Source organism: Panthera leo, chromosome C1, assembly GCF_018350215.1.
Source record: "Panthera leo isolate Ple1 chromosome C1, P.leo_Ple1_pat1.1, whole genome shotgun sequence".
Taxonomy (NCBI): Eukaryota; Metazoa; Chordata; class Mammalia; order Carnivora; family Felidae; genus Panthera; species Panthera leo.
In genome coordinates this window covers 15,608,175-15,718,705 of record NC_056686.1, presented here as the reverse complement: position 1 = coordinate 15,718,705, position 110,531 = coordinate 15,608,175, and the positions used below count along the sequence as shown (strand labels likewise).

General features: G+C 49.7%; 2 protein-coding genes and 2 long non-coding RNA genes across 7 annotated transcripts; 3 read left to right on the top strand and 1 right to left on the bottom strand.

The window, feature by feature from the left end:
- Window positions 1–11,502: 11,502 nt before the first annotated feature.
- ALPL (alkaline phosphatase, biomineralization associated) lies at window positions 11,503–109,612 on the bottom strand. Of its 4 annotated transcripts, none has more exons than XM_042951675.1 (12): window positions 109,536–109,612; window positions 30,901–31,065; window positions 26,897–27,016; window positions 26,452–26,567; window positions 25,114–25,288; window positions 24,170–24,345; window positions 20,361–20,504; window positions 18,352–18,421; window positions 15,904–16,038; window positions 13,751–13,942; window positions 13,195–13,314; window positions 11,503–12,466 (listed from the first exon to the last, which is right to left on the bottom strand). In XM_042951675.1, exons 2-12 carry the CDS (start codon window positions 30,959–30,961, stop codon window positions 12,201–12,203), a joined length of 1,575 nt encoding a protein of 524 aa, XP_042807609.1. In that variant the 5' UTR covers window positions 30,962–31,065; window positions 109,536–109,612; the 3' UTR covers window positions 11,503–12,200. The 4 variants fall into 4 exon arrangements, with proteins under 4 accessions (XP_042807609.1, XP_042807610.1, XP_042807611.1 ...); XM_042951676.1 differs by lacking the exon at window positions 109,536–109,612 and adding an exon at window positions 69,490–69,576; XM_042951677.1 differs by lacking the exon at window positions 109,536–109,612 and adding an exon at window positions 42,415–42,480.
- LOC122227292 lies at window positions 59,762–60,665 on the top strand. The gene is made up of 2 exons (XR_006205955.1): window positions 59,762–59,995; window positions 60,427–60,665. It is a non-coding gene; the product is annotated as an uncharacterized LOC122227292 (long non-coding RNA).
- On the top strand, window positions 60,912–61,428 carry LOC122227291 (ATP synthase membrane subunit K, mitochondrial-like). The gene has a single exon (XM_042951678.1). The coding sequence runs from the start codon at window positions 60,912–60,914 to the stop codon at window positions 61,086–61,088; it is 177 nt and encodes a 58-aa protein (XP_042807612.1). The 3' UTR covers window positions 61,089–61,428.
- LOC122227293 lies at window positions 68,820–76,696 on the top strand. Its single transcript, XR_006205956.1, has 2 exons — window positions 68,820–69,086; window positions 76,481–76,696. It is a non-coding gene; the product is annotated as an uncharacterized LOC122227293 (long non-coding RNA).
- Window positions 109,613–110,531: the final 919 nt, after the last annotated feature.

Sequence of the window (110,531 nt, the reverse complement as noted above, 5' to 3'; positions counted from 1 at the left end):
GTGCGTGTTGGGAGTGGGAGCCGTGATTAGCCATGAATGGGAACCAGACCTACAGCCCACATCAGAGGATGTGGGGTCAGCTTTCTGTGTGGACGATGGAGCGATCGGTGTCGGGCCTGACACGGGCGTCCGGACACGAGGCTTTGGGAACATACGATTGCGGGTTGCTTCCTTGAGCCTCAGCTCCCCAGGCTTTACTGGGACTGACGATCCTTTTATAAAAGAGTCTGGGCACCCCTGCTCGTGGCCCTTACTCCCTCGTGAAGCTCCGACCCACAGCAGGGCTAGAGCACTGGGGGCTGTCGTGGCAGAAGCAGACCTTGCCTTTGCCCCCCTGTCTGCCCGGTCTGTGCCGGCCCCCCATCTGTGGCAAGGGCAGGCCTCTGGGCTGGCTTTCAGGCTGGGCCCCAACCCACACCCACCTCTCCAGGCTCCAAGATGGGGCCAGGGGAGGCTGAGGAGGAATCTGGCCTCTGGGATCAAAGTGTCCAACGCTGTTTCTCTTGTGCCTGCGCCAGTGCCGTGCTCACTCTGGGCTCCGAGGTGGGGAGGGCGAGCCAGGACACTGACCCGAGGCTGGAATTAGGGCTTGGGTGGGGGGCACCGGGCTCCGGGAAGCACTGGACTCTACTTAGAAATAGCTCTGGTGGTAGAAATGGCAGCCAGAGGTTTCTCCAGACGCAGGAGGCAAGAGGCCTCCCGTGGAGGGACTTGGGCACCTGGCTGACCTACCGTCCCCGTCCCCCGTGCCTCAGAGCTGGTACCTGTCTCTCCAGGCCTCAGGTTCGTTGCCTGTCAAAGGAGGACAAAGCCTTACCTATTGGTGTGAAAAGACTGTCATGGCTTCTAGGGTGCCTGGCCTAATAGGAGGGGTCCTCCCCTGTCCCCTGGGGTGTCCCTGGACATTCATGGTTAACCCTGAGGCGACTTTGCCAAGGAGACGGCCGCAGGCTCAGGCCCGCCCAGTGCCAGGGGACGGGGACCTGGATGTTCTCTACTGCTTAGGCCACAGGGGGTACTTAGCCAGGGACCCTGGAATGTAGAGGTCCCTCCCTCCCTGTACCCGCCCTGCCAAGGGGACAGCCAGGGACGGAGTCTCCTGAAATAACCAGATCTGGTTAGTGAGGCTAATTTTAAAAGCCACTCTGGCTGCCCCATAGGCCCTTCTGGGAAGCCATGAATATCCCTGTGTTGCCCCTGGGAAGCAGGGTGAGGGGAGAGTGGCAGGGGCTGGGGCTGGACTCCCACTCCTGTTAGTGCGGGAGACCCCAAGCTGCCTCCCAGGGCCTGCCCATCTGGGACCCAGAGTCCCAGGCCCAATGTTGGGGCTCGGGGGCCCAGCCTCTGTCCCGATCCACTCAGGGCGAACTCCCGTGGGCTCTCAGGACCCTCCGGCACCTGCACTGGTCTCCCTGAAGCAGCACTGGACGGGGGGACTTAAGCTCTCTGGCTCTCTCCCACTGTCTCCATTGCTATGTTCATCTCTGGATCTCTGCCTCTCCCTGTCTCTGACGCTCGAGGTCCCTCTTTGCAGCGGTGGCTCTGTCCCTCTCTCTCGGGGCCCATCGTGAAGGAGGTCAGACAGCATTCCTGACAGTCCATAGGCTGGACTCTGTGTACCAGGTGGGAGTGGGTGTCCACCTGGGAGCTGAGGGCCCGGTAGGGGAGGACAGCAGTCCTGGGGGCGGACAGGAGCTATAACTGGGCAGGCAGGGGGCCATGTCCAGGCACGACATGGGCCATCTGGACAGGTGCCAGCAGAAGGAATGAGCTCCAGGGGTAGGATTGCCAGATTTAGCAAGTAGAAACACGGAGCCCAGTTAAACTTGAATTTCAGATAAACAAGAAATAATTTTTAGTTTAAGTACACCTCATGCAATATTTGGGACATACTTATACTAAAAAATCATTCCTTGTTTATTTGAAATTCAAGTTTAACTGGTCATCCTATATTTTGTCTGGCAACCCTATCCTGGGAGGCTCTTGGAGGGAGCGGAGAGGTTTCTTAGGAATGACAGGTTTTATACACAGACCGTGGGAGCCCCAGCCTGGTGGGGGTAGCACAACCATACCCCAGTGTCACAGCGCGGGCACACCTCCTGCCCAGAGAGATTTCAGTTCTCTGGGGGTGGGGACAGTCCTTGGGAGGCCGTGACCCCGACATCAGTTACCTCCTCAGTGGAACCATGGACCTCAGAAGGGAGGGTCTGTGTACGTTCTCTGCTGAGCCCCGTGCCTAACCCAGGGCCCGGCACATAGTAGGGGTTTCATAAATACTTGCCGAATGAAGAATCCTCCCAACCCACCCCCATGGGGATGGGGATGCTTGGCCAGCAGGGGGCTCCAGCAGCCTACCTCCCAAGCTCCTTGAGGCTAACTGGTGAGTGCAGTGCCCCCACCCTGGGGACTCCCAAAGTGCGCTGCAGGAAGAGAGTGAAGGGGCAGGCGGAGAGAGGAGGCCAGTTTTTCCCTATCACACCCCTGCCCCAGACCCCAGTTGCAACTCGGAGTTCAGCCTGGGCAAGAGTGTGGAGGGGGGTGGGGATGAGGGCAGGGTGACTTTTGGCTTCTGGCCTTGGGGGGCTGCTTGGGACTAAGGTGGAGGAGCAGGCCGCAGGGGTGTTGGCAGGGCTCGTCTGCAGGGCACTGGGACAGCCAGGGGGATTCCTGGGACCCAGAGGGTTGTGAGTTCTTGTTTCTGGAGAGCTGAAATGGGCATTTTCCTGTGGACTATCAATCTCAGGGGTCTCCCTGGAGGGGATGACTATGCCCTCCCACACCTCCCCAGGAACAGAGTCCCTTAAGTAGCCTTTTCATTCACTCACTCATTCATTCATTCATTCGCTGACTCACCCACTGTCACCATTTGCTGAGAGGAACTCACTTCGGGTCTGGCGCTAAAGGACCTTAGCTACTTGGCTGGGCTCGAACACCTGTTCCACTGCCTGCACTTGCCGCCGGCTCCCGGTGGATCCTGGGCAAGAGACCGAGGACCTTGGTTTTGCCCTCCCTGCGGTGGGGTCGACGCCAGCAGCTCCCTCCCGGGGTAACTAAAGACAGGAGTTGATGCCTGCCCACGGTAGGTGCCGCAGGAAGGGGGCCCTCATGGTCACTGTCATTATCATCAGTATCATTTCGAGGTCCCTCTGGGCTGGGCAGGGAGCTGTCACTGGCCCCGAGGCCCTGGCTTCATGGCCAGTGTCACCCTGAGGCCCCACCTCCTCTCAGGGGTTTCAGCCACCTCAGCCCCCATCCCTCCTTTTCAAGAAATGTCATCTCTTCCAAGGTGTCTGTGGCTTCTAGATGCAGCAATGAATCCTTCAGAGAAAAGCAAAGAGATGGGGACAGAGCCTGGAGCGGCCGTCGGAAGGCAGGGCTTGGGCCTGGCCCCCTCTAACCTGCGCGTGAGCTGGAGCTTGTCCCTTCCTGCCCTGGGCCTCGGTTTCCCCAGTTGTACGGCGAGGGTGTGGGGCTGGACATCCTCCATGCCCGGGAAGGGACCTGTGTGGCATCCTGTTAGTAACGGTTTAGCTCCGAGCCTATAATCACATCTGCCCTGGGAAGAACTAACACAGCGTTTCTTTAAATTGGGCTCTAATTGCGGCTTTTAGTGGAGTCAGCTGCTCCCCTCCCCCAGCTGCTCTGAATCAGGGAGGTTGTCCCAGCCTGCCCCGCCAGGCCCGGGAGTCCCCTGAGATTACTCTGGCTGTCACTGAGCCGGTGACGGGTCAGGGACTGATGTCTCGCGAGGACCTACTGTGTGTCATGCCCTGAGCCGGGCACTTTCCCTCCAGAGGACTCTGGGTCACCTCACTACAATTGTGGGCGGCAGGGGCCACTGAAACCACTTTTCAGAGAGGACATTGAGGCACAGAGAAGTGTAGTCACTTACCCAAGGCTGCTCAGCTAGGATGTGGCAGAGTCCGGATTTGAACCCAGATCTGTTAGATTCCAGGGCTTTGTTCTCAGCCTGAAGCTGAGATGTGCCCTGCCCTGGCTCAGTCCAGCCTCCCTCATGGGGGGCTCTGCAGGGGCAGCCAGCATGGCCAGAGCCCCGGTCGCAGCCTTCTCCGTCCACAGGTGACCACAGCCGTTCTGCTTCTTCCCTACTGGCTAGGACTGGAGAACAGGGTGTCGGTGGACGTGGCCAGAGGCAGCCCCCCTCTCCTCGGGTGGGGCAGGGGCCTGTGGTTTCCCTGTTTGTTCTGGAGATCCCAGCCGCTTCCCTGAGGAGACAGCTAGCGGTTCCCAGGCCACAGCCCCTCGGGTGGAGCCAGACCGCGGCTGGCCAACCTGGGAGCACTGCCCACCAGCCCCACTGGGGTCTGCCAGGCCCTGGCGCTGGGTGGTCTGGGCAGGGGCCAGGAGGGGCCTCGATCTGGGCTGCGGGACAGGAGCCAGGCTTGGAGTCAGGCTCAAGGCTGCCCTGCCAGGGACTCGGAGGGCTCCCGAAGGCTGGGGATGGCTGGACAAGGGGTAGAGGCAGGCATGGGGCAAACATTGTCTTGAGGGGAGCCCAGGAGGGAAGGCCCCAGGCCCCAGTTCCATCTGAGGGCCCCGAGAGAAACATCCATCCCCTTCGGGATTGTCTCCTTTGGATGGCTTCCACTCAACCATTGAGCTGGTTCAGACAGGAGCCTACCTTAGAGGCTGGTGGAGAAGACAGGGTGGCAGGCAGAAGACCTAGATCCCAGCTCTGCCCGCCTCTGGGCCTCAGTTTCTCCATCTGTACCATGGGAAAGGGACAGGACTCCACGTTTGACAAGAGCTCCTCTGGCTGGGTAGGCAGGAGTTGGGGGGGTGGGTAGCCCAGACTGGAAGGATCTCAGTTGTTCCTGGATTTATTTTCAGAAGCTTCCGGCACCACCTCCCTTCCTCCCTCTCCCACCTTGGAGGAATCCCAGAAGTGAACACCTGCTGGAGTGAAAAAGGCTCCTGTGGGTTTTGGAGTCTGACGGACCCCGGTTCAAATCCTGGCCACTGGCTGGCTGTGATCCTGGGCCCATCACGTTCTCTCTGTGCCCTGCAGCTTTAAATACCGTCACGACCCTCCTCCTTGTGTCTCTAGCTGAGCTCCTCCACTGAATCCAGACTCATCCTTCCCAACTACCCACGGGCATGTCCACCCCCGAGTCCAACGGGTATCTCTAAGCCAACGTGAGCCAAACCACTTCTCTATTTTCCCTCCAAATCTCTTCCCCCATGTCCATAAATGCACTCCTCCCAGGTGCCCAGGCCAAAAGCTCAGGGGGCATCCCCGGTTCCTCTACTTCCTCTGCTCCCCACATTCAGTCCCTCAGCAAGCCCTGCTGGCTTTAAGTCCCAAACTTGTCTGGGATCCAGCTGCTTCCCGCCACCACCACACTTAGCTGGCCCAAGCCAGCTCCACCCCCAGCGACAGCAAGGCCTCCAGACTGCCTCCAGCGTCTACTCCTGGTGTTCCCGGTTCTTCCTCTGCACGGTGGCCAGAGTGATCTTTCCAAAGCACAAACTGGACCACGTCACCTTCTGTGTCTAAGCCATTTTAGTGTGTGACTTCAAGTTGGTGTCTGACCCTTTCTGGGCTGCCTTCCTCCCTGGCCTCCAGCCCTGAGCGTGGTCTGGGGGACTGTGGAGAGGGGCCTGTGCCCCAGGAGATCCCTCAGGAGCGAAGGCAGACAAAGGGCACACGAAGCACCAAAACTTGCCATGAGGGAAGATGCCAGGACGGCATCTGCTCATGCCCGGGGAGCGGGCAGCAGCCCCTCAGGCCTTGGCCCCGGGGGCTGTGGGAGGGAGCGGGGTGAATGGTCACATCTCACGCTCCTCCAGATCCTGCCTCAGGACCCTCCTGCACTCTGCCCCGGCCAACGGTCCTCAGGGCTCAGCCTCTCAGCTGCCATCCTCTCCCAACCAGGTGGCCTGAGTGAGCAGGAGCCTAATCACAGGGCCCTCAGCCAGGGTGTGCAAGCCCAGGCTGCCCTCCGATGCCCTGGAGCCAGCCACCCTGGCGGGGGCAGGTGGGGACAGAGGCTCTGCTGGCAGCCCACGGGCATTCCCCACCAGGACAAGGGCCCAGGATCTCCGCCCGTGATGTCCCGCCCCTGCCACCTTTGCAGTGACACTCCCGACCTCTCCTGGCTGCTCACCATGCCCAGAGGAGGTCTGGGCATGATTGAATCCCGCACTGGGGCGCCACGGCGCTCAGCTTCCTGTCCTTCGTCCCTTGGTGGTGTGTGACTTTACATAAAGTGACCGGTTTCTCTCTGCTTCCGTTTCTTCCTCTGTAAAATGGAGACAGAAACAGTCCTGCCCTCTCTGAGAGTGGTGGGGAGGCTAAATAGGCTAAGTGCCCTGTGAGGCACCAGGAACAGTGCCTGGCACTCTGGGGACACCATAGAAATGTTCGCCCGCGTGCCTTGGCTTGGGTTCCCGCTACCTCAACGATCGTAGGCCTCTGTTCCCGCGGGTAGGAGGGACACGTGGCCCTGGCTGGTGGCAGACTCCAATCCGCCTGCCCCCCGCTTGGCTGGTGGGGCACGTGTGTCCTCCCCATCCTGAGGCCGGCGCAGATGGCTGAGGAGCAGGACTCCATGGCCTGGAGTCATGATCACGGCGGCAGCACAAGGAGGCCCCAGGGAGCCACCCAGAAACTCGGGAGCCCAAATCCTCTCCTAAGAACTTAATCTCCCCAGCCCACCCTCCCCACCCCCCGATCGGCTGGTGCTAGATCTTGGTGGGAGGTCTTGGGTTAGCCACCAAGGCTAATTATAAACTCTGCTGGCTTGGGGCTCTTACTCCCCCATCGAAGGGCTTCTGCGGCTGATGGGGCCTGGCTTGTTTTCCTTGAAGGGATTAGCACCCAGAGGCCAGGGAGGGGACACGGGCTGGGAGTCAGGCACACCTAGGTTCAACTTGCAGCTGTCACTTACAAGCCATGGGCCCTGAGCAGGTCACTGTGTTCTGCCACGCCTCACCCTTCTCATCTGCGAAATGGGGATGATATTGCCCACCTCACAGGATGGTGGGGGGCGTGTACGTGACACATGTGCCCGCAAGGTGTCAACCTCACTGCAGTTGATGTGCTGCTCCCTCCGTCCCTCAATATCAGCGCAGTCAGTTTGCTGACCAACTATTCACTCACCGGCTGCTCCAGCCGCCTTCTGGACAGGTAGGAGCTGGGACTCTCAGGCACATATTTGGGGTTTGTTCCCTCTTCCCGTCTCCATGGGCCCAGCTTCTCCTGCCTGGTCCACCGTCACAGTTTCTTTGGGCAGCCATGATGATCTTTCAAAAATGAGGCTCACTCCCAGGCTCCAGAACCTTCCATGGCTCCCCAGGGTCTTCGTTCACCTCCAGCTTCTTGGAATGGCATTCGAGACCTTCCTGCCCATCTGTCCCCACAAGGTCTCCTCCGGAATCCTCTCTGTACCCCCACGTTCTGCCTCAGTGCTCCTTGGCCCGTCAGGCCCCAGCCTGCTTGCTGCCCTCTCTGCCTCAGTGCCCGCCCCACCGTGCCCCCTGCTGGTTAGCTGCCCCCACAGCTCCTTGCTTCGCCTGTGCACTGGGATTGCTTCTGGCCATCTTGTCGTGAGATGTGAGCTTTCCAAGGACAGAACCACGGCCCATTCACAGGCATGGGTCCCGAGCTCTGTCTCCACCCGGACCGGAGGGGTAACGTCTGCCGAAAGGGGCTTAGTGTGAGTTCCTTGAGTGCTGGGGACGGTGGCAAACAGGAGAGCCACACGCTGGATGGGCCGCCATCTCTCGGCTCAGATCAGCCACTGCCCTGCAGAAACGTGCAGCCGTGCCAGCCAGACCTTCCAATTTTTCGAAAAAGCCAGAAGTCCAAATATCACGTGATGTGAAATCTCCCAATGTTTTCAAACACCCTGAGGATGTAGTGATGTCTGGGGAGCGAGTGAGCATAAGCTCCGAGAGTCCATAATGCTGAGGTTGGAAACCTGCTCCAAAGCTGAAGATGTCACTGCTCAGCCTTTTTTGCATCTAGGTGGTCATGTGACCACTTCTTACCAACGGACCATGAGTGGAGGTGACGTGTGGCACTTCCAGGAAGAAGTGGCTAAAAAGAGGGTCCCCCCCCATCGATGTGCTGCTCACGCAGAACCTCGGTAGTCCCAGTGAGATGGTGCATCCGGGACTTGGAGGAGGCAGAACTACGAGGTGGAAAGAGCCTGGGTCCCAGACGCCCGACCAGAGGCACCAGATGTTTAAGATAGAAATAAACTCTTCCCGTGTTAAGTTCCGGATTTATCTTTCACAGAAGGCAGGGTTATCTGGATGAATACATGTGGAGTTGCCATCCTTTCTTTGTTCTGGAAACCCTTGTGCTGTGGGTACTGTCATTCCAGTGTAGGCAGCAAAGTGAAAGAACTTGCCCCCGTTCATAGAAACGACAGTGCAATGGAGCAGAGGCAGGCACCCCCGTCTCTCTGACCCACAGTCCGTGCTTTTTAGCCTCCTCCGCATATCGCAAAGTTAAACAGATGTTATTGGTGCCCTGTTTGTATCCTCTGAGCATTTAAGGTCCCAGCACGTGCCCTGGGGCTTTCTCTCAGCCCTGCAAGGGCAGGTTGGAAGTGCCGAGCTGTCATCTTTCCGGGAGCAGCCCTTGGCCAATGAAGGATGAGAGTTGGTGAGTAAACGCCACAGCTCCCTCACCTGCCGGCAGGAGGATGGATGGAGGGGCGTCTTCTGCTGGGCCTCCTGGTGGCCCCGGGGCGGGGCGCAGGGGTGGGGGTTGGGCCCTGGTTGCCCCTGATGGCGAGCTGCTACATAACTTACCTTTTATCAGCTTCCCTCCTTCTCCTGTCCCACTTCCCCACTCTCCGCCTGGTGCCTTCTGGGTTCCTTTCACAAACCACAGGTGCACAAATCCTTTTCTCAGGGTCTGCCTTTGGAAAACCCAACCCAAGACACAAAGTATGGCTTGCACATCCTGGAGACACGTAAGCTGACTTCAGGTGGTACTGGGGAGCGTTTAAAGCTCAACAGCTCCCGTGTGGATTTAAACAACTGTTTAGGACATAATAGTAGAGATAACATATAAATTGTGAAGGTGGTAGGAGTTGTCTTTTTGCCCTGGCAAGAATGAATGCGTGTAGTTTTAATTTTTTTTTTTTAATGTGTATGTATTTATTTTGAGAGAGAGAGGGAGAGAGAGAAAGGGAAGGGAAAGGGCAGAGAGAGAGAGGGAGACAGAGAATCCCAAGCAGGCTCCACATTCTGCACAGAGCCCGACATGGGGCTTGAACCCACGAACTGAGAGATCATGACCTGAGCTGAAATCAAGAATAGATGCTTAACTGACTGAGCCACCCAAGTGCCCATAGTTTTTTTTTTGTTTTTTTTTTTTTTTAAGTTTATTTATTTTGAGAGAGAGAGAGTGCAAGCAGAGTAGGGACAAAGAGAGAGGAGAGAGAATCTGAAACAGGCTCCACATTGTCAGTGCAGAGCCTGATGTGGGGCTTGAACCCACAAACTGTGAGTTCATGACCTCAGCCGAAATCAGGAATCTGATGCTTAACCGACCGAGCTGCCCAGGGGCCCCCAAGCACCCCTTAGTTTTAATTTTCTCTCCCAGCATCGGCATGGCTGGACTCCCCTTTCTGCCAGGACTGCCAGAAAGTTCAGAGAGAAATCAGCTCGATTGCATTTTCTCCCCTGAAGAAGGGCACACTTCTGACGTGGTTTCTCATCTTTCTGAGTTCGCATTTGACTAGTGTGTGTTGAGTCACTAGCATTGGCTGCGTTCGAATGTTGTCAGGAAGTCGGAAACGTATTATAAACAAAGGATGTCATTAAGTATAGGGGTTTTGGAATCGGATGTATGTGGATTCAAATCCCAGCCCCACAACCTGGGGACCTTGAGCAATCACGCCACGCCTTGCACCCTCGGCTTCCTTAATCTATAAATGTGGATGACAGGGGCCTACTTCCTAGTGAGGATCAAATGAACTGAATCCATATAGATCACCAAGCAGAGCTTGTCAGCTGGTAAGTGTTCAATGTTTACGATTATGATTATTACCTTCATAGGGACTATCATTCCAATGAGGCAAGGAGCAGACTTGGAGAACCCTGTATACCCAATATCAGGTGCAATCCTGAGCCCAGTTCTCAGGCCAGATAATCAGGAATGGAAAGATCACCATCGCCAAGCTAGGCTGAAGCTCTGTGAAGGCAAGGAGCATGTCTGTGTTGTTTGCCACAAAATTCCTAAGACCTGGTTTGGTGCCTGGCACCTACTCAACACAATCAACCCTTGAACATGAGCGTTAGGGGCACCAACCCCCTGCGCGGTAAAACATCCGTGTATAATTTGTGACCCCCTCCCCAAATTTAGCAAATAGCCTCCTAAAGACTGGAAGCCTTACTGATAACATAAAACAGTCAATTAACTGTTAACATATTTATGTTGTGTGTATTATGTTAAAATAAATATGTTAACAATTGACGTATTTGATATTATATGCACCGTATACTATATTCTTACAATAAAGTAAGCTAAAGAAATGTTATTTAAAAAAAAAAACATAAGGAGGGGCACCTGGGTGGTTCAATCGGTTGAGCATCCCACTCTTAATTTCGGCTCAGGTCATGATCTCACAGTTCGTGAGATCGAGTCCTACAATCAGGCTCTGCGCTGACAGCGTGGAGCCCATTTGGGATTCTCTGTCTCCCTCTCTCTCTGCCCCTTCCCCTCTCTCTCTCTCTCTCAAAATAAATACATAAAAAAAAAGTATCATCTTTAAAAAAAAGAAAAGAGGGGCGCCTGGGTGGCGTAGTCGGTTAAGCGACCGACTTCAGCCAGGTCACGATCTCGCGGTCCGTGAGTTCGAGCCCCGCGTCAGGCTCTGGGCTGATGGCTCGGAGCCTGGAGCCTGTTTCCGATTCTGTGTCTCCCTCTCTCTCTGCCCCTCCCCCGTTCATGCTCTGTCTCTCTCTGTCCCAAAAATAAATAAAAAACGTTGAAAAAAAAATTTAGAAAAAAAAAAAGAAAAGAAAATCTTAAGGAAAATACATTTCCTGTATTTATCCCCAAAAAATCTGCATGTAAGTGGACCCATGCAATTTAAACCTATCTTGTTCAAGGGTCAACTGGATTTGCTGGATGAATGAATGAATGAACGAACGGACAGCTCCACTGGACCAGGACATGGAGCTCTGTCTGTCGGAGCTGTGTGGCAAGAGTGTCACAGGGCCCTTGAAGGCCTTCTTGCTGTGAGTTTCAGGACCCAGAGGCATACTTTTCTCTAATAGCAACCCAGACCGGACTGCGTCCCATTCTATAGCTAAGAAGACAGAGACACAGAGATACAAAGCAGTTTGTCCAAAGTCACGCAGGTAACGAGTGAAGAAGCCCCCGGGTCAGCAGGATACCCCTTCCTCCCCGCCGGACTCCATCTGCCCTCCTGGGCCCAGAGTCCAATTCTTCCCAGAGAAACAAGCTTGTTTCATTCTCTTCCTCACTGACCACAAAGACTCAGTTCTGTCCTCAGAAATGTTTGGAAAGTTTTATTTAAATGTCTTGTGTTCCCTTTTAACCAACACCAAAAAGAGAAAAAAAAAATTTTGCCGTTCCAAACAGGGGTGTCGCTTCAGAGAGGAGTGGGCGTGCGTGTTAAGAGCTGGGAAGTGTCCGGCCACCCTGGGGTTGGATGGCCAGTCCCAGTTTACTTCCTGGGAGCCCCTGGCGGCCTCGGAATGAGTGAGCAAACCCCCATCCTGCAGGGAAGGACTCGGTCTCCCCTGCGGGTAGGGACATGAGCATGATGGGGCCTGGTGGTTCCAAGAGGGGAGGGGAGTGGGAAGGTCAGATCCGGAATGTTCCATGGAAGCTTCGGGGCCTCCAGGCCTGGAGAAATATGTTTGCTAGAAAAATAAGATGCTTTGAGAATTTCGGCAGTCTGTGTTCTCTGCCTGCCCAAGAGAAACCTACTCTGTTGGCCAAAGGGGCAGCAGGGAGGGATCAGAGGCCGGAGGCCAGGAATGGGTCTGGTGCCAGTGGAGGATTCCAGAGGGGAGCGAGGCGGGCAGCAGACTTTGGTTTCCTGGGTCCTCTTTCTGGCAGCTGTTGAGGCTGTGAAGGCCCCCCGCCTCCCCAGCCCTTGAGGTGTGGGCTCCCAGGTGGTGGGCAGTGCTGAGAGAGGGAGGCTGGCCATCTGTCATAGGCTAGTGGGTGCCTGGGCCGCGGGCCCTCAGAACAGGATGCCCAAGGAGGGCAGGGCCAGCAGGAGGAACAGGGGACCTGGTGAAGGGCCACCTGCCGAGCTGGCCGAGGCACAGTGGTCAAGGTTGGCACCGATGCAGGCCGCGTAAGCCATCACGTGGGGAATGTAGTTCTGCTCGTGGACGCCATGTAGCAGGTGCGCCATGGGACCCTTGGCGAAGACCGCCACGTCCTCCCCACCGTGGGTCTCATGGCGCAGGGGCACAGCAGACTGCGCCTGGTAGTTGTTGTGAGCTGTGGGCCAGAAGAAACACTTGCTGAGAGCCTGCCAGGGGACTGGCAGTCTGCAGCCACTTCCCCCCCCGCTCTTTCAGGCTGGCTCACATGCCCTCGTTTCATAGAGGAGGAAACCGAGGCTCAGTGCCGGGAAGTCATTTTGTGTAAGGCCACGGGATTTGGGCCTGAGTCCGTTCTGACACAGAAGCCTGTACCCTCAACCCCCAGAAGAGAAAAATCAACCTCAGCTGGGCTGTTTCAATTCGAAGGGAACAGTCAACCCGGGAGAGCCTCCTACCATTGGCTGCACAGTTAGACCCCCATGGGCTACTGGGGCCATCATGAGCAAATGAATATTCAACAGGAGGGAACCAGATGAATACACTGAGAAGGCTCAGATTTTGGAATATTATATAGCCCATAAAAATGGCAGTGTAACAGAGCAGGCACCTGCACGTGCCGGGCACTACACGAAGCTCCTCAGACCCAGTTAGTCCTTCAGACAACCCTGGGAGCTAGAATTCTTTTAAGGAGGAAAGGGAAGCTGGGGAAGACCACGTTGATGCCCAAGGTCACAGAGCTGCTCAATCGTACAAGGGGGTTTGAACTGGGATTGCTCTGACTCAAGTCATGGCTCTTAGGAGACCCCTGACCTTGGGGTCTCCTACAGGGAGCCTGCAGGGTTCCCAAGCCCATCCCCAAGGGGCACCGTGTCCCCTCCCAGCTCTGGACTTTGACAATCTCACCGTAGTCCACCATGGAGACGTTCTCTCGCTCACCGCCTACTACCTTGTAGCCAGGCCCATTGCCATACAGGATGGAGGTGAAGGGCTTCTTATCTGTGTCACTCACCATGGGGGCCAGACCTGCACAGAAAGGCATTGGCCCCGGAGTCATGTTGGAGTCCCCAAGCCCCAGCCTGGCAACCCTCAAGTCCCCTTTGAACTACTCCATGAAGCCACCTTCTAAACCTGGCTTACTTCCAACTAACCACCCCTCAGTTTTCACTGTGCCCACATCCCCCTCATCTGGTATTCCACCTGGCTGTCTGTCCATCCACCCAGCCCTCACCAGTCCATCCATCCATCCTCTCTCTCATTCTTCTATCCACCCATCACACAGGTAGCCACTCATGCACTTGACCCTACACCCCCCACCCATCCATAACTTCTCTGTCCTACCCAATTCTCATGGATCCCACACGGGCCAGGCCCCGAGCTTGCTGGCTCTCCCACCCTGCGCCTGCTCCCAGACGGGCAGCCTGGGAGTGCCCAGTGTCCACCCCAACAGAGGCCCACCTACCAAAGATAGAGTTGCCACGGGGGGTATACCCGCCGAAAGTGAAGACATGGGAGTGGTCTGCAGTGACGATGGTCAGTGTGTCTTCCACGGACGTCATGGCGCCTGCCTGTCCAATCGCCTGGTCCATCTCTACTGCCTCATGCAGCGCCTGCTTGGCCTTGCCTTCGTGATGCCCGTGGTCAATCCTGCCTCCTTGAGACACCGAGGCAGAGGGCTCGGGTGAAGGGGAGGGAAGATCGGTGCCCCCAGGCCCCACCACGCTACTGCTGGATCAATCTTTCTTTGATGGGGAACTGCCATGCGCCGTGTACCACGCCAGGCACTTTATGTGGCATTCAACCTTTACAGCGGCTCAGAGAAGGTAGGCTGTAGACCAAGGGCTCATGCACAGAGAGAGCAAAGCCAGATCCACCTGACTGAAAACTCTGTGCTCTGTCTGTGACCCCATGGGGCTCTCAGTGCAGCATCTTCAGCTGCTTGAAGGAGTCTGAGACCTCAGACAGACAGAGAAGGGAACCAGCAAGCCTGAGGTCCTACCGAGTGCCAGGCACAACAAGCCGGTGTCTTATTTCCCCGTAACAACAATCCTGGGCAGAAATGGGCACAATCGGCCCCATTTACAGATGGAGCAAATGAGGCCTGGGGGCAGAAGTGACGCGACCAAGGTGGGAGTAGCGGGATTTGAATTCAGGCATGACTCTCATTCTCAGTGCCCATGACAAGCCTTCATAAAGGCCTCTGAAGCCTGGATCCTGTGCCGCCTCTCCTATATGAGCGCAAGATGCTTGGCTTTGAGCCTGGCTTTAAAGGTCATGGCTCAGGGCTACATGACCTGAGGGGACCCCTCCTTGTCTCTAACAGGAGAAGGATGCCTGAGTGGACACTCCCAACTCTGAGGGTCCTGAGCCGGGGCGGCCTGGCCGCCCTCGCTTCCCACTGGCCTGAGCCTCACCACTCTGGCCTGGCAGGCTGGCAGGGTGGGTCCTCCCTTTGTTGTGGCTCTGGGAGCAGTCACAAAGAGAAATGCTCCCAGGGGAGCCTGTGCTCACCACCATTGGTTCCTGGCTGGGTCCTTGGCGTCAGAGGCCTGTTCAGGCCAGGCTGAGACCTGCCATGCTTAAGTGGGAACCCTGGGGTTTGGCGAGAAAGTGGCCAAGCCGGCTTGGCTGCCACTGGCCTCTGGAAGGCAGAGGGGCCTGAGTGTGTGTATATGTGTGGTGAGAGTATATGTGCAAGTGTGTGTGTGTGTGTGTGTGTGTGTGTGTGTGTACCTCTAGAGTTCAGTGAGGCAACATCAGGAACCACAGAAGACAATGGCTATTAGAACTTTGGAAGATTCCGGAAACTTTATCACTTCCTCACACTTCCTATTGTTATTGACTTACCTATTGTGTAATCATAATAATGGTAATAATAGAAACACGGAAGATTTATTCTCTGCTGGGCCCTGTTCCAAGTACTTTATGTCTCTGAACGCAATGGATGCTAATAACCCTTCGAAGACTATTTTTGGCCTCATTTTACAGAAATGTACAGGTAGAGGCCGCAGCAGCGAAGAACACAAGCCCGACTCCAGTGCTTCCCATCAGCGCTGGGAAACCCTGTGAACGTTGGCACGCAGCACTGCCAATCCCCAAAGTTCTGGCTGTCCCAATCTGGGGGACCCGGGACATCCCAGGGCCTGCCCTGGGTCTCCTTTCAGGCACAGGACTCACGAATCTGACGCTGGCCCCACACGTGCCTAGGAACGGCAGATACGCACCATCCAGCTGAGGGCTCCCGCAGACTGATGGGCGTGTGTGGACAAGGACCCCGGGCCTGTTCCTTGAGCCCAGCCAGGCAGCCACTCAGATGCAGGGGGGTCTATCAGGGCCTACTAATTTGTCTTTTGGAAGGAGTGAAGTTCAGGGGCCTTGGGGAGGGACCCCCAGAAGGAAGGCTCCTGGGAAGTCTTCTTGGACTAGTCAGCCTGACGGGCCATCCTCAGGCCCAAAGGAGAACGGCTTGCTGGGCTGGGGGCTTCAACACCCTGCGTACCCCATCTTCCCCAAAAGGAATCTCCTTCTCCCCAAAAGTAGACAGCTGTCTACCCCATCCCCCGACCCCAGGAAGCTCCCAGGGAAGTGGCCCTGAGGCCAAGCCTGGGGCCCTACCTTCCACCAGCAAGAAGAAGCCTTTGGGGTTCTTGCTCAGGATCTTGATGGCAATCTCCACCATCTCGGAGAGTGACGGGTCAGTCGTGCTGTTCCTGTTCAGCTCGTACTGCATGTCCCCCGGCTCAAAGAGACCTGAGGACACAGGACAATATGGATGGTGAGTTCTCATGACTCTGCAAGGAGGGCCCCGAAGGAGCCCGGGCTATCTCAGGGAACACAGGTTGGGCGCATACAGCTTGGGGTGAGAGCAAGTAGGGGGGCAGGGGGAAGCTCCTGTGGGCCCAGATGTGCCCAGTGCTTTGAGAACACGCCTCCTTTTACCTTTGCAGCCACACTATGGGGAAGGGCTCACCGAAGTCCATTTTACAGAGAAGGAGACTGAGGCACCGGTGCTCAGTAGCTTGGTATCTTCGGCTGCTAAGTGGGAGATCTGGGACTTAAGCCCATCAGCCCAGCCCCAAGCCTGAAGGCCTCCAGGCATGGCACCGCAGCCCCCAGGCTGAGGGCACGGGTTCAATGGGGCAGATTGCGTGTGCACCTACGCGTCATTTACAGGTCAGGTGTGAAGGGTATAGTGTCCTGTGTGGTAAAATGGTAGAAGGTTTGGCTCACTGTCTGGTTTCCTCAGTTGTGAAATAAGACTGATCCATTCTTTGACCATGTCACAAGATTCCACATGTACCGGGGTGGTATTTCTAGTCCGGGATGTTCTTTTAGAACACCTTACCCCTTCTGTGAGTGGGGGCACAGTCAAGCAAGAGCTCTAATGAACAGAATGCTCACCGTGTGCCACAGGCCGTCCTAAGTGCTTTGGAAGCACATAGGTGCCAGCCTCCAAGATGGCACCCCATAGTCCCTGTCTTCTGGAATTCACGCCCTTGTGTGTCCCCTCCCACACCAAGACTATCCTGTGTGTCCAACAGAATACCGCAGAAATGATGGTATGTGACCTCCAGGCCAGGGCATAAGATATTACAGCCTTAGCCGTGCATACTCTTCTGAGGGAAGCCAGCTGCCATGTTATAAGGACACTTCAGCAACTCTATGGAGATCTCCATGTGGCGAGGAACTGAAGCTTCCTGACAACAGCCTGCACCAACTTGTGAACCTTAGGAGTGAGCCATTACGGAAGCCCCAGCCCCAGTCAAGCCTTCGGATGACTGCAACCTCATGGGAGACCCAGTGGGGCTGCTCCCAAATTCCTGACCCCAAGAAACTGTGTGAAGTAATAATATTAACTCATATTTTAAACTGTTGAGTTTGGAGATCGTTTGCTACACGGTAACAAGTAATTTATTTATTTATTTTTTAAATGTTTGAGAGAGAGAGAGAGACAGACAGACAGAGCATGAGTGGAGGAGGGGCAGAGAGAGAGGGAGACACAGAATCCAAAACAGGCTCCAGGCTCTGAGCTGTCAGCACAGAGCCCGAGGCGGGGCTCGAACTCCAGAATGGCGAGATCATGATCTGAGCCAATGTTGGTCGGTCGCTCAACCAACCGAGCCACCCAGTCGCCCCAACAAGTAATTTACACAGTGCATTGGCTCACGTGTACTCATGGCAGCCCTGAGGTAGGCCCCATCATTAGCCTCATTTTACATTATTCCTACTTTACAGAAGAGAAAACTGAGGCGCTGAAAGGAGAAACCACCCGCTCAAGGTTGCAGAGCTCATATGTGGTAGAGTGGGATTTGAACCCAGCACTCTGGCTCTGAGATCCATGAGTGGGCCTGCTGTGCTGCATGGGAACATGTATAACTCTACACACCTGTGTGTGCTATAGGGTGTGTGCTGTGTGACCCAGGCAAGCAGAGGGCTGTGTGTGTGTGGTCTGTCTAGGGGATCCTCCCAGGTGCCCAGCTTTGAGCCCATAACCTCCAATGATACACCCAGGACCTAGAGGTGTGCTCTTTGGAAAAGGTTTGTAGGAAATTTTGCCACCACTCACTGGGCACAGCAGCCAGGTAGGAAAGGGGACCCAGGTGTCGGCGTGGTGGTGTGCAGGGCCTCATTCCACCTCACCAGGGCCCTGGCTCCCCACTCCCCGGGGGACATCCCCCAGTCAAGACCAGCAGAGACAACCCAGCTGGCTTCTGCCCTGGCCACACAGCAGGGCTGGCTCCAGGCTTCCTGCCCCAGCCGGGGTTTGGATTTACCTGGGCCCTGATGTTAATGAGCTGAGTGGGATGCCACAGGTCCCTTCCCCAACCTGAGCGTTCCTTTCCCTTTGTGCTCAATGGAACCATTCACTTTGCACAGCCAGCAGATTTCAGGCCCAGTTCTATGAACCAGACCCCCTTCCTCACCTCTCCCAGGTCCTCAACCTGAGAGCAAAGGTCCCTAAGTAGAGGGAGGGCTGGGACCTTGGCCCCTCAGGTGCTGGACTCACAGCCCCAGCCCCAGGGCACCCAGCTGGGTGTCCCCTACTCCACACCCTCCACTTACCCAAGAGGTAGTCCACGCTGTAGGGGTCAAGGGTCAGGAGTTCGGTGCGGTTCCAGACATAGTGGGAGTGCTAGGAGGAAAGGCCAGTGTCAGCCACGTGGGAGCTGGGGGGTTGGGAGGACAGAGCCCAGTGGGTCTCAGGGACCAGGGCACATATTTGTTTCCTTCAGTCATTTACTAACCCCTCCCTGAGGACCTCCCATCTCTGCCTTCAAGAAGTGACATATAGGCAATTCTAATGCAAGGGAAGAGAATTCCGAGAGACCAGGGGGCACTGTGGGCCCAGAGGCAGGATCAGGGAGGGCCTCCTGGTGGAGGTGATGTCCTAATGGGGCCCTGGAGGACAAGAAGCCATCGATCAGCCTGGGGTCAGGGAGGAGAGTTTCAAATAGCAGGGAGGGATCATGGAGCCAAGAAGAGGAAGGTACAGGTCACCAGGGGCCTTGAGCACCCACTGAGGGGTGTGGGCTGTGTGTGTTCTAGAAGCTGTGGAGAGCTAAGGAGGAAGTGAAACCCTAGGTCTCCCCCAGCAACCTCATCTAAGAGGCTGATAAAGGAAATGCGGACAGAGGCCGCAGGAAGAGGCTGGCTGACTTAACTGGAGATGTCACCACTCAGCACCAGAGCCAGGGGCTACAGTACCGCCAGGAATCAGCTGTGCATCCTCAGGACAGCCCCTTGCCTTCTCTGGGCAATAGCATTGGGATCTGTGGTTTTGGAGCCTCAGTGACTGTTAGGGAAGGAGGGCGGGAAGGCTGAGGAAGTGGGGTTCCCCACCCCCGCTTTGCTGAGCTGGTTCTCCTGTGTTACCTCATTCAGGTCTCACATCAGCCCTACGAGGGAGATACTGTTATTCCCATTTTGCAGACAAGGATACTGAGTCACAGATGACAGAGCCACTGGGAGTCTGACTTCAGCATCCACTGTTCAGGCATGATTTTCGAGGTATGTATGGCCTACCTGGGAACCCACAGGGACACCCTGTCCGTTGACTGGTGTGGGTCCTGTCTCTCCCTCTTGGAGTGTAGATTGAGCTCCAGGGTTAAGCACCTGCCCAGGCCAGAAGGACTAAATCCTAGCCCCATGTCCCACATAAAGAAACTGAGGCTGGGAGGGGCAGTGTCTCTCTGGCTTGGGCCAGGAAGGGGCTCCGGCCCGGCCAGAGCTGACTCAGAGGAACGGAAAAGGTTCAAAGCGACTCAGTCCCACCCTCATCTACCCTGTGGGGGCCATCCCCAGGCCCCTGCCTCCACCTCACTCTTGGCCCAGCCCCATCCCACAAGGCGTCCCTGGGGGCCAGTCCTGGAACCCTCAGAAACCCAACCCCAGAGTGACATCAAAGTGGCTCCCAGGCTGCTCCCCACTGTCTTCAGCCCTGACCACAGTCATTTCCAGACCCCAGCTGCCCCAGGCCCAGCGGCTGCCAGAACCACTCCAGGGAGCCAGCACTCAGGCCCTTCCAACGCTCCAGCCTCCCGTCCCCAGCACGTGCCCTCACCAGGGCCAAAGCCAACTCAAGATGGACGGCTTCCACCTCCCACCGTGGCTCGCACCCTCCCCTTCCTGCCACCTCCTCCTCTACTCCTCCTCCTCCTCAAGGCTTCTCAGCCCCTCCCTGTGGTCTGTCCCCTCTGGGTTCCCGTAGGTCCCGGGCTTCCAGCCATCCAAGCACACAGAGATCCACATTCCTTTGACCATCTGATTCATCCCTTGGAATTCATGCCCGGCGAGGGGTCCCACACACAGTAGGGGCTCAAGTGGCCTCAATGTCCATGCAGGTGACTCTCTGGCCCCCTCTCTTCACTGCCTAGTTCTCCTGGGTGCCCTCCTCTGAAGGGAGGGATTAATTGAGCATGTATTATGTGCCATTCATGTATCTGTTAGATCATTGGAACCCCTCAAGGTAAGAATTATGACCCCCCACTTACAGAGGAAGAAACAAACTGAGATCCAGAGAGAGGTTCCCCAGAGCCCCATTCCTGCAGCCACCTGGCCCCTGAATGGGTTACCTTGTGTCTCGGTTTGAAGCTTTTCCAGATGTCAACGAGGTTCAGGCCGTCCAGCCTCGTGCCCCTGGCCTTCTCGTCCATCTCATACTCCACATCGGTTCTATTCTTGGGGAACATGTACTTCCGGCCACCCCCCATGATCACCTAAAGGGGACAGGAAGCATCAGTACCCCAGGGTTCCAAGCCTCAAGAGCTGGGCTCCTAAAGGCACCGGGAATAGTGTGAATGCTTCTCCAGCTTAGAGAGTCTTTTTTTATTTTTTATTTTTTTTACATTTATTTATTTTTGATAGAGACAGAGCACAATTGGGGGAGGGGCAGAGAGAAAAAGGAGGCACAGAATCCGAAGCAAGCTCCAGGCTCCAAGCTGTCAGCACAGAGCCCGATGAGGGGCTCGAACCCACAAACCATGAGATCATGACCCGAGCCGAAGTCGGACGCTTAACCGACTGAGTCACCCAGGTGCCCCTCCAGCTTGGAGAGTCTTGGTTCCGGTCCACACTGCCTGCCCTGAGCCTCTGCTTTTCCAAGCGGGGAGATGAAATCATGAGTCTATTGAGACCACGGTTTGGGGCTTCTGGGTGAAATACTAGAGGTACTGGTAACTTCTCCTACTTGGTTTTCCAGAAGCCTGACTCAGCTCCCACTTGCATAAGATAACACGTCTACAGAACACTAACCGCATGTCAGGTACTAAACACTCCAGGTACATTTTTTTTTTTAACTTTTTAAAATGTTTATTTTTGAGAGAGAGAGAGAGAGAGAGAGAGACAGAGTGAGCGGGGGAGGGGCAGAGAAAGAGGGAGACACAGAATCGGAAGCAGGGTCCAGGCTCTGAGCTGTCAGCACAGAGCCCGACGCGGGCTCAAACCCATGAACCGCGAGATCATGACCCGAGCTGAAGTCGGATGCTTAGCCAACTGAGCCACTCAGGTGCCCCTTCAGATACATTATCTTAATCCACTTCATACCAAGGCTGCAGGGGAAACTGTGTCCCCATTTTCCAACTAAAGAAAGGGGAACAGAAATGTGATCTTTCTCCCCTAAGGCCACACAGTAAGGGACACGGCCAGGATTTGATCGTGAGGCTTCCCTGACCCCAGCATTGGGACCCTGGTGCATCTGCAGGGCCGAGGACAGGGCCTCCAAGAGCCTCCTCTCCCCTGTGGGAGACAGAATGCCACAGGCGAGAGGCCTCTGCCAGGGAGGTCTCGGGACAGCCCAGCTGGAAGCCTGGGCAAACAGTGGCCAGTGCTCACGTCTGTGTAGTCCCCGCCAGGCTAATTTTACTCACCACGGCTGGCGTGCGCGGGCGGACGGACGCGGGACTGTTTGTTTTCCTTGGGAGTCCATGTTTGAAGTCCTGACTATTTTTAAAATGGGGCCAAGAACACAACAGCCGCCGCCTGCGGTGACCGCCACACCGGTGTCCTTCTGTCACCGCGGGCGCCAGGCCAGGCCGCCGCCCCTCGACACCTTGGGAGAGCAGAACCCGGCCATGGCTGGCCTCAGCTCCACTGTCCCAGGCCTGGCATTTCCTAGTACTGTTCTCGCCCTTCCGCTTCATTCCCTCCTCAGAACCCAGGGGTCCGGGCCGACGGTGGAGGTGGGGATGGCACCCACGGCCACCCTGGGTCACGGGGAGCTGGAAAGGGCACGGGCTTGGAAGTCCAACTTGGGTTTGATTCTGACTCTATTGCTTACTGACCAAGGGCCGGTCACTTCCCCTCTCTGAGCCTCGGTTTCCTTATCTGTAAAATGGAAGTAACAACCACCCACGGGATTGCCACGGAAGGAAATGCAGTGATGCGATATAGTCCCAGCACCCGGGTGCAGCCCCAGTGGGCAGTGTTCTCGCTAGCAGAAGTGGTGGATATCGGAGTATTTCCAGAGAGGCGAGTTCCTCACTGCCAGCCCCAGCCAGGAGCTCTGGGGGCAGGGCAGGCTGCGAGGGGAAGGAGAGGGGACCCCGGGTCACCGGCCCCGGCTCCCCACCCCTGTTCCCACAGAACCTGACCCCTTGGCATTTTCAGAGTGGAAAATGAAGCCCCCAATCTTCTTGCCTGGAGCCTCATCATTTCCAGCCCCAGCAGGGACTTCACACGCTCATTAAACTCCCAAATAACAGACTTGCTGTTTGGCTTTGGGGTTTGGGTTTGTGTCTTTCTTTCTTTCTTTCCTTTTTTTTTTTTAGCAAAAGATATTTATTTTCAGGGCGGACACCAGGAGTTGTGTTTCATGTGCAGCCGGGGGGCTGGGGGGCTTTGGGAAGGTTGAGATGCGGGAGCAGACGGGAGGGAAAGGGCGAGAGGAGAGAGGAAGGAGGGCAGTCTTCACCCTGGCCCACCTCTTCACTCATGCCCCAGCTGACGCCCCAGCGGCCTGAGGACCCCCGTCCACCCTCACCCCACGGAGAACTCTTCCCTAAGCTCCTGTCCCCCTCTCCGGCTGTTCCTGGCACATCTCCCCAAGGAGCAGCCCCGTAATTACACCCTGCACTTGTAAAACAAATGTTCTCACATCCATGACCTCATCTCGGCCTCCAGCGGCCCCGGGAGGGGGCAGGTGGGGCTCTCTATTCTTGTTGCACAGGTGGGGAAACTGAGGCTCAGGAAGGAGAAGCAGCTTGCCCCAGGATGCGCGTCAGGTGGAGGCAAAACCAGGACAGAGGCTCAGATACAGATACAGGCTCACGAGGAGGGATCAACGGGACTGTTCGTCCTGAAACGGGGTGCTCAACCCACCGCCTGGGAAAAGGAAGTCATGGGTGGGTAGAAGGGCCTTGGAGGCTGGGGGGAAGCATTGCATGGGGGACAGAGGCAGGTCTGGGAGCCAGTGCAAACTGGCTGGTGTCTGGTGGTGGTAGAAGCAGGTGAGGGGTAGGTGGGACCCGGGGGCTTTCTTTGAGCCTCGCCGAAACCCCATTTTAGGTTCAGGGAGCTAAAGTCCCCTCGCCCCCTCACCAGACCCCAGCAGTGGGTAACAAGAGCCTAAAAAAAGAACAGCTGGATGTCCTCATGTAAGAACAGCTTAGGGACCCCTCTGAGCACCACGTGGACAGTATCTGGGCTGTAGGTGTGCACCTGCACGCGTAAGCCTGCTCAGTCTGCCGAAGCTATGTTGCAGGGCAGGGGTATGTGGCTCGTGCATAAGGCTAGTACTTTCTGAGTCCTCACTAGGTGTCAGGGACTTACTCAACTCTGAGGGATTATTTTATTTGGATCTCTCAATGGGCTTACAAGTTAGGTACGTTTTACAAACGGCCTATAAAAGGAATGGGTATAGAGGTTAAGCAACTGACCCAGGGTCACACAGCTAGCAAGGATTTGAAGCCAGGAAGTTTAAAAACGAGAGCTTGTGCTAACCACGGCCCACACCACCCTTTCTCTGGGTTCGCTAGTTGAGTGCGTGGGGCACGTGCCTGTCAGTGCACGTGTGAGTGTGCAGGGCAGGTACTCCCCTCAGATGGCCACTGTGTCACCCCTACCTCCCCGTGTGGGGGTGGGGGGCTGGTGGTGCAGCGCCAGATTCCAATTTACAGAATAATCCCTGGGCGCCTGATTCTTGGGGTGTGGTGGTATAGCCACATCAGGGTTTATCCCTCGGCCCCACCGCGGAGAAAGCTTCCAGCGCTTTCCTGCCCCAACCGCAAATCCCCTAATGGGCTGGGAGCCTCCCAGGTGTGTGGGGAGCCAGGCCGAGCTGCTTTTCCTGAGCCAGCAGAGGCCTGAGGCCCAAGGCCCGAGGCCCACCGGAGGCCCGGCCTCACAAGCCCGCCCGTGCCCGATCGAGCTGCACCCCCACACTCGCCTCGATGTCCCTGACGTTGTGCATGAGCTGGTAGGCGATGTCCTTGCAGCCCTGACTCAGGGCCTCCGGGGGCATCTCGTTGTCTGAGTACCAGTCGCGGTCAGCAGAGTGGGCGTAGGCGGCACTGGGGGTGGCGTGGTTCACTCTCGTGGTGGTCACAATGCCCACAGATTTGCCTGGGGTGCGGGAGAGGACAGTTGGCTTTGTCTGGGAATGGGGATGTCCCAGCTGCCTTCTCCCTCCCTCTCCTGACTAAAGACTGGCTTCCCGTCAGTTCAACAGACTGCCTGGGCCTCAGTCTCCCCACCAGTACTGAAGGAAGGGGTTGGTAGGCGGAGTGGTGGCTTCTGAATATCTGGGCAGCACAGCTCAGACACTCTGCCTCTGTGGCCCTCCCCTTCTTGAGAGCCCTCAAGCTGTGAGCGCCTGGGCCAGAATCCTCCCCTCCATCACTCACCCCACGGACCCTGCCTGGGTCCCCTGCAAGAACACGGGGGCTCTCCTAGGGGCCCTCAGGTGGTGTGGCTCTGTCACTTTCCCAGTCAGCCTCATACTCTGACCCCAGAGGTCCTGGGACATGGGCCAGGGCCTCCCCTGCTTCCAGGGAGAAGGGAGAAGTAGACACTGAACTCCCACCGGGCTACGTCCCTTACCTTTTCCTCACACCAGATGTATGAGGGGGCAAGGTTTTCATGCTCGTTTTAGAGTCAAATAAATAGACTCAGGCAAATGAGCCGGGACCAGAACCCACAGCTGAGTAACCCCCTAAGCCACTAGCCCACCCTGTCATGGAAGGGATCCCATGAATATCTCACAGATGCCCAGACATCAAAGCTGGAAGATCCCTGGAGAGCATCTTTCTCTGCCCTCTCCCCATTATACAGTGGGGCAGACTGAGGCCCAGATACAGCTGGGCCCCATTCCCTGCCACTACCCCCACTCACCAGAGTCCTTGGCCCAGCGCAGGATGGAGGTGACTTCGTTCCCCTGAGTTGTGTTGCACTGGGTTCTCTGGGTGGCTGCGCTCACCCCCACTGTGCCCTCGTTGGCCTTGACCCCACATAAGTAGGCGGTGGCGGTGCCTGCACTGTCCGGGACCTGAGCGTTGGTGTTGTATGTCTGCAGGTGGGAAAGGAGGGGCAGGAGTCGGCCGGGCCTTGCTGGTGGCCTTCACATCACCCCCACTCACACCGTGGGGGCTGGGGCATGATGGAGACAGAGGCCTCCTATGGCCTTGGCTGAGCCCTGCTACCTGCAGAGGTCCCCCCAGAGCCACAGCATCACCTGGCTGCCAGCTTCCTGCCCCCACTCCCTGTGCCCTGGCAGCCAGGGCAGCAGGAAGGGGCGAATACAACCCTCCAACATGCAGAGGAGTGGGGGCTGGTCACTCAGGCCTCCCTCCGGGTCTGGGGCCATGGAAGCCAGCAACGGGGAGGCGGAAGCAAGTAAGTCCGGAGCAGGGCGGGGGGGTAAGGAGGGGGCGACAGGGCTGCTGAGTTCTTGAAAAAGTGAGGTGAGGGAGGCTGGGGAAAAGGAAGGAAAAGGGAAGAGAAGCGAGATCTAGAACGGAGGAAATGGGGAAGAGCCCCCCTCCCCCATTCAGACTTCTAGCTGAGACCCTGAAACTATTTGCCCGTCTTCCTTCCCACCAGCCTGAGAGCCACGGAAAACATTCCAGGCCCTGCCATTCCCCCAGCAGTGAGCCCTGGGCCTGATCCAGAGGGTCCAGAGGATCAGTATCACAGAGCACCACCAGCACCAGCCCCTACGACCCCAGCAGCAAGAGCCGTAGGGAGAAATCTAATTCACTTCCGGAGGCGCCTGGGGAGAGAACGAACACAACGGATCCGGATCCGGCGCGGAAGCATATAAACTGCGCGATTCCGTCTACAGCAAGGACAGAAGCAGAGCAGCTCATCTGCGGTGTCGGAAGCCAGTGGGCGTTGGGTGGGGGGTGGAACGAGGGACTGGAGGAGAGCTGGGGGACTCTTGGCGGCTGTCATGTTCAGTGTCGCAGCCTGGACGCTGGTCATACGGACACGTGCGGTTTATACGCTGGCGCACGCACGCTCTCCTCTGTGCGCTTCATACTTCAATTGATTTTTAAATCAATGACTAAAACCCTCAAAATAAAGTCTCGGGAAGCAGCTGCTGCCATGCCCATTTCACAGGGCCCCCCCCCCCCACCCCCCCGCGGAGACCCCAGGAGGGCTGACCGCCTAGCCCGCAGGCTGGATTCCCCTGCCCTTCCTCGGTGCTGCGGGCTTGGGGCCGGAGCTCACCTTGGAGAGGGCCACGTAAGGGAACTTGTCCATCTCCAGCCTGGTCTCCTCCCCGGGATTGTGGTGGAGCTGACCCTTGAGGATGCGGGCGGCCGTCACCGTGGAAACACCCATCCCTGCGGCAGGGGAAGGGGGCGCCTCAGTCTCTCGGGCTCCCCGCCTCTCCATCTCGGGCACCTATAGAACTCTAGTTTTGCCAGGCCTGGCTGGGCAGTGGGCACCGGAGCACGGCTCTGTAAATGTGACCAGGAGGCCCCTTTCTCCCTTCCCTCCCCAGACCCTCAGGGACCGCCTGGCAGAGCAGACCTCTTGGGTCCACAGCCTGGACCCCCATCCCCTTTAAACATGCCTCCCAGGGCCCCAGCCTCTTCAACACAGCCTGGCTCCCCAGGCCCTTCCCTAGGTGCCCCCACCCAGCCCTCTCCTTCGGGCCCCCAGGCCTCACCATCTCCCAGGAACATGATGACATTCTTAGCCACGTTGGTGTTGAGCTTCTGAAGCCTTAGGGCATTTTTCAGGGTCTGTTGAGCTTGGTCCCTCCAGTACTTGGGGTCTTTCTCTTTCTCTATATAGACAGAGAGGCAGAGTTATCCGGCAGGGGTGGGGGGCAGCTTCCCATCCCCAGACATTACAGACCCCCAACTTCTCGTGCCCGAGGGCAGGACTGCCTGGACTTGGAGGAGGAAGCAGCAGCCAGTCTCAGACAGTCTCAGACGGCTACCAGGTGGCTTGTCGACAGTTGCCAGGCCAACCCTCCAAACAAGCCTGTGGACGCTGGGCCTTCTCCCCATGTCTCAGACTGAAGAAACCGAGGCCCAGAGATGCCAGCCAACTTGCCCAAGGCCACACAGCTCTGGCTCCACTCTCCAAAACCCATGCTGTTTCCTTCCACCCAGTAGAGACATTCTGCTAAGGCAGCAAATGAATTAATTGTGCAAGCACAATCGGGAGGGTAATGTTTAATCTGTCCGAGAGAACTACTTTCACCTGAAGGAGTCCCCAGATGTATCCAGCCATCAATGATCAACTCTGCTTGGCTTAATCATTAAAGTCAGCAGAAACCTGAGTTACCAACAGCATCGATAGCTGTACTGGAAAGCAGGACTTGCCTTTTGTTTAATGAATCAAATTTAAAGTAGCCACGCACAATGTTATTCCTGTTAGGATAAATTAGCAAAGAGCCTGTTCTGTGTCCCTAACCTTGAGAAACCACGGGAACCAGGAATGCTCTCCTCCCCGCCCCCATCCCCGCCCCCCATGTGTCCAGTAGTCCAGAAAGAATGCAACTGTAGTGCCTGACAGACTTCGGTGGAAACCACAACTACGCCAAGTACCCCCGTGTGGCCAGGTCACCTCCCTGAGTCTCCATTTCCTTCCCTGTCAGATGTGGTTCTTTGTCTATTCCTCCCAGGGTCACGAGGAGGGCTGGATTCGAGAAATTGACTTCCTGACCCACAGGAGATCAACATTCCCCGCCCCCACCCCCAGTAATTCCAGGCCAGAACTGGAATCCCCTCACCCTTTATTTTTCTTTTTAGGTTTATTTTGTTTATTTTGAGAGACAGAGAGAGAGAGAGAGAGCAAGCAGAAGGAGGGGCAGAAAGAGAGGGAGGCAGAATCCCAAGTAGGCTCCGTGCTGTCAGCACAAAGCCCGACGTAGGGCTCAATCTCAGGAACCATGTGATTGTGACCTGAGCCAAAGCCAAGAGTCTGAGGCTTAACTGACTGAGCCACCCAGGCACCGCCTGGAATCCGTTTCTCTTGCAAGCAGAGGCCCAGGAGCCAAGCCCACCTCCTCACCATGGCAGCCTCCAATGCTGCCACTCTTCCGAAGGTATCTGCTGAGCTCACCAATTTCAGACCCCACAGGCGGAGTCCCCAGCTGGAGTCTTGAGAGCCTCGGCCCTTCTATCTAGCTGTATACCTTTAGGCAAATTCTCTCCATTTGAGTTTCTGCCCCCCAGGAGAACGGGAGTGCATAGACAGTTTTAGGACTGAGATGACGTCTCAACAAATGCCTGTCTCAACAAATGCCTGAGCCAGTGGTTTTGATCAGGGATCCCACTGGCTCAGCGCTGGTTCCCATCTCCTTCCTGCCTCCCTCCACGCATACCACAGTGGCAAGGCTTTGGTCAAGGAGCTTCTTCGGCCATTTGGGTGCCATCTGGGTGGTGATGAACTTCTTGCCGTCTCGATTTTCCTATAACCAGGCCCTCCCTCCCCCTTCCCCAATAGCTTGGCAGACCCCCAGGGGCTGGACTGGATCAGCCTCCCTGCACTTATTCCTTCGTCTTGACTCAAGCTCTGATCCCAGTTTGCCAGTTTTCCCACTGTGGTTGGTCCCTGGGGACTGAGAGACTGTTCGGTCTTTTTCACCAGAGCCACCCTAGGGCCTGAACCTGAGAAGGGTTTAGTGGATGTCAAACCAACTTCATTGTCAGGGGACTGACTTAAGCAATCATGGCTTTGGACAACCAAGTATCAAAAGGCCATTGTTTTTGGAGAACATTAAATGACATGCACAAATGCTCAGAATATAATGCCACATGAAAAGTACTTGTCAATGTGTACTGTATAATTCCATTCACATGAAGTTTAAAACAGGCAGAACTCATCTATGGTGGCAGGAGTGAGCCTGTGTCATTTTGGCTTGGGGGTAGGGTTGCTTGGGGAGCACCCAGGAAGGCCCTTAAGTGTCCCAAGACTGGAAATGTTCTGTCTTAATCTGGGTGGTGGTTACAAGGACATACAATACGTAAAAACTCATCAAGCTATGCGTTTTAAATTGGTGCACTTTACTTTAAGCTACACTTAACTTAAAAAAGAGCGAGAGGACAAGCTAATGCCATCACACACCCAATGGAATGTCTAAAAAGGAACAAATACCAAAGATTGAATTGCTGAATATTTGAAGAGTTTTCATTTCGTTGCTTTTTCATCTTTTCACTTTTCATCCATCTGTTTCATGCACCTTTCACCCAGGTGGGCTATGAGTGCTGAGAAAGCAGGGACTTGGTCCTAGAGCCACTGCTGGTCCCCAAGGATACACACTGAAAGGCACCATGGGACCACAGAGGGGGTGATGGCCTGGGGATCCAGCAGCTCAGGTTCTATCCCTAGCCCTGACTCTCTCCCCGAGGAAGGCCAGTCCCTTCCCTGAACGCTAATTTCCTCATCTGTTGAAAATATTTTTGGGGTGCCCGGGTGGCTCAGTTGGTTAAGCGTCCAACTTTGGCTCAGGTCATGATCTCATGGCTCACGAGTTTGAGCCCCACGTCGGGCTCTGTACTGACAGCTCAGAGCCTGGAGCCTGCTTTGGATTCTGTGTCTCCCTCTCTCTCTGCCCCTCCCCCACTCCCTCCCTCTCTCTCTCTCTCAAAAATAAATAAACATTTTTAAAAAAGAAGAAAATATTCTTCCTAAGAGAACCCACTCCCTGCCTGACACTGACTATACTGTGTGATTTTTTTTTTTTAATTTTTTTATTTTTGAGAGAGATAGAGACAGAATTCGAGTGGGTTGGGGCAGAGAGAGAGGGAGGCACAGAATCCGAAGCAGGCTCCAGGCTCTGAGCTGTCAGCACAGAGCCTGACGTGGGGCTCAAACTCACGAGCTGTGAGATCACGACCTGAGCTGAAGTCGGCTGCTCAACCGACTGAGCCACCCAGGTGCCCCAATACTGTGTGATTCTTATAACAGATGTAAGGAGGAGGAATTACTGTCTCCACCCGGCAGATGGAGAAACTAAGATTCTGGGAGGGCAACCAGGGACTTCTACCCACATAGTGGACTGAGCCAAGATGGGCTCCCTTCTTCCACTTGGGGCTGCTGCTGAGTGGCCCTGGGGTGTCTGACCAGATACAGGTCTAGGTTGGTAACGTGCATATGTTACTTTGGAGCTATGGAAGGGATGGGGAAAGAAAGCCAGTCTTGAGAAACGTGGATAACACTCCAGATCTGAGCCCGGTCTAAGTGGGGGTCCAAATTTATAGTGTAAGAACTCAAAACTGAGGAATTAACTTGTCTAGAAAAAACTTGTCCAGAATCAGTTGAAGAATCAAACACAACACTGCACCATAGAAACACTTCTAGGTTAGTCTCCAATACCTAACAAAAAATGAAATTATCAAATTCATCAGCAAAAATTACCAACCACAAGGAAACGTATCACCATGAGAGAGAGTTAAATAGACAAAACCAACAGGAGACTTAGCCTCCCAAGACTTGGGATAGTTTATGCCCCAATTAAGGAAGAGGAGGATAATATAAAAAGAGTGGCCCGTCCAACATTAGGACGTGCAGTAGCAGAGCTGGGGGCTCCTGCTCTGTGAACATTTGTCTGCAGCTGTTAACTTGGACAGTTCTATGACCTTCAACATAGACACTGCCCTCATCCTATCCCACCTGCACCAGGTTTCCCCACCCTTCCTCCTGGGTCCTCCATCATACCTGGCACTAAGGAGTTGGTAAGGCAGGTGCCAATGGCCAGCACCAAGAATGGAGAAATCATGGTGCACTCCAAGACCTGCCTTCTCTCTTGGGCCCAGAGGTATGACCAACGTGGGTGGGAGGGGATGGGCTGGCAGTGGTCAGATGCTAACCGATGTTCCAATCCTAGAAATTAAAGGGGGAAAAAAAAAAGACATGTGGGCCACAGCTCCAGAATTCATTCGTCCATCCACTCATACTTTCGCTTATTCATTCATTATATGTTGAGCACTTATCACCAATCAGGCACAGGGCTAGGCGCTAGGATGTAAACCCCAGTGGTCCCTCCCTCAGGAAGCTTAATCACATACAGTTGTGGCAGTATAATACACGAGTTCCATGAAGCAAAAGGGTTCCTTCCCCATTTTCCAAGTGAACTCCCACTCTCAGTCCGTCTGGAGCCTGGAACCCACCAGAGTTCAGTCTTTCTGTATAATGCTTCCCAAAATGCAGCATGCATTTTGGGCTCTTAGAGGGTTTGCTAAAATAGACCCAGTACCCACCTGCCATCGCCCAGAATCTAGTGCGGTTCCAACAAGCTCCCAGGTAAGGATGCTCCTGCTCCTGATTCTGAACCAGTCTTTAGCCTTTGAATTACCTTTCCCAAGCACATTGGAGACACAACAGAGTCCACCCTTTGTTAGAGACAACCACACTTGCCACATTCTCTTCTAGAGCTTGTCATTTATGGTGAGAGATATAAAAAGAATAGAACTGATATACAGGAAGATTGGCTGCTGAAGGTGCCCATTTCTGGGTGGTGACATTTCAGATGACTCGGTTGCTTTTTCATTGTCTTTTCTGCGTTTCCCAAATAAAGATGTTACCTTTATAATTTTAAAAAACTGTTACACACACACACACACACACACACACACACACACACACACACACACACACTCTCTAGAAGGAAATACATCAAAACATTAACTGTGGTTTTTTCTGGGCAGGAAGACTATGAATGATCATTTCCTCTTCTCTTTATTATTATTTTTTTGAATTTTCCAAATTGCCTAAAATAAGCATGTATGAAATGGCATAAGAAAGTTTTTAAACTGTGGTCATACTGTCAGGATCACAAAGGATAACCCCAATTGCAGCTGAGAAATGTACTAACCCTGTTGTGCACAAATGTTGCTGGAAGATGAGAAATTTTAAATGGCAAGAGTCTCACAGGATAATAGTACTGCCACCAAAACCCAGATAAAAATGATCATTCCATTTGTCGTGGGAAACGGCAACAATGCTCGACATTGTACAGTTGAGTGTCACGTTAGATAAGAAACCACTCTGCCCCTAGAAAAGGGGATCTTGATTCAATCTTTAAAACGTGCGTCCGGCATTTCAGTGCCTAGAGGTGAGGGCTCACCGGTATCGCACCCACAAAACACCCAACAGTCACCAAATGTGCACCCCTGTGCTTTTTACCACCCCTCTTCCACATCCATCTGGCTCCCTTAAAAACCCAGCTTGATGGGGCAGGAGGGAATTGAAGGGAAATACTCTACATCTGACATCTACCAGCACTTAACTCTGAGGTGGAATTTCAGACGATTTCTGATTTCTCTTTTTTTTTTTAATTTTTTTTTTTATGTTTTATTTTTGAAAGACAGAGCGTGAGCAGGGGAGGAGCAGAGAGAGAGGGAGACGTAGAATCTGAAGCAGGCTCCAGGCTCTGAGCTGTCAGCACAGAGCCAGATACAGGGCTTGAACTCACTAACTGTGAGATCATGACCTGAGCCAAAGTCAGATGCTTAAGCGACCGAGCCACCCAGGGGCCCCCTGATTTCTTTTTACTCTACTTCTGTTTTCAAGTGTTTCTAGAGTAAACCCTAACATCAGAAAAAAATGTTAGTAAATTGATATACAATATCGGGGCACCTGGATGGCCCAGTCGGTTAAGTGTCCGACTGTTGATTTCACCTCAGGTCATGATCTCACGGTTTGTGAAATGGAGCTGTGCGTTGGGATTTTCTCCTTCTCTCTCTCTCTCTCTCTCTCTCTCTCTGCCCCTCCCCCACTCACGTGTGCTCACTTTCTCTCTTAAAATAAATAAACTTAAAAAAATTATTACACAATATCAATACATTATAATATTATTCCAAATGGCTTAAAAACCAAAGTCGCCTTCTTTCAGGACGCCTTCAGGATGGCCACTCGTTCCAGTGGCCACTTCAATCACCGTATGAAGGTATCTGTTTTGAAAGTAACTCTTTTCTGGTCCATCTCCGCCGCCACACTGGGAGTCTCTAAAGGCAGGGACTTTGCCTTGTTTGTTCATACTCCAGTGCTCGACACAGTAAATACTGACATCAGATGAAAGCTAATGCTCTAAAGAGGGAGGCAGGGGGAAGGGAAGAAGCAACCCCAAATCCTTCCTTTGCGTGTGCAGAAAATGCAAGGAGATGATATTCCTAGAGCAGCCATTCACTGCTGGAGGAGCGTAGACTCGTACAGCCACTTTGGAAAAGCAGCATCAGGGCTTCTGGGTGGCTCAGGCGGTTAAGCGTCTGACTTCAGCCTAGGTCACAATCCTGCCATTCTGGAGTATGAGCCCCATGTCGGGCTCTGCCTGTTTCAGATTCTGTGTCTCCCTCTCTCTCTCTCTCTCTCTTCTGCCCCTCCCGTACTTGCACTCTGTCTCTCTCCCTCAAAAAAAATAAGCATTAAAAAAAAGAAAACTGGCAGCATTTACCAAAGCTGACACTGTACCTATGCCCTCTATCTCCCATTTATCTCCATTTATCTCCAACAGAGACACACACACACACACACACGCACGCACACGCGTGTGTTCACCAAAAGACATCTATGAGAATATTCATATCAGCCCTGCTTGTAACGGCCTCAGAATAGTTCCATCTTCAGCAGGATGGATAAATACGTTGTGTGGGTTCACAGGCTGGAAAACTACACAACAGTGAGTATGGACAAATCCATACAACAACATCTTGCAAAGGGAAGGTTGAATGACGGAAGCCAATCCGAGAGTACAGAAGTCACGATAAAGTATAGACAAAGCTAGGTGTTAGAAGACAAGATAAAGGTTACACCTGGGGTTGTGGAGACCGAAGGGGGCACAGAGGACTTGTGATTGATCTGAGAGCTAGTTACATGGGTGCATTCTGTCTGAAAACCCAATAAGCTGTCAATGTATTGATAAGGACACTTTTTCTTTTTTTTTTTTTTTAACATTTATTTATTATTGAGAGACAGAGCATGAGCAGGGGAGGGGCAGGGAGAGAGGGAGAGACAGAATCTGAAACAGGCTCCAGGCTCTGAGCTGTCAGCACAGAGCCCGACACGGGGCTCGAACTCACAAACCGCAAGATCATGACCTGAGCCGAAGTCGGACGCTTAACCGACTGAGCCACCCAGGCGCCCCGATGAGGACACTTTTCTGTATGAATGTATATTATACTTCAATAAAATAAGAGCTCTACTCTCTGAGAGCGTACATAAACGATCTATAAATAATCTATAAACACAGACAACATGAAAATGACCTGTGTACTGCACTTCACTGTTTATAATGACTTTCACCATGATTTCTCACTAATAACCTATGTAGTGGACAGAGGGGATCTATGATCTCCTTTATTATTACTATTACTATTATTATTATTATTTGCTATAATCTCCTTTGTGAAAAAAATCAAGGCTCATGATAGTGCACCATGCACTGAGAAATAGGACTTAATTCTCTCTCCATCCAATACAAACAAGAAAATAAGGAAAAAAAAAAGTGAAGGGTGGCTCCAGGAGATCTACAGGGCTCATCCAGCCTGCATGATTATTCTTATTTCTCTTCCCTGCTAGCCTGATGCTCTGTGAGAGTAAACACCACTCCACATCTTTGAATCCCCAACCCTACGCACACAGAAGCAGCTCTGTAAATGCTAACTTAATGAAAAGCCTCAGGATTCAGGCTGGAATGCTCTGGAATTTTGACCCCAGGGATGTGGTCTTTAGACCCCTGTCCTAGAGACAGACAGGTGCCTTCTTCCACTGCCTCTGCCCGAAAAGGAGAGGGGGTTGGAATCTAAAGCCTTCAGAAGCCAGAATCTGCTCTGCTGGCTCCCGCTCTTGCCCCCACCCTGAGTCTCCAAGTCTGCTCTCTCGCAGCCCTGGTGATGGACCCCGTGGGGCCCAGTCTGGGGCCGCAGAGGCCCCAGCTGCCCACCACCCTCTGCCAATGCTCTACGAGCTCAGAATGGAGCCTCCAAGGGCGAGCCAGCCCCACTGCCCCCCACCTCCCAGCTGGATGGTCTCTGCCAGGCTCCCAGCTACATGCCCTGATTATTCATGACAATTATGCAGAAGTCCTGACTGGGCTCTGGCCCCTGGAGAAGGAGCAACTACTTGGCAGGTCAGGAGAAAGAGCAGAGGGGTGGGGCCTGGGCCCTAAGGACTGAGCTGGGGCAGAGGACATGGGAGCCCCTAGGAGTCAGGAAAAAGCCAGTCCTGGGCGTCTAGGTCTCAAAACGCCCAGGACAATTGCCAGATAAAAATCACTACCATTCCTTGGGCACACACATTGTGCTGAACACTGTGCTAACTGTTGACATCTGTGATTTTACTTAGTCCTCACAGCAAGTATTGTTAGCCCGCTTTACCGTTTAGGAAACTGAGCAGAGGATCTCAGCTATCCGTGGCCAAGTGCAATTCAAGCCCAGGCTGACTCAGCCTTTCTGGGCCTCAGTTTCCCCACCACGGAGAAGGAGAGAGACCAGCGCCCGCCCGCCCTTTATTCCACAAGAGCAAATAGTAGACAAATGAGTTTAGGGCAGGAGATCTGGAGGCAGGGGAGTTGGGCCCTGGTGAGTTCTCCTACCTGAGGGGCCTGGCCAGGCGGCAGGTGAAAAAAAAGAGCAGGCTTAATGTCAGTATCAGGAGGAGGAGGCTGAGGACCGCCGTGAGGACCATGTCCAGGGTGGGGGACAGAAGGGACATCTTGAGGCACAGAGGGCCCCACAGGGCAGCCTCAGGACCCTGCAAACACCCGGTCACCCTAGCCTTGGATGCTCGCTCCAAAGCCCTGGCTCAGTGGCTGTGACCTGGCTTTGTTCCCTGGGGTTAATCTTTGGGGATTAGCCCAGGGGGGATGAAGCAGGAAGGGGGGCACAGCCCGTGAGGCTCCCCTCCCCCAAGCCAGGCCTTCCCCACATGATGCCTGTTCAACTTTGTTCATTCATTCTTCATTCCCAAACATTCAGTGAGCACCTGCTGTGGACCTGGCTCTGTTCTAAGTACCAAGGAGTCATTGGGGGAACAGGATAGATATGGTCTCTGTCATCTTGGAGATTCCTGACTGGCCAGGGTAGAAAAAGCACTTACTACGACGCACCAGCCATTGTGCCGGTCACCCTGTGGGATAAAAGCACAGAAGGAAGGGATGCCTGGCCGGCCCAGGTCATGGCTGGCTATTCCTCTGAAGCAGCAACAGTGGCTCTTCCACCCCCGTTTACAAGCCCAGGAATGAGACTGCACCGAATCAGCCAGAGGGGTGAACTTATGTCCAGATTAAGAGGAACTATTCTTATTGGGGGCCAACCGTGTGCCTCACCCCATAAGAGAGGCTCTAGCAACGCTGCTTGCAAATGAAGGCAACAGAAGCTCAGAGGCGTGACGTCAGAGTTGGGATTTGAACCCAGATCTGCCAACCTCCATAGTCTGTAACCCCAAGCCCCGCACTGCCTCAGAACTGGGACAGCAGCAGCCCCGCAGGACAGGAGGGAGGCTCCAGGGAATCACTGCCAGGTGCTGGCTCAAAGCCACCTGTCACACACACAGGCTGGAGGTAGCTGAGATGCTGCCTGCCCGGAGGGTCCCTTTCTGCTTCCAAAGTCCCCCCTTTCCATATTTATCTCCCTTTCTCCTGCGTTCCAACATCTCATCAAGTGAGGATGGTAGTGATAGTCCCCATCTTACAGATTCAGAAACTGAGGCTCAGGAGTGCCTGTGTGTCCCAGTCAGTTGAGCATCCACTCTTGCTATCGGCTCAGGCCATGATCTCACAGCTAGTGAAGAGCCTGCTTGAGATTCTCTCTCCCTCAAAAATAAACATTAAAAAAAAGAAGAAAGAAACTGAGGCTTAGAGAAGTGAAGCCATGAGACACGTCCAGAGCCCAGATGAACACCAGCCTGTGTGCCTGTGAGACCAGGCCTTTTCTGATTACACTTCCTGCCATCTGGGACACCTCAGACCCCATGATACAAAGCACTCACGGTCATGGCACAAAGCACTCACAGTCATGGCACAAAGCACTCAAGGTCAGCACTCATGCCAAGAGAGGGCCCCTCTTTCTGGTCCCAGAAAGGCCACTAAGCTCACCACGAACACAGGAAATCCAGTGGTATCACTCCATGAAAGCCTTGTCTTTCTCAATAGGCCCTTACCTCAAATCGTGTCAGACCCTCACAACACCCCAGTGATACAAGCAGGGTTGGCTCGTTGGCCCTGTTGACAGGGAAACTAAGACTCATCAGTACCGTCACTTGGTCAGCTGTCACATGGCCAGCATGTTTGGGCCCGGCCCCACCTCCCCCCGCTGCGTGATGTTGGGTCAGTCCCTGCACCTTTGACCCTGACACCCATTGCCCTTTCAGGAGAGCACCTGTAGTGTCCCAGACACTGTGTGACATACGGGGCCTCAGTTTAGTCCTCATTAACAACCCTGAGCTGGATAATTTGTCCCCCTCCCCAATGAGAGAAGAGTGGCCTGGGCAGTGTTGGGATGTGGGAGGGGGGCAGACAGTGGTGATGATCCAGGCTTACACAGATGAAAGGTGCTAAGCCACGCCCTGCATGGGACTCCTCACAGGACCTACCCGGAGGTCACCCCTGCTGCGGGGTCTGTCCACCACAGCTCACCCAGAGACCCTCCGGGCCCACCCAGCTCCCAGGGCTGGGACAGCTCTAAGGCTCCCCCACCCACCAGCCTCACAAATCAATACAAGTCTCAAGGAGGATCACCTTGTGCTCCCCAGCCTTACTCTGCTGGGCCAGAAGGCAGTTATCTGTCGTTAGGGAGCCTCCAGACTAGAAGTCGCTGACCTGGAAAGTCTGGGCTGTGGCGGGTCCTTTGAGCACATTTCCCCAAACCTACCAGGCCACAGGAATCACCTGGGGACAAATTGGAAAAAGCCCTATTCCCAAGTGGTTTGGGGGGGTGGTGGGGAGAGACAGACTGGGAAGAATGAGTGATGGGGGTGTTTTACAACGATTGGGAGGCAGTTAAGGGGCAGGTTCCCATATATGCAAAACTTCACCCAGGAGCCAGGAGCCCCCACCCTGCCTGGATTGCTAGGTACTGAGGACCTGATGAGGTTTGAGCGAAGGGAGTGTACAGGAAGAAAAGGGTGTGACGTATTCAAATTTTAAAAAGGAGATTAAAGATACATACCAACCCCCAAATTCCCATTCCCCTGCCCCCCCCCCCCCTCACCAGACCTACTCAGTCAGAATCTCCTAGGGCAAGACGTGCTGAGTCATTCTGTGAGCAGATTAGTTTGGGAAATACACCTTTACACAGTGTCCCATTGCCCAGATGGGAAGACTGAGGCCTAAAGAGAAAAGACTTACCCTGGGTGCCCAGCTCCTACTCCCCCCACACAGGGAACAATCAGAACAGGCCAGAGCCAGCGCCCTCTGGGCTGTCAGCTGGGCCCTCCTGGCTCTGTGAGGGAGCTGTGGCTGCAGGAAGTGCTGAGTGCTCCCTGAGCTCCCAGCAGGCTGGGGATTGGGATGGGGGTTGGGGGCCGCCTACAATTCCAAACTGGGCTGAGGCAGCTGCCCAGGGAGGAACATTTCAGCTGCAGGGTCAGAGAGAGGGGACACAGAATCCCTCTCTCAGCCAAGTCTGGCGTTTCTGGCAAGCCTTGCTGGCCAGGACTTTATTCATTCACTGACGTAAGTTATTTATGGCCGCCATGAAGCAGCCTCTGGGTATAGGGCTCAGGAAGGAATGCGTGGTGGTCACAGTGGGCTGCAGGTCAGACCCAAGGAGGGGCTTCCCCAGAAGGAGGAGGGCCAGATGCCAGGGACAGGGCAAGGCTCAGACCTCAGCTGCTGACAGCACTCTCTCCCGGCAAAAAGCAGATGTGGGAGTGCCCAGGGAGGCACGATGTCAACCCTGCTCACTGCCAAGCCATTGCTGTCTTTAGGGCTCAGCTGAGACACCAGCTGTCCCCTGAGCACTTCCAGCCTCAGCAGCTCTGTACACAGCGTTCTCTGGTCTAGAATGTTCCCTGCTGTCCACTCCACGCATCCCTCCCATCATCCTTCCACCTTCCACAGAGCTGCCTTGCACCCCCGTCTCAGCCCATGTGGTAGTTCTGACTCTTTCTGAAGCTTCTGGAACCGGGGGCGCTCAAGGCCTTGGTCACCTCTATCAGAGCCTTAGAGAGCCATCAGTTGTCATTTCTTCCTGTGGCGTGAGCTCTGCTGATGGTGGCCGCCCCGTGGCCGGCAGAGTCTGGCACACAGCTGGGTGGCCAGGGAATGTCGGTAGGTGGGTTTGAAGGGTGGTGGGGTCAAGGCATGAGCGGCTGAAGACAGCTCAGCCACAGGGTTCAGATCCTGCCTCTGCCCCTCTTGAGCCAGGGAGAGTAGCTAAGGGCCACGGACCCCCGGCCTGTGTCTGCAAAGTGGAAGGCTAACAGAAACCACAGGGTCGCTGTCAGGATTGTGTGAGTTAATAGACGGACAGGATTCAAACAGCCCCCAGGGCATGGTAAGTGTTCAGTGAATATCAGCCTGCAGCTAGGATGGGGGGAGGGGGGGCGGGACGGTGGGTAAGAGGAGCCCTTGAACGCCTGGAGCAGAAAACCGACAGACCCTTCTCTGCTGGCTCAGCTTGGCCAGGCAGGCATTAGCCCCCAGGGCTTTCCCACAGACCTGCTTGCCTGCAAGGCCCCACAGGACCTCCACTTGGCAGGAGGTGGGTATTTAACTAAAGGCAAGGGGTAGAGGTTCCAGTTCTCATGGTCCAGGGGCTCCATGTTTCCACATGGGAAGAGACAACCCACCAGAAGCAGTGCAACGTGTTCTTTTCCTCTTGAAGGGGAGAAAGAGAGAACCCCCAGGATCAGCCAGGAGGGTTCCACGGACAGAGTGGGAGGAAAGCCAGGCCGGAAGGACGGTGGGGGTTGAGGTGAACAGAGAGAGAGGGTGCCCCTGACAGGAGGGAGGAGGGGCAGCCCAGACCAGCCACAACGGGCTCTGCCTGCTGAGCTCACGGGGTCAAGAGCACACCCTGCATGTCTCCTGCCCGCTTACATGCCAGCCCATCTTACAGGTTAAGACACTGAAGCTCAGACGGTCTGCTGCTTGCCCAAGACCACACAGCAGAGCCAGAATCAGAAGCCCCAAAGGCCTGGGCTCTGCAGCCAAAGCTTTTCTGGGGCTCCCTGGGGCATCTGGATGGTCTTCATGCCACAAACTGGCTCTGTGGGCAGAAGACTAGAGCCAGTCAAGGTTCAGCTGGTAGGAGAGCTGGCAGGGTGGGGGGTGGGGGGCGGGGCCCAGAAACCAATTCCTGGGAGCTCAGATGGCTGGGGCGCCTGGGCACAGGAGGGTCAGGGATGGCTCCTCTATGGGCACACGGGCTTCTACCATCCCACGGAGAAGTTACGTTCTGTCCCAGACCACCTTGTTCTGGGCCGAGCCTGGAAGCTGAGGGCAAGGGGAGGGGGAGGGGAGCATGTGCTGTGTGTTTCTAAGTTGTTTGCCACCCCCTGCACTTGGGTGTTTCACTCAGCACTCCTGCAGCAGAAGCCCCTCTGCTACCAGGAGACAGACAGACAGGACTGTCCATCCTTGCTCTCATCATCGACAACACGAAAAGGCAGGCACAGAGAGGGTACACGACCTCCCCAGGGCCACACAGCACACCAACGGCAGGCACAAGTCTCCACAGTAACCAGCTACAATCTGGGGGCTATTACTGGAAGCACAAAGCACTCTGGGAGGCCTCGCGTGGGTGCCAATGTCTTGGAATTCCAGACATGAATGATTTGTGTCATTGAAAAGAACAATTCAAACTGAGACTATTCTAAAAAAGGCCTTGTTTCGCACTTTGTCATTGTACCCTTAAATAATAGCAAACCTTTTCATAGCCCTTACTATGTGCCAACCATTGTTCTAAACATTTTACCTCTATTGCCTCATTTAATCCCTAAAACAACCTACCCCATAGGTGCTATTATTACCATTTTACAGGTGACAGAACAGAAACACAGAGAGGTTAAGTCCTTTGCCCGAGGTCACACCGCCAGTATTCAACGCTCCCTGTGGAGGTTTCTGTCTTCCCGGGCCAAGGGTAAAAACTCCCAAGCAGCCTGGAAATGAACCACATTTGTTCTGGCTATGCCATGGACACTGTGCGTCTGTGGACGAATGGACCGCATGCAGCTGCTATTGGACACGCTCACTACATCCCATGTCACCCCAGCCCCTGGAGGAGGGTTCCTCAGCGCCACTTACAGAAGAGGGGTCGGGTGAGGGGATCTACCCGGGGTCATACATGGTGACACCCTAGACGCACGCCTCCTCCTCCCCCGCCGAAGCCTCCTATTCCAGCTGGTCCTCAGGCAGGTCACTGGACCACCATGGCTCTCTCTGCTCCCCCCCCCTCGAGGCCCACGCACCCTGGCGGCCTTCCCCTAGGAGAGGAAGCCGCCATTCCACAGGCCCCACGTGCGCCCTGAGAGAGGCCGTGACAACTCCGGATTGGGGAGATAGGCGGCGAACTTGTAGCCTGCTGGGTGCCAGCCAACACAAGCAGCATCCCTGGGTGGCATGTGCGGGGGGGGGTCGCAATCACCCTGCTCGCGTCAGAGCAGGGAGGACACGGATGTTCCCAGAGATAGCACTCTGCAGCTGGCGCTGGATAACAGCGTTCCTTACATTCCCAGAGAACCTTCCAGCAGCAGGAGGCGGCGGCTCCTGCTGCTATTGCATTTGCTGGTGACCCCAGGAGGTATCAGGGCAGGGATACCGCCCCCCCCCCAACAGGAAACCTGGGCGGGCAGAAGCGAGGGTCCCACCCAAGGGTGCACAGCTCGGCAGAGTCCCCATTGCTTACTGGTTTCACGACCTTGGGCACGTCACTTCACCTTTCTGGGCCTCAGTTTCCTCACTCGTGCAAGGGAGGTCATCGCAGTGAGTGCCGCTGTCACTGTGCGATTGTAAGCATGAGAACACGACCAAAAAACCGGAAGATAAATACCGAGGGCTCGGCCCATGAAACACACAATAAACGTTAGCTGGTAGTAATAGGTACAGTGAGCGTGCCAGGCCCGGTTCTAAGTGCTTCGCATGCACCGACTCGCCTAACCCTCACAGCAGCACTCTCGCGTGTGCGATCATTGCTCCCACTGTACAGAGAAGTTCAGTTGCTTGGCCGAGGTCACACAGCTATTAACAGGACGCTACGGAGACGGAAAGGGAAGGACTCTTAATGGAGCACCTACTATGTGCCGGAGCTTTGGGTTCCGCCTTCCAAGGATCCTGGGAGGTGGGAATTATCAGCCCTGGGTCAGAAGACAAAACGGAGACTCAGGAAATGGGCGGGAGGAGCAGGGTCACACAGCAACCGCGTGGGAGAGCTGGGATCTGGGCCAGGCCTGGCTGGCTCCACATCCAGCTTGCTACCGCCATCCGGGTCATCTGCCAGGGCAGCTTCCATCACCGATGGCACAGCGGAGGCCTCAGCCACCGCTAGGTACGGGGAGCCCCGCACCAGTGTGCTGCGTGATCTCATTCTGCCCGTGTCTGTGTGTGCCCTGCAGCGTTGGCTGTGAGTGCCACCCCACCACAGGTCCTGAAGTCAGGCCTCCGCCCCTGGCCCACGCCCCCTGGGCCCCCTCCCTCCCAGGTCAGCCTTTCTGGGTTTATAACTCCCCAGAGGGGCTGAGACGGGCAGGGGCAGGCCAGGGGGGGTACAAGTCAGTGTCCTGGCCAAATACTCAAGAGCTGTTTCCTCATTTGCGAAGCAGGGATAATAAATGCCATTCTGCCTCCAGTATCAGCTTCTTGGAAGGGAGGAACTTTGCAAACTGTAAAGTGCTCTGCAGATGTTCCTCTGGCTTTTCACATTCCTTCTGATGACGATCGTGGATATTTGCTGTAATCTCTGGCCACCCAGAATCCACTTCCCCTTCCTGACAATGCCCCAGTTTCCTTGGACAGCAACCCTCCCCCTTTTGGCCATGTGGTTTGGATGGGATTGATCTCACCCCCAGCAGCTGCAGGTGGGTCCTGACTGGCTTAAAGTGGAAGACTCTCTCCGCCTGGATGGTGTGTTGTAAGGGTGAGGCAGTGGGGAGGAGGGCTGTGTGGAGCCTGAAGATGAAGCAACTCCTTAGAAGGTGAACTAGACGCAGAGAATTTGGAGTCTTGGGTAACATTGCTTGAGTCCCTGGATGCAGCCATGCCTGAAGCTCGCTTCTGAACATCCAGGTTCCATGAGCCAATTAATACCCCTTATTGTTTGCCTTGGATTTACTGTTACTTGGAACACAGTCTGACCTTAGAACTCCAGTTCAGTCGGTTTCTCTGAGCCCCTTATAATGTAAGCAACCGCATCGTGTCATACTCAGCCAGCTGTTCCTACCAAAGGAAAAATCTTGCAAACAAGTTAAAGATGGGTCAGTAAAGTTCAAATGCATGGCTAAATAAAAGTCCAACTGAACACAAGGTAGGTTTTCTTTTTGGAATCTATAAACCCTCGGAACCGTGGGAGATCCTTGAACAGGACGTAACAACCCTACTACAGGCAGGACTGAGACCCTCCCCTTCCAAAAGTTGTTGTCAGTGGACGTTAGCTCTTGGATCACCACGTTCCAAGTGCCCCTGTGTTAGGGGCTGCAGGTGCAAGATCTTCCTTGTGGGACCTTCAGTCTAGTGACGATTGGTCATAATACACATTTTTACTGGGTTTTACACAAAAGCCCTAGGAGGTCGGAGTACAGGGGGATCCTGCTACACCCATTTCACAGAGGAAACACAGAGAGGTGAAGTGACCTGCCCGAGACCCTTCTGCTAAAGAGGGGCAAGGCCAGGCCATGCTGTGGGATCTGCCTGGCTCCAAGCCCAGTGCTTTTTCTCCTAGGCCTTTCGGTGCAGGGTTGGCATTGGGGGCTGTCATTTCTTTGAGGTAGTCTGTTCTGCTTAGGGGAAGTCAGAGTGGTTTAAAAAGTTAAAGAAGTGGGGCACCTGGCTGGCTCAGTTGGTAGAACATGCAACTCTCTTTTATTTTTATTTTTTTAATGTTCATTTATTTTTGAGACAGAGAGAGAGAGAGAGAGAGAGAGAGAGAGAGAGTGTATGAGCAAGGGAGGGGCAGAGAGAGAGGGAGACACAGAATCCAAAGCAGGGTTCAGGCTCCGAGCTGCCAGCACAAAGCCCGATGAGGGGCTCAAACTCACGAACCTCGAGACCACGACCTGAGCATAAGTTGGATGCTCAACCAACTGAGCAACCCAGGCACCCCAGCAACTCTTGATCTCAGGGTTGTGAGTTCAAGCCCCACGTTGGGTATAGAGATTACTTTAAACAAAACAAAACAAAAAAATCACATACAAAGATTTAAAAATTCAATTAAAAAAAAAAAAGGCTAAAGAGAAAGCCAAGTATCATGGCTTCCCTGTTTGCCTGAGGCTCTTGGCTCCTCAAGAAGCCCCAGTACTCAGGCCCAACACCTTTACTATCCTACGGGACTCACCTCCCACCGGCTGTAGCCAGAGAGGGACCAGGAACCACCCTGAAATCTAGGCTCCGAAGCCCCAAATGCTTTCCCAGGCAGCCCTGGACACCTCAAGCAAGCTGTCCCGACCTCTACTCTACATTTCCAAGATCCAACTGATACTGACTCATCCCTATACACGAAGGCCCTTCCCTACTTGTTATCGAACCAACAATCAATCAGTTGACCGCTATTTACTGAGCACCTGCTATAGCCGGGGGCTGTTCTACATGCAGAACCAAACAACGCAAATCCTGGCTGGGCTGCCGGCAGGAGCAGACAACAAAGAAGAAATAAAGTCAATAGGATACCACGTGGTGGAGGAAAAGGAGGGGGGTGGGGAGGAGGACATGGTGTTTGCAGTTTGCAGTTTTAAATAGAGAGGACAGAGAAAGGCTCACGCAGAACTCCTCGCTCCTCACCCCTCACCCCGTGGCTTTGCAATAATCCCACACAGCTGAGCAGGAGACTCCCAAACTGTAGATAAGGAAACTTCAGGAAGCTTCAGGATTAAATCTCAGGTCCACCTGCATATGCTAATCTAACCGGGGGTTACTGGGCTCCCCTATGCCCTCTCCCCTAACTCTACCAAATGGCACTAGCAGCCTTCTTGCAGATGACGCAACTGGGGCTCTCAGAGGTGAAGCCACATGCCCAGACCCGCAGGAGCACAAAGAGGTCAGGGTTCAACCCCAGTGCCACCCTCTGGAGCTGTGTCTTGGCAAGGCCCACATCTGCCTCCATCTTCAGCTCTGGGCTTGTCGAAACTCAGACCGCCTCTTTGCTGACTTCCTGTCCTCCGAGAGTCCCCCTCCCTTTCCCAGAGACCCTCTGGCTCTCTATCCCAGGTCATAGGAGCCCCTAATTGTCCAACCCACCCTTGTTCTGCCTCCTCAATTAACTTCTGGCCCATCACTAAACCCACATTTGCGTGAAATCTACAAAAGACAGCTTGTGAATGGCCAAGGGCAGGCAGACAGCTGGAATACATGTGTAGGGGGGTGGGGGAGCTTCTCACTGAGCTTTCCCATCTGGGTTTATCCGGTAATCCCCAAAACCCCCAACTAATCTTTCTGAACATGGAGCATAGTGGAAAGATCTTGGCCATGGAGAAGGTAGACAAGGGTTAAGTCCTGTCGGTGCAGCTTTGAAAGTGACTTTGCCTCTGGGGCTGCAGGTTCCTTATCTGTCAAACAAGGTTAGTCATCCCCATCTTGCAAGGTTGTTGTAAAGATAAGATGCAATGGAGAGTATCTGTTAAGAGATAAAATCCAATAGAAAGCGTATTTAGAAAACATTTAGCAGGGCACAAACAAAGAATTTGTTGAACCGAATAGAGATTTGCATAATGGTGAACCACCACCAACAGCATAACAATAGCTGCATTCATTGTGCTCTCACACTTTGAGGTAGGCACCCTTAGTATCAACCCCATTTTACAGAAGAGGAAAAAAAAGCACAGAGAGGTTAAGTCACTTGCCAATGATCACACAGCAAGCAGTGGTAGGGCTGGGACTAGGAACCCAAACTGTCCAACTCTGAAGTAGAAACTTTTAACCATGATGCTAGGTTAGCAAAGGAGGCATTGAAGTACAGTCACTAAGCGCTAACCCAGGAAGGGATCATAGGCAGCCCCACTCCAGGACCTTCACTCTTCACTACCGCGTCAGCTGGTCAGAGCTGAAAGAGAGTCTAGGAATGATCTACCCTAGGGGCTCCTGGGTGGCTCAGTCAGTTAAGCGGCAGACTTCGTTCAGCTCAGGTCACGATCTCGCAGTTCATGAGTTCGAGCCCCACATCTGAATCTGCTTCAGATTCTGTGTCTTCCTCTCTTTCTGCCCCTTCCCTGCTCATGCTTTGCCTCTCCCTGTCTCAAAAAAAAATTAAAAATAAAAAAAAAAAGGAATGATCTACCCTGACACTCATTTTTTTTTTCCCAAGCAGGAACCTAAAGAGGTAGTGTGACCGTCCCCAAAACTGACAGCCAGTGAATTGAAGAATCAGGACAAGCAGCCAGGTTTCCTAACTCCAGACTCCCATGCCATCACCGAGTATCACAGTGACCATAAGGGGCCATCAGGGAAGGAGTCTCAAGTATGCACCGGAATCTTTCCAGAAGTGGAGGGAAGACAGTCAAAGCAGAGGAAATAGCCCATGCAAAGTTCTGGGGGCCATGAATGTCTTTTTTTTTTTGTTTTTTTTTTTTTGAGAATAGTGAGCTGTGAGGTGCATGCAAAGGGGCAAGGGCAGATAATGAGGCCAGTTTTTCATATTAAATATTTCCACTTTGGGGGCACTTGGGTGGCTCAGTCGGTTAAGCATCCGACTTCAGCTCAGATCATGATCTCACAGATCACGAGTTCAAGCCCTGCATTGGGCTCTGTTTAAATTGGTGTATGTAAGGGCTTGGTGCTACAGCCAGCAGAAGGAGCGGGGCCTAGTCTTTAGGGTGGTAGAAAATACTAAAATAGAAAACAAAATCAGATTTGAGTTCTGCTCTTGGCTCTTTGCATCAAGCCTTACCCAACATACACTCCCGTCCCCAACAAGCCCAGTGCCCCAGAACAACCGAAGCCAGCGCTCTCACTTGGACGTCGGCAGCCCAGGCAGGTGGCATGAGTGTCTTCTGAAGTAAAGTCAGCGGTACAGCGGGCAAAGTGGGATTGCAGGAATCAAGAGGGAACTGACAGGCCTGCAGGGGCTATACCACCTGTTCCCTTCCTCATGGCTGGTGGGTTCTGACCTAACCAGACAGCCCCCTCCCCTGGCGGCTTCTTTCTGGAGTGCTGGAAGTGAAGCCCAGTCCTGTGGAGTTGGTTACCTGGGAGAGAGGAGTGGCTCTGCCAGACTGAGGGTCTCCACTCCAGGACTGTCATCTCCTTGGGTTCACTGGTGCTGACAGAGACTAGGGTCAGGCTTAGATTTTTAGCCCAGTGCGCAGCACCAGACAGAATAGCTGAGCCCCCCTCCCCTGCCCCCCGAGAAATGAGCTCACAGGTTAAAGAACAGGGAATCCAAGGAACACAATGGCTTCAAAACAAACTGATTAAAGATACCACTGGAATCAGCTGTATTCAACAGATGGACTGAGAATTTTAAATAAGAATTAGAGGGGCGCCTGGGTGGCTCAGTCAGTTAAGCGGCCGACTTCGGCTCAGGTCATGACCTCGCGGTCCGTGAGTTTGAGCCCCGCATCGGGCTCTGGGCTGACAGCTCAGAGCCTGGAGCCTATTTCAGATTCTGTGTCTCCCTCTCTCTGACCCTCCCCCGTTCATGCTCTGTCTCTCTCTGTCTCAAAAATAAATAAACATTAAAAAAAATTAAAAAAAAAAAAAAAAAGAATTAGAGGGGTGCCTGGGTGGCTCAGTCAGTTAAGTGTCCGACTTCAGCTCAGGTCATGATCTCACAGTTTGTGAGTTCGAGCCCTGCATAGGGCTGTGTGCTGACAGCTCAGAGCCTGGAGCCTACTTCAGATTCTGTGTCTCCCTCTCTCTCTTCCCCAACCCCACTCACTCTCTGTCTCTCTCTCGAAAATAAATAAACATTTTAAAAATTAAATAAGCATTAGAAACACAGAAAAGAAGGGAAGATATTCACAATATAAAAAAACAGTAAAGTGTTAGAGGACCCAAGTAAAAATATTCTGCATGAAAAGCCTGTCGAAATAACAAACGTAATAGGTAGAGTAGAAATGGGGAACTGGGATACCAGATAGAGGAACACTTCCAAGAAGAGGCCAGGAAACTTTAGGAAACAGAAAATATGAAAGAGATGGTAAAACTTCAGTTAAAAAGTTAAACATCAGGGCACCTGAGTGGCTTGGTCGGTTAAGTGTTGGACTTCAGCTCAGGTCATGATCTCCCAGTTCATGAGTTTGAGTCCCTCATCAGGCTCCTTGCTTTTCTTTCTTTCTTTCTTTCTCTCCCCCACCCCCCACTTGCACTATAAATAAATAAATAAATAAATAAATAAATAAATAAATAAATAAGCTAAAACACCGCCCCCAACCTTACTCCATTAATTTGAAATGGATCATAAACCTAATTATAAAAGCCAGAACCACAAAGCTTCTAGAAGCAAACATAAGAGGCTATCTTTGTGACTTTGGGGAAGGTGACACCTCAAAAAGAAAAAACTGATAAATAGGACTTCATCAATAGTTAAAATTTCTGCCCATCAAAAGATACTATTAAGGGGACACCTGGGTGGCTCAGTCGGTTAAGTGTCCAAGTCTTGACTTGATCAGGTCATGAACTCACGATTTGTGGGTTCCAGTTGGGCAGGCTTGCTGCTTTCAGCGTGGAGCCTGCTTCAGATCCTCTGTCCCTCTCTCTCTCAGCCCCTCCCCCACTCACAGGCGCATGCATGAGCGCTCCCTCCCTCCCTCTCCCTCTCTCTCAAAAATAAATAAGCATTAAAAAAACAAAAAAAACAAAAAAAAAAGGAGGGAACGTGGGTGGCTCAGTCAGTTAAGCATCCGACTTCAGCTCAGATCATGATCTCACGGTCCACGAGTTCAAGCCCTGCATCAGGCCCTGTGCTGACAGCTCGGAGCCTGGAGCCTGCTTTGGATTCTGTCTCCCTCTCTCTCTGACCCTCCCCCACTCACACTCTGTCTTTTGCTATCAAAAAAAAAAAAAAAAAATGAATAAACGTTAAGAAAATTAAAAAAGCAAAAGAAGGGGGCGCCTGGGTGGATCAGTTGGTTAAGCGGCCGACTTCGGCTCAGGTCATGAGTTCAGATTCTGTGTCTCCCTCTCTCTGACCCTCCCCCGTTCATGCTCTGTCTCTCTCTGTCTCAAAAATAAATAAACTTTAAAAAATTAAAAAAAAAAAAAAAAAAGCAAAAGAGGTAAAAAAAAAAATGATACCATTAAAAAAGTGAATAGGGGCGCTTGGGTGGCTCAGTCAGTTAAGCATACAAGTCTTGACTTTGGCTCAGGTCATGATCTCACAGTTTGTGAGATTGAGCCCTGTGTGGGGTTCTGCACTATGACATCACAGCACAGGAAGGAGCCAGATTGGGATTCTCTCTCTCTCTCTCTCTCTCTCTCTGCCCCTCCCCACACTTGGGCACTCTCTCTCTCTCTCTCTCTCTCTCTCTCTCAAAATAAATAAATAAACTTAAAAAAAATGTGAATACATGAGACACATAATGGAAAAGAACTTGCATAGTACACACGACTGCAAGACCGTATCCAGTAAATTTAAAAATACTAAAGTTGAGAATAAAATGATTAGCAGCCCCTCCCCTCCCACACACAATGGGCAAAAGACTTAGCCACTTCAAAAAGAAAACGTAACCAATAACCAATAGTTCATGGAAAGGTGTTCCACATCATTGCTATCAATGAAAATTAAACCCATTTCACACCCACCAGAACAACCGAAACCAAATGAAAGTATGCCTTGTAAAATTAAACACTGTCAAGAATGTAGAAAAATCCGGAAGCCTCATATATTGTTCATGAGAATATAGTATAGTACAATGAAGTTGGAAAAGAGTTTGGCAGTTCCATATAAAGGTAAACATACATTTACCACATGATCCAGCAATTCTACCCCAAAGTAATTGCTCAAAAGAAATGAAAATATGCCTACATGAAGATTTATACATAAGTGTTCATAGCTTTATTTATAATAACCTCAAACTGGAAACAGTTTACATGTTCATTAACAAATGAATAAACAATGGTGGTATAGTGATAAAACAGAAAACTGCTCAGCCAAGAAGAGTGAACAAAGGATACAACAAACATAGATGCATCTCAGAAACACTATGCCAAGTGAAAGAAGCAGAACATAAAAGAGTACATGCTGCGTAATCCATCTATATGAAACTCCGGAGAAGACCAATCTAATCTATAGTGAAACAAATCGGAACAATGATTGCATTTTGGAGGCAAAATGGACTGGAAAGGGGCATGAAGGAACTTGCTGGAGAGATGGAAATGTTGCTCTCTTTAAATCTTGGTTTGAGATCATGATTACAAGGTAATGTATATTTGTTAAAACACACTGAATTGTGCACTTAACATCTATGCATTTTATTGTATGAAATTATGCATCAACAAAAAGAGAGATGGATATCTAAGTGCCAACATCTAGATAACAGGAGTCCCAGGAAAGGAAAATAAGTCAAGGGAGGAGATATTTCAAGAAATAATGAAGATAACCTTGGAACTAAAGAAAGATGAAAGATCTCCCTTTGAAAGGGCCTCAAATATACCAAATAGGACAGAGAAGGAAAAATGAACTCTTAGAAATATTATAGTGAAGGGGTACCTGGGTGTCTCAGTCAGGTAAGCATCTGACTTCAGCTCAGGTTATGATCTCATGGTTTGGGTTTGAGCCCTGTATTGGGCTCCACACTGACAGTATGGAGTCTGCTTGGGATTCTCTCTCTCTCTCTCTCTCTCTCTCTCTCTCTGCTCCTCCCATTTGCTCTCTCTCTCTCTCTCTCAAAATACATAAATTTTGATTACTTACAAAGGAATAATCAAATTAAATTGACTAAAGTACCAAAGGAAAAGAATTTGAATCAAGAATTTCATATCCAGCTAAACTGTCATTCAAATACTAAAGGCTAATGAAAATCACACTACATGGCTCAGGTTTGTCCAAAAAGACATCCCACCCCCCAATTTTTTTGGAAGTAACCACTTAATAGAAATAAAGTGAACAGATAAAACTAAAGATATCTGAAGGCTGAGCAAATAACAAATAAAGTTTATTTTTTAAAAAAAATTTTAATGTGATGTCACAGGGGCTGAAGGACAAGTCAGTGAAGAATATGAGGGCTTAAGAGGGAGATGGAGAGAGATGAGAAAATGTTAATCTGGTCTTTGTAGGGAAAAACTACAGCTGACAATTTTTTTAAAGTAATAAAACATTAAAAAAGAAAAGGCAAGATAAATTGAAATAAAAATGCAGGCAGGCAGAAATAAAAGTACATAAACAGATTCTTTTCAGAAACACTCAAACATTTTAAAAATTGATCACATACCAGGCCATAAAGCAAGCCTCTCATTTTAAATGACAGGTTTTTACATAGCCCACATTCTCTGACAATGGTACAATTTAGAAGTCATGTTTTTTGTTTTTTGTTTTTTAGAAGTCATATTTTTAAAAGGACAAACAGTTCCCCATACACTCAGATTAAAAACATCTCTAAATAAACTGGATCAAAGAAAAGTCATAGTAGAAATTTAAAATTACTTAGGATTGAATGATCACAGAAACATTTATACACCAAAAATTATAGAATGCAGCAAAGAAAGGGTAAAAATTAACGAGTTAAGTGTCCAACTTAGGAAGTTAGAAAACACAGCAACCCAAAGAAAATAAAAGGAGATTATAAAGAACAGAAATCAACAAAACAAAAAACAAAGATTCAATTGAAAAGATCAAAGCCACAAGTATGTCCTTTAAAAAGTCCATAAACTTGAGGCAAGATTAATTTTAAAAATACAATAAAAGAGGGGCACCTGGGTGGCTCAGTCAGTTAAGTGTCTGACTTCGGCTCAGGTCATGATCTCGCAATTTGTGAGTTCCAGCCCCGCGTCGGGCTTTGTGCTGACAGCTCAGAGCCTGGAGCCTGTTTCGGATTCTGTGTCTCCCTCTCTCTCTGCCCCTCCCCGACTCATGCTCTGTCTCTCTCTCTCCCTCTCAAAAATAAAGATTAAGAAAAAAATTTTTTAAATACAATAAAAGAGATAAGACACTTATAGAAAAGGGGATATGATTTTTTAAAATGCTATAAGCAACCTGATGCCAGTAAATTTGAAAATGTAGATTAAATACATACATTCCTAAAGATATAACTTACCAAAACTGACTCAAGAAGAAATAAAAAACCTAAATTTAAAAACTGAAACAGGGGCACCCGGGTGGCTCAGTTGGTTGAGTGTCCAACTTTGGCTCAGGTCATGATCTTACGGTTTGTGGGTTTGAGCCCCACATCGGGCTCTGTGCTGACAGCACGGAGCCTGGAGCCTGCTTCAGATTCTGTGTCTCCCTCTCTCTCTGCTCCTCCCCTGCTCACACTCTGTCTCTCTCTCAAAAGTAAACATTAAAAAAAATTTTTTAATAAATAAATAAATAAAAACTGAAGCAGGAAAGTAAAAATCTTTCCACAAAGAGAACAGGCCAAGGTGATTTTACAGATCAGTTCTATCAGACTTAAGGAAACAAATCATCTCAAATTTACCCAAACTTTTTCCAGAAGAAAGCAAAAGAGAAAACATTACTATCTACTTTTATGAGGACATTATAATTGCAATACCAAAGCCAAAAAAGTACAATATAAAAATGAAAATTAGAGGTCTATTTATAATTCCAAGCAAGAGATTATCAGACCATAACCAATATATACATAATGAATGTTATGTTTCTCCTAGGATGCAAGAATAGTTTATTAGAAAATCTATACATGTAATTAAATTCATTAACAGATTACAGGAGAAAAACCATCTAATCATCTCAAGATGCTTTTTGAACGCATTTAATACCATTCAACACTAATTATTATTTTCAAAAAGCTCTCAGTAAGCTGTGAATAGAAGAGAGCTTCCTTAACCTGAAAAAAATCAGTTTACAAAAAATCTACAAGGGGCTCCTTGTAGGTGGCTCAGTCAGTTGAGCATCAGACTCTTGATTTCAGCTCAGGTCATAATCTCACGGTTTGTGAATTCGAGCCCCACATAGGGCTCTGTGCTGACAGTGCGGAGCCTGTTTGGGATTCTCTGTCTCCCTCTCTCTACCCCTTCCCCTGCTCACTTTCTATCTGTCTCTCTCTCTTAAAATAAATAAACATTTTTTAAAAATCTACAAGACATATATATTAAAAGGGGAATATTAGAATATTCTTTCTAAAATAAAAAAACAAGGCAAAGATACCTAGTATCACCATTTTTATTTAAGATTGTACTGGCAGTGTAATAAGGTTGTCTGAACTTTTTAAGAAAAAAGTTCAAAAGCACGAAGATCTAAAAATACAAAAGAAAACTATCATCAGGGCTCCTGGATGGCTCAGATAAGTGTCCAACTCTTAATCTCAGCTCAGCTCAGGTCTTGATCTCACGGTTATGAGTTCAAGCCCTGCATTGGGCTCCATGCTAGGCATGGAGGCTGCTTTAAAAAAAAAAAAAATCTTAATTTGTACCTTAAAAATAAATAAAATAAAATTGTCTGTTAAAAAAAAAAAAAGGAGGGGCACCTGGGTGGCTCAGTGGTTAAGCATCTGATTTCAGCTCAGGTCATGATCTCAGGGTTCATGAATTCAAGCCCCACATTGGGCTCTGTACTGACAGCTCAGAGCCTGGAGCCTGCTTCAGATTCTGTGTCTCCCTCTCTCTTCGCCTTTACTGCTCACACTCTGTCTCTTTCTCTCTCCAAAATAAATAAACATTAAAAAAAAGAAAGAAAGAAAGATCGATAAATTGACCTTTGTTAAATTTTAGAATTTCTGTTTCCAAAATATGACTAGACTCAGGAATATGAAGAACTGTGACAAATCAGTAAGAAAAGGACAAAAAAAGGACAAGAAAGAAAAATGGGCAAAAGACGTCACCAGAAGAGGACTCATACATACTCTACACACTCAACTTTGCTGGTAATCAGGGAATTGCAAATCAAGTCTACAAAGAGAAATTGTTATTCTTATTGGATCGGAAAAAACTGTAAGTGAGACAACACCATGTGTTACAGAGACACAGAACAGTTCTTATATGTTACTGGAAGGGGTACAAACAGACCCAACCCATTTTGTTCTTGTCTTGTAATGCTGAACAAATTTTCACATACCCTATGACCCAACAATCCATGGCTAGGTATATATCACGAGAAAATTCCTATATGCATGCATTGTAAAATGTGTATGTGAATATTCATAGGTACTTTTTCCACACTAGAAAAACACCTGAAAGTAACCCAATGCCACCAACAAGAAATCAAATAAATAAATGTGAAATAGTTATCTGGTATATATCATATATACAAAAGTAAAGAAATATATATAACTACATGCAACAATTGAGTCAATTTCAGCTATAGGATTCAGTGAGAAAACAAGTCTGAGGAGATTACATAAAGTATGATACTTTTATGAAGTTAAATATATATATTTATGTATGACTCGTGTATGAAACTCACATATGTGATCTTAAATAACAGTCAAAAAAGTCAAAGTTTGGGGCATCTGGCTGGCTCTGTCAGTACAGCATGTGACTCTTGATCTCAGGGTGGTGAGTTCAATCCCAAATTGGGCATAGAGATTACTTTAAAAAAAAGAGGAGCGGGAATGAGAAACCCTAGATTCAGGAGAGTGGTGACCCCACATGAAGACAAGTGATGGCAGAGAGCTGGAGGGGCCTGGAGGAAGATGTAAATTACTGTCACTATCCTAGTCCTGGTAGTGTGGATGACGGTTCATAGGAGTTTTTAATTTATTTTTAGTAATAAAATAGACAAAGAGCCATTGTGGACCAGTGATGAGGATCATGATTAATCCATTGAAAAAGACCCCAGGGTCCATACAATAACTTAAAATGGAAACAAAAGTGCTCCCCATATTTGCATTGTGCCAAACACCATAGAAAGTGCTCGACACCTATTCTCTCACTGTGTCCTCAGCAGTCTATGAGCTAGAAACCATTACTGTCCCCATTTTATGAGTAAACTGAGGTTTAGTCACTTGGCCGTGGCCAGTTATATGGAACCGGGGTCTGAATGACTCTTAACCAGGTCCCTGTTCCTCTTGGAGCCTCACCTTTCTGTCAGACTAGGCAATGTATGGAACTTTCTTGGCAAAATTAATGTCCACCTTAATGCAGAGGGGCTGTGTGGGCACGTTGGAGAAAAACTGGTTAATGACTATGGGACCTAGATCTAGTCCCACCACCTCCCTTTGTGGACCTCAGGAGGGTCACTTTCCCTCTCTGGGCCTCAACTGCCCCACACCATGTGTACTTAGAGAGGGACAGAATGTCAAGTCCCAAAGGCTATTCCTACTCACATTTCTCAAGGGGCCATCCAGCAAACAGGAGGTCACCCAACCCCTTATTTCTCCTGGCAGGCCCCGCTTATTCTTCCACAGCTGGTCAGATGTCTGCCATCTCTGGGTCCTGCCCGCCTCTCTGACAGCACCTCCTGGCCCCCACCCTGCACCACACACAACTTCTCTGCCCTGCTTTCTCCCCTCAGAGCTTTTACCCTGGCCAATCATCAGCCTGGAACACTCTTCCCCCAGGAAGATGTTTGGCTCATTCCTCCTTCTTCAGGTCAAAGACCACCTCTTGTGTCCTTTCCTTCCCTGCCCACGTGGGGTGAAGAGGCCTCCGCTCCTCTCCAGTTCCTCACTATTTCACAACCCTGTTCATACCCTTCACAGTGCTCACCACTGTCTGAAATTAACATAAATACTTCATCGTCTGTCTCTTCCAGTACAATGGAGCTCCAGCTGGACTTTGGTGGCATTCATTGCTGTATCCCAGCACCTAGAACCACACCTGCCTATAGATGATGCTCAGTAAATATTTGTTGGAGGGGGGAAAAAAAAAATCTAATACCACCTGCACCTCGTCCAGAAATCCCTTGTGGTCATTCTGCCCAAGGCTTGGTTAGGTGGCCTCCTCCAGTCCCATGGCTCCTACACTCTTTCATGGGTCTCTGTAGGGACTCCTTACATGACTATCTCCTCACACGCTGGATGCTTCCTGAAGGCAAAAACTAGACCAGATTCATCCATGAATTCTAGCACCCAGCCCTGGGCCTAGCAGGCAGTTGGGCTAAGAAAATGTTTGTCGAATGAGTGAGCAAATGAATGAATATTGTCCTCTGCATTTATCTTTCCCCCTTCCTGACTCTGCTTCCTCCTTTCTCCACCCAGACAGGTGCTAAGAAGTTGACACCCAGGTGAGCTGATGAGAAAGGCCACTGAAGCAGGGGCAGCCCCTTTCTTCCCCCACCAGGAGCCACTTGCCACTTCAGAAAATGAGGAGACACAGCCAGATGCCGGCACTGCCTCTCCCAGGAATCATCTGGGGCCTGGCCTGGCCAAACCAACAAGACAGGCACTCTCCCTATATTCTGCCCACCATGATTGGATGAGGAAGTTGGCAGGCCTGCCTCAGAGCCCCAGCCAGAGGCGTTGCAGAGCTGAGCCCTCCACGGCCAGGTGCCAGCTGGGAAACACTCAATTATTCAAATCACACAGCTACCCAAAAGAGGAAAGGATCCACTTCCTCCAAAAGGGGGAAGTGGGACAGGCAGGCCAGCCCAGGGATTGGTGTTGAAGGAGGAAATTTCAGAGCAAAGTCCTCACATAAGCCAGCGCTCTGAGATTCCCCACCCCAGGAAGACATTGGAAGGCTGGGATAGAAACCCAGGAGTCAGGCCTGAGGCCAGAGCCCTGGACTGAGGCTGGGGCCAATATCCCGCTGAGGTCTCTGAGTTAACAGTGGCTTCAGCCAGGCTGGTTGCCCTGGCCTCCCCCTGACCCTGGTCCTGGAGACACAAGGACTGCCCTACTGTGCCCACCCCCCACCCCAGCCCCCATTTCTCCCTTCCCCCAGGAATCACGCAAGGGACAGATAAACTCTGCACTCCTCAAGCTCAGGGGGCCAGGAAGTGTCCTGTAGTCTGTTCCTGCCTTGCACCTCCTCCCCGAGTCTGGCTCCAGAAGAACCATGAGGTTCAAGAGGAGTTTACACATCTGGCCTACATAGATTTATCTAGTTTTAAATGATCACGGACTGATATTCTGGAGCCAGGCTGCCCAGGTTCAAATTCTGGCTTAACCACTGATGAGCTAGCTACATGACCTTCAGTCCTCTTTTGTGCTTCTATTCTCCACCTTTAAAAACAGGGATTCCAGTAGCTACTCTGTGGGGAGGCTAAGAGGACCCGATGAAAAAGGGCATAGCACACGTAGGGGTTCAGTGAACGATGGTGCTTACTATTATTATTCAATAAATTAACGTTGTTTGGAGCCAGGTCTGGAACTCTGGACCAGACATCCCCAAACAGACATTATCTCCCTCACCGGAGCCAAAACCAACCTGCTCAGCAGAATGAGAGGCAAAGGGGAAAGAGTCTAGGCTCTGGGTCCAAATCCCAGCTCCCCCACCTACTAGCTCTGCGACCCTGGGCAAGCTATTTAACCACACTGAGCCTCATTTTTGCCTCTGTGCACTACAGACCACAGCAATACCTCCTTCGGGGCAGTCATGGTCCTTCTAGTCTCTGTTGCTGTTGGCCATGGGCAGTTCCAGGCAACCAGGGTGCTGACACATGCCAGGACTATCCCAGGCAGGGGTGAGGTGACAGCTTGGTTTCCCTTCCTGGAAACGTCTGTTTAGGCCCAGCCCTAGTGTATGATGTGCAAGTACTCATTCATTCACCAAATATATGTTAAGTGTCTACTATGCACCGAGAAGCATGGTTCATATAGATGCAGCACACGATGGCCATTACTATTATCAGTAAAGAAATTAAGGTTGTTTAGCACCGAGGGTGCATCTGTGAACCAAATGTACAAAAAGACGGGGCAGTGGTAATCGTTGGGGGAACCCATTCCCGACCAAGGGCCGCCAACAGGGAAACTGGCTTGTCCTGCTGCCAATCGTTAACAAACGATTTATGAGCTGGTGTCATGGGTGGAGATGTGAGGACACCAATGGAGATGTAGGAAGGGCAGCCGAGCTCGTCCTGGGGTGGCTCTGGTGTTCAAACCCAGTGGGACAGCCTCCCCAGGTTTCCCCACAGTGAACCGAGTGCAACCGAGCTGGGGGAAACCCTGCCGGCTGTAGCAGCCTTTCATTAACCCAAGGACATCAAGCATTTGCTGCACACAGACACCTGGATTGATAGACACTGAACTTCACAAAGGATTCAGATGAGGTTCTTACCCTCTAGGAACTCATACTCAGAGGCAGACACTACGCAGATGACCGGATTACAAAGAGCTCAAGATTTCTGAGCCAGATCTAGAAAAAAAAAAACCATGCTACCAACAGACGACACAGGCAAAGAGGGCGCTGCAAAGAAGAGGACAGCAGGTGCAAAGGCCAAGAGAAGAGAGGCTAGGGAACACATGTGGGGAAAGCCCATTAGTCTGGGATCCTAATCGGAGTTTGAGGGCTGATGTTGCCATTGTTTGACCTGAGCCTCAGCTTCCCCTGTTGGCATAGTGAAGATAATATTTTTTTTCAGGCTGTTTGAAGGATTCAATGAGTTCATGAATAAGAAAGGGCTTTAAGGGGGTGTCTGGCTGGCTCAGTAGGTGGAGCATGTGACTTGTGATCTCGAGGTTGTGAGTTCAAGCCCCAATGTTGGGTGTAGAGCTTACTTAAGCATAAAGAAAAGAATGGGCTTTCAAAATGGAAAAGTATGATAGGAGCCTAGGAACTGAGTTTGGGAGTATCAAAGTGACTTATCCAGGGTCGTGTGGCTGATTAGAACAGGAGCTAAGGGGGCACCTGGCTGGCTCAGTTGGTAGAGAACTTTTGATATTGGGGTTGTGAGTTCAATCGAGCCCCACGTTGTTGAGTGTAGAGATTACTTAAAAAATAAAATCTTAAGGGGCACCTTGGTGGCTCAGTCGGCTAAGGTTCCCGACTCTTGACTTTGGCTCAGGCTATGTTCTCACAGTTCGTGGGTTCAAGCTCAGCACTGTTAGTGGGATCCTCTCTGTCTGGCTCTCCCTGACTCCTGCTCGTGCTCTCTCAAAATAAATAAACTTCAAAATAAATAAAATCTTTTAAAAAAACTTAAAAAAAAGAACAGGAGCTAGGACTGGTGCATCCAGGATGGGGGATCAAACCCACCCCACCTCAGCTGTACCACTCCTGGGTTCCCACCTCCTGCCCAGTCATCAGTTCAGAAAGTCCCAAGGAACAGGTAGAACATTGAATCCAGGTCACCTGGGTGGCTCAGTCATTTAAGCTTGATTTCTGCTCAGGTCATGATGTCACAGTTCAGTTTGTGAGGTCAAGCCCCGTGTCAGACTTGTGCTGATGGTGTGGAGGCTGCTTGGGATTTGGATTCTCTCTCTCTCTCTGCCCCTCCCCTGCTCATGCTCTCGTGCGCGTGCTCTCTCTCTCTCTCTCTCTCTCTCAAAAATAAACAAACAAAGGAATGAATGAACAAGCAGAAAGAACATGGAATCCCCTGGCGCGGGGATTACCATTTCCTCCCTTTGGACCCCAGACCCAATTTTCTAACCTGTCAAAGCAGAGATGTCATTTGCTGTGCTGCCCCCAGGAGTATGTGGAACAGAGGTGTTGCATGAGAAAGAGCACTCTGCACAGGTAAAGGAGGGTCACAGTCACAGACGAGAAATGAGGATGGTGAGCTGGGGAAGAGCAAGTGTGGAGTCTGGAAGTCCCCACGCGGAGCCGGCGAGGGAGCCAGCTGCAGACTTGCACAGCTGTGACTTAAAATCTCAGCGGCCCCACCAGTTCACCAAGCCTCCGCTGGGTCACCAGCCAGGGCAACTCAGGCAAATTGCTTCACCTCTGAGTCATTTCCTTCACTTGAGAAATGGGATTAAAAGTGTGAATAGATATAAAGCAGTTAGCAGCATGGCTTGGTGCACAATAAATATTCATAAAATGTTAACAACTCTTATTATGACCATTATTACCTACTACTGATACCAGTACATAGGGTGGGGGAGGAGTGAGCCTAACTCTCTAGGACAATCTGCAACCAGCCTGTCTTTCCACTCTTACTTTTAAAGCTTGGGCTGTGACCAGCTCTAGAAGCCAGCACCGCCCCCTTGAGGACTAAACAGGGGCACAACTGTATGGCCCTGGAAAGGCCCTCACCCTGCACCAGAGGTGAGTTCTGGCCCAATCTAGCTGAGTTCCTCCTGCTTTCCCATACAAAGGAGGAGCAGGGTGACAGTGACCTGGAGGCCACCCTGGGTCTGTCCCTTCCCCACCTTCCACCCAATAACTAAATCTAATTTGGTTCTGTGACATCCTTCAGTCTTATTTGCCAACTCAAATTAGTTGATAACGGCTGCCTGGAGCGCTGCGTTTAGAAGGTACTGGAGGTTGGAAGGAAACAGAGCAATGGTTGATTAGTGATGTCTGACATGGGCGTAAAGTAAGCAAGTAGCAGCATGAAAGCCAACTGCTTGCCATACATGAACTAGAAAAGTCCTAAGGCGGTAGGCTGAAGAACACAAGCGGAACTGGTGTCTTTTGCAAGACTGAAATCATGGCAGGTCCAGAAACTAATACCCAATTCCGACTCACTGGTATCAGAAAATATTTCAACTCTTACACTCTCACAGGTAGAATGAATTGTGTACTGGCCACATACGGAGGCATCGCTTTGATGGTCTCATACTTCAAGTCAAGGTCTAAAAAAACACCAGCTGTGAAAGCAACATAAACAGATTTTGAAGTGTACTTCATCTGCTAAGTTCCTATGCCTGGAGAAGCTAGTGTTCAGGTGGGGTAACTGAAAGCCAAGAGGGAAAGGGTCTTGCCTAAGGTCACACAGCCTGAATGGCAGGGCTGGGATCCACACCCAGGGTCCTCTGGCTTTCTGAGGATGCTTCCTGCCAGGACTGTCATTTCCTTCCTCTTGGCTAGAAGAGGGGGTGTCCAGGTCCCAAGACCCATTGTCTGAGAGAATAAAAGCCCAAACAGGGCCCCCTAAGCTTGGTTCCCCTCAGCACCATCACCTCCGTCTCATCCACCCTCCCCCCAACCCACAGCCTTCAACCCCACCTCCAGCAAATCCCAGAGGCAGATGGTTCCAGTGCAAACAAATGTAGATACCAAGGTCCCCCAAGGGCTTGGATCCCACCACAAAGATTTGAATTCAGATGTTTATCTGATTAGGCGGGTCTCCCGGATTTGGTGATTCCGCCTTCCAGCTGTGTGTCCTTGAAAAAGTTAGTTAGCTTCTCTGAGCTTCCGTTTCCTCCTCTGTAAAATGGAGGAGGACAAAAATACAATAAGATCATTCAAAGTGATTAGCTGCAGTCCTGACACAGAGTAAACCCTTAAATGTTAATTGTAAGGATTAGGTCAAAGGGGGGGAAAAAAAATCCAGCATTTTCACACCAAAAATATTCAGGTGATTCAGGCAAGGGTTTGGAGAGCAAGCCTGTTCATCTTTGATATCTGCCTAACTGAACTGAAATATGAATTACTGTTTGATGATTTCAAAATAAATAAGGAGCCAGATTCTTCTAGGAAAATGGATTTTGTCATCCGTGTCACAGAGGAGGAAGCAGGCTCGAGTGGCTGATTCGCAACAGGTGGGGACAAATGGGTGTGCTTCCCACTTTCCAGCTGCTTGACTTCATGCCTCGGTCTCCTCGTTTGTAATGTAGCATTGGCCACACAGGGCTGTTGCCACACCAAATGAGCAGTTCCAGGTGCGGCCACTGGGCCACCCCTGGCCTGGCAATGTTAGCAAGTAAGTGGGGACCTCACTTAAGGAGGCAGAGAAAAGAGAGCAGTTACTGCACTGCTAAATAGGAATGGGCGAGAAGAGGGAGACTCAATCCACTGAGGCACTTGCTGCCCAGGAGGGTGGCAGACGGGTAAGTTATTAACTCCTGTATGTTAAGAGACCATTAAGTCAATGTGGGGACAGGTGGAGGGAGAAATTAACAAATGATAGTCAGAAAGGCCAAGCCTGACACAGTTTGGTGACAGCCAACAAGAGGCCTGGGGGATCACAGGACAGAAAACCCGGGAAACTCGGCCTGGGATCTGAAAGGGTACCCACCCTGCTGTTTCGGAGACAAAGTGAGAAGGCGGACCAAAGAAGGCAAGAGGCTGACTTAACAAAAAGTCACCCGGTAGATCCTTTTTAAAGACTGGATTTATGGGGGCGCCTGGGTGGCTCAGTCGGTTGGGTGTCTTGACTTCGACTCAGGTCATCATCTCATGGCTCGTGAGTTCGAGCCCTGAGTCGGGTTCTGTGTTGACAGCTTGGAGCCTGCAGCCTGCTTCAGATTCTGTGTCTCTCCTTCTCTCTCTGCCCTTCCTCCACTAGGGCTCTGTCTCTCTCTCAAAAATAAATAAACTTTAGGGGTGCCTGGGTGGCTCGGTCGGTTGAGCGTCCGACTTCGGCTCAGGTCATGATCTCTCAGTCTGTGAGTTCGAGCCCTGCGTCGGGCTCTGTGCTGACGGCTCGGAGCCTGGAGCCTGCTTCGGATTCTGTGTCTCCCTCTCTCTCTGCCCCTCCCCCGCTCATGCTCTGTCTCTCTGTCAAAAATAAATAAACATTAAAAACATTTTTTTTTAATTAACTTTAAAAATAAAAATAAAAAAATAAAGATTAGATTTATGGCTTTTCAAATAAAAGCCACCTAAACACTTTTTTAAAGAACATTAAATGTTTGCTGATCTTTGCCCAGAGGCTTGCGCACCTGACCTGGCGAAGTTCATCCCCCTGAGTCAAAATGAGGTCTGGGAGGATGAAGATACTTCTATGGAACACGCCTGGGGGCAGGGCCTCACTACAGGGTGGGTGGAGGTCTTACTCCCAGAAATAGCTTCCCAGCCCCCCCCCCCTCCTCCCTTCCCTGGGTCAGAGGTACTGGGGGGAAGGGTTTGAATCCCACATATCTACCCTCTGAGCCTCAGTCTTAACAGCAAAGCAGCAGGAGGTGGGGAGGTGAGGATCAGAGATAATGTTGAAGGTACAGACACCCAGCGGGCACTCACAAAATGCAAACCCACACAGGGCACATTTCTGAGCTCCTCCAAAAGGCAAGGACCAGGGGGCCCGTGGTTACTCCCAGGAAGGAGGGCTCCCGCTTGTTCATCTTGTATCCCCAGAGCACTTGTGGACGCCTAGAATCTCACGTCTAGGCAGCTGCCTCCAGAGTCCCTGTATTTAACCACGAGGCTTCTCGGCCTCCCACACTGCCCTCCAGCTCAGTCACGTGGACTTGGAGATCTGTGCTGCCACCATGGTGCCTGCCCATCATGGCCGGGTCTTGGCACCGAGGAAAGGGGACGCAACAGAGTCATGGGTTCAGAGCGCAAGATGGCGTTTCTTGTCTGTGGAGTGACACCAGAGCACAGGGCTGTTGGGAGCATTAGGTGAGCCGGTACTTGTCCAGGGAGTCCCTTCCTGAGGGAGCTGCATTAATCTGTACCCTGGAGCACCCAGGGCTGCCTGTCCCCAAGGAGATAGGCCCCAGGCCCAGCTATCTGCGTCCTGACAGGCTGATGGTGGCACCCCTAGACCTCTAGAGCCCTTAGATTCTCCCCGGGGACCACTAGAGCTGGAAGAAAACCCCTACGTGTAGCCACAGAAGGATGTCCACGTGTCCCACGTTCCTACTGCCAGCCTCCTGAGGGCTGGCCCAAGCCTCATGCAGTCATTCAGATGAGATCTGAGCCCTCCTTCCAAGGCCTCACAGCACCTTGCTCAGAAACTGCAAACTCACAGGGCAGGCAGGTCATGTCAGTGAGGCAGGTGGGTGTGAGGGAGAAGGCAGTCGTGAGGACTGTGGTAACATGGACAGAGCAGCGGCTAATCCACTCCAGCCACAGTGGCCAGGCAGGAATGTGGGCCCGTGCGGCCACATCTGATCTCTCAAGAGAAGTAAAATGAAATCACTTGGCTGAACAACAACAACAACTACTCAATCAATGTTTTTAAATCACCGCAGGAGTCACTGAGCTGCCACAGCTGTCCCCTGCCACCTTTGGAGGGCAGCCTGTGCCAGACCTGCCATTACCTGGGCCATAAATATTTGAAGGCCAATTGATTGAATTAGACCCATTCCAAGTCTTGGAGAAGTCAGGCATCCTGGCTTACAGATAAGGAAACTGAGGCTCAGAGAGGGGAAGTGAGTTGCCCAAGGTCACACTGGTAGTTAGTATATCAACTCTGCCCTCCTGAGATGAGGATCTTTTTCTACTAATCCACACCCCCTGCATCCTCCCTCAACAATTCTTTTCAAAAAATAGATACACTCTACAGATGCACTCCCTTCTCTGGGCCTCAGTCTCTTTGGTCTGCAAAGCAGCCAGCTGACTGCGTCAGCTTCTAAACACCTTCCAGCTCTGAAATCCCAGGCATCTATGAGGTATCCTCACTGGTCAGTACTTTGTGGCCTCAGATGAATACAAAATAATAATAATAATGGGGAAGACAAGTCCACATTAGCTGGGAAGGAACACTACAATTTTTAGGGAAACCTAACTCCTGGTTACTGGAATTCAGAAAGAACAAGGGTAATACTCAGGCAGTTTAACCACCATCCGACAGTTAAACAAAAACACATCTGGTTTAACTTCATGTTCCTCTCTCCTCCCCCAACCCCCTACCCTCATCTCAAATTTTACCCCTTAATTTGAGAAGTCAAATTAAATGCAAACAATTGATTTCATGCCACAGTGAGGTTGAGAATTTCAGCATGGAAAACTTTAAGCAGGAACTTTTTCTGGGAGCAATTATGAAATGTTGGGGGGTGGGATGGGGAGGTGGAAAACGTAGAGACTACTCTTAAATGTTCTTGGGACAGTGAACGTTCTATAAAAGTTGTTGAGGGCCGGCTGTGAACCCAACACTCAGAGAGGCCAAGTGACTTGCCTCAGGTCACACAGCTAGGACTGGAAGCCAAAATGCCAACCCCAAAGCCAGTATTTTCCCTGCTCTCTAGGCCTCTTAACCTAAACAGGGCCTTCCCTCTGGCCTTTATGGACCATCTGCCAGTGATGAAGGAAAATGCCCTGGGAATAGAACTCCTAAGCCACCAACACTTAGCCCAGTGTTGGAAAACCATTTATGATCTTGCTGGCCCCTCATAGCAGCTGCAAAGTACATATTACTAACCCACATTGCCGATGATTTCTTCATCTGAGATTCAGAGAGGGAAAGTGATTCGTTCCGGGTCACAAAGAACTGCTGGGAATGAACCTCTCATCTACTGCCCCCAGCTGCCCTCTAAATGTCAGGATACCTCTAGAAGGAAAAAAAAAAAGGAAGCCATGCTTCTTAGCCTAGCTCCAGCCTGCCTGTGACTACGTTGCCCTGGGAAGCTTAGTCAGCATTCCTGTGGCCACGCAGGAAGATTTCTGAGCACTGGTCCTCAGCCCAGCTTGCTCACTCTCTCCTCAAAGCTCTCTCGGAGCTCTGGGATTTGTATTAATAACTTCAGTCGGACCTATTTCAAGGTGAGAACTCTGAGCTGTGCTGCTGGATCCTACTCCTGGATTAGGAAGGCCCATCCCCAGAGATGGGTATGACACGGAGATCACCAGACTTGGAATTTTAGCCACCTGGGCCCTCACCCCCACTTCCCAGGTAACATCTGTGTGTCCTTGGACAAATCCCTTCCTCTCTCTAAGACCAGTGTCTTCATCGGTAAATCAAGGACAGCATCTAGCTTGCAGGGAATGTCAGATAAGTCAGCCAAGGGACAGGCAGGACTTGAGCTTGGTTTCACCCCAGTTCCAAGCTGGGACACAGCGAGGCACAAGAACAGGCAGAGGGCGGGGCGCAATGCGTGATGACAGCTCCAAACCTGTGCCCGGCACAAAGCTCCAGGCTGCTGAGCCAGGCTGTATCTCAGAAGGTAGTGAGGGCATCATGCCATCCTATGGGGCAGCCAATCAGAGAATGGGTTGAGCCGAGGCGAAGGTGGGTGGCCAGGGTTCAGGGGTAGTGACATAACCTCACACCCAGGGTCAGAGTTGCATTTTTTGCTGAGATTAGAGCTGATCATAGTCAATATTTTCTTTAAGTACAGGCACTAGCTAAACACCTCGCATGCGTTAATCATGTATAGACCTCACCATCAGTAGGTACCGGTTTGTTGTTTTTTAATATTTTTGAGAGAGAAAGAGAGAGCTCACACGCACGAGCAGGGTAGGTAGGAGCAGAGAGAGGGGAGCAGACAGGATCCAAGAGAGCTCTGCACCGACAGCAAAGAGCCCAATACGGGGCTCAAATTCACAAACCGTGAGATCATGATCTGAGCGGGATCTGAGCCCAAGTGGGACCCTTAACTGACTGAGCCACTCAGATGCCTCAAATTACAGTAGGTACTGTTTATCGATGTCCTCAGCTTCAAGGAGGACACTGAAGCACAGCAGGGGACAGAATCTGTCTCAGGTCACACAGCTAGGTTGCTTTTTCTGTTAGAGAGAATTAAATGTTGGCCAATCAATTTTTTTAAATTTGTTTAACATTTATTCATTTTTGAGAGACAGAGAGAGACAGAGTGTGAGTGGGGGAGGGGCAGAGAGAGACAGAGACACAGAATCTGAAGCAGGCTCCGGGCTCTGAGCTGTCAGCACAGAGCCCGACGGGGCTTGAACTCACAGACCACAAGATTGGGACCTGAGCTGAAGTCAGATGCTTAACCAACTGAGCCATCCAGGAGCCCCCAATTAAAAAAAAAATTAAGTTTGGGGCACCTGGGGGGCTCAGTTGGTTGGGCATCCAACTTAGGCTCAGGTCATTATCTCACGGCTCCTGGGTGGAGCCCCACATCGGACCCTGTGCTGACAGCTCAGAGCCTGGAGCCTACTTCAGATCCTGTGTCTCCCTCTCTGACCCTCCTCTGCTCGCACTGCCTCTCTCAAAAAAAAAACTTAAAAAAAAAATGTTTAACGTTTTTTAAAGTTTATTTTATTTATTTTGAGAGAGAAAGAGCACACGGGAGGAGCAAAGGGAGAAAGAGAGAATCCCAAGCAGGCTCTGAACTGTCAGTACAGAAGTCAATATGGGGCTCAAACTCATGAACCGTGAGATCATGATCTGAGCCAAAGAATTAGGCCCTGAACAGACTGAGGCACCCAGGAGCTCCTTGGCCAATCAACTTTATACATGTTATTGCATTTTAATTTTTATTTTTATTTGAGAGCAAGAGACAGAGAGAGAAAGTGGGGGAGAGGGCCAGAGGGAGGGGGAGGGGAGGGGGAGGGAGAGGGAGAGAGGGAGAGAGACAGGGAGAGAGAGAGAGAGAGAGAGCAGAGAGAGAGAGACAGAGAGAGAGAATCCCAAGCAGACTATACACTCAGCACAGAACCTGAGGCAGGGCTCAAACCCACAACCCTGGGATCATGACCTAAGCCGAAATCCAGTCAGATGCTCAACCAACTGAGTCACCCAGGAGCCCCTGTATTACTGCATTTTCATCTTCTCTCTTGTGAATTACTTGATTGCGATTCTATGGGAATGTCGGAATATCAGCTCCACGAAGAGGGCTTTTGTCTGTTCTCTCCTGCTCCATTGCCAGCACCTAGAACAGGGCTTGGCACAAAGCTTAATAAGTATTTGTTGAATAAAGATAGCATTGTTTTCTGGCCTCAGTTCAGTTTTATTCCTCACAAGAGTCTTAGGAGAGAGACATACTCCCATTTTACAGGGGGTGACACGGACACAGAGCCTGTCTCACTCCAGGGGCTGGGATGTTGGGAAGCTGTGTCCAGGGACCTCTTCTGCCTAGGGACTTCAGAGGCACGAAGTTCAGGGAGAAAAAAAGAGACAGAGGGACAAGATGGGCAGGGGCAGGGAGCAGTAGAGTGGGTGGAGAGAGGACAACACAGGTGGGGAGGGCTGGACATTTGGAGAAGGCAGGTCTGGAGGGTGGGAAGGGAAGGAGCCTTGGAACTCTGAGTTCAAATCCTGGTGTCCTCACTTGCTTAGTTTCTGTAAGCCTCAGTCTCCCCATGTGTAAACCAAATGGTGCACGTGAAGGGCTGGGGCAGGCCTGGCACACATCAGGCCCTCAATGCAGTCTCTGGCATCTTCACTAAGTCAAGGAGCCAACCCTTGCCTCCTTGGGAAACCTGCCCACCTGTACAAGTTTTCCCCAGGGCTCAAAAGCCCTTTCTGGCCTCAGAATCCGAAGCTTCTTTTGATCTCCAGCGTTTTCCTCCTCCACCCAGAGGTCTTTGTAAAGGCCCCCCTCCCCCAACCCCATTATGTGTTAGAAAAGGGTCAGAAGGGACAATGATGGGGCTTTTCTCAGCTTCCTCCCCCACCATTGTGACCATGCATTTAACCTAAACTGGGCATGGGAATCAGCCTTGGGCAACCCACTTACCTGTGGGCAGCCAGAGGTGAGGGGTAGGCTCCCTCTGCTTCCAGGGGTCCAGGGCTTTGCCCCCCACCCCCCCCCCCCCCCCTCCCCGCTGCTGTGGCCACCCCAACTCCCAGCAAACACTCACAGGCCAGTTGTCCCCTCTCCCCTCCCCCGCCACCACGCGGCTCTGGGACCCCAGAGCCTCCCTCCCTCTGCTCATTCCAGCTTTGCCCCAAACTACTTTGGACCCCACGTGGACACACCAGCCTCCTCCCCAAGCGTCTGAGCGTGATCTAGAGGTTCCTAGGTGGGAGGCATGAAAAGACACCAGGCAGGGTGCTGGGGTTGGCAGCCTGAGTCTCTGGATCTCCCACCAGGTGGGTATCATCAGGGCAGCTCGGTCACGGGACACCGGGGAGAGGCGCGAAGACAGGTGTAGGTCCCAGGCAGAGACCTAGGAGGCAGGAGACCCTAGGACTGCAGCGGCGGTCCCGAGCGCGGTCCCCTTAGCTCGCGGTCCCCGTGGGCGCCACGTCCAACCTCCAGCCTGGCCCAGCGCGCTGCCGAGAGCCTCGGATGTGCACGAGTTCGGGAGCGGGACAGGTGGCTGAGGGTCGCGAACGGGCCGCCCTGGGTGGTGTGCAGGCGCGGAGGTCCGCGCTCTGACATTTCTATCCCTTCTCGCCGCCGCTCCCGGACGAAGGGAGGATGTGGGAGGGGCCCGGGTCGACCACGTCCCCAGGGATCCCGGAGAGCCGGGGGATGGCATCGGGTCCTTACCTGAGCACAGTTCGTGGGCGAAGGTCTGTCCTGGCACAAGTGACGTGGGGCCGGTGCGCTGGGACCGAGGGCCCGGAGTGGCGGGAGCGCGACGCTGCCGGGGCCACCTCCCCCGCGGGCTTATAAAGGCGGCCGCGGGGCCGGGAGGGAGGCCAGGGCAGCCCTCCCCCGCGCCCGCCCCCGCCCCCTCCCCCGGCCCGGGCCCGGTCCTCCCCGCCCCGCCCCCCGCCGGAGTTGTGTTGGCTGACCTGGCAGCGCGGCCAGGGCGCCCCCTGCCGGGAGACGGGGCGCCCCAGCTCCGTCGGGCTCCTCGGCCCGCGGGGGAGGGACTGGCGGGGGGGGGGGGGGGGGCCCAGCTGCCGGCTTGTTCCACCGCCCCCTCCCCTCCCCGCTCTCTCGGTCCCTGTCCTCCTCCCGCCGGGGCCTTCTCTGCCTCCCTCTCTGCGAGGTCTGGCGGATTCAGGTCTCTGCGCGCGCGTAGCCCAGTTGTCTTTATCTTTGGTTCTAACTTCGTTCTGTGTCTCTTGTGGGTCTTTCTCCTACCCTGTCTTTCTGCCCTTCTCTGTGTGTCTGTCTGTGTCTGTCTACCTTTCTTCGGGTCTCTCCATATCTCTATTCGTCTTTATGCACGTGTCCTCTGTCTCAGACGGCTAACACTCTTCCCGGCTAGCTCTCTTCCCTGCCCTTGGGTTCTCTCCTCCGCTAGGGCCACAGGAAGCAGAGGGTGACGTAGGAGGGGTGGCTTCCAGAGGGGAGCCTCCACTAAACAGGGGCTGTTACCTCTTTTCTCCTGAGAGGGAAAGGGCCAGCCAGGGTCCATGCTGACTTGTCCCAGACAGATTCCCAGCCACTAGACTCCTGGGTGACAGAGGAGTGAACCACACTTCCCAAGAAAAGGAGTCAGACATCCCGGGTTCAAGACTCCACCCTGGTGACCTTGGACAAGTCACTTGGCCCCTGTGGATCCCCCTGTTCCATAGCCACTGTATTCCCTGGCTTCCCTCACCACTTGCTGGGAGAGTCATATGAGAGAGTAGTTGAAAAGCGCACAGGAAACTCTAAAATTCTAGATGAATGTGAGGGGGGTGGACAGGAGTAGATCCCAGCACTATAGGCCTCGTCCCTACTCCCCAGTGACCGGCCCCATGAGCAGGGGGGATCTGCCTCCTTTCCCTGAGAACCAGACTGAGTTTGAATTCTCCTGACAATGTTCTGCCAAGTCTCCCAGCAATGTCTGAATGCGTTCAGTGACAAAGACCTGAGACTGCCTCCCGAGAAAAGGGTATTTTCGGTGGCCTTTAGGGCTGCCTGGAGCAATCTGTGCCTCTAACCCACAAAAGCCAGTTGGAGATTTGAAGGCATGGATGTTGGGTCCCCCAGATCTCTGCCATCCTCAATATCTAAGCCCAATCTTCCTGCAGCCACCTTGTCCTAAAAGTGAGAAGGGGGTCAAGTCTAGAGCAGAGGGGAGATGTTGTCAGCACCAGCAGAACCCAATACCAGCCCAGAACTCTCTGACCTGCTCCATGGCAGCTCAGGGCCAGGCATCTTGCATATATTATTTCCCAACAATCCCATTTTACAGAAGAGAAAACAGGGTCCCAGAAAGAGTACATGACTTGCCAGTAAGACTGGAGCCAGAAGTGGGACCTGGCACCAGAAACTAAGAATGTCTTTGCATTTGTTTTGGCTTTCTGTATTTTTAGCAATTGATATTGTTTCTTCATTTACAGGAGTAATACAAGGTTTCTTTAGCAGAGGAGAGGGGTGGTGAGAGAGAAAGAGAGAATGAATCCCAAGCAGGCTCCATGCTCAGCTCAGAGCCTGATGCAGGGCTCGATCCCACAACCCTGGGATCATGACTTGAGCCAAAATCAAGAGCCGGACTCTCAACTGACTGAGCCACCCAGGTGCCATGCACACCCCTTTTCTTTTTCAAGAGCATTATTTATATATTTAATGGCTTAGGTTATTACAGCAAAAATCATGGATGTGGTAAATGAATGAAGTATAGGAAATACACGTTTGTATAAGACATCGTGGCTGAAAACATCCAGAACTGACCAGAAGCTAAGAAGTCCTCTGTCATTGCTTACAAACTCCAAGCAAGGGTTTAGGGATAGGAGGAGGCTTGAGATGGTGTCATCATCAGTGAGCCAGGGGAAAATCCCCAGGCATGGTAAGTGTGCCTGTCACAGCATAGACAGATGCTGGGAGGCTGAGCCAGCAGGAAGTTGGGGGAACTCTATTCCACCTGTCATGGGTCCCCAGCACCAACCCCTGACTTCTGATCTCCCCAAAGCTATGAGGGATAGGATCTTCTGGGTGCACCACATGGCCAGCGTGGGGCCCCTGTGTCTGGATGATTTTCCCCAAGGTACTATCCCACTTTGGGAGTCCACTGAGAGGAACCACTGCCTGGGCAACCCCACCTCCTTCCTGCCTTACCTCTCCTAGCCTGCTCCTGGGCTCTGTCCCACAAGGAAATTCAACTGAAGCAGGGGCAGGGGGCACCCAGCGGCCACTGCTGCCCATGCTCCCTGGGTACCTCCCTTCCCGGTGCTGTCAGTGAAGCAGGAAGGAGGCCTGGATGGGAAACCAGGATCCCCACCTTCCGGCTCTGCCCTAGCTTTCTGGGGGAGCTGAGAAAGTCACTTCCCCTGCCTAGGCTCAGATGCCCTCTGCCTGGATGGACTGACAATATCTAAATCCAGAGGAGAGTCCAGGATTCTGGGACCACTTGGCTGGTAGAAAGCAATTCATTATATTAGGTTTCTCTACGTCTACACATCCCCTGTCTCTGGAGCTCTGTTTCCTTATTGGAAAAGTAAGCAACTTGGACTGCCTGACCTCCAAGTCCCCTTTGCCCAAAGAACTAATGATCTAATGAGTCTCACAACACTTTTATATGGTGGACAGGGCAGGCATTTATAGTCCCCACAAGAGATGAGGAAACTGAAGTCCAAAGATGTTATTTACTTAAAGGTCAGGGTCGAGGTACCTGGGTGGCTCAGTCGGTTAAAGTGTCCAACTTCGGCTTAGGTCATGATCCGACGGTTCGTGAGTTCGAACCCTACATCGGGCTGTCTGCTGTCAGCACAGAGACCACTTCAGATCCTCTATCCTCCTCTCTCTCTCTCTCTGCCCCTCTCGAAAATAAATAAACATTAAAAAAAATTTTTTTAATTAAAAAATAAAGGTCAGGGTCAAAGCTGGGGCTTCTACTTTTTTCTACTCATCTATTTACTCCATATTTATTAAGAACATGCGATGAGCCCCCTGCTTTTAACAAGGCCTGAAGTTTACCAGGCCTTAGAAGCCAGGTTTGAGATGAGAAGGCCAGGAGGTCCAGAGTTCTAATTCTGACTTCCACTGCCCCTTGGGGAGCCTCCTTCACTGGGAAATGCTGAGATGGAGAGCACTGGTGGCTCAGGCCCTGGATGGAGAGAGAGGAAGGAGAAGGGACAGAGAGAAAAGAGACAAAACTCTGAGGTCTGTTTCCAGGGGTTGGTGGGGGGAGGGGGGGCAGTGAGGAGTGGGCTCTGACCTGGGGCTGGGGAAAGACTGCCTGAAATCTGGTGGATATTTTTTTTAACTTTTTTTTTTTAAAGTTTGTTTGTTTGTTTGTTTGTTTGTTTGTTTGTTTAGAGAGCACACGAGCAGGGAAGGGGCAGAGAGAGGGGGAGAAAGAGAACCCCAAGCAGGCTCTATACCACCGGTGCAGACCCCGTCTCAGGGCTAGATCTCACGAACCACCAGATCATGACCTGAGCCAAAACCAAGAGTCCAGCGCCTAACGGACTGAGCCATCCCGGAGCCCCTCTAGGTTGACATTTAAGGGCGCTGGGCTCTGGAAATGCTTTGTCTATTCTGACCCCTGTATTCAAAGGATCATTCCATCTCAAGCCCAGGCATAACCAAAGTTTCAGCCACTTGTGTCCCGGTACCACTTTCAGCCCCACCTTCAGCTCCATAGAACAATGAACTGAAAGGCTCTGCAAGACTAAGGAGAAGACGGGTTTCGTTCGACCAACATGACGCCCAACAGTACTGAACACTGACTTCGTGACAGGCCCTGGTCTACGTGCTTTGCACCTGTTAACCTATCTGATCCTCACAACAACCCTACAAAGTAGGACTTTTATTCCCACTTGACAGGTGAGGAAGCTCAGGCATACACAGGCTGTCATTTGCACAAGTGCCTGCCGGGCGGGTGTAAAACGCTATGTCCACTAAATCCGCAACGCTGAGGCTGCGTCATGAATGTCCTCCTCGCTTTTCAAAGGAGGAAGCTCTCAGCTCAGAGAAGCTTAACAATTTTATTCGTCCAACGGATGGATGACTGCTCCGTGCCAGGCACTCTTCTAGGGACTGGGGACACAAGTGAATAAAACAAAGATCTCTGTCCTTATGGAGTTGACATTCTAGTTAGGGAAGACAGATAATAAACATTATAAATATCTAAGTTATATGGTACATTAGACAATGTTAAGTGGGGGCGGGGGGGGTGCGCCTGGGTAGCTCAGTTGGTTAAGTGACCGTCTCTTCACCTTGGCTCAGGTCATGATCTCATGTTTGTGAGTTCAACCTCTGCGTTGGGCTCCAAGCTGGCAGTGCAGAGCCTACTTGGGAGTCTCCCTCTCCTCTCTCTCTGCCCCTCCCCCTCCCTCAAAATAAATAAACATTTTTTAAAAAGAAATGTTAAGGAAGTGGATAAAGAGCTATAAGGAAGAACAAGAGTGCCTCCCGGGGGCAGATTGTGGCATTAAATAGGGTGTTGAAGGCCAAGAAGATAACACTGGAACAAAGATGAAAGGCAAGAGAGAGCCTGTCTGAGGACAACCAGTCAACGGAGAACCTGAGTTGCCTATGTCTCATGCCTGGGCTTTTGCGCTGTGTGTGACATGCCCTCCCGGACCAGTTCTACCCTCCAAGCCTCACACCAGCCTTGGCTTCGGCCCCAGGCCTAGGTTTACTCCCTAATCCTGCCCCAACCCCTGTCTGAATCCCATCTGAAGCCTAGCGCTTGCTCCAGTCCCCATCTTCTCTTAGTCCAATCTTTCAGGCAGTACTACCCCAAGGCGTCCCTTCACACGGACAACTCCATCCCCAGTCCGGGTCCCTCCCATCAGTCAGCTTTGCAGCTGGCGCTCAGTACCCTAAGAACTGGCCAGTCCCAGCTGCTCTTAAAGGGAGCCCTCCTCACAAAAGGGGAAGCCCGCTTGTGAGAAACCCCATTGTCCAGGGAACAATGTCCCCATTTTGTCCTTTATTTCTAAAAGGGCTTGCGAGCAGGCTCTGAGCTCTGAGCTCCCAGCTCTGAAAGGGAGCATGTTGCTTCCTATTCTCAGCCTCAGAGAAGCCCGTAGGCCAAAAGGAAGGACTAAGGCCATCTACTGGGGGTTGGATTCCAGAGGCCAGAGCAGATTCAGGCAGGCCTGGCCTTAGCAGTCCCGTGGCATTTCCAGAATGGAGGCAGGAGACAAGCCATCCCTAATAAGTAGAAGAAAAGCTGGCTGTACCCAGGATGGCAGGGGAGAGACCTTTTCCACTCTCCATCCTGCCCTAACACACCAGGTTTTCATCATCTCTGATAAAATCTTCCTTGAAGATTTGTCTGTCCTCCTGCCTGTGCCTCAGCCTATCTATGACCTCCCTGTCTTCCAACGGACACATCTGAGATGGTTCTCGGACATGTTCTCACTGGAGGTTGTACCACTTTGGCCCCTCACTTCCTGTTAGACACAGTCAGGGACCCAAGCATGCTTTAGGGTGTGGACAATGGCAGGCCGATATTGGTAGGTTGAGGTTTACTTTAGTGATATTCATAAAGGCTTAGTAGGTGTCTAATCTATTTGCTTTTAATCAAATACATATACTAGTAACCCAAGCCAGATGTGACTGCCACATCTTTGTTTCCAGAACATGGGCTGAGGATATCTATCTCCCGACGACTGGCCTTGGGTTCAGTGCATCCCCCTGCCCTTGCTTTCACCAATGACCTCTACCTTGACATGTCAAAGCCATGGCAGGGGTGGAGAGGTACCACTAGCTGGCCTCTTGACTCCCAGCAAAAGCAAAAGAGTAGGAGTTGGGCATCTTTGTCAGACAAAGAATGCCTAACAGGATATGCTTGTGAGGGACCTGAGGGGTGTTCAGTTTTATCTCCTGCCAAGGCTTTTACTTCCTGGCTCTGCTTACACCAAATACAGCTTGACGTAGAACATTCTGCTTTTCAACAGGAATCCTGAACTCACCGTCAACTTGGATTGCAGACCATGGGTATAAAGGGCTTCTCTTGGCAAAGCCCTCCTACTTCCTTCCCTCCTTTTAAACAGGCCTATGTCCACGGAGTCCTGTCTCTTGCAGAAATTAACTAATGACTACAAAAAACGAACACCTATTCCAAAATCCTGAGATTTTCCCACAAGTCTCCTTAAAGAGCAGCCTTATAGGCACCGGTTTGAATTCCAAGATTCAACAGACTACAGCACAACCAACTCCTTCACGTTCTATTTTAGACTTGCCAACATCTCAGCCAGGAGCCTGGGGTCCACCTGTGCCCCTCCTATCTCCTGAGCCCCACAAGCTCTGGGTCTATTACTCACAACCTCCCACTTCTGGTCCCAGTTTCTCTATCAGCTGGGAAGTTGTAACTAATAGAAAATCCAACTTCTCAGACGGGTTTTGAAAATAAAGGGAATTCTCTGGCAAACAAAAACAAAAAGTCTACGTTCAGAGAGGCTTTTCGCAGTGGCGCAGTGATGTAATCGGGACTTGGTTTTGCTCTGTTTTTCCATGTCTCAGCTCCTCTTCCTCCTTCTTGGCCCCACTCTCACTCAGGCCAATGTTAGCAAGTTACAGAAGTCTCCTTTAAGATATTTTTAAAAAGTAGAAATCTATCTCCTCACCCAAACAAACACAGATCTTAGGATTGACCCAATGTCCGTCATGGACTCCCTAACAAAGTCACCACAGTGATTGATTCCAGCCAATCCAGGCCCGCTGGGGGAGATGGAATGGGATTCAGCTCACCCAGTCTGCTCTGAAGGAAGACGGGAGTGCGTGTTGGGGAGGCAGCTCACAAGCACCCCCACACACAATGGCTTTAGGACTCAGGCAAGTACTCACACTCTTGCATTTATGGATGACTTTGTACTTGCCAAAGCACTTAGAAGTAAATAATAATAAAAATATTTGATATGTGTAAAGTGTGATAGGTTCTCAAATATATGCTCATTTATGCTCATGCTAGAAAGTTTAAAGTTTAAATGCAAAAAGGAAAAATAAATGAAAATGGCCTGTAATCTTATCACACAGAAATATCCCATTTAACACCTCGGTATTTATCTTTCCAGATTTAAAAACAGAAGAGAACAAAACAAAAACTCTAAAAGCATGGGATCATAGGAGACAGACGACAGGTCCCTGCTTTTCTCGTGTAACTTGTACACATGTTCCCAATCCCTCCCAGGTTCTTAAATCCTCTGGATGCCATTATTTCACTTTCTCCTCTGGATGGGGGTTATCATGATCCCCTTCTACAGACAATGAAACAGAGGCTTGCAGAACAAGTCAAGAGCAGGCAGCTGGCACACAATTCCTAGCCCCTAACCATGGTGCTTCACAGTCTCTGAGCGGGGGAGGAAGGGTGCGCTGCCGCTCTTTTACAAAGTGCCAGCAAGTGTTCCTGGAAGGTAAGACTAACCACATGCCATACCTCCGGGACAGTTCGGTCTCCTTTCCAGCCTCCTCGTTGATGGTTCCAGAGGGCTCTGGGCATTCGGAGGAACGCCCGTGGTTTAATCTTTACCACCCCAAAGTGCAGTGTCATGGAAACCCAGGGACTCCAGACTCTTCCTCTACCTCGAAGGGTGGGGGTGGTGTTGGGGGTAGGGCAGAGGGCAAACACTTCACTTCAGCTGCCAACTCCCCCTGCTTGAGTTATGGGTGCAGGACTGGAATCAAAGCATGTGATACTTGGCCTCAGAAGGCCTGAGTCCCTACCTCCTAACAGCTTCTAGTTGAAAGGCTGTAGTGATGATCAGCCCACTCTGAATCAGACTACCTCGATTCAGACAGATCTGGCTTCACTGGCTACGTGACCCTGAGCAAGTGAGCTGTGTGACCTGAATTTCGTCTGCTGTGAAATGGGCATAGTAATACACACCACATGGCATTGTTGAGAAGCTGAAGACAAACTATATAAACACCTGGGAAGAGTGTATGATACCTAATAAGCATTTAATAAATATGAGCTATTACTGATTATTACTATTATTTTATTAGATATCTGTAATGAGGAGTCTAGTTGCAGGTAATAGAAAACCACTGCCGCAAGGAGGGATTTATTAAAAGGAAGTTTGTCCAAAGGAGCCAAAGGCAGGGAGGCTGCCAGGCCTCCAGAAGAAATTAGGAGCAGGGATTTGATCAATCACCAACCAGACCACTTCCCGTCTGTGAGTTTCTTTGCACCTGCTTCACTTCTCTCCCTGCAGACCCCCTGAACCCTCTTCCCAGTCTTTGCCTCAGGACCTGGCCTCCCCACGGCTGCCTACCAAAGTGCACATGGTACAGCAGTTTTGGGGTGGCCAGAGGAGAGAATCGGATTGGCCCAGTTGGGTCACATGTCCACTCCTGGGCCAATCAACTCTGGGTGGGGGTGGAGTCACACAGTGCCAAGATGGCAGCTCCCGAGGAAGTGGTCGGCTTAGCGCTGGGACAGGACACCCGGATGATGAGTTCCCTCCTCCTGGAAGCCACTGTTGCTGCTGCTCGGTTCTCGCAGCGAGAGGCCGAGCTCTCATCCCGACTTACGTAATGGGCCTGCTTGCAGTTTCCCTCCTCCTGGGGGAGGCCCGACCGCCCTACCCATTGCTCTTAGTAGCCACCACAGGACACCCCTGCACACACACACACGCGCGCACACACACCTGGACACACTGCAGGTTCAGCCCAAACCTAGACTGGTCTGCTGACCCCATGGCCATGTGAACTAAGAAACTGAGGGGAGGGCAGTTGTCGATCAAGAGAGAGGCAACGTCAGATTCTCCTGGGGCGGGGCGCCTTGTGGAACCGAGTGGAAACAGGACGTGGAGCGGGCCAGCGGAGGGAGGAGGAGAGCACAGTCACTCAGGGAGAAACTGAGGTAAGAGCGACCTACTGCTCCAGGCCCTGAGCGAGTCCCCCAGGCTCCCGCTCTCCAGTCCCCACCTCCAGCGCAGGAGGCCTGGCAGAGCTTACTCTCCCGGGCTCGTGGAGATCCCTGGAATTTCCAGTTCCAGCCTCACAATTCCCTCTCACCCCGATTTTTGTTTTGTGTTACCAAAAATGCCCTACCCAGGAAAATTCACTTCCCCATTTCTCCTTAAAATGAGCCACAAATCATCCAACTTCCGCGTTTCTTCAGGGAGAGAAGGCACAACCAACCCACCCCCTTATTTCTCCTGGGCAAAGCCGGTGGGGGATGTGCGGGCATGTGCCCATGTGTGTGCCTAGAGCGTGCACCAGAACCACGGCCATTTAAGGATACTTCAATGCTGGTTCGCACCACAATACTCTTCTTGTCCCAGTATCACCTGATCTTCCCGGGGGGGGGGGGGGGGGGGGGACAGAAAGCAACTTGCCCAAAATGGCCTGTAGAAATGAACAGTATGGCTTCCCACCCCAGAGCGTGGGCACTGCATTCCTGAGGGCAGCAGGGGAGGGTCCATGGGGTGGGGGGACCTTCTCCGGGCCTCAGAGTTGGGCCGGCCATGACACGTCAAAGCAGGACTGGAGTAAGGACTTTCAGGAAACTATTTCCACCACTGTCGGTGCTTCCGCATGTATATGCAGAAGCTGATACCGAAGCCACTGCCCGCCAGACAACCATTCACTGGGAGGGAGGGGGTCACAATGCCTGGGAGTGGCTCTACCTAGCTCCTCACCGTGCCTAAGAAGCTCAACCTAGACCCCCGTCCACCCTCTTCTTTCCTCCAGCAGATCTTTGATGAAGATTTATTCAGATTCAGTGAAGGTTTTTTTGTTTGGTTGGTTGGTTTTTGTTTGTTTTTCTAACACCTACTGTGTGCTAGGACCTGTCCATAATTAAATTATACATGTACTTACTTAGTCCCTCTTTTTTTTTTTTTTTTTTTCTTTAAGTAGGCTCCAGGAGCAACAGAGGGCTTGAAACTCATGACCCCAAGATCAAGAGTTGAGTTGTGGGGCGCCTGGGTGGCTCAGTTGGTTGGGCATCCAACTTCGGCTCAGGTCATGATCTCACAGTTCGTGGGTTCTAGCCCCGCGTCCGGCTCTGTGCTGACAGCTCAGAGCCTGGAGCCTGCTTCGGATTCTGTGTCTCCCTCTCTCTCTGCCCCTCCCCTGCTGGTGCTCTGTCTCTGTCTCTCAAAAATCAATAAACATAAAAAAAAAAAAAAAAAAAAAAAAAGAGTTGAGTTGCATGCTATGCTGGCTGAACCAGCCAGATGCCCCAAGTCCCTCCTTTTCAGGAGCCACCAGTAACTCTGAAATCTTAACTCCTGTATTTGTGAAATGACAAGGTTGAACAAAGCATGATCTTGGGCCCTGTCCTGCTCTGATAGACTAGGAATGAGGTATCTCATCAGTTGTGAGATCTGCATTATGGTAATGAACGGTAGGCTGTTTTCTTTTTTTTTTTTTTAAGATTTAAAATTTTTAAGTAATCCCTACACCAACATGGGGCTTCAACTCACAGCCCTGAGATCAAGAGTTACATGCTGTACTGACTGAGCCAGCCAGGTGCCCCTAAGACTATTTTATTTCTTAATCTTGACCTTTCTCTACACCTGTGGTTCCTGATCTCTCCAGGTCCCCAACACAGAGGGTGTGTATGGAGGAAACTCTGATTGCTTGCTGAGAATCCAGCTAATCCCAAATTCCTGACTGGCTGGCTAAAAGACTGATTTCAGACTGACTGTCACCTGACAGGTGACATACCAACATTCTAATCCTGGGTGCAGCAGCAGTCCCTGGGCGGGGCTGTGTCATACTCCCATCCCAACCCACCCTCCCTTAGCAAGCAGTGGTTAGGCCCAGGACACCAGGAAAATAAAGGAATCTCCCCAAATCCAAACAAAAACCAAGAACAAAAGTTCATTTTGACAATCTTATTCAGAACTTTGCAATCAGTAAACTTAAAATACAGAGGTATAAACTAGTTTTAATTTTGGCATACCTGTTAGGTATATATTTGTGGTTTAATGTTATTTATACTTCTAATCTCACAAGAAGAGTTTGGTAAGGGACACTACAGCGCTTAGGCATCTAAAGGTCTAAAGTGGGGTCCTGGTGCCGGGAGTCAGGTCCCCAGCCTTGGGAGTGGTGGCCCCAAGCCATCACCTTTCTGTCTCTGATTGGAAGGACTTTCTGTTTTCTTATCACTGTCTCTTAAAATATCTTAAGACCATAGTTGCAAAACAAGGCAGTTTTGTTTATATTATTTTTTTCCCAGGGGGAGGGGTGGGAGGGAGGAAAACAGTCCCTAAAGAAAACAATAACAACGTTTCAATTATTTTTTTTATCCCAAGCTGGTCCTTTGCCAGTTGATCCTAGACCAAAAGAAAAATCCTTTAATGTGGGGAAATAGGTTCTACTTACATAAATGGGTTAGTAAAAAGCTTAGGGCAGAAAGCCACCACCACGGGGTGGGGGTGAAAGCACCCGAGCTTAGCTAGCGAGATATTATAATGGGACCACGGGTAACTTGTTATATCACATGCAGGAAATTACTTTCCATCTGGCACCAATGTACCTTGATCACAAACACCACTTAGCCCCTAGACCCTTTGCTTCTTACACAGTTAATGATTACCGTCTGATTGTTTTCTCCATGCTCACGTGTGTAAGATCTTGTTTTCTTCACGTTCACCACGTGGGTAATATCTTGTGAGCTCAAAAATACAGAGACAAAACCCCTACAAAACCCTTGTTTGGGGCTCTCATCTCCTCCCGGACATTAGCCTCTCTCGTATTCAATTCTGTGTCCACTCTCTTGCTGGACAAGAGAGAACTCCAGACACTTTAATCTCTAGGGTATTTTGGAACTAGGTGGGACAGGGATCCCGTAGGATAGTTTTGAGACTGTGGCACTGGCTAGAAACAGTGTTTTCTTCTGCTTCCCTTTAGATGATGACATGCCATGTCAGCACCTGGCATACTTCTTCAGCAGATGCGTTTTCCCTTGCTTTAAATGCAGCTGATTTATTTTAGAATTAACATCTCTGTTGTAAATGGAAAACCGATCTCATTTTCCCTAAATAGAAGGTAGCCATGACCATGGATTCGGTGAGTTCTAGCTTGAGTCTGTTGCCTTTGAGCACCTGTTAGGGAGGTGTGGAAGGGATCTTGATAGATGATAGATTGAAGTAAAACTGGAAAAGGAAAGCTTTCTCAATATGTGATTTGAGGTTACTTAAGACCACATCTTGGTATCACCCCAAATACTTTCCTACCCTAGGTTCTATGAGACTGTGAGTTCCCTGAGGGAGAGCAATGAATGGATGTCCTTTATGACCACACCAGCCCCCAGGGCCAGCTCTTCCCTTGGAAGTCTAGTTAGGTGAGGGGTGGAGGAGCCTATGCAGAAGAATGGAGCAGAGTTTCATTGTCTTGAACTGCTACTGGGTCCTGGGGGTCTTACAAGCAGGGTGGGACTAGGGATTTGAGTCAGGCTAGTCTGACTGGAGGGCAGGGTGAGGCAGATCTCTTCTCTGGGAGCCCAAGGCCCCAACACAATCCCTGAATTGGCCAGTTGATATTTGTAATTCTAAAGGAACAATAATTTTTTGCTTCTCCCCACGCCCCTGGCCAGTGTGTGCTTTCTCCCTATTTCCAGCACTCAGTGCTAATTACCTTTGGGGGCAAATTGCCAAGGGTTTGAGTGGGATGTAATTATTTTCCCAGTTCTGGAATTTTATCCCCTCCCCATCCTTGGGTGGAGGGGTGCTTTGACATCCAGCTTTGACAATTATGGCAGCATCAGTTTCACTTTTTCAAATCCCTGAAGCCTGAGGGGCTTGAGAACCAACCTTGATCTCTGTGTCTGATACATAGTTTCCGTCTTGCCTGAGGGGTTGGACAGCCAAGCTGGAACCTCACCTTGGCCACTAGCAGTCTGTGTGTCCTTGAGCAAAAGTACTGCTCTGTCTGAACTTCAAATGGGAATTCATTTACTCTTTAGGTCAATCTAGTTATCAAATCCTCACAATAGCTGTAAAAGCCGAACACATCCCTGGCACATAGCAGGTATTCAAAAAAGTTGGCTTTCCCTTTCCTTTTTGTCCTGGCACATAGGTTTTCCCAGTGGAGGAAGGGACCACTATTCCCAATATGATCCCTGAATCTGAGGTAGATGAGAGTGAGCGGGTAAAGCATCACTTCCACGGCCCCAGCCTTCAGGTGCCAGGCCGGCCTCAGTAGAGAGTCACTGGTTACTGAGCACTTACTGTATTCCAGGCACACTGTCAGCAGGGTGACTGCTGCCCAGAATATTTTTGTGCTCTCGGACAACCATTTCTTGGCATCATTCTTGCTGGCTCTGTCTTCCATATGAGGTTTGAAATCCTTTCCAGAATGCCCAGACAGGGATGTTTCCAGATCTTAAGCAATAGAGTATTTCTAACACCCACCCCCACTCCCTGTCATAAACACACCAGCTGGAAGTTTCCTCAGTGGCAGCAGGTTCTCAGAACCGCATCACTACCTCCCTCCCACCCCCCGCCCACCTCATCCAGCTGCCTGGCCATAACCAGTCTCTCTGCCTTCTAGAACCTCAGTTTCTTCAACCCAGTGGAGATAACAGTACCCAGCTTCTCCCCAACACCTCATCCTGGTCCCCTTTGGGAGTTCCTATCTCACTGGAATTGCCTTTCATCCGCAGTCACACCAGAAACTTGAATGGCCTCCTTGCCTCTCCCTCCCTGTGTCCAGACCATCTCCAGTTCCTGTTTGATTTACACAATAAATGCCTAAATATTTCTAAATTCTGACCACTCCCCTCCATCACCCCACCCACCGTCCTACTCAGGGCAACCAGTTCCTCCTCAGGATGACTGCAAGGCCTCCCGGTGGTCTCAGGATATAACCCTGCTTTCTATTCTAAGGGCAAAGCTGATCACATTATGCTCCTATCTCCATCCCTGCTGAAAAGCCATCCATAGCTCCTCCTTGCTCTCGTGCTAATGACCTGATTTCTTCCTTTGGCTGATTGGGCCTTGCAAAGTCTCACTCTCACCACCTTAGCTACACTTAGCTCCTTGCTGCTGTAGCTATCTGAGCCTTCCTTTGGTTCCTTGAATGCACCATGCTTTCGCCTGCCACTGGGCATTTGCACATCCTGTGTTTTCTGCCTGGATAGCCCTCTTTACTCCCCAAAAGCCTTGCCTTATTCTCTCCTATTTATTCAGTTTTCAGCTAAAGAGTCACTTCCTTCCAAATGTCCTCCCTGATTAGCAGTCCTGAAAGAGTTCAGGTTGCCATTACACCCTTTTAGAGAACTGGGCTCATATTCCTAATTGCAGTATGGTTATTCAGTTAACACTCCTCTTCCATCTTTCCCTCTTGACTGGAACCTTCAGGCAGGCAGGGATGGTGGCTGTTTTAATTCACATTGTTCCTCAGAGCTTAGCACCTAACACCCAGTAGATAACTGATTGAATGAAGGTTGTTTTGAGAATTAAATAAGGAAAAAGAAGGTGAAATGGAGAGTGAATTAATGTTTGGTAGGTGACCACATGGTGCCGGGTGCTTTAGATACGTTGTTCTAACTAGTTTTCACTAATGGTATATTTTATATTTGAGAAAACAAATTCAGAGATTTTAGGTAACCAACCCATAGGACGCAGCTAATAAATGGTAGACTTAGGATGAGAGCAGGGTCTTTTTAGCATCAATGTTCATGGTCTCACCCTTCCCACAGTCTGCCTCCAAGTTAAAAAGTGAAGGGAGGGGAGGGGTGCCTGGGTGGCTCAGTCAGTTAAGCGTCCGACTCTTGGTTTCTGTTCAGGTCACGATCTTATGGTTTTGTGAGTTCAAGCTCCGCATCAAGTTCTGCAGAGTCTACTTGGGATTCTCTCCTCTCCCTCTTTCACTGCCCCTCCCCCACTCATGCTGTTTCTGTCTTTCTCAAAATAAATAAATAAAAACTTAAAAAGAAAAAGTGAAGAGAGGGGCACCTGACTGGCTTAGTGGGTTGAGCATGTGATCAATCTCAGCGTTGCAAGTTGAAGCCCCATGCTGGGTGTAGAGATTACTTTAAAATAACAATCTTTAGGGGCACTTGGGTGGCTCAGTCAGTTGAGTGTTCAGCTCTTGATTTCGGCTCAGGTCATGATCCCAGGGTCTTGGGATCGAGCCCTGCATTGTTCAGTGTGGAGCCTACTTGAGATTTTCTTTCCTTCTGCCCCTCTACCCTTCTTCCCTGCTCCTGCACATGCTTTCTCTTTCTCTAGTATAATAAGTAAGTAAGTAAATAAATAAATAAATAACAAAGAAAGTGAAGGGAGTGTGTTTTGCAGATTCTGAAGTTGAAATAAATATTAGCCCTTTATGACCATCTCCAGAACTGCCATCACCATAATAACATAGATATGGAGGGAGGTGGGGGAGTAGCTGGAAAAAGAAATTTTCAGGGGCAATAGATATGTTCTGTATCTTTGCTTATATTTGGGGTGGTGGTAGCACAGGTGTATATATTTATTGCAGTTCATTGAAATGTACACCTAAGATGTACGAATTCCACCATAGGTAACTTTACCTGCATTTCAAAAACAGCTATAAAAGGCATTCTTGGTACAACTAGGGAAATTTGAATATGTAAATGATATTGTATCAAAGTTAAATTCTTGAGTGTCAGAGAACTACACAGACTTACCGTATGACCTAGCAATTCACCGCTAGCTATACACCCAAAAGAATTGAAAACATATCTGCACAAATACTTGTACATAAATGTTCATAGGGGCATATTCAGAATAGCTAAAAAGTGGAAACAACACAAATGTTCATCAACTGATGAAGGAATGAATAAAATGTGGTTAAACGTTTTCTTGAAAGAGTATGAATAATTTTCAAAGACAGATTCTCAGTCTGAAAAGAATAAAATGTGGCATATCCACTTGGTAGAATGTTATTTGGCAATAAAAATGTAGCAAAAGCAGTGCTCAGAGGGAAGTATATAGCTGTAAATCCCTACACTAAAAAAGAAGAAAAAAGAAGATCTCAAATCAATAACCTAATATTCCACCTTAAAGAACTAGAAACAAGGAACAAACTAACTCCAAAGCAAGTATAAAGAAGGAAATAATTAGAGTGGAGATTAAAAAAGAAAGAAAAAATAGGATGAAAAAAAAAAACAATAGAATCAATGAAACCAAAATTTGGTTCTTTGAGACCAACATGTTTTTAAAATTTTTTTTTAATTTCAATTAAATTTTTTTACTTAAAAAATTACCTTCTTTCTTTCTTTCTTTCTTTCTTTCTTTCTTTCTTTCTTTCTCTTTCTTTCTTATTGATAGAGAGTGAGGGAGAAACAGAGAGAAAGAGGGATAGGATCTGAAGCAGGTTCTGCACTGACAGGGCTCTCTGCTGTCCGCATCCAGCTGGAACTCACGAACCTTGCAAACATCATGAACCATGAAATCATGACCTGAGCTGAAGTCAGATGCTTAACTAACTGAGCCACCCAGGCGCCCCAAGAAGATCCGTTTTGTGAAAAGGTTGACAAACCGTTAGCTAAACGGACCAAGAAAAAAAAAAAGAGAAGACTCAAATTATTAAAATCAGAAATTAACGTGGGGAGTATTTTACAAAGATAAAAAGGATTGGGGCATCTGGGTGACTGCGCTGACAGCTCTGAGCTCAGAACCTGGAGCCTGCTTTGGATTCTTTGTCTCCTCCTCTCTCTGCCCCTCCCCCACTCACACTTTTTCCTCTCTCTCTCTCTCTCTCTCTCTCAAAAATAAACATTAAAATTTTTTTTAAAAAAAACAAAAAGACTCAAACTACAAAAACTGAATTTAAAAAAATTTCTTTTTAATGTTTTATTTATTTTTGAGACAGAAACAGAGCAAGAGCAGTGGAGGGGCAGAGAGAGAGGGAAACCCAGAATCCGAAGCAGGCTCCAGGCTCCAAGCTGTCAGCACGGAGCCCGACGCAGGGCTGTAACTCACAAACTGCGAGATCATGACCTGAGCTGAAGTTGGTCACCCAACCAACTGAGCCACCCAGGCGCCCCCAAAACTGAAGTTAAAAGAAAAAAAAGAAGAGAAGAAAAAGAAAATCTGAATAGACATATAACAAGTAAAGAGAATAAACCAGTAGTCAAAAAATTGCCAACATAGAAAAGCTCAGGACTACATGGTTTACTGGTGAATTATATCAGCTGGTTAAGGAAGAATTAACAGCAGTCTTTTTAAAACACTTCCAAAAAGTAGAGGAGGGAACTCTTCTCAGTTCATTCTTTGAGACTAGTATAACCCTGATACCAAAGCCAGATGAAGACATAAGAAAACTACAAAGCCAATATCCCTTGTGAATGTAAATGCAAAAATCCTCAAGGAAACAGCAAACCAAATACAAACCGAATATGTTATAACCAAGTGGGACTTATCCCAGGAATTTAAGATTGGTTTAACATACAAAAACCAATCAATGCAATTTACCATATCAATACAATAAAGGAACAAAACTACAGGATCATCTCAATGGATGCAAAAAAGAAAAAGCAGTCCAAAAGATCTAACATCCTTTCATGAGAAAAACACTCAACAAACTAATGAGAAGAGAACTTTCCTCAGTCTGACAAAGGGCATCTCTGAAAAACTCCCAGCTGGTGTATTGGTGATGCTTTCCTCCCTAAGATCAGGAAAAGACAAGGATGTCTGCTCTCACCACTTCTATTCAACATTGTTCCAGGGGTTCTGGGTAGAGCAGTTAGGCAAGAAAAAGAAATAAAAGGCATCCAGATTGGAAAGGAAGAAATAAAACTATCTCTATTCTCAAATGTTATGATCTTGTATATAGAAAATCTTAAGGAATCCACTAAAAAACTATTAGAACTAATAAACAAGTTTAGCAGGATACAGTTTTGTAGGATAAAAACAAAATACAATATAAAATACTACTATACAAACATAAATAGTATTTATATGCACTAAGCAATAAATAATCCAAAAGTGAAGTTAATTAAATAATCCCATTTACATTATCATCAAAAAGAATAAAATACTTAGGGATAAATTTAACCAAGGGAGTGCAAGACTTATACACTAAAAACTACAAAACAGGGGCACCTGGTTGGCTCAGTGGGTGGAACATGTGACTCTTGATCTCAGGGTTGTGGGTTCAAGCCCCATGTTGGGCACAGAACTTAAGAAAGAAAATAATGGGATGCCTGGGTGGCTCAGTCGGTTTAGTGTCCAGCTCTCAATTTCAGCTAGGTCATGACCCCAGGGTCATGGGATTGAGCCCCTTGTTGGGCTCCATGCTAAGTGTGGAGCCTGCTTGGGATTCTCTCTCTCTCTCTCTCTCTCTCTCTCTCTCTCTCACTCTCAATCTCTCTCCTTTTGCCCCTCTCCCCAGTTCATTCTCTCTCTCTCTCTCTCTCTCAAATAAAAAATTTAAAAGAAAGAAAAATGGCATACATACATAAATACTATGAAACATTGTTGAAAGAAATTAACCCCTAAATAAATAGAAAGACGTCTCATGTTCATGGTTTGGAAGACTTAATATTTATAAGGTGGCAAAACTCCCCAGATCTAAAGATTGCATTTCCTAGAAACATTCCAACCATTTTTGCAGAAATCAACAAGCTGATCCTAAAATGTATATGGAAACTCAAGGGACCCAGAATAGCCAAAGCAATCTTGAAAAAGAACAAAGCTGGAAGACTCAAGTCTTGATTTCAAAACCTACTGCAGAACTGTATTGTTCGAGACAGTGTGGTATTGGCATAAGGACTGACAGAGACCAGTGGAATAGAACTGAGAGTCCAGAAATAAACCCATAAATTTATGGTTAACTGATTTTTTTTTCCAAGAGTGCCAGAACCATTCAGTAGGGGAAAGAAGAGTCTTTTCAACAAATAAATGGTGCTGGGAAAACTGGGTATCTACCTGCAAAAGAATGAAGTTGAATCCTTCCCTCACATCATGTACAAAAATTAACTGAAAATGGATCAAAGGCCCAAATGTAAGAGTTAAAGGTATAAAATTCCTGGAAGAAAACATAGGGGTCAATCTTCATGACCTTGATTTGGCAGTAAATTCTTAGGTATGATACCAAACGTATAAGCAACAAAAGAAAAAGTAGATAAACTGGACCTCATCAACATGAAAAACTTTTAGGCATCAAAGGATGCCATGAAGAAAGTGAAAAGACAACCCACAGAACGGGAGAAAATCATGTATCTGATAGAGGTCTAGTATTCAGAATGCTGTATAAAGAATACTTACTGTGCAACAACAAAAAGGAAAACAACCCAATTTTAAAAATGGGCAAAGGGCTTAAATAAACATTTCTTTCTTTTTTTTAAGTTTATTTTTTTTATTTTGAGAGAGAGACAGCGCAAGTGGAGGAGGGGCAGAGAGAAAGAGAATTCAAAGCAGGCTCTGTCCACACTGCCAGCGCAGAGACCAATGCAGGGCTCAAACCCACGAAGCCGTGAGATCATGACCTGAACTGAAAGCAAGAGTCGGATGCTTAACCGACTGAGCCACCCAGGCACCCCTAAATAGACATTTCTCCAGAGAAGATATACAGGGCCAGTAACACTAAATGATGCTCGGCATCATTAGTCGTTAGGGAAATTTAAATCAAAACCACAGTGAGGTGCCACTTCATACCCACCAGGATGGCTGTCAAGAAAAAGACAGAAAATAACAAGTGTAAGGATGCAGAGAGTTGGAACCCTCACACGTTGCTTGTGGGACATACAAAATGGTGCAGCTGCTTGGAAAACAGTTTGGCAGTTAATCAAAAAGTTAAGCATAGAATTAGGATCTGATGAGTAATTCAAGAGAATCGAAAACAGATGTTCAAACAAAAACTTACACACATGTTCATCGCACCATTATTCTCAATAGCCAAAGGGTGGAAACGGTGCAAATGTCCACCAGCTCATGAATGTATAAACAAAATGTGGTACATTTATGCAATGGAATATTACTCAGCCATAACAGAACAAAGTCCCGATACACTCTACAAGCTGGATTGAACTTGAAGACGTTATGCTGAACATGGTAAGTAAAAGGAGGCAGGCATAAAAGCCACATACTGCATGATACCATTTCTGTGACCCACAAAGGTGAAAAAGGGCTCACAGAGACAGCAGATTAGTGGTTGCCTAGAGCTGGGGTGGGGTGGGGGAACGGGGTGGGACTGCCTAATGGATCTAGGGATTCGTTTGTGGGTTTGCGAGTGATGAAAATGTTCTGGAACTAGAAAGTAGTTTTGGTTGCCCAGCAATTGTGAGTTTACTGGAAGCCACTGGATTGTACGGGTTCAAGTGGCGAATTTCACGTCATATGCATTTTACCTCACTAGTGATAGTAAAAAGGAATGATGGTCTGAGGCTTGCTACAACAGGGATGGACCTCAAGAACGTTCTGCTTTGCAAGACAAGCCAGTCACAAAGGGCCACATACTGTGTAATTCCATTTATGGATGTCCCAAACAGGCAAATTCGTAACAACAGAAAGTAGGTTGGTAGTTGCCTAGGGCTGGGGTTGAGGGAGGAATTGGGGATTGGAGAAGGAGATGGGGAGTCACTGCTAATGAGCACAGGTTTCTTTTTAGGGTGATAAAAATGTTCTAAAATTGATTGTGGTGACAGTTTTGCCGGGGAGGAAGACCTCCCTCTGCCCTTTCGTCCTTCTAACTGGACTTAGAATCAAATTGACCTGAGACAGATTAATAGGAGAAAATAAAATTTAACAGGCACAAGTACACACAGAATAAGAAATCCACACAGATAAGAAATTCCAAAGACAGTGAGGTAACATGAAGTTTATGTGAGCTAAGGAGAGGGGTAGGGGGCTGTGGATACAAAGGGGAGGAAGACTATTAGCAAGAAGGTGAAGGGAGATGTTTGGAAAAAGTTTCTCTATTATGCAGATAAGTTTCTTAGGTAAAGGGAGTCTCTTTTTATAGCTCTCTTCCTGGTACAGGCTCTCCTTTCCAACATAAATTTAGGCAGTTGAGGGGGAGGCAGAGAGCTTTTCCTGCATCTGCTGGGTTTTTATTACTTTGGGGGGGATATTACTTTTAACTCAAAATAATCTTTATGCCGGGATGGCTCATCTTGGGGCAGCCTGCCCTAGACCCCTACAGTTTCACACCTCTGTGAATACACTGAATTGTGAACTTGAAGTGAGTGAATTGTATGGTATGTGAATTGTATCTCAATAAACTTGTTATAAAAAAATTCTCAGGTGTGAAATTGGTACCCTAGTTATACAGGAAAATGTCCTTGTTTCTGAAGATATATAAACTTAAGTATTTAAGTGTCATGATGTCTGCGACTTCTTTTCTTTTTCATTAAGCTTGTTTTTTAAGTTTATTTGCATAATTTTGAGAGAGAGAACACATGAGCAGGGGAGGGACAGAGAGAGAAAGAATCTCAAGCAGGCTCCATGCTGTCAGTGCAGAGCCTAACCTGGAGCTCGATCTCATGAGCTGTGAGATGACCTGGGCCAAATCGAGAGTCAGCTGCCTAACCAACTGAGCCACCCAGGTACCCCATTTATTTTTTATTAGGTTTTTAATTTTAGGGACACCTGGGTGGCTCAGTGCGTTAAACTTCTGACTTTAGCTCAGGTCATCATCTCACAGTTGGTGAGTTCAAGCCCTGCCTCTGGCTCTGCACTGACAGCTCAGAGCCTGGAGCCTGCCTCAGAGTCTGTGTGTGTGTCTCTCTCTGCCCCACCCCACTTGTGCTCTCTATTTCTCAAAAATAAATAAACATTGAAAAAAGGTTTTTTATTTTAATTCCAGTATAATTAGCATAGAGGGTTATATTAGTTTCATGTGTATAACATAGCAATTTGCAACAAGGGGCGCCTGGGTGTCTCAGTCAGTTGAGTGTCCAACTCGATTTTGGCTCAGGTCGCGATCCCAGGGTCGTGGGATCGAGCCCCGTGTCGGGCTTCACTCGGAGTGTGGCGCCTGCTTAAGATTCTCTCTCTCTCCCTCTGCCCCTCTCTCCTACTCGCACTCTCTTAAAAGAAAAAAATTGGGGCGCCTGGGTGGCTCAGTCGGTTAAGCGTCCGACTTCAGCCAGGTCACGATCTCGCGGTCTGTGAGTTCGAGCCCCGCGTCAGGCTCTGGGCTGATGGCTCGGAGCCTGGAGCCTGTTTCCGATTCTGTGTCTCCCTCTCTCTCTGCCCCTTCCCCGTTCATGCTCTGTCTCTCTCTGTCCCAAAAATAAATAAAAAACGTTGAAAAAAAAAATTTTTTTTTAAAAAAAGAAAAAAAAAAAAAGAAAAAAATTAAAACGTGTTCACATAGAGCTGTGCCATCCAAAGCGGTAGCCACTAGCCACATGTAGCTCTTTACAGTTTCGTTAATTAAAAATAAAGAACTCGGTTCCTCAGTTACACTAACCACATTTTAAGAGCTCAGTAACCACATGCGGCTAGTGGCTACTGTATTGGACGGTGCAGGAATAAAGCATTTCCATCATCCTAGAAATTCCTACTGACCAGTGCTGACATGTATGGAGATAAAGCAAATGTGGTAAAATATTCGCAAATGGTAAAACGTGGTGAAACGTATATCGGGGTTTCCGTGGGGCAGCCGGATCAGGTGGAAGCCAGCAGCGTAGGTGGTGAAAGAATTCACCTGAGGCGGAACAAAGGCGATAGAAATTTGTTGAATACACCACAAGAAGGCAGTGCAGGCCGGACAGCAAAGGAGAGACTGCCTGCTGGGAGGCAGTGGTGAGGAGTACAGTTAAGGGGGGAGTGAGGAGGTACGGTAACATGTGGAATTTTCCTTTTTTGGTACCTGTGCCTGGTTTTCAGTAGCCCACTGATCAACTAGGGCCTATAGATACCTTGAGGCGGGTCACCTAAGGAGCCTATTCGCATTCAGCTAGGTGGTCACTGTGGGCCCTTTTAACTTACTTAGGTTTCCATTGCTCAAGCCCGTAGCCTAACAGCAGCCTCCACAGTTTCTTGTATCACTCCTCCTTTCAACAGAGGGATAGTAATGATAACATGGCAAAGAATTCCCCATGCAGGGGCGCCTTGGTAGCTCAGTGGGTTAAGTGTCCGACTCTTGACTTTGGCTCAGGTCAGGATCTCATGGTTCTTAGTTCCAGCCCTACATTGGGCAACTTCTAGATCCAGCTTCTAGATCCTTTTCCCAACAGTCTGTTCTGCTTGTTCAACACTTTGTTCCCAGAGTCCTCTCTCCCTACAGTGAGGTATGTGCATAGTATGCGATGCTCTGCGTACCCCTGTTCATCCCCATTTCTCGGAGAGGTATTACAGGGTAGGGGTTTGGGAGCTAGAAAGACTCACATTTAAATCCCTGCTGTCACTTGTAAAATGAGGCTGAGAATAGTAATTGCCTCTTGCTCTATGGAAGGCTCTTATCTTTGGTCCTAGCACAAAACGAGCCATAATTATAGGCAGCCAGGGTTGCTCTAGAGTGAACAAAGATGGGCTGGCTGAGACTGCAGGTTAACCAGCCCAGCTTCTTATTTTGAGGAGTTTCCAGTGTCAAATGGTCAGCCATCTGCTGGGGGACCAGGATAGCCATCCTGGCAACTGTGGCTTCTTTGTGTCAGCGGCAACAAAAGAACAAAGAACAAGTGTTGTGACTCTTCGGTGAAGTTAAGTGTGCCCCTATGCTGATGTTAAATGTCCCGAGTTTCTGGAAGGGTAGAGCTAGGTTGCCAGGAATTGTGGTTTTTAACGCCCTTAATGGCAATTCTACATCCACCCCCTGCTTTTTGTTTTGCTGGCACACAGGTTTGTGAAACCCCCAGTCTGGGAACCACTGATTCAAAAGATATTGGAAATCGGGGGTGGGGCTTGGGAGTAGTGAAGGAGAAAGTGGCCAGAAATAGCCAAGCCCAGGAGTCAATAAATTGAAATGACCCAGACATTTGCATGTTTATAACCAGTCGGTCAGGGAAGCGTAGACATTTGCTCGTGGTTGTTCCTGAGAAGGTATTTGCATTATCTTTTGTTTGAACGGTTGTGGGGTTGGGAGGGGTAGGCAGCTGGCACTTCCTTCCTGTGCCTGCCAAATCCGGGTTACCAGATTTGGGATAGAGTAGGGCAAAGGTGAGGTGAGGCTCTAGGTAGCAGGAGAGAGACAAGGTGGGGGGAGGAGGTTGGAGGCGGGGGAGTAGAAGTGGGCTGGACTGGACCCCTACGGGCACTGGAATGCTCTCTTTCAAAGGGAGACTGCAGGACGGTTCCGGATTCCGTCCTGTGAATTTCTTGCTTTGTGACCCAGGGCAAATCAGTTCACCTCTCTGAGCCTCCCATTTTCTCATCCATTAAAATAACATCTCTTGGGGCACCTGGGTGGCTCAGTCCGTTAAACATCTGACTTAGGCTCAGGTCATAAGTTCGAGCCCTCATCGGGCTTTGTGCTGACAGCTCAGAGCCTGGAGCCTGCTTCGGATTCTGTGTCTCCTACTCTCTCTGCCCCTCCCCTGCTCCCTGCTCATGCTGTCTCTCTCTCTCTCTCTCTCTCTCTCTCTCTCAAAAATAAATAAAAACATTAAAATAAAATAACATCTCTTCCCAAAGTCAGATAGCTTCTGCTCTTATGCTCATGTTTAAGACTCTGTTTTCTCAGCTGTAAATGGATATAAAAATCACACCTACTTCATAGCATGGAGGTGAGGATTGCCAGCACATTTCCTGGCACACAGTAGATATTTAATAAATGCCAGCTAATACTGGCCATGAAGCTTTGTTAAAACCACAGGGGAGCCTGGGTGGCTCTGTAGGCTGGGCGTCAGACATCGGCTCAGGTCATGATCTCGCGGTTTGTGAGCCCGCGTCGGGCTCTGTGCTGACAGCTTGGGAGCCTGGAGCCTGCTTCGGATTCTTTGTCTCCTCGTCTCTCAGCCCCTCCCCTGCTCATGCTCTGTCTTTCTCTGTCTCTCAATAATAAATAAATGTTAAAAAAAAAAAGAAAAGAAAGAAAGAAAAAAGAAAACCACAGACCCCAAATGGTTTCTCTTGGGCCAGGCCCAATCACCAAACCAGAGCTTAGTACTTAACCTAATTGCACTTTCAACTTCCCCCCGAAAAATAAACCTTAACCTATCAATCAGGAATTTTCTGATAAGCACTCTTGAAGTTACCTATCACCTGGGCCCTCTCCTTTCCCCAAAGGCTGAAGAGGTAATCTGCATGATAAGTAACCCCCTCCTGCTCTTTTTCCTAAGGGAAGGTGATCTTGCTGGAATAAACCTTTCTTTTCTTCTGCTTACAACTTTCTTGCCCCTTTGCTTCCTGCAAAAAAGTTATATTTTGTAAAACTCCTTGGAGCACTCTTCTACTTGCCGGATAGGATGCTGCATGGTTCATGAATCATTTAATAAAGCAAATTAGATCTTTAAGTTTCGTTGGTAGAGTTTTTGTTTTTTAAGTTTTTTTTTCTACATATCTATAATCCCTTAATCTGCAGTCTGAAATTTATATAGCTCTGAAAACTCCAAAGTGTTTTTGTAAGTTTGCAATCAAAAGTCATTGATAGCAAAAACCTAATCTGAACTGACACCAAGCTATTTATAATCTTAGTGGGATAAGCCATTTATTATGAACATACTGGATTTGGCCCCAGAATAAGCACCAAATCACCTTTCTAAAATCTGAAAGTTTTTGAATTCTGAATGACCTCTGGCCCATCGAGTTTTGGATAGAGGACTTTGAGCTTGTTGTAGGGGCATAAAATGACATGGCTGTGGTCAAAGCCAGGGCTTCCTGGCTGCAGGGAGTGGGGAAACCCTTGGTGCCACAGGAGCCTTAGAGGTGAGAGAAAAGGAGGAGGAAGGAAGGCCTAGCAGAGGGGATCTTGGTTATGACAGAAACTGACTCTGGCAGCAAGGGAACTTGTTGGAAGGGTGTTGGGTTTGTTCCAGGGTATTGGTATGTGGGAGAACCAGGCTTACAGACCTCTGGGCCAAGAAGCCACTGTCGGGAATCAAGAATTCCTGTCCTCCTTCAAGAGCCCTTCCAGCTGGACTAAGAATCAAATTGACATGAAACAGATTAACAGGAGAAAGAATAGACTACGTACAGGGAAACCACACAGACACGGAAATTCCAAAAACAGGCGGAATGAGATATACTTGTCGTTCTGAACTAAGGAGAAGGGAGTAGAAGTCTGGGATCTCGGCTCAAAGGGTAATGCCCTTTCCAGGGCAGTGAGAAGAGTAGATGTTTGGTAATTAGATGTTTGCGGTGCCATACAGATGGGTCACTGAGATTACATCTATCTTTGTTAAAATCCTTATTCTAGGAAAGACCCCCAATTTAGATTCTTCTATGTGGCTACAAGAGGGACAAGTTTCTTTTCAGCCTGCAGGTCTCAAGTGCCTTCAGCTCTAAATAATCCACTGCCAAAGTGGCACATTCAGGAGCAGATGGGCTGTCTTGAACCCCTTCACCACCAAAATCACCCATGGAAGTGGTCAGGTGAGTAACAGCCCAGCCCCAAAGCCACAGCCTGCAGTGTTAATCCTCATCCACAAAGGACACCAGATGACAAAGGCCATTTCCTCCCAGCTGCTGCTGCAACCCACGGGGCACTGTCTTTCTGTCTCTGCTTTGAATTCCAAGCAGGAATGTCTGATTGGCAGAATCAGTGTCCCATGACAATGCCCAATCTGCAAAGGACGCTGGGAAAACACACATCTAAAGATTTTTGCCTTTAAAATGAGAGGCATTTCCATTTCCTGCCATGACTCCTAAGGAAGGGATTCCTCTAGAATAGGAACCAGAGTTTAGTTGCCAGACAGCCAAAACAAGAATGAGCAGAGGCTCAGTATCAACAGCTTCCCAGAGGAGGGATTGATTCTACCAGGGCCTTGAAGAGTGAGCAGAACCCCAGCTGGAAAGGTGGAAGAGTTTAGAATCTGGGCAGGCACTGATATGTCTGGCTAGAGGGTGTTTACTAGATGATCTGCACTGAGCGAAACACTTCATTCTCATTTCATTTCACAGCTGCAGGTAGCAAGGGAGCTATTAGCATTTTTCAGACCAGACTCTAAGAATCAAAGAGGTTAGGTCAACTTGCCCGAGATCACACAGCTAGAAGGCAGAGGAGCTGGGATTTGAAGACAAGCACTGACACCTTGCCGCTAATCCCGACACTATACAGGCAGGAAATAGGTTCCATATGGAGTGCCTATTCCTATCAATTGATAGTGACTGCTTGGAGCCCTGCATCAAGAAGGATTCTGACGTTGTCTCTGAGATATAATGGTAGAAGGGCTGTGATCAATTAGTGATGTCTGCTAAACGAATTTGGCCTGAGAACTCAAAATTCACGCATTTTCAAGTAGGCATGCAACATTTATCCAAATCAACCATAAACTGGGCTATAAAAAAAGACAACACATTTCAAAAGATTGGAATTATTCAGACTATATTCTGTAGTCATAAAGGGAACAAAATTATAATCAACAGCAAAAGAAAAATAGAAAATCCCCAATTGCCTGGAGTTAAACATTACACTGGTCAAAGAAGAAATCAAAATGGAAATTAAAAAGAAAAAAAACATTTGAACTAAATGATAATGAAGATATGACATACTGGGGTGCCTGGGTGGCTCAGCTGGTTAAGTGTCCGACTCTTGATTTTGGCTCAGGTCATGATCTCACAGTTCATGAGTTCAAGCCCCACCTTGGGCTCTGTGCTGACAGCATGGAGCCTGCTTGGGATTCTCTCTCTCCCTCTCTCTCTGCCCCTCCCCTGCTCAAAAAGAAAAGAAAACAAAAACAAAAAACTTTAAAAGAAAAAAAAAGATATGACATACCAAAAACGTGTGGGATGTAGCTACCACAACTGTTAGGGGAAAATTTGTAGCCTTAAAATGTATATGCTAGAAAAGGAGAAAGGCTTGAAAAATAATGATTAAAGTGTCCATCTCAAGAGGCTGAAATAAACAGCAAATCAAACCTACGGAAAAAAGAAAATAATAGTGGCACAAAAGCAGACACTCAGATCAATGGAGCAGAATAGAGAACCCAGAAAGGGACCCACAAACGTATGGCCAACTAATCTTTGACAAAGTAGGAAATAATATCCAATGGAATAAAGACAGTCTCTTCAGCAAGCGGTGCTAGGAAAACTGGACAGCGACATGCAGAAGAATGAACCTGGACCACTTTCTTACACCAGACACAAAAATAAACTCAAAATGGATGAAAGACCTAAATGTAAGACAGGAAGCCATCAAAACCCTCGAGGAGAAAGCAGGCAAAAACGTCTTTGATCTTGGCCGCAGCAACTTCTTACTCAACAGGTCTCCAGAGGCAAGGGAGACAAAAGGCAAAGGTGAACTACTGGGACCTCATCAAAATAAAAATCTTCTGCACAGCAAAGGAAACAATCAGCAAAGCTAAAAGCCAAACAACGGAATGGGAGAAGATGTTTGCAAATGACATATCAGATAAGGGGTTAGTATCCAAAATCTATAAAGAACTTATCAAGCTCAATACCCAAAAACCAAATAATCCAGTGAAAAAATGGGCAAAAGACATGAATAGACACTTCTCAAAAGAAGACATCCAGATGGCCAACCGACACATGAAAAAATGCTCAACATCAGTCATTGTCAAGGAAATACAAATCAAAACCACAATGAAATACCACCTCACACCTGTCAGAATGGCTAACATGAACAACTCAGGCAACAACAGATGTTGGCAAGGATGCAGAGTAAGAGGATCTCTTTTGCATTGTTGGTGGGAACGCAAGCTGGTGCAGCCACTCTGGAAAACAGTATGGAGGTTCCTCAAAAAGTTAAAAATAGACTACCCTGCGGCCCAGCAATTGCACTACATGGTATTTATCCAAGGGATACAGTTATGCTGTTTCGAAGGGACACATGCACCCCCATGTTTATAGCAGCACTATCGACAACAGCCAAAGTATGGAAAGAGCCCAAATGTCTATTGATAGATGAATGGATAAAGAAGATGTGGTGTGTATACACACACACACACACACACACACACACACACACAATGGAGTATTACCACCCAGCAATCAAAAAGAATGAAATCTTGCCATTTGCAACTACATGGATGGAACTAGAGGGTATCATGCTAAGCAAAATTAGTCAGTCAGAGAAAGACAAATATCATATGACTTCACTCATATGAGGACTTTAAGACACAGAACAGATGAACATAAGGGAAAGGAAGCAAAAATAATATAAAAACAGGGAGAGGGACAAAACATAAGAGACTCTTAAATATGGAGAACAAACAGAGGGTTACTGGAAGGGTTGTGGGAGGGGGATGGGCTAAATGGGTAAGGGGCATTAAGGAATCTACTCTTGAAATCATTGTTGCACTATATGCTAACTAATTTGGATGTAAATTTAAAAAATAAAATTAAAAAAAACAATATCCAATATTAAAAAAGTCTAAGAATAATCAACTAAAGAAAATAATAGTAAAGAGCAGAAATGCAAATCAACAATGCTAATTGGTTCTTTGAAAGAATTAATAAAATTGAGTAGGTCATATCTACCATAGGCTAGATCATGACAGAACATGTGCCAGGTAGAACCTTTTTTTTTTTTTTTTTAAGTTCTTATTTCTATTTATTTTTTTAAGTAACCTCTGCACCCAACCTGGGACTCGAACCCATAACCCCAAGATCAAGAGTTGCATGCTCCACTGACTGAGCCAGCCAGTTGCTCTTGGTAGTATCTATTTCTAGAAACTTCTATCTTTGAACTGATATATGCTCATAAAAGTATTAGTTACATTGAATTTGAGTGAGAGCAAAGAGACGCTGAATATTTAAGGAATAATAAGTAATTCAGTTTGGTTGTAGTTAAAATACTGCAAAGGGAGATGAATTCATCTGGACTCTGTTTTAGTGACAGAAGAGCCAAAATCATATTGCCTTAAGCAGAGACCTTTTGTTTGCATAAATGAAAATCCCAGAGTGAGTTCTGGCTCTGTGCAAAGTTCTGAGTTCTGTGCGCAAAGCACTGTTGACCCTACGTGTCCAAATGGAGTTGCAGCAGTGGCTCTTCATGTGTTTTCTCTTCTTCTTATATTCATTTAATTCTCAGGCACGTCTCCAGCCTAGGCTGGAAGGGCAGGGGGCTACTCCAGTGTTCCCATGGTGATGGCACAAGTGTAAAAGCACAAGCTCAAATGCATAAGTCTTTTTCATGCATCCACATGTGTCTCACTTGCTAACACATTATTGGTCAAAGCAATTCACATGGCCAAGCCCAACATCAAGGGCTGGGGAAATTCTCTGCCCATCTTGAGGCTATGACAAGGACGTGGGGTGAAAAATTGGGACCATTATTCCATCTACACAGATATCAACTCAGTATTGGGTCATTGGGGTACATGCATGCTTAATTTCACTTGCATACTACCTGATTGTTCTCTATTCCCACTCGCAATTCACAAGGGTGGGTATTTCCCTAAGTCTTCCCCAATGATCGGCATTGTCCAGCTCTGTTGTTTTTGCCAGCCTGATGGATGTGAAATGGCATCTCACTGATGCTTTACTTTGTGTGTCTCTGATTATGTATGCATCTAAGCATCTCTTCACATCTTGTTAGTCATTTGGATTTCCCTTCTGTGAGTTGCCTATTCATATCCTTTGCTCATTTTCCCCAATGTTTTAGTTCCTTTTCTTGTTGATTTGCAAGAGTTCCATGTACACTCTAAGTATTCATCCGTTGTCAGCCTCAGACATAGCAAAATCTCTTACCAGTTTTCTATCTGTTAATTTTGTTTTTATGGTCCTTCACTGAGCAAAAATCTTTGATATAATCAAATACAGTATTTCTTGTCTTATGGCTTGTGCTTTGGGTCTAATTTAAGAAATACTTTTCCCATCTCTAGATCATAAAGATATTCACATTTAGGGCTTCCATACATCTGAAATCTACATTTGTGGTGGGTAAAGGTATGAAGCCAGTTTTGTTTCATTGTTTCCAATATAGTGAGCCAGTTTTCCCAATGCCATCTACTAAAAAGTGTGCTCCTTCCTTCTTCGATTTATGGTGCTACCCTTGTTTTTTTTTATTTTTTATTTTTTATTTTTTATTTTTTAAAATTTACATCCCAATTAGTTAGCATATAGTGCAACAATGATTTCAAGAGTAGATTCCTTAATGCCCCTTACCCATTTAGCCCATCCCCCCTCCCACAACCCCTCCAGTAACCCTCAGTTTGTTCTCCATATTTATGAGTCTCTTCTGTTTTGTCCCCCTCCCTGTTTTTATATTATTTTTGTTTCCCTTCCCTTACGTTCATCTGTTTTGTTTCTTAAAGTCCTCATATGAGTGAAGTCATATGATATTTGTCTTTCTCTGACTAATTTCACTTAGTATAATGCCCTCCAGTTCCATCCCCGTAGTTGCAAATGGCAAGATTTCATTCTGTTTGATTGCCGAGTAATACTCCATTGTATGTATATACCACATCTTCTTTATCCATTCATCCATCGATGGACATTTGGACTCTTTCCATACTTTGGCTGTTGTCGATAGTGCTGCTATAAACATGGGGGTGCATGTGTCCCTTCGAAACAGCACACCTGTATCCCATGGATAAATGCCTAGTAGTGCAATTGCTGGGTTGCAGGGTAGCTCTATTTTTAGTTTTTTGAGAAACCTCCACACTGTTTTCCAGAGTGGCTGCACCAGCTTGCATTCCCAATGCTATCCTTGTTTTATAGCAGATCTATCTACCTACCTGCCTGCCTACCTTTCTATCATCTATTATCTGTCTTTATATCTATAATCTGTGTATCCATCTTTCTATATTTATATATCTGATGAAATACAACCTCTCCCATTTAGTTCTTTTTTTTTTTTTTTTTTTTTTTTTTTTACAGATTGACTCTTTCTGGGCTTCATTCTTCCCTATATAATTTAGAATAATCTCATTTGTTTTCTCCTAAACAAAGTCCATGTAGAATTTTGCTTGGGATGGTACTGGATTTGTAGATGAATTTGAGAGGATCCAGTAACTTTATGATGTTACGTCTCCCTAAATGGAATTAGGTACCAATTTATGTCTTCTTTTATGTCCTTTGATAGAATTTTCTTTTAAGTTCGTTCTTTCTTTCTTTCTTTCTTTCTTTCTTTCTTTCTTTCTTTTAAGTAATCTCTATACCCAATGTGGGGCTCGAACACAACCCCAAGGCCAGGAGTTGCATGTTCTACCAACTGAGCCACCTAGGCGCTCTCCTCTTTAATAGAATTTTAAAATTTTCACCCTAGGGATCTTTTCCATTCCTTAAATTAATTTTTAGGGGTGCCTGGGTGGCTCAGTTGGTTGAGCGTCTGACTTCAGCTCAGGTCATGATCTCGCAGTCTGTGAGTTCGAGCCCTGCGTAGGGCCCTGTGCTGACAGCTCAGAGCCTGGAGCCTGCTTCGGATTCTGTGTTTCCCTCTCTCTCTGCCCCTCCCCTGCTCATGATCTATGTCTCTCACTCTCAAAAAATGAATAAATGTTAAAAAAAAATTTTTAAAATTAATTTTTAGATATTAAGGATTTTTTTAAAGTTTATTTATTTTGAGAGAGAGAGAGAGCACGTGCATGTTAGGAAGGGGCAGAGAGAGAGAGAGGGAGAGAGAGAGAGAGAGAGAGAGAGAGAGAGAGAGAGAGAGAGAATCCCAAGCAGGCTCCACATTGTTAGCACAGAACCTGAAGCAGGGCTTGAACCCAAGAACCAAGAGATCATGACTTGAGCCAGAACCAAGAGTCGGACACTTAACCAACTGAGCCACCCAGGTGCCCCAACTTTTAGATATTTTAATGTCAAGTTTAGGTTTTAAAAATTTTAGAAACAATTTAAATTATACAGGAAAGTTGCAAGAAAAATACAAAGAGGTTTTCTTTGTAAACTATTTGAGGTTGCCAGTCTGATGCCCCATCATTCCCACATACTTAATATTGAGTACTTATAAACAAGGACAATCTCATGTAGCCACAATGTAACTATCAAAATTGGGAAATTGACATTGAAACATTACTACCATCTCCATCTCATCCTGAGACCTTATTCAAGTTTCAACAATAATCTTAGTAACATTTTTTTAAAGTTTTATTTATTTATTTTGAGAGAGACAGAGACAGCACAAGCATGGGGAAGGGCAGAAAGAGAGAGAGCGAATCCCAACCAGGCTTTGGTAGGCTAAGCAGAGCCAGACGTGGGGCTCAAACCCATGAACTGTGAGATCATGACCTGAGCTGAAACCAACAGTCAGATGCGCTACTGACTGAGCCACTCAGGTGCCTCTCTCTCTCTCTCTCTCTCTCTCTCTCTCTCTCTCTCTCAATCTCTCTCTCCCTTTTTTTTTTTTTTTAGAGAGAGTACAAGCAGGGAAGAGGGGAAGAGGTAGAGAGAGAATCTTTTTTTTTAATGTTTTATTTATTTTTAAATTATCTTTTAATGTTTATTAATTTTTGAAATTTTGAGAGTGAGAAAGATAACCCACGAGCAGGGGAGGGGCAGAGAGAGAGGGAGACACAGAAACCAAAGCAGACTCCAGGCTCTGAGCTATCAGCACAGATCCCAATGTGGGGCTCAAACTCATGAACCCTGAGATCATGACCCGAGTTGAAGTCAGATGCTTAAGCGACTGAGCCCCCCAGGCTCCCCTGTTTTATTTTTGAGAGAGAGCAATAATGGGGGTGAGTCAGAGAGAGGGAGATATGGGATCTGAAGCTGCTGTTAGCTGTCAGTGGGGCTTGAACTCAAGAACCGTGAAATCATGACCTGAGCTGAAGTCAGATGCTCAACCACCTGAGCCACCTCCCAGGTGCCCCTCCCTCGCTTGCTTGCTTGCTTCTTTCTTTTCTTTTCTTTTCTTTTTTGTTAAAGAGAGAGAGGATCTTAAGCAGGCTCCATGCTCAGGTTGGAGCCCTTTTTTTGTTAAAGAGAGAGAGGATCTTAAGCAGGCTCCATGCTCAGGTTGAAGCCCAAGGCGGGGCTCCCACAACCCTGGGATCATGATCTGAGCTGAAATCAAGCGTCGGGTGCTCAACCGACTGAGCCACCCCAGTGCCCCCCTCAATAACATTCTTCATGGTGAAAGGAATCACGTGTTCAGACCACACCTTGCGTTTGGTTTTTATGTCTTTTTAATTTCCTTTGGTTTGGAACAGTTCCTCAGTCTTTCTTTAACTTACATGACCCTGATACTTTTGGAGAGCACAGACAAGTTTGTTTTTTCACATTATTTCACAGAATGTCCCTGAATTTAGGTTTGTCTGATATTTCCTCACAATTAGATTCAGATTGTGCATCTTTGGCAGGAACATCACAGTAACAATGCTGTATCCTTCCCATGGCATCCTATCAGATGGCACACAATTTCGATTTGTCCCATTGCTAATGGTGTTTACTTTGATCATCTGATTAAGGCGGTATCTGCCAGGTGTTGCCACTGGCAAGCTGTTCTTTTTCCCTTTGTAATTGAAAGTATTTTGTGGAGTGGTTCTTTAAAAGTGTATAAATATTCTAGGGGCTCCTGGGTGGCTAAATTGGTTGAGTATCCAACTTCAGCTGAGGTCATGATCTCACAGTTCGTGAGTTCGAGCTCCCGCATTGGGCTCTGTGCTGACAGTTCAGAGCCTGGAGACTGCTTCGGATTCTGTGTGTGTGTCTCTCTCTCTGCCCCTCCCCTGCTCGCTCGCTCTCTCTCTCTTAAACATAAAAAATAAACATTAAAAAAAATTTTCTTTCAAGTATATGAATATTCTTGGGACACTTGGGTGGCTCAGTCGGTTAAGGATACAACTCTTGGTTTCAGCCCAGGAAACGATCTCATAGTTTAGTGAGTTCAAGCCCCAAGTCCAGCTCTGCACTGGCAGCTTGGAGCCTGCTTAGGATCTCTCTCTGTCTCTTTCTGTCTCTCTCTGTCTCTCTCTCTCTCTCTCTCCTCCTGCCCCTCCCCACTCATGCTATCTCTGTCTCTCTCAAAATAAATAAGTAAACTTTTAAATAAATAAAAAATATATATTCTTTTTTAAAGTTTATTTATTTTGAGAGAGAGCATGAATAGGGGAGAGGCAGAAAGAGAGAGGGAGAGAGAGAATCTCAAGCAGGCTGTGCACTGTCAGCACACAGCCTGATGTGGGGCTTGAACCCATGAAACTGCGAGATCATGACCTGAGCAAAATCGAGTCTGACACTTAACCGACTGAGCCACTCAGGTGCCCATATATATTCTATTTTTACCAAACTTTCAATTTATTCATGTATTTAGTTGTAGCAATATAGAGTCATGGGTTTTCTATTTTATTCAGTGTATCACTAATACTTATTTTGCTTTCAAATTGTCTCATTTTTGTGGGGGAGCCCTTCCAGGTTGGACATGTCCGTTTGACACGTCTCATCATTCTCTGAGCACTTCCTTGCTTTCTCTTATGACAACATGAGCTATGTTTATTTTCTACTTTCTTTGCCCTAATCCTGAAATCAGTCATTCATCCAAGGAGACCTGGTTCCTGTTAGTGGAGAATGATATTTATTTATTTATGTTTAAAGATGTTTAAAAAATTGTTTTTAAGTTTATGTTGAGAGAGAGAGAGCACAGGAGGGGCAGAGAGAGAGGGAACGCATGCACACGTGAGAGAGAGAGAGAGAGAGAGAGAGAGAGAGAGAGAATTCCAAGCAGGCTCCGCACTGTCAGTGCAGAGCCCAAAGCAGAGCTCGTACTCACAAACCCATGAGATCATGACTGATCTCACCCAGGTGGCTCATGGCTGAGCCACCCAGGTGCCCCTATGTTTAAATATTTTTTTATGTTTATTTTTGGGGAGGAGAGAGAGAGACAGACAGACAGAGCATGCATAAGTGGGTCAGGGGCAAGAGAGAGACACAGAATGTGAAGCAGGCTCCAGTCTCTGAGCTGTCAGCACAGTGTCCGACATGGGGCTCGAACTCACCAACTGTGAGATCATGACCGGAGCCGAAGTTGGACACCTAACCGATGGAGCCGCCCAGGTGCCCCTAGTGGAGAATGATCTTTAGAAGCCAAGATCTGAGTACTAGGAGTGCTCATTGCTGCTGGAGTATTATTGCCCTCCCCCCCCCCCCCGGCTCCCCCCTCCCCGCCCTCAGTGGACAGAACAAGAGAATATATGTCATTCTCTTCACTCTGCTCGGGCTCTGACATCTCATGCCAAGCTTCCCCCATGCTGGATCCTCCTTGCCCCACTTGGGCCCCAAGACCGCAATAGGCCACCCCTCTGCACAGATGTCACCTTGTGCCCCATCTAATGGCTCTAGGGCTGGATTTTTTGGGAAGGAAAGGGAAAAGAAGAAAAAGGAAGAAGAAGCAAATTCCCTAGATACTTAGGTATTTTATTTTCCTTTATATTTTCCAGTTGGTTATTGCTGATATGGAAAAATGCTATGAATTCTTATAGGTAAGTCTTTTATTGTGTAATTATTGCATTTTTTTTTTTTTTGTAGATGACTATATACTCTGTACATAATGACAGTTTTACCTCTTATCTTCCAGTTCTCCCACTTCTTTTCTTTTTCTTTGTAATTTCAGCTACAACCCCAGGGCTAAATTAATAGTAGCTGTGATACCAAGTTATCTTTGAGTTGTCTGTGATCCTAGAGGCACCTAAAGTTTGTCCATTAAGACTGTATTTGCCCTAGGAGTGACTGGGTGGCTCAGGGGGAGGGACAGAGAGAGAGAGGGAGAGAGAGAATCCCAGGCAGGCTCCATGCTGTCAGCTCAGGGCCCATCATGGGGCTTGATTTCATGAACGAGAGGTCATGACCTGAGTCGAAATCAAGATTTGGACCCACTGAGCCACCCAGGTGCCCCTAATGGATGAATTTTCTGATTGTTAATTCTCCTTTCTTATCTCTAATAAACCCCATTTGGCCATGATTAAAAAAAAAAAAAAAGGATTCAATCAGCCAGTATTTTATTTAGGATTTGTATCTTCATGTTCATAGGTAAAATCAACCTGTAATTTTCTTTTCTTGTTCGTTTTTCCAATTTTGAAAGTAAGATTATACCACGTAATAAAATGTGTTAAACGGTTGTCCCCCACCTTTCTTCTGATCCTCCTACTTTAGAGTTGAGGCTCTGATACCCAGAGAGAGGGATGGATTTGACAAAGATCACACAGGGGGCTAGGGACATGCTCTGTCCTGAAAAAGATCCCTCTTGGACATGACACCCAGCCTGGGCTCCTCTGTCAGGCAGGAGTTCTCCAGGCACTGCATGGCTATCTGTTCTTAGCTCTACCAATCAGGGTAAAGAACACTGGGGTCTCAGGTTTGAGTCTTTGCTTTGCCACAAGACTTTGCCTCTGTGATCTTGTGCATTGGTTTCTTCCCCTGTAAAATGAGGGCATGGGATCAGGCAGCCCCGAGGACTGCCCTGTCCCAAACAGTTGAGGCCATCTCATTCTCAGGCACCCTCCTAGGGTTTTAGGCCAGGCACAAATGGAATCCAGTAAAGAGGAGTAACCGGGTGGGAGTATGGTCCACGCGGGTAGCCTTGGCCTTGTTTATAATCCCAGCCTTGGCTGAGTTTGCACCCTGGTATGGATCCTCATATCTGAGGGAATAGGCTCTGGGTGGTATGTCCCCTGTGACAACAGGCAGGGGAGCAAAAGGACCTGGGAGAAGGACCAGGAAAAAGAAGAGGCCGCCTTACTACTTCCTGGCAGTGGAATCAAGCCTGGAGGGCAGCGGCCCCACCCAGGACCTCCCTGGCTCTACAGAGGCTTCATTAAAGCAGGGGAGGACTTCAGGCCAGGTGAGGCCTGCTCAGCCTGGCTCTCTGGCTACTGGGTCTGAGACTCTGCCAGAAGGTTGTGTCTGGGGCCCTGGGCCTCCCGGAGTCTGATTGGTTCTCTCCATCCTTCCTCTGTTAGACCACCACCCCTCCCCCCGCCCCCGGCCCCCAAATCTGGCTTCTCTGTCTCATGTTCCCACTCTGCTTTCTAACTCCTAGCTTGCAAATCCCTGACAGCCATTTCACTCCCCAACTCCCAGGCTGAACTCTGCCCTCTTCAAGTCAGCATAGTTCCCTTCCCGTCCCCAGGCTCAGCTGAACTCCTTTTCCTCCTTTTCTTCCTCCTCCTCCTCCTCCTCCTCCTCCTCCTCCTCCTCCTCCTCCTCCTCTTCGTCTTCCTTCTTCCTCCTTCCTCCTTCCTCCTCCTCCTCCTCCTCCTCCTCCTCCTCCTCCTCCTCCTCCTCCTCTTCTTCTTCCTTCTTCCTCCTTCCTCCTTCCTCCTTCCTCCTCCTCCTCCTCCTCTTCTTCTTCCTTCTTCCTCCTTCCTCCTTCCTCCTTCCTCCTTCCTCCTTCCTCCTTCCTCCTTCTGCTTCGATTTTATTTTTAAATAATCTTTACACCCAATGTGGGGCTGAAACCCACAACCTTGAGATCAAGTGTCACATGCTTCACCGACTGAGCCAGCCAGATATCCAGCAAGGCTACTTCTTAAGCTAGACTGCGTTCTTCATCCTGTTCTGCCCAGAACATCCGTGGTCACCCAGCGTAGTCTGGCTTGGGGCACAGGAAAACAGCCAATATGAATTCGTCTGTTTTCCTTTTGGCGCATCAAGGCTATTGCTCCTTTCTGCCCGCAAAGCTGTCCTTCCTCTTCCCAGAGACACTCCGTGAGCCCTCACACTGCTTGCTCCCCATCCCACCTGAGCTGGGGCACCCCACCACACTCTAACCTTCTTCCCCACCAGATGGGGATCCATGCTAGCCTGGGCCTGCGTCGTTGCTGGCTTAGGTGCCTTGACCTAAAGGCAAGCTCCAAGTGCTTTCCTGCATGGACATGCTGCCCCTTGCTGGTCAGTCTGTTGTAACACCTGCTGGGTTTTCCAGGCCCAGGGATGCCAATGGGGTCACCCCTGGTGCTCTTCCAAGTTGTAGGAACTCGACGCACTTTATCGAATCGAATCTTCACCACAAACTTACGGGGTAGGTTCTGGTATCGTCCCCATTTTACAGATTGGAAACTAAGACACTGAGACGGTATGCCACTGAACTAAAGGGTAGAGCCAGTTTTGGACCCCAGACAATGGATAACAAGGAGAGCAGCTCATAACCTGCCCCTTCCTCAGGATCCAGAACTGCACCGGCTCTTGAAATATGTCTCCTTAAACCCTGTCTCCCACTTTCCGCAACCTGGTATCCACCCTGTCTCCATTTGCCCCACGTCTTCAGCACTCCTTCCACAAACACAGCCTGCAGGCCTGCCCCCTCAGCTAGGGACCCTCACATCACCCACAAAATAGGCAAAACTCCCCACCCCTGCCGCCTTCCCCGGCTCCCCCTCCCACCGCCCACCGCTGGCCAGTCGGCCCAGCCCCCTGGTCCCATTCCTTCCTGTCTTCATCTAATTATTGCCTCTGTGCAGCACATTCTGCCCTCTGAGCCGGACTGTCCCCGCATGTCTGACATGCTTAAGTCTTTCTCATCTTAAAAGTACCTGCAAACAACCTCCACCTCCCCCACTCCCAGCCCTCAACTCAAGCCACCCTCCTGTTTCTCCCCACTATTTCTCCTCCTGGCAACAGTTCCGGAAGAGCTGTCTGCTCTCACTGCACTCATTTCCCCGCTTCCTCCTCTATCTTCTGTGGCCTGGCCATTTGGGTTCAGCTCCACCAAAGCACCCTGAGGTCACCACACTGTCCAAGTCACCAAGCTCAGTGGACGCGGCTCAGGCTCAGGGCACTCACGCTCCCTCAGCAGCACATAACACTGTTGGCTACACGCTCCTTCTGGAAGCACTCCCTCACTTGAGAGTTTTTTGCCTTGCGGTCCTCTTGCCACCTCCTGACCTGGCCTCCTGCGCCTGCGGCCGGCACTCCTCAGCACTGGGTCCTGGACCCTCTTCTTCCGTCTCACACTCTCGCCCTGGGCAATCGTGGCCACACCCCCGTAGGTGCTGATGACTCCCGAACACCTCTAGCCAAGGGTGTCTCAACCCCGGTGACTGGATGCTCCAAGGGACCTTCAGCGAAACGTCTGGAGACTTGGGGGGTTGCCACAGCTCAGGAAGGTGCTGCCATCTAGTGGGCAGAGGCCAGGGATGCCGTTAAACATCCCGCAGTGAACACGACAGCCCTCGTGACAATTACCCAGCCTCAACTGTCAGCAATGCCAAGACTGAGGACCCCATTCTAACCTAGCTCCTCCTCTGAACCCCAGGTCAGTACATCCAGCCACTTGTACCACATCTCCACCTGGGTGTCTCAAGCATACCTCAAACCCAGCCTGTCCAATCCAACTCGTAATCTCCCCCAACCTGATTGTCTAAGGATCCTTCCCACCATCAGCCTGCGAGTCATCCTGGAAACCTCTCTCGCGCTCACCTCAATATGCAGTCCATCGCCAGGTACCGCCCATTCTATCAACCTCTATCCAACACTACTCCAGGTACCATCATCTCCGGCCTAGGCTTTTATGAAGAAACATGACCGTAACCATCCTGTGTGGTCTCCCGGCGTTGTTTCAGGGACCCCCTCCAGGCTTTTCGCCACACAGCAGTCAAGGTGGTCACGTCACAATGCAGATCTGATTAGGACATCTCCACATTTGAAACACTGATGGCTTCCCGTTGCTCTTTGGACCAAGACCCCAAACCTTAACACAGCCTGCAAGGCCTTCATGTTCTGGCCCCTGGTAATTCCCCAGCCTCTCTTAGGGCCCCTACTTACACATTTCTTTGCACTCTGGCCCTATTTTTCAGTTCTTCAAATCCACTGGACTCCCTCCCACCCCTGGGCCCTTGCATATGCTGTTCCTGCTCTGTCTGGACTGCTCTCCTTTCCACC

Bases quoted from the DNA above. Each gene is read 5' to 3' on its own strand.
- ALPL (XM_042951675.1), bottom strand. From the start codon at position 30,961: ATGATTTCTCCATTCTTGGTGCTGGCCATTGGCACCTGCCTTACCAAC. The intron at 16,039-18,351 runs GTAAGTGGAGGG...CTGTGTCCTCAG, and splicing joins CAGCGTGGACTACCTCTTGG to GTCTCTTTGAGCCGGGGGAC. The intron at 12,467-13,194 runs GTGAGATTGTCA...TCTGGCCCACAG, and splicing joins CGTCTCCATGGTGGACTACG to CTCACAACAACTACCAGGCG.
- LOC122227291 (XM_042951678.1), top strand. From the start codon at position 60,912: ATGGCAGGTCCAGAAACTAATACCCAATTCCGACTCACTGGTATCAGA.